The sequence below is a fragment of the Sceloporus occidentalis genome, unplaced genomic scaffold, assembly GCF_023333645.1.
Source record: "Sceloporus occidentalis isolate IW3139 unplaced genomic scaffold, rSceOcc1.0.p SCAF_3, whole genome shotgun sequence".
NCBI lineage: Eukaryota > Metazoa > Chordata > Lepidosauria > Squamata > Phrynosomatidae > Sceloporus > Sceloporus occidentalis.
This window is the reverse complement of record NW_028316983.1, coordinates 66,233,608-66,374,481: the sequence shown is the minus strand read 5'-3', so window position 1 is coordinate 66,374,481 and position 140,874 is coordinate 66,233,608. Positions and strand designations below refer to the sequence as shown.

General features: G+C 40.7%; 2 protein-coding genes across 6 annotated transcripts; both read right to left on the bottom strand.

Annotated features, from left to right (window-relative positions):
• Positions 1-9,971: 9,971 nt before the first annotated feature.
• TULP1 (TUB like protein 1) lies at positions 9,972-57,845 on the bottom strand. Of its 5 annotated transcripts, none has more exons than XM_089514797.1 (14): positions 57,388-57,845; positions 52,401-52,449; positions 45,433-45,562; positions 41,162-41,314; positions 38,921-39,058; positions 35,816-35,932; positions 31,678-31,812; positions 27,309-27,400; positions 25,782-25,952; positions 23,938-24,050; positions 21,171-21,279; positions 20,239-20,337; positions 17,785-17,956; positions 9,972-11,867 (listed from the first exon to the last, which is right to left on the bottom strand). In XM_089514797.1, the coding sequence occupies exons 1-14, from the start codon at positions 57,432-57,434 to the stop codon at positions 11,734-11,736; spliced, it is 1,659 nt and encodes a 552-aa protein (XP_089370923.1). In that variant the 5' UTR covers positions 57,435-57,845; the 3' UTR covers positions 9,972-11,733. The 5 variants fall into 5 exon arrangements, with proteins under 5 accessions (XP_089370923.1, XP_089370924.1, XP_089370926.1 ...); XM_089514798.1 differs by having other exon boundaries at positions 45,433-45,544; positions 57,388-57,844; XM_089514800.1 differs by lacking the exon at positions 57,388-57,845 and adding an exon at positions 56,712-56,749 and having other exon boundaries at positions 45,433-45,544.
• Positions 57,846-68,715: 10,870 nt separating this feature from the next.
• On the bottom strand, positions 68,716-140,197 carry FKBP5 (FKBP prolyl isomerase 5). The gene is made up of 11 exons (XM_089514803.1): positions 140,113-140,197; positions 110,831-110,957; positions 108,065-108,209; positions 103,394-103,536; positions 99,619-99,733; positions 85,234-85,390; positions 84,491-84,581; positions 83,462-83,545; positions 82,814-82,999; positions 79,964-80,203; positions 68,716-77,801 (listed from the first exon to the last, which is right to left on the bottom strand). The coding sequence occupies exons 2-11, from the start codon at positions 110,933-110,935 to the stop codon at positions 77,697-77,699; spliced, it is 1,371 nt and encodes a 456-aa protein (XP_089370929.1). The 5' UTR covers positions 110,936-110,957; positions 140,113-140,197; the 3' UTR covers positions 68,716-77,696.
• Between the last annotated feature and the right edge of the window lie 677 nt (positions 140,198-140,874).

Genomic DNA, 140,874 nt, shown 5'->3' with positions numbered 1-140,874 from the left:
GAGAAGAGTGCTGAGAGCTGCAGTCCAACAAGATCTCATGCTGTTGTTGGACTACAATTGCTATAGTTGGATTACATGCTATTGCTGTTGCTGTTGCTGGGCTACTAGAACAGACTCATGCTGTTGTTGAACTACAATTCCCAGCAACCATAGCCAAGACAGCCAATGGAGAGGAGTGCTGAGAGTTGCAGTCCAACAACATCTGGAGGGCCCCACAATTCTCACCTTTGCAGTCTATTGAATACAGCAGGCAGAAAACTAAAACAAAACCAGTTATCCACATTATTTTACAAAATAATCACACGAGCACAGAAAAGACAACAGCATTGGCAATGGCACTGTTGCCTGGAAAGCTCTTCTTCTGACCATGTAGGCAGCACTCACTGATCATGGAGACCCAAATAGAAGGTGAGAGTAGGCTGGGTCACTGGACAGATATCTGTTAGTGACTAACTACTGCATATCCCTATTTGTAGTGATTTGATAGCTTCTGCTGAATTTTTACCATTCCACCTTAGGATGTAAATTGAAGTCCATTATAGAATGCCCAATGGAATTCAGTTCCACAGCTAGCAAAACTTGGAAAGTCAAAGCTGGTTCATACCAACTTCTAGTGTTGATGCAACACTATTAACTGCTTAGATACATTTCAAGAATTTATGATGAGTGTAAATTACCAACTTGGTCAGCCCTACCAATACATATGATGAACAAAATGCTGTTAGCTTCTCTTTGTGCCTGTCCTATAGAAATATATGCCCTAATCAGTGGTGCCTTTGGGTCAATACCAATGAACAGTTAATCTTTTCAAACTTCATGGTGCTAATGTTTCCTTCCAAAATACTGGATTGACATGTGCCATCACATCTAGAAATTGTATGCAGACAAAATGGTTATATATTTAATTTTGTCGTTGTGTGCCTTGAAGGCATTTTCACCTTATGGGCGGGGTACAGACCGCCAGAAAGAAGTGCCTCCCCAGCGCCTCTCTTTGCTCTGCAGGAACACCGCAGCAACCAAATTGGCTCCTTTTTGCAGCACTGCTGCAACACCGCAAAGTGCCAAAGCTGGCGTGGTGACATTGCAGCTGCACCGCCCCATCTGGAAGTGGTGCAATATCACCATTACGTGCGCCCTTGTCACGTGCGAGGGTTGCCAGACATGTGGGCACTCTGCCCACCAGGCAACCCTCGCACGTGATGAGGGCGCCGCAAAGGCCCGTCTGTTCTGGGCCATGGTTACCTTAAGGCAAATCTGTTACTGGGTTTTCTTATCAAAATTTATTCAGAGGAGGTTTGCCTTTGCCTTCCTCTGAGACTGAGGGCATGTGCCAATAACAAGGTCACCCAGTGTGTTTTCATGGCTGAGTAGGGATTCTGACCCTAGTCTCCTGGAGTCCTAGTCCAGCACTCAAGCCACTACACCACATTTGTCAGTTATTTGTGGCAAAAACCTCAGCAGCTTGTCCAAACTTATAACATGAATATAGCCACCAATCTGTTTTTTTAAAAAAAGAACTAAAGGAGATTATCTTACATTGACGGAATCAAGAATGAGTTTCTATCTAATCTTTCTGAAAATTCCAAGCTTTGCTGCTAATTTATTATCAAAGATGGGCTTATAACACCCAACATGACTCAAAAATCACAGCTCACAAGAGTCACATTTCAAAACCAAAGTCTTGCCAAATGGAAGCCTGATAGTTCTTTCTGTTCAGAAGGAGTCAATAGGAAGCATGGATAGGTGCTGAGTTCCTTGGACAATAAAAACACTCTGCCTTTCAGCCATGGTAATTCATCACATGCTGGACCAAGAAACTGATTTGTTTCTTTGAAACATGTTATCATGAAACCTGTACAGTGTATCACACACCCAAGCCATACACTTTTCTACTTGAATTTAATGTAACTTTAGTGAGAGTGTTATCAGTATGTATCTTCAAAGAGGGTGTTGAAAGAAAATGAATTTAAGTCTAAGTTTACATGTGGTATGAGTAACCTCAGTTTTTAATATTTCCTTATAGCCTATAGTTTTGTCTTATCCACATAAACCTAATCTTTTTTTTTTAAATCTCTCTGTGAAAGAGAGAGAGAGGTCTTTTTGCAAGGTCTTTTTCAAACTACACAGATATGACACTGCATCTACACTGTAGAATTGGATGCATCTACACTGCAAAATTAATGCAGTTTGATACTGCTTTAACTGCCATGGCTCAATGCTATGGAATTCTGGTATTTGTAGTTTTGTGAGATATTTAGACTTCTCTGTTAGTAGCTCTGACGCCACAAACCTCAAATCCCAGGATTCCATAGGGGGGAGCCATAACAGTTAAAGCAGTGTCAAACTGCATTAATTCTGCAATGTGACAGCAGCCCCAACTGCCATCGCTTCATCCTTTGGAATCCTAGGATTTGTAGTTTTATGAGGTATTTAGTATTCTTTTCCTGAAATATCCAGTGCCTTACTGGAAAAAAAAATCCCAAGATTTCAAAGGATGTTGCCATGGCAGTTAAAGTGGCATCAAAGTGCTGTAATTGTGTCATGTATAAGAGATCTTACTCTAAAACAGATCCACTTTTTACAGAGCAAAACACCTTCTCATAGCTGTTAATTTTTAAAAGGTTTTTTTTCTCTGTAAGAGCAGGTTTGGCATTGTCCTTATGTCTTGCTTTTTAAACAGATGTCTTTCTAAGTTAGTTTTAATTATATGAATGGTTTAATTATATGTTAACTTTTTGCATGTGTTTACTAGTTTATTGCTTTTATCTACATTTGTTTTAATTTTTGTAAACCACTTTTAAATCCCAGGACTGAGGTAAAGGAGGCAAATAAATAAATGAATGAATCAAATTGTTTGCCCATTTAATTAGGTTTAAAAGAGCTTTTTCATAAACGTAGATGCAAGAAGGATAAGCAGGGCTAAAAAGGCTAAGTTGCTTGGGTTCATCCAATTTCCTAGATATTAGCTCAAATTCTCGAATAAAAGTGGGCTGGTTTAAATAAAAAGTCTTCAAATCATCAGTTTCTCCCATTTCATAAATACCACCTCAAAATCCTCATCCATCTGCCTTCACAGAAGCAGGTTCAAGTGTTAGGGTTCAGAACAGAACTTTCTGAACCTTTAGCAGATGTCTTTTGATTCTTTTTCAAATAACAAAATGCAGAATTAAAATTCACTTTTCCCTTCTAAATTATTTTGAACTTCTTTCACAAAGGCTTTTTCACACAAATTAATTTCCTGCATAGGTATCAATTCCATCTATTAAATGTGTGCCTCAATGAGCATATATTATATCACATGTGCACAACATTATATCCAGCACCAACTGGTGCTTTGTGCCCCATGGTCATACCACACAATTGACAAATATAAATGCTTATGTCGTCTGAGAATATAGACATGGAATTCTCCCAACTCTCTCTATTGGAGAGATGTAAATGTATCAAATTCATCTTGCATAAAGCAATCCAAAGATGAAATTTCATGTGTGTTTGACTTCATGAAAATGACTCCATTTATTTTTTTTCTCCAAATTAATAGACATATTAATGTTATGGAGATGAAAGAAAGCACAGGATTGAGAAAAAGTTGACGGAGCTAAGAATTTCATTTGATCACTGCCTACTCATACCTTTTCAATTAAGATGATGCTGTATGGAAACAACTTTTCAAAGTTTGTGGAGCTTACATGGTACTGTGGAGAGTCTACTATTGCTTTGTTGGATTGCAACAGAGATCACAACACTTTTGGTCCAAAGACAATAAATGATACTAACTTGTGTTTGATGTCAGACCTTGCAGGTCTACAATTCCCAGAATTCCTTAACCTGCTGGTAAATTACAACTGCATAAGTCAAATGCACACCACTGCAACTCCCTTTTTTTAGTTGTTGTGGAGGCTAGAATTCTGTTCTAAACACTTAATGACCAAATCCCTTCCCAACCCACCTTGTAAGAAGTATAGACGCCCAGCTCCAGCACAGCAATTTCCATGTTATCAATAAGAGGATCTGTGAGGACATGCCTAGCTGTTTTCCTATGGCCATCTACAGGAAGGATATAATCTGTAGGGATCTCCTGAGGATTCCTGGAGGTCTCTGCAGATGCCTATATAGCCATATATATTCCCTATATATTTCCTATATAGGAAAATAGCTGGTTGCATTGCTGCTCATCCCCTTGATCTCTGGCAATATGGAAATAGTTGTGTTGGGGGGCTTATAAAGTGTTGCTTATAAAGTGGATGGGGTGTGTGTGTACCATCTCAAGGCATAGATATGTGATACATGTCCATCTCCCAATGCGGAAGGTCAGCCATTGTTTCCAAATCACTATATTGAACAATAGGAATGCATTATTATATACATATAAAACACTTTCCAAGTTTTAGTCTTCATTGCCTTGGTCAGATTCTGAACCTGTTACCATCCGTGTTCCAGCAGTGCATGTGGCCAGAGTACATGGGAAGGGTGAATAAGTAACACTGAATATACAAAAAATAACAGTACACACTCACACACACTATGCACTAACATACACAGGCTACAGCTGCTAAGACTCTAGATTCTACCTTACATGGTCAACTTTCCAAGCAATAGTTGAGCCACCTTGCTGAATGACTGCACATGTGTCTACTTGCTTCCTGGTCATCATTTCTCTCTCTCTCCCTTTTCTCCCTCCCTTCCCAGACCATAGACAACCATGGAATGTGATGGTTTGAGGTCTAGTTGCTGCATGCCATAGTCAGACACCATATAGATGTTGACAAGCACAGAAATATAAAATACCATTTCTGTGCTTGTCAACATCTATATGAAACCAATGGTTAAAATCATCCAAGGAATTGGATCTTTGGTCAGCTGCTTCTGTTATAAAGTGGTCCCTTGTTATCCCCTGGTGTTTGATTCCAAGACCGCCTGTGGATATCAAAATCTGTTGTTGCTCAAATCCTATTAAATAAAATGGCATAGTAAAATGGTGTCCCTTAGACAAAATGGCAATATCAAGGTTTGCTTTTTGGAATTTACATACATTTTTAAATATTTTCAAACTATGAATGGTTGAATCTGTGGATAAGGAATCCATGGATGAGGAAGATTGACTGTATCTCTCCTTGTTGTCAGAGACAGGTGAGGCTGCAGAAGCAGTCTGGCTGAAAGGCAGTGAACTGAATCCTGATATGATAGGAGGTGCTATTGGTTCTCATGTATGTGCAACCCTTTCTGAATAGTGTTACACTCCCCTTAAGAAAACGGGATCCCAGCTTGGTAGCATAATAAATAGAGACCCAAGTGGTCTTTCTAACACAGAGTGCTCTTTACCAGCTGTTCTGTTACTTTGAAGACTGTTTTGACTTATGACTAACAAAAATGGGATTTGAAAATGTGGGAGAGGGTAATGACTACCTTCCCCTCCTGTGATGGACCCTCAGTGTTTGAGATAATTGAAAGGGTAAAAACTGAGATGGATTCAGAAGAGTGTTCATGCATTTCTGATCTCTTCATGTATGTACAGAAGGGAAAAAAATACCCAAAGCAAATCAAATTTTAGCTCAGAGTTTGGAAAGTTTGTTTTGCAACCATGTGGGCTAGGAAAGTTCTGGGAGTTCTAGGTTGTTGGTTTTTTAACAAATAATTTTTACCAAGTTCTGTTTTAGCCATAATACTTCATCATACACTGTGATAAAACTTTGGGGTATAATGGATGTTTCTTTAAAAGTAAATAAAATATTGTCTGGTTTTCCATCAGAAAAAAGTATCACATTTTATGGCATAGACATTCTAAACTATTACCTCATTGGTTTCTTATTAAAGAACATGGTGTGAGAGAGGGAGAGAAGCCTTCAGGACTTCTGGTTAGGTGTCTTCCTTTAGACAATTAATAAGGAAAACAATAACAATTAATTACAGCTCACATGTACAAAACACCTTCCGGCCTCCATTCCACACCTACATGTATGATTCATCATGACTATGGAGGCATTTAACATCTCACAGCAACAACACACAGAGGCATTAGGATGGGAGGAGTAGACTCAAGCCCTGTCCAATTGAAACCCAGAAGTCAAAAGAGTTGTAGTTACTTAAACAACATTCACATCCTAACCAACTTTAAGTACGCCTACATAAAACCACCACATTAACCCACAGGAGGACAAGTGTCCTCCTAGTGTCTTCTGAAAATGGATCATCCTACCCCTCGTCGATACTCTTGCAAAGTGTTGCACCATGACTCACAAAGAAGAGCACCACACCTTTTGAGTCATTGTCACCAAATACTTCCTGCAACACTTTGGCCATCACATAAATGTTTTCTTCCTTTGATGACCTTCTCCTTCAGTTAGGAAATGGCTCACTCTGGTACTGCTTAGTATGTGGCCATGCTAATGGTGGTTCATACTACAGAAGGATAGATAATGAAGGAGGACCCAGCTGTCCCAGACAGAGCTTGGAACAGTTACTTTCTTGGGTAGCTGCCAGAATCCCCCAGAATCCACTAGGTACCATGGTCACTGGTCAGTGAATAAAAGTTGGGGTATTGCCAACAGGAAAGGGGACATTGTGCTATCTATTTGCTTCTATAACCACACATTCTTTAAAAGCACAAGGGAATCACTTCTGAATGTGTAACTGAAACTAAGTTAAAGTATCCTTAGCATCATTTTCTAGCATTCCTCCTTTGTTATCCTTGAATTCTGCTCTCTTCCCCCACAACCACATTAAGACTTCAAGCTCCTGGAATACAGGGCTTATATTTTGTTCTATCCCATTCGCATCAGTAGTATTATCTTTAGCAGAAAATATCTTCAGCATGGCTGAACTTGGTGAAAATAACAATATAATATTGAAATCAACAGAAGAGATGAGACTGAATATTTTAACAGGGCAGATGAGCAAACTCTGGAGTAATAACACAGGGAAATAATACTGAGAATATAGAATATTTACAAGAAATTGTACTTGATAACTGTTTTGTCCTATAGATTGTCTAGGCTCTTTATCAGCTGAATCACTCCTCTTCTTAGGTATACTATAAATCCCACAGGTGAGTTTCTGAAATGTTCTGTACATTGAAATGTTCTCCAGTAAGTGGTGAGTGTCCAGAGTAGAATATTCTTGTAAGATTGGGTGTTGGAGCTGAATGATCTTTTTGGTCCCATTTGGTGGTTCATGACTGCAAGAAAGTAGGTGAGGTTGAAACCTGCTAGATTACTATGGCCTAGGTGCATCATCTGGGCAGACACATTCTTTCATTACATAAACTAAGTTGATAAGTTGCCAAAGAGATTAAACTGTTGGACCATCATCTTTTGAATGATAAGAAAATAAGCAGAAATTGTTTTGGAAAGGGGAGCCATTTTAGAGGAGGCGGCATGTCTGGGATGAAAAGCGACCAAGGGCAGAGATAAAGCTGAATTTCTGTGCAGGGGCATCATGATATACTGCTTTATCACACTAGGGGGCAATCGGGATTTAAACGAGAGTTAAATTAGAGAAAACCAGGAAATGCCTGATGTTTATCACAACATTTCCTGGTTTTCTCTAGTTTAACTCTCGTTTCTATAAGCCTCCATTGACCATTGACCTCATTCCAAACCTGGGGAAACCCTGCTTCCTTGCAACTTTTCAATGATCAAAGAATTACAGTGGGCATAATAATATATTCTAGAGGTGACTTTATATGTCCCTTTGCTGATAGCTGTCACTGTTTAAAATACACCATCCAGATGCCATATCTCAAACTATCTTTAAAATGATTAGACCCCATAAGATGCAATTAATGCAATTATAACCAACTAGATGAAGTCATTCCCAAAGTGGGTGGTACACCCCCCCCCAGGGTGGTGGTAGAAAGGTCAGGGGGGTAAAGGAAAAGGGGGGGCAGAAGGGGGCATTCAGTCAAAGTATGGGTGTACAGGAAAGACAAGGAGAACTAGTAGCTTTTAGGACCATAGTGGAGGTGAGGATTGCATGAAATTTCTTTTAAGGATCCCCAAAAAACTACTGCATTGCCTCGCTGATCATTTTGTGTGCTGGTGTCTCTGCTCTTTCCCTGTCCATGTGAGCTCACTCCATTAGCCACGTTTTTCACTAGTAGTGGCAACTGGGAACCTCTTGAGGGGCTTGGGCACAGGGCATCACTTCTGTGGCTTGGAGCAGCATCATTTTGGGACAAAGTGGAGCAAGAGATAGAGCACATGGTGGTGGGGAAGAAGTGGCAGCAAAAAGAGCTTTCAAATGTAGGATCTTGCTTAAGCTTTGTGAGCTTTGCTGGGAATTGCTTGCAGGTTGGAGTTGCACTGCTGCTCCTGCTTTCTTTCATCAGACAGACTGAGAAGAAACAATTTAGAGGGTAGACACTTGAAGCTGTGTGGGGAAGACATGTCTCTGGGGAAGGACTATCTGTGCCTGATTCTTGGAAAGAATCTTTTGTCTTAGAGCAGCTCCTATAGTTAAAATCTCTCCCTTTCCCAGTTCACACCAGTTTCCAGTCCACAGCATGTGGTTTCTGTAAACCCCATACACATACACCAGCTGCACCTTTCTATGTTCTGATGAAGGACTGAGAGTCCCTCTTCTCTGGGGAGAAGTTTCCCCCTTATACCTGGTCACCCTGGGAGCAACAGCTGAGCAGCTGCCTGAGAAGCAACCTCTTTTCCATACTGGCCTTTGCTGCAAGGCTGGCATGGGTGAGAGGCTTCTCAGTTGCTTCTCCCAGGATGACAGGGTGCAAAGGGAGCAGCGACTGAGCAGCCAGTTCAACAGCAACCAAGAAGCCTCTTGCCTGCACCAGTCTTTGCTACAAGGCCAGCACAAGCAAGAAGCTTTTCAGTCGCTGCTCAGCCAATTGCTCAGTTGCTGCTACTAAGGTGACCAGGTGCAAAGGGAGCAGTGACTGGGACTGGTTGTTTTGAATTTGCAGTAGAACCGTTGACCTAACATCAAAAAAATATGTACTGAGGGAGAGTGCTAGGGTTGTTGCCCAAGAGCAAAGGGGGCACTAGCTTGAAAAGGTTAGAAGACTTGTTAAGTGCATGATATGCCAGATATGGCACAAAGTTTCCATTTGGCCTGCTAGTCTCACACTGGCCTAATCTCCTGACTCTCATATCACAGTGCAGCTTTAAGAAAATTTCCATTGGTGCTGACAGAGGCTTTTAAAAGCCTAATTGCATGGGGCTACAAAAAGCCCCATCCAACACCATAGTTAGGCTTTTGAAAGCCTCCATCATCACCAATTTAATGATAGGCTGAGTTATGACTCTGTAGATCAGGGTTCAAATCCCTGCTTAGTCATGAAACCCACTGGGTGACTTTGGTTACATTCTCTCAATCAAAGGCAAATTCCCTCTGAACAAATCTTACCATGAAAACTCCATGATAGGTTCCAGCAGGGGCCTGGTGGCGCAGTGGTTAAATGCCTGTACTGCAGCCATTCACTCAAAACCACAAGGTTGCGAGTTCAAGACCAGCAAAAGGGCCCAAGCTCGACTCAGGCTTGCATCCTTCCGAGGTTGCTAAAATGAGTACCCAGACTGTTGGGGGCAAATTAGCTTACTTGCTAATTAGCTTACTTGCTGTTCATTGCTATGATCTTTGGAATAGCGGTATATAAATAAAACAAATTATTATTATTATTATTTAATATGTGCCAGGAAGACTTTTTATTATTATTGTGGGTGTGCATTTTATTTATTTCTTAACTTTTGTACACTGTGTTTTAAAATTATTTTGTATTGTTTTAATTGTAACTATTTTAATTGTTTTTAAAATTACACAGAAGATTTACTTTTGTGAGCTGCCTTGGTTCCCACCCTGGGAGAAAGGCGGCATAAAAATAAGATAAAATAAAACAGAGTAGCCAGGATCACCCTTAGGGTCACCAGCAATTGTAAATAACTTGAAGGCATACAACAAGAAGAAGAACTGGCCATGATTTTTAAAACAAGAAACTGGAATTTATCCCACAAATTGTTCTTTTATTTATCATTATCAGTACAGAAAAAAAAGCTTTCTTTTCTCATGTAAATTATAGATTACAAACAAAAACAAAACAACCTACCCACCCTGCAAATAATAGAAAAGAAAGGAAATGTTCCTGGGTTCAAAACAACAGCTAGTCTTGATGTGAAGTCGAAGGCTTTCATGGCCAGCATCTGTAGTTTTTTGTGGGTTTTTCGGGCTATGTGGTCATGTTCTAGCAGAGTTTCTTCCTGACCTTTCGCCAGCATCTGTGGCTGGCATCTTCAGAGAATGTTTGCCCGGAAAGGACTTGGCTATATATATTGTGTAATCTGCAAAGGCAGGAGTGATTTGCATGTGTATTGTTGGTTGCTAATGGCAGTCCTCAGGGTGTGAGGGTCTGCACAAGAGGATTAATGTCTGCTTGATTAGTGCTCCTTGTCTGCTGGGAAACCCATGACCCTGGGAGATTTCTCATTTGCATTTGTTGAGTCTTTATTTTGTTATCTTTCAGGACTGATAGCCAAACCTTGCTTACTTTAAGGGATTCCTCTTTCCTGTTGAAATTGTCCAGGTGTTTGTGGATTTCAATGGCTTCCCTCTGCATCCTGACATGGTAGTGGTTGGCATGGTCCAGAATTTCAGTGTTTTCAAACAATATTTTATGCCCAGGATGGTTTATAACATGTTCTGCTGATGATGATTTTTCTGGCTGGCCCAGTCTGCAGTGTCTCTCGTGTTCCTTGATTCTGGTGGTCCCTATGTAGACTTGTCCACAGCTGCATGGTATGCGGTAAACTCCTGAGGCTGTGAGAGAGTCTCTCTGGTCCTTGGCTGAGTGAAGCATTTGCTGGATTTTCTCCATCGGTTTGTAAACCATTTGCAGGTTGTGCTTCCTCACCACTTTCCCTATTCTGTCTGTGACTCCTTTGATGTATGGTAGAAATACCTTCCCTTTGGGTGGCTGCTTGTCTTCACTTCTCTGGGTTTTCCTGGGCCTGGCAGCACTTCTGATGTCTGAGCTGGAATAATCACTGGCCTGTAGAGCCTGGTCCAGGTGCTTCGGTTCATCTTCAGTTCACAGATGCGTTTTGCTCGGTCTACCAGTGTTTTGATTGTGCTTCTTTTTTGTCCTAGGTGATGGTTGGAGTTCTTGTGCAGGTATTGGTCTGTATGTGTGAGTTTTCTGTATACTGTGTGACCCAAATGTTGGTTCGGTTTGCAGATGACTAGGACATCCAAGATGTTCCTTCCTTTTCTTTTTCCATAGTGAATTGGATGTTGGGGTGGATGTTGTTCAGATGGTTCAGGAACACAGCTAGTCTTGATCATTAGGTATGTATATACAGGAAGTGACTATTTGATAGCCCAACTTGGTTAGGTGGTTCCAGATCCTCTGAAAGTGAGTATATTAACAGAGAATACCAAAAATATTTCTTAGAGTTATCATCCAAAACATTTTAAAGCATGTTTTTGCTAGATTTGAGTATTGTTTCTTCCACAACGAAAATGCCAAGGGCACGATTGTATATATGATGTTGACTTGCTAAATATACTCTGTAAATAGCACATTTGTTGTGCTAATTCAGCAATGTTTTTTCTTCAGTTGTGCATTGGCAATATATAGCATTACCAGATGAACTGTTATTCCTGTTCAAATAATATCCATTGACTTTTTTGTGAAGAAAAATATTTTCTGCCATGGCCAGTTGGGAAAGAAAGGAGTTTACCTTGCTGGCCCAAATTCAGTACAACAAAATCTGAGTTGTCCTATTCACAGGCCAGTTTTCCATCAAAGCTGGACAGGGCAATGGCAAAGGCTTGCACAGCACAAAGTGGGTAGTTGTAATCCATGGTAAAAGCATCATCAGCTACACGACCAAACTGCAAAACGATGTAGTCAGCTGCAGGGAAAAAAGGTAAAGTATCATCACTTCAGAAGTTGCGAGTGTGCTAAATAATTATCATAATAAAGGTAAGGGCACTTTTTGGTTTTCTATGCCTGGTATGACAGAATTAATCAATGGTTCATAAAAGCTCAGAAGGTGCCAGCAATGCACTAAAGAGGGCATCTGCACAGCAACTTTGCCATGCTCTTGATTTAGTGTGTTAGTACTAATCACTATGGAATGAGTGAACATGCTAACATTAGCAGCACCACTGAGGAATGATGTGGCATAAGATGTTTGTAAGCTGATTTAGGTATAGACTGCATAGTCCCTCTGTGGATTTTGCAAATATTCCTACTTATAGCACAGATTAGTTGTAGATGAGCATGAGCCCAAATATTGTTGCTGTTTATTTTTCAAGCCATTTTGGTCTGCTCCAGTAGAATAGTAAAGTCCTGTGACATCTTTAAGACTAACAGATTTGTTTCAGCATGAGTTTCTGGGGCTTACAACCTACTTCCTTAGACACATGGACATGCTGATGTTAGTATATCTGAGGAACTGGACTGTAATTCTCAAAGATTCATGCTATCACAAATCTGTTAAGGCTAAATCCAAGGGCATAGTGGTTTGAGAGCTGGACTATGACTGGAGACCAGGGTTCGAATCCTTGCTCAGCCATGGAAACCCACTGGGTGACCTTGAGCACTTTCAGCCTCGGGATGGCAAACTTTCTCTGAACAAAGCTTGCAGAGAAACCCCTCATGATTGGTTTGCCTTAGAGTCCCATAAGTCAGAAATGACTTGAAGACACCCAACAACAAAGTAAACGTACTGAATTGAAGGAAATTTATTAATTGCCACTTATATAAATATCATTGTGTGTGTGTGTGTGGGGGGGTTAATGGGCCTTCTGTCGTTGGAACTAAAATTAGGTTTAATCTTTTGGATCTTAAAGATGTCAAAACACTTTTTGATATGGTGTTACATACTCCCCACATCCATCACTTATTCACAGAAAAGCTGAAAGGAACTATCCTTAAGCCACATCACCATCCCCTACTGTACTTCAGTCTTGGTCACAAAGCTCAATTCAAATAATTATTCAATTCAATTTCAAATATTATTATTGTCACATTGTCCTCCAGGGGTAGGCATGTAGTCTCCACAGGTATTTTTGCACCCCATGCCTCCTGCTGGATTCCCCAGGATCACCCTTTTTCTGGCTAAGCAAAAGGTGAATAATCTTGCCATAAGCCTCCAGGAGCAACAATTCACCTTTTAAATAGGATTCTGTGCCCTCCTACACTGGTTTTAAATACAAGTAGACCACTGGTCACATCCAGGTTTTGATTTTCTTTTTTGCTGGAAATTTCAGCACACTGTATGGCTCTACTCACAGAAAATTACCCATTCTTGGATGCACTGATGTTGGCCAACCTTGTTCTACACATATAAATGGAGCCTGGATGCTGCTGAGATATGATCATTCTCAGGGATGGCTTTCCTGTCAAAGTCTGCTGGAAATAGATCTTTCTGTACAGACTCTATCCCTTTTTCTATCACAAATGCCCCGAACATATTGCTGAGAATGCCTCTGCTCAAATGCTAAGGAGAAGAGTGTGTGATGGGACAGAAGGGAGGAAGCACACAGCAGAGTTCAAGAGTTGACTGGCCACCTGCTGGGCAACGCACGGATGTTTCTTCAACAGAGTGACTAAGTGAGTACATTTCTTTTTCCAGCTGGGTGAGGAGTGTACAAGAACCAATACATGCTGCTTGTCCAAAGAGAGCTGCCCCCTCACCAGAAATTCCTAAATAAGACATTTGTGGTATTTTGGAGGTCTCTCTGACTCATTGCCTTCGGTCATGACTCCCTTTGTTACCAGTGAGGGTAAGAAGAAATTTGTAAAAATAACTGGGGGCCCCAAGCAGGTTCTTTCTGTCCTGTAATCCTACACCCCAGACAGTAACATCCCCTGATTGGGCTGGACAGGTGACAAGCAGACAAGGCACACTCTCTGTCAATACTGCTTGGCCGCTTCTGTTTGCAGCTAGGAGGTGGATTCCACAGAATGCCCACGGCCCCAACACTGTCCAGGGAAGGAGGTGCCAGGGGTATAATATTTTGTCCTTGTTTTGTATCAGAACAGCTGCCTTGGGCATCAAATAGAATGACCAAAAGCACTGCCAAGAGTCTTTGGCTCAGATTCTCAGGGACACACAGATTTCTAAACAGTAGGGATTACATTTACACAAACAGCTACATGTGCAGATGAATTCAGTAGGCATCCTACTGGAAAGCACCATCTGCAACCTGTGATTGATCACTTTATCTAATCTACTTTATTGAATTTGGAGGTGGGCTTGTAGTAAGTAAGTATATCTCATTCACTCTTACAATTATTCTAGTATGACAGTCCTTAAATGAGCTTTGACTCTGATCTGCACATTCAGGGAATGGGTCAGAGATGGAAATAATTCAACAACTTCAGCCAGGGCCAGAGTTCTCCGTCCATCCCCTTGTCACTCTGGAATTAGTGATCACTAATTACCAAACCTTTCCCAACCTGGTGCCTTCAAATATGTTGGACTACAACTCCCATCATCTTCACCAACATGCAGTTCAACACACCCCAAAAGTACCAAGTCAGGGAACAGTGGTAGATTTGTTACTTTGGGAGGAAAGAGAATCCTATGAGCTGAGTGAGTAACCTAGATCAATAAGCCATAGCATATCCTGGTTTTCCTTATATAAGTAATCCGGTGTTATCCCCATAACAAAACTGTATGGATTTTAATTATGCAAACAAGACTATGCACATGTCTCTGGCAACCTGAATCCCAATTGAGAAATTCAGAGCATTCTCTTGAGCTGAAGGGATCAAAAGGGAGTCTTTTATACTACACAGTTATAGTTGAGTGTAGGGTTGCCATAGAATCATAGAATCGTAGAGACGGAAGAGACCACAAGGGCCATCCAGTCCAACCCCTTGCCATGCAGGAAATCCCAATCAAAGCATACCTGACAGATGGCCATCCAGCCTCTGTTTGAAGACCTCCAAGGAAGGAGACTCCACTACACTCCGAGGAAGGAGTGTATTCCACTGTTGAACAGCCCTTATTGTGAGGACGTTCCTCCTAATGTTGAGGTGGAATCTCTTTTCCTGGAGCTTGCATCCATTGCTCCGGGTCCTGTTCTCTGGAGCAGCAGAAAACAAGCTTGTTCCCTCCTCAATATGACATCCCTTCAAATATTTAAACAGCACTATCATATCACCTCTTAATCTTCTTTTTTCCAGGCTAAACACCCCCAGCTCCCTAAGCCATTCCTCATAGGACATGGTTTCCAGACCCCTCACCATTTTAATCACCCTCCTTTAGACATGCTCCAGTTTCTCAATGTCCTTTTTGAATTGTGGTGCCCAGAACTAGGCCCAATATTCCAGGTGGGGCCTGACTAAATCAGAATATATTGGCACTATTACTTCTCTTGATCTAGACACTATACTTTTACTGATGCAGCCTAAAATTGCATTGGCCTTTTTAGCTGCTGCATCGCACTGTTGACTCATGTTCAACTTATGGTCTACTCGGACTCCTAGATCCCTTTCACACATAGTTTCATTCAGCCAGGTGTCCCCCATCCTATATCTGTGCATTTCATTTTTCTGTCCTAAGTGCAGTACTTTACATTTTGCCGTGTTGAATTTCATTTTGTTAGTTTTGGCCCAGCTTTCTAGTCTATTAGGTCATTTTGAATTTTGATCCTGTCTTCTGGAGTATTAGCTATTCCTCCTAATTTGGTGTCATCTGCAAATTTGATAAGTATGCCCCCAATTCTGTCATCCAAATCATTGATAAAGATGTTGAATAGCACTGGGCCCATGACAGAACCTTGTGGGACCCCACTGGTCACTTCTCTCCAGGATGAAAAGGAGCCATTGTTGAGTACCCTTTGGGTTTGGCCAGTCAACCAATTACTAATCTATGTAACAGTTACGTTGTCTAGCTCACATTTTACAAGCTTGTTTGCAAGAATGTCATGGGTAACCTTGTCAAAGGCCTTACTGGAATCAAGAGACACTATATCCACAGCATTTCCTTCATCTACCAAGCTGGTAATTTTATCAAAGAAAGAGATAAGGTTTGTCTGGCATGACTTGTTTCTCTGAAACCCATGTTGACTTTTTGTGATTATGGAATTGCCTTCTAGATGTTCAAAGACTCTGTTTAATGATCTGCTCTAGAATCTTTCCTGGTATTGATGTCAGACTAACTGGATGGTAATGATCAGGATCCTCTTTCCCCCCTGTTTGAAGATGGGGGCAACATTTGCCCTCCTCCAGTCTGCTGGCACTTCTCCTGTTCTCCAGGAGTTTTCAAAGATTATTGCCAATGGCTCCGAAAAGAAAAATGTAGGACCTTAAATGTCCTACATTTGGGGCTAAATTTTATCCTATAATTGTCCTATATTTTGGTCTAAATTTTGTCCTACATTTTGTCCCAGTTTTTAGTAGAGAATTATGGCAACCCTAGTTGAGTAGGCCTTTGCTATTCACTGGGGTTTTGTTCCAGCCAGGATACCCTGTGGATAACCAAAATCCATGGATGCTCAAATCCCATTATGTACAGTGGCATAGTAAAATGGTGTCCCTTATATAAAGGCAAAATCAAGCTTTGCTTTTTGGAATTATTATTACTGTTATTATTATGCTGTGAATGGTTGAATCCGTATATGCAGAATCCATGGATATGGAGGGCTGAATGTACTATGATTCCATTTGCAACTGCCATGGCTTTACATTGTGGAATCCTGGAGTTTGTAGTTTGATGAGGCACTAGAGTTCTCTGACTAAGAATTCTAAATGCCTCTCCTTGAATTGGAAATCCCAGGATTCCATAGATTGTTTTCAGGGTAATTCAAGTGAAATAATAGTGCTACAATTTTGTAATGTGAAAGGATCCTCTCCAAGAAGTTTGTATTACTGGCCATTTTAGATGTAGCCTGATCTAAAACTGGATTACTAGTTTAAGTTATTGGGGAAACTGTTATTTCTTTAGCGTTCACAAGAATCTCAAACAAAGAAACAAAACAAAACAAAACCTAATTTGCATTTTTTGCAAGCCAAGACGCTTAGCAAACAACTCAAAATTTAATTCCAGGCTGCCTACTCTCATGCACCCTCTAGTGGATCATTTGTCACATGCCTTGCTGCCTATGAGCAGTTTGATCTTGGTTCAGGTCTGGCTGTAAACAAATCCAGCATGTTTCCTTCTACAGATTACAGTTAACATATTTCAGGAAGGGTTTTCAAAATGCAAGTAAGTGCAGTATAGTCCAGCTGCCTGCAAACTGGGGGTACAAACCCAACAGAAGCAAGCATCCTTTTCGCTTCCTTAATGGTTTTTTTTTCTGCTTTAAAAATCATCACCTGTGTTGCTTATTCCACAGAAATTGATTCCTTTGGGGAAAGGTGGGATATAAATAAATAATTATTATTATATTAATTCTCAGGCCTAAATTACACTGGGGATATGTTTTTGAAGACACTCTGGATTAGGGTTGGGTCACACATGGCCTCTGTAGCACAGTTACCATTTGAAAACACAGCCGCACACTGATGCAACTCTCATGTGGCAAGCCATTCAACTAGCTGCCTGCGTGATCATAGCCATTACTGTTTCAATAAAATATCCTCTTCATCATCTAGCTCTCCTGGAAGCTGGTTTAACACAGCTGCAGATTCAATCTATATCACAAGTAGCATGCGTAGATCACATCTATAGTAGTTGTTATACACCCAGATCCCCATTTACTAAGTTCTGACAATCAATCAATCCCTTTGAAGCTTTTGTATGGATCCAATAACTTTTGAACCAACCCTGTTTGATCTTTACTTTCATGGACCAAAGGTTCTGTGGGACTTACGGTCATTGCTGTGCACAATCTGGAAGTTCTTGACAGAGGCATGAGTGACTCTGCCATGAAAATTCAGCACATACGACTGGGTTTCATCATTCCACACTGGGGCTTTGTTATGAAGTTCAATTAGGTTGTCCATGATTTTACTTTGCCACCTTATAAGCAGGCCATCATTATCCTTGAAAAAAAAATGAGAAAAGCACTAGAGCTAGTTGTCCAAAGGTACTACTGGTTACCTCCTGAAGCCCTTGGTAACATCCCACCGCATATCAAGAAATAACACTAGCACGCACACACACACGCACACACACACGCACACGCACACACACACACACTGCCAATAGCTCAAGGCATAACATACTGTATGCTAAGATCTCCAGTCCCCCAGACCTGATTTTCCCACATAATTCAAGTGTGAATAGCATTTTACTCTTGCTTACTTGTGCAGCAAAAGATTAGTATTGTGAGAAATGTAATGATTTTATAGTTGTCACAAAAATGGTGAATATGTGTACACTTGTTCATTTGGGCCATGTGAAAGACATTTGGAAGCTCATGCAAGACAACACCCACATTCATTGTACATAAGAACCTGCGAGCCTTAGCTTACAAAGTCCATCTGCACCCTGCACCCCAGAAGAAGAAGAAGAGGAGGAAGAAGATGACGATGACTACTACTACTTTTGGAAGCATATATGATTCTAATTTTAAACAAAGTGCACCATTTGAAAAAAGGCACAGAAGCCTTTTTAACAGCTGGAAATCGTCTTCCATCCCCTTCTGATTTAGCTTTATCCCAGTTTTTGTCATGGAAAGGTGCAGCTTCTGGTGGTTCATGTGGGCAGGAAATTCCAGGCCCCTAGATCTTATTCACCTCTGTCTACAGTAATGTATCACTGCTCCTTGTCTTTTTTATATAAGGCTCAGGATAAGATTCTAATTTACCTTCAGAAAGTCTGTGAGGTTTACTGAACAAAGAGAGATGGCCAGATATGATTGGAACTCCTATCCTCATGTCCAAATGCATTACCTTTGCTTTGCACTGACTTTTCTCATTTCCATTTACCAGTAATTATCAAGCAGTCAGTCACTTTATATATATCACACCTTTTCCCCTCAAGACTGGGACTCAAGACAGCACTTTTGGAAAAAGACCTGTTCTCCTATGTTTATTATATCCCAGCCAGCACAACCATTGATGGATAAGGATACTGGAATTTGTAGTTGCAGCAGGCTGTGATAGGGAAAACTGTTACAGAGTCAGGCCCTTAGAAACAGCCCCATCTCTCTTGGGTTCTGTTTACAAATGTCCTTTCTGGTGGAAGGTCACTAGAAAGAGAAGATGGAGGGCAGGAAATGATTATGTCTCCCCTGTGGCCCTGCCACCTTTTCTCTGTTATCACTAAGACCATAACAACAGTGTTAACATAAAGGCAATTCAGACCTTCATACAAACTGGGAATTGAGTGCATAGCCTGAGAGTACTTCCAAATTTATCTTTTTCACTGGAGGCCCACATGGACTCTGTAGCTTGAAATACTAAGACTCAGCTTCAACAGGTCTGCCAGCTATGGCCTTTTCTGGATAGGGATAATTTAGCCACAGTAGTCTATGCACTGGTAATGTCCCAATTAGACTACTGCAATGCACTGTATGTGTAGCAGCCCTGTAAGATGACAAGGAAACTGCAGCTTGTACAAAATGCAGCAACTAGAGTGCTGACCAGAACACAGTTTGAAAACTCTGTAAAATCAGTTCTGAAGTAATTGCAGTGGCTGCCAATAAATTTCCTGTCTGAATTCAAGGTGCTGGTGATAACATTCAAATAAAAGATTAAAATACAGTAACAAATAGACACATAATACAGTTAAAAATATGACCAGCAGTTAAAAATACACAATCGGTTGAAAGAGCATTAACATCACTTAAAATACGTACATATTAAAAATAATTCATAATTTAAAAACCATCTAGTTAGGCCTGCTGGAAGACATTGGCCTTTAATGCTGTTTTACATGAAGACAGCATATCCAGTTGTCAAATCTCTTCCAGCAGGTCATTCCACAATTTGGAGGTGGTGAAGAAAAAGTCTGATTAACAGTTACCAGCCTAGCCTTGGATGACTGAAGTAAATGTCCCCTTGAAGACCTGAAAGTACAGGGCAGATTAGACAGGAGAAGGTGATCTCATAGGTAACCATGTGCGCTTTAAAGGTAACAACCATTACTTTGTACCTTGCCCGGAAACTAATTGGTTATCCATGTGCTCTGATTGGTACAATTTTAAGTGCTTTTAAGTATTATTCATTGTTTTACATTTATTTTATTGTAAGCCTCCTTAACATCTTCAGATATAGTACTGCATGTAAGTATTTATATGAATAAACAAACAAAAAACCACAAACAGAGGGATTACTCTGACTTGATTTTATCTTGTTTGAAGATTCTATTGACAACTTACATTTCGGGGGCGGATTGGCACCCTCTCATTATCCGAATTCATTCCAGGGATGACCACTGTCATTTTTCGAGGTCCCTTGAACCCTAATACATTTGTCTCCTGAAACAGAAAACCCAGAAGTCTCATAACTGAGTCTTATCATACTTTCTGTCTTCTGTCTCATAAAACACAACTTGTTCAATTACATTTCCAAAACAAACTGTTTCTCAATAGCTTCAAATAGCTATTCTTTCAGCCACAAACCCGTGCTACACCTGTGGTACAGCAGTTGTGATCTCAGTACAATATAAAAAAATAATAATGTTGCAACTTGAGATGGGGTTAGCATGTTAAAGGATAGATGAGAAATATGTCATTCTCCAGATCTTGTTGGACTGTAGCACCCATCATCCCTGTCCACTGATGATGTTGCTAGAACTTCCAGGCTCTTTCCTAGAGCACATGAAATGCAAACTAAATAAGCAAAACAATATACTTGATTGGATTAAAATCTGATTGGATTAAAATCCCATTTTGCCATTGAGAAAGAATCATATAGGCTTCACTGGGATCTGGTCAACATAAAACATGTTTTGCTTCAGACTACAGAAACATTTTGTACATTCATCTCTACAACACTCTACATGCGTAAGGAAAATTTTAAAACGCATAAATCCACCTCATTTTTGGACAAGCCCTGGCCACCCACTACATGTGGAGTAGGTGCTGCATATTTCTTTTGCATTGAGTCACATTTTGATTGACTGCTTGGATAAACCTATGGTTCTGTTCACTCAAGAACAGTTTTTGCAGTCAGTGGAAAGTTCTCAAAATTCCCTTGGTACAAGGCCCACAAGAACAAAATCCTGACATGTGCTGGCTGCTGCAAGCAGCTGCCACCATACAGCAGGGGAAGGGACACAACACACACACAGAGGAGAGTGGGTACTTACATAAACGACAGCTGCAAGCTCCTGGCGCACATTTGACCAATCTGCATTAGCCCTGTCAGGGTTTACACCGTTGTCAAATATTGAAAACCGAGTGCCCATCAAATTGGACCTACATGGGAAGATATAAATCAGGCTCATGGGATAAGGGCACTGGGATGGGTGTAGCTATTGGGAAGAGTGGGGGGGGGGGGGTTAGGGCTTTGCTTCCCAAAATAAGAATTTTGCTCCCTAAAATGATATTTTCTTCAGTCTGCAATTTCCTAGCATTGCAGAGAGAGGCAGACTGAAAATTATTCACACCTAGAGCTCTTTCATTTGCTGTGATTGCATTCTTACTCCTTTTCTTTAAATACCTAAACTGTATTTCTAAGTGAGCAATTTTGGGACTGAAGGAACATTTTATTTAGAGGTGGCAGAATTCATATGGCGTGGGGGCTACTCCTGAGAGATACCCCTAGACCATCACCACTTTTCTATTTTAAGAACTACCATTGTTCCTTTGAGTTACCTTGTGTTACACCCCATAGTAAAGTGTTTCATAGTAGCAACCATATGTGAGTAGGTTTTAAGGGGAGGGAAGGAATATATGAAAATGGGTTGGATAAGGAGGTACAGAAAGGTCAATCGGGGCATTTGGATTATTTACAAACACCCAAGTGAGATTGCAACATGCCTCTCCCCTCCCTTGGCTAGAACCAGCCAAGCCACTTCTTTGTTACCTGCCTCCAGGGACAAAATCCATACCAGATCTGATAACAGGTTAAGAGACTGTGTCTGGTGAGCTAGTGGTGAGGGAAAGGACTTTTGTTGGGGCAAGATGTCCTAGATTCTGTATGCAGGGAAAAGAAGGGGCCACATATTAAGGTGGGCTAATATGCCACCTCATGCTTCTGAGGAAGTAGGCTAAAGTCTACAAAAGCTCATGCTACCAGATTCTTTTTTTTTTTTTCAGATGGGCGTGGTACAGACTGCCCCTTTGGGGCAGCCTGCACCCACCCCTTTTCTCACTGGGTTGGGGGCAGGGCAGCCCCACCAGCAGCCCAGAGGCCCCAATCCAGAGCTTTTTGGGACCATGGAGAAGTGGCAAAATGCTGCTTGTCTGTGGTCCCGAAAAGGGGTGTCTTTGGGGCTTTATGCCCCAGGACACCATGACAGGTGTAGCCATGGGAGAAAGGGGCCTGCTGGCCCCTTTCTCCCATGGCTTCGTTCCCGCAGCTGTCTGGTTCCCACGCAGGAATGAAGCTTGTGGCACTGAAACAAAAAGGGGCAGCCTAGAGCAACACCTTTGTTGTGGTGTTGCAACCAGGAAGTGGCACCATCATGATGTCACTTCCTGTGCACCACGTTTAGGTGCTTAGCGTTGGTGTCATGATAGCCCCTGTGTGGATGGTTAGGCTGCCACATGCTGCCGCCGCAACGGACTAGGGTTAGGGAGCGTGCGGATGGTGCGCACTCCCTAACCCTAGTATCCCGCTGCCATGCCCTATTTTGCCCATCTGTATCGGGCCTTAGTCTCAAAATTGCTACAAGGTCCCTTTGCATAAAAAATACCTAAAAGGCACCAGGCCCCATCTGATCTTGGAAGCTAAACAGGGACAGCCTGTTTAGTTGGGAGACCACCAACAAATACCAGGTGCTGTAGGCTATATTTCAGAGAAAATAACTAGCAAAATCATCTCTGAGTATTACTTGTCTAAGAAAACCATTTGAAACTCATGGGGTCGCCACAACAGGCCACTTGAAGGCATATTGTTGTTGTTGTTCATTTCCATCAAGTCAACTTCAATTTATGGTAACCCCATGAATGAGAGATCACTCAGTTAAAGTGGTGTCAAATTGCATTAATTCTGCAGTGTAGATGCAGCCTAAGACTCTGGAGGCTAAGGCTCGAATTAGCGCTGGGAGACCCTGGGCAAGTCACACTCACTCAGCCTGGGGAGTGGGGGGAAGGCTCTTCCTTGAACAAATTTTGCCAAGAAAACCCTGTGATAGTTTCATTTTGGGGTTGCCAAAAAACAGAAACAACTTGAAGACATACAACAAAAACCACTATGTGTTATTTGCTGCTCATACAAGATGACAGCAGGCTCCATGGACCAGATGAGGAGCCTTTGTGGAAGGTTCCCTATCCATCAGAGATGAAGAACATTTGGTTATTTGGATGTTTTGAACTTCAGCTCCAAGAAGTTCCAGCTAGTAGAGCAAAGGCCTGATTCACTATAAAGCAGCTTCCAATATTCTGATTCTACTCAGATAAATTCCTGACATCTACACAGGTATGCGTTGGCTCAAGTAGTTAAGATGCTGACTCTGTTGATTGCAAGATCAGCATGTTGGCAGTTCGGGGCCCAGGTGCCACATGATGGGGTGAGCTTCTGTCACTAGTCCCAGCTTCTGCCAACCTAGCAGTTTGAAAGCATCCAAATGCAAGTAGATAAATAGGTACCACTTTGGTGGGAAGGTAAACAGCATTCTGTGCAATCATGCTGGCCACATGATCACAGAGTAGTCTCTGACTGCTGGCTCTTCGGCTTAGTAGCGGAGATGAGCATCACCCCTTTGGTCAGACACGACTTGACAACTTTGTCAATGGGGAATACCTTTACCTTTTACCTACACAGGGCTAGATGGACTATGCATGCCACAGAGAAAAGGAGGGAGACATATATAGATGAAATCATTTTGTGATTCCAGCAGCTGATGCTGTCTTGGTCAGCTGTCCCTACCCATATCTGAATTAGTGATGTAAATCGAATGAAGCTCTCACCTCAACTTTCCAATGAAGTTCTCTCCATCTCGAGACAAGTCAGTGGGATCAATGGAAATCAGGTAATTAGAGGTCTTGCTCTTCTTGCGCTTTCTTCCAGCCAGCAGGAAGACCTATCACAGAGCAGAGGAAATGGCTTCAGATATTGCTGTCACTACAGTATTTTATCCAGTACAGTATTTGTTTTGAAAATGAAAAAATTTAATCTCTGTAAAAACAAATGAAAATGGTTGTTAAATCAGCAGTCTACAACACATTTGAGGAAGTAGACCAAGTATACAAAAGCTTATGCTACAACATCTTTTGCTCAATTAGTCTACATGTGCTACAAGATCCCTTTGAACACTCTAGCAAAATTTATGCAAGTAGATGTTGGTCCAGTTTTCAGCCATTCTCACTGAGGTCTGTGGGACAATGCTAAATCAATTAACAATGCTGGTATTCAACTGACTGATTGAATCAATTAATTCACAAGGGTTGCAGTGGATAAACCCATGAGATTAAAAAAAAACCCAAGGTATTATATAAGGGTCCTTTAAATGTTCTGTGAAATGTTGAGTTTGGGGTATGCTTTTAACATTTTGATAATGTGTTTCAGTGGGATCTGGGATGGGCCAAGAAAGCATTTGTGATATCTGCACATCATTTATCTCTCCCCACCCCACCCCAGGAACAGACTGTTCAGGAGGGAGGTTACCTTAACAACTAGAAATGGTTACCTCCCTCCCGTCTCTGCTCTGAGTTAATTTTGAGGACAGTGAGGAAAAAAACAAAACAAAACAGAAGCAAGCCAGATCTGTAATTTTCAGACATGCAATGCAAGAACTGGTCCTGAAAGCCCTAGTGGCTCACAGTGGTGCAGGGAAGACCTCACTCTGAAAAGGTAGGAGAGGCACTTCCCGCATTCTTGGGCCATAGGAGCATCTCTGTCTGGAAGGAGAGATGATTTTGCTGTGTGCAGGAAATCTAATAACACTTGGACTCTTCTAGATATCTGATGGTGAGCAGTGATCCATTTGTATTAATACTGTAGTCACCCATCTTGTGCTGTATACAATATATGTTATTCCTTAAGGGTATCCAGACAATTTGCATTTCAAGGGAACTTCCTTAGCACCAATCGAGAGATTTCGCTTGAAATTCAAATAACATTTCTCAGGTGTAATTTTTTTCTTGAGATAATAACAGGGAGAGCAGGCTCCCACCCCCAGGTGATAAAAAAAACAACAACACATGCATATTAATTACATTCATGCAATTTAAGTCACCTCTAGATTGACCAGAATCTCTCCAGATTCTAACAAAAGTTTGCCAACAAGTATGAAAAACAAAACAATGGCAGATAGATTGGAAACACTAAATATACATTACAATTGGATGCAAAGGATTGCCAAAAGGGTGGTGGTGGTCTTAGAGAAAATCAAGCTTGAACTCTGTCTAGAAACCAAAATGACTCAAATTGAAGCCATCATACTTATACATATCAGGAGATAACAAAACTCATTAGAAAAAAACGATAATGCTCAGTAAAGGTGAAGGAGAAAGATCACATTACAGCTTGATAGACTCACTGAAGGAAGCCATGACCTTGAGTTTGCAAGACCAGAGCAAGGCTGTTAATAAAATGAAGTCTTAGAGGTTGCTCATTCATAGGGTTGCCATATATCAAAGCTGACTTGACAACAGTTAACACCGACAATTAAGAAAGAGAAACCCTTACAAAAAAGCTTTCACATGACCTTTCACTAAAGGATTACTTTAGCAATTTATCATCCTTAATTGCTTTCACTGCACAGCAATCTTCATTTCTTCACAAAAGGGGAGACTTCCCCTTAGTAACTCACCTTTTTGTCATTATCAAGGTGAAGGTAGTATGTGGGGTAGAGGCCCCTATCCATCCCCTTCTTATCTCGAGTGACCCGACACTTAATGGTCACCCCCTGAGGAGCTGGCTGTAGCACAAAATCTTCCAGATTGTCCACTTCAATGACTGGGGAAGGTGGCCTTTCTTCTTTCTGCAGATCAGCACCAAAAAAGTGAAGGAAGATCAGTTTTATAAACATCTACCCAAGGCATTTTGACAGGATGACCACAAACTGGCACCATTTCAGGAGCTGGTGATATTTATGCCCCTTGTTCCTGATGTGGGGGATTGCCACCTTTTCTTCCATGTGCCAGAAACCAGTGATGTATCTGTGGCCACAATTTATAATAATTATGTTCCATCCATTTTTTGTACAATGCCCTGGTATGGTATGGATGGGTGTACTGGGGTGGGCACGAGACATACTAGTTTCTATGTGATGTATGACTAACACATCTTCAGTCCCCATCCCTTTCCCATTCAATATGCCCCTATGGGGTTCTTGAGTCAGGAATGGACTGCTACATATTAGGAATGGATGCAGAGGAAACCGAATGTATGCATTTGTTATTTATTTGTTTGCTATTATTATACCCTACTTTTCTGCCAAAAATGAAATTCAAAATGACAATAAAGGTTATCAGGAATACCAGCCATATGGCTGGAAGACTGCTCATAAAGCTTTAATGTTATTGTCTATTCTAGAAGCTTGACCCTGTGTTTGAAAAAAAAGGAAGAAAAATGAACTGAGGAATAAGCAATGTGAATGCCTGGTAATCTTGTTGCTTCTCTATCTCAAATTTTAATAAACAGAGTCAGCTGGCACATTTATATTCTGAAGAAAAAGAAGTAAAGGAAGAGGAGGAATATGATGCTGATGATAATTGGAAAATTCCAATGAAACTCAAAGAAAAGAGAGAAAAATGTCAGGATGGCTGTGTTTCATGGGATACCATTTCAATCAGAGGTGGACAACTGTGGCACATTTGAGGGGCATTTTTCTACTCCTGGGACCCTCAGAGTCTACAAACACTACAAAGACTGGGAGGAGGAGGTGGAGAAGGCCAAAAACAAGCCCCAGAAGTAGTTGGAAGTCCAGTTATACTTCTGAAAAAATGTATTTTCTTATTTCAAAGTGTGCAGCAGGTCCTTACAACTTGTTTAAAACATGAATCCCTGTGGAGATTTCTGGGGGCTCTTTCACACTACACAATTATAGTGCTATGATCCCACTGCAACATCCTATGGAGTCCTAGGATTTCAGATTAGGAAGGGGTATTTAGAATTCTCTGCTAGAAAGCTCTAATGTCTCACCAAACTTGCTTGAATTGTATCCTGCATTTTCATTCCTGGTTTAGGTGGTGTATAGTAGTTTGATTCAGGCACAGGCTGCTTTTAAAAAATAAGTAAATAGGAAAACAAAACTGATCTTAACTCTTTCAGCTGTCACAGAGGCTTCTGTTCAAAGGACTTTTTGAATCCCACATTGCCCTATGAGAATCCTAACCTTCTTGGATTTCTTTGCTTTTCCTTTCTTGTTGGTGTTCTTCTGAGCTGCTTCCTCTTCCTCACTTTCATTCTCGGTGGCTTTGGGGGGAACTGTAGGCAAAAGAATTCCACAATGACCCAGTGAGTATGTGGCCTCTAAGAGCCACCAGAGTGGCACTTGTCATGCAATAAGAGTGTGCCCACAATGATGCTGATTACTGTACTTGCCATATTTATGTCCTCATTCATACGCCACAATGAATTGAAAAGCTGGCATCTTTGTATAACATTTTTGACATGGATTTGGATAGCAGTGTTCTATTTTGCTTTATTTTACTTTATAAAATACCTATATAGAATAAACATGAAATCAGGTGGGAGACCAATTCTTTGCCCCATTGCTCTCTGTAGGCTGAGACCTAAGCCTGGCCATGTTTCGTAACATCGCTGGGTGTCCAGCCAAGGTGGAACTGTTCCGCCTGGTGCTTCATTGGGGAAATAGATTCATTCTTTCTCTTTCTTTCTACAAGAGAATCTCCATCACCTTTTATCAATAATACGAAATAGTCGGATCTCCTTGATGTTTTTGGACTGCCTTCAGTGGCAGCTCCATGTAAAGGACATTACACTAGTCAAGTCTGCACATACTCAAAATATGTGTTACTGTGGGAAGTTTTCTATAGGTATATCTCCAGCTAGTGAACTGGCTAAAGCTAGTGAAAATAACTTGTGCCTACTAACACCACCTACACCTCCAAGGTAAATGCCAGCTCCAGGAAAATCAAATGGTACACTGCTGCCTCTTCCCATCTAGTCTCTCCCCAACCTCCATGATCAAACCCCTTCTTTTAAATAATAACAATAGCAATAACAACAACAATATTAATGATTTTACATCTCATACCCAGGTACCTTGTTGATATCTGATTATTTCTTTTAAAGCAGAAACTGACTCCATCAGTGCACAATCACAAATATTGGGCATTTTACAGTGCATCTCAAAAACCATTTGGAGATGGGAAGGAAAATATTCATTTTGGGACAAACCTCTAAATAAATCTTGTAAACAGAGTTCGAAGTGCAAAAGTAATTTGCAGAATAAATTTAATGGGGGAAGAGTAGAGCAGGCAGTGGAATCTTGTCCTTCTCAGTGGGCTCTGGCAAAAGTAAACTGCTATAGCTTTTCTAGCTTGTGTGTACTTCTTCCATGATAAATGTTGTCATCTTGGCCATAGATTTCCCCGTTTTCATCTGTTGGAGGGTATGTGTATGTGGCCAGTTTGCTATGTGCATATTCAGTCTGTACCAGAAAAAAGGAGGGTTGCAAGGAAAAATAAATTTGCCAAAGAGCACATGCAAGGCCAGTTTAAGGTGGTTGGGGCCTTGCAGCAGTTCCTCTGAAGGCTGTTGTTCATGTGCATACGTGAGATGTTCTAGGAGTGGTGATGTAAAAATTAAATGAATGAATGAGTGAACGATATGTACAATCCATTATAAACAGAGGGCAGCACAAAAATCTTCATGTATAAACTCATTTTCAGCAAGATGAAGTAGTTCAGTCAATTAGCAAACAAAATGTTACTGACAAAAGAAAAATGAGAATTTTCAAGAAATAGCTCCGGAACAAGAGGAAGCAAACTATGAACAAATTCTATTGCACACCTTTTCCTCCATCACTGGGCCCCTGGCCAGTGAGGGGCCTGAACAATTTCACTAACTGAACCATTGATAATCTGGCCTTGGCCACATGCATTAGTTTGGTTGGGCCTTCAGATGAATGTGGGTTGAGTTAAATTGCTATGAATAGGATATGGCATTCTTCTGGGGAAGAACACACAACAAAGAAGCTCATACATTCAGATTGAGCCAGTTTCATAGTTGCATGGAATTGTGGGCAATTGTGGGTTGAAACACCAGTGCTGGGAGACAATGCAATGATAAAGTGGCAACATACAAAAGAGCTTTAAGACTGGCTTCAGGACAGCACTTACTTTACATTTTCTTTGCATTTTGTTTCTCAGTCTTTCAGTATTCATGTATTATGAGCCTTAAAAAAAAACCACTCTTAATAAATGCTGACTTTGCTTATTTCTGACCAAGCATGTTAATTCATTCTGCATTGCCCCAAAATGAATTGTCCTTCCTCTAAGACTGAGAGAGTGACTTGCCCAAGGTTACCCAGTGGGTTTCCATGGCCCATGGAGAGTCGAATTCTGGTGTCTCAGAATTTCAGTCCAGCACACCAGCTCTCAAGTGGAGGGCCATACCCGCTGCAAAAAATCAAGTGGTTTGCCCCTTTGTTGTTGTTATTGTTGTGTGCCTTCAAGTCATTTCCAACTTATGGCAACATTAAGGTCATGTGGTTTTTTTTGGCAAGATTTGTTCAGAGGAGATTTTGCCACTGTCTTCCATGAGGCTGAAAGAGTGTGACTTGCTCAACATCACTCAGTGGGCGAGCTGGGAATTGAAACCTGGTCTCCAGAGTCATAGTCCAACACTCAAACCAGTACACATTGACTCCAAACACCTGCTAGATAGTGGCATCATTAAGATGGTGCAGGAAGTATAGGCTGTAACAGGTGCACCCAAGTGTGTGTGTGTGTGTGTGTGTGTGAGAGAGAGAGAGAGAGAGAGAGAGAGAGAGAGAGAGACAGAGACAGAGACAGAGAGAGAGAGAGCGCACTGTTCCTCAAACAACTGCTTTTGGGCAAAACCACACTGTGGCCTTCACCTGCGTCCCTTTAAAATGCTGAAGAGATGGTGTGAGTGGGGTGAGGCTCAGTGGAAGGAGAAAGGAGAGGCCCCAATTTTAAAAAAAAATATTAAAATTTCAAATTTCACAATTGTTTAATTTTTTAAAACAAATTATTTTTTATTTTTAAAAATCTTTTTAAAAATGTCACATTTTCACTTTAAGCACATTAAACAATGTATATGTAAATAAATTTAGGTTGTGCATATGATATTGCTATTTAAAAATATAATTTAATTATGACAGTTGTTTATCTCAGAACTATTACTATTACATTCAATGATATGTAGGAATTACTATTTATGAATAACATTAGTACAAAAAAATTACTCAGGATTCTGTATGGTGTAGTATAGGAAGAGGTCAATGGAGGATGACACCATGAGTTACCACTCTGGATGATACCAACTCTAGTGACACCACTGCCGCTAGGTGCGTTGTGGCATTTTTGCCATGTTTTTAGACCCTGTGGGCCATTATAGGCCTAGGAGAAACCTCTTTAGAAAGGAAAATGCCCTCACACCTCCTAGAAAGTAATTGGGGGCAATTTATTTCCCTCCTATCAGGCCTTGTGTGTGGGGGTGGTGGTGGGGTGGTGGGGGGTTATATGTGCCCTGTGGCCTGCATTTTGCCCATCTGTGGGGCAGATCATTCCAAGCTAGAGTGGTCTGATTGGGTGTTGTAAGGCAGCTTTCTACTTTCTCAAAGCACAAATTGCTGCCATGCCCATTATGAGTTTAATAGAACCTACTGCAGTGCTGTTCTGTTTCTCTTGTGGAGGAGAAGTAAAATCCATACAACCACTTTGCATTCCAAAAGTGCAAAGAAAATGGTTGCCTAAACTAGTTACATAAATGCTACATGTCTACTGTCATGGCAGAACTTTGCTATCTTCTCAGTTCTGTTGCTAGAAGTAGTTTCACCATCAGATTGAGCGTGCTGGATCCTATTCACTATATGAATTTAGAGGGGCAAAGTAGTTGCAACATTACTTTTTTGTTCAGTTAAACAGTCTTAAAGTCTGCAATAGAAATGCCTCCTCTGGGAAGCCAAAGTGACTTCAATATAGAATGGAAGGAATATTTTGTAAAGGTATCTTAAGAGATTGCTGGAGTTTATATGTGATGAGATTTTCCTTCAGATTACAAGGATTCTGGGCATTTGGAATGAAAACAAACACCTTGCATTAGGTCTGGAAAAGAACTGAGATCCAGTGCCAATGTCATACTCTCCAACACTGCACAGATGAAAACTGGGACACGTCACCAAGCAACAGCAGAATGTGGTGAAGATGGCAAAATGCATTAATGAGATGTAGCATTTTGCTTTTGCCTGACCCAAAATACCGGGGAAGGCAGAATTTTTGGTCCTTTCTCTTCTGTCCCCTCTGCTGAGTTAAGTGAGTGCAGACTACTTTTGTACTTTGCGCTCAGTGTATAGTAATTGAAGTAAGATTAGGACAAATGGGGAAAATGGGAGAAGGAGAGTGAAACTGGAACATTTTAAAAGCATCTGAGAAAGTGGGACAACAGAAGATTAATCAAGACTGTCCCTGCCAAATCAGGGCAGTTGGAGGGTATGGAACTAGTGAATCTACCTTCTTGCTCAATCTCCATCCATCTGGTGCTGCCCTTACCTTTCTTTTTTGTTTTCTTCTCCTTAGGGGCTTCTCCTCCAGTCTGAAACATTGAAGTAGTGTTCTTCTTTTTCTCACTTTTTGTTGGCTTGGTGCTTGAATCAGAATCATCATCTGCCTCACTGGTTTTCAGGTCTGCAGTTATTCAGTGAAAATTTTTTATGCAGAAGTAAATCAGTAGCAGTATCTTAACCATTACTACCAAATTTATTTGAAGGCTAAATAACATAATACAGCAGTTTTTCTTAACATCACTTCTGGCCAATGCAAGATCAAAACTTTGGAGAAGAGAATGATGTCATCCTGTAACATTAGGGATTGCACGGCAGTTGCTTCCTCAATTACAGTTTTGGAACCTTCTTGCAAACAAATTCAAGCAAGAATCAAAATATGCACTGAAGATGGATGAGGAAACAGCTCTAAGGCAAGCACAGTCAATATTTTGACCTTGTGGCTATGTGGCTTGTGGATCAGGCACTACACGCTGCAGGGCATGGCTGGAGTTGATGGTGGGCATGACTAAGACTATTGTTCCTGTCAACCACCAACACTGCTCTCTACCATTTCACCAGCTGAAATGGCACAAAAAAAACAAGTGTACCAAGCAAATTATGCTTAGGAAATTTACATTTTTGAACTACAATTCCCAGACCTCTCCCTACTCCTCTTAGGAGATTATCGCACTGGGTTCTGAGAACGTTCTCATCACGTGATGAGAACGGAACGCATTTGAGTATACCGCACGTATGTGTTCCAATCGGGTTCTCAGAACGTTTAAATGTGTTCCAAATGTGTTCCAGGAGGGTACAGATTGAATGTGTTCCCAGAGAGCTGAAACGTGATGAGAACATTCCAACAGAAGTGTGTGCGGTATTCATATCCGTTCTCAAATCCGTTCTCTCATTCCCCCGTCTCCTGATTGGCTGAAAGAATGACAGGCAGGGAGGCAGGGAGGCAGGGAGACAGGGAGGCAGGCAGGCGAGCGACTGCAGTGAGGGAAGGTGTGTGTGTGTGTGTGTGTGTGTGTGAGAGAGAGAGAGAGAGAGAGAGAGAGGGAGAGGGGGGGAAGAAGGAGGGAGGGAAGGAAGGAAAAAGGGAGGAAAGGTGGGACAAGGAAGAGAAGAGGAAAGCAGGGAAAGAGAGAGAAAGAGAGAGGGAAAGAAGAGACCAGAGCAGAGAGCAAGAGGGAGAGGGTCTGGCTGCTTCTGCGGGGGCCTCTAGTGTCATGTCCAGTGGGGCTCCTGTGCTGTCACAATGCAGGAGGCAGAGATGCCCAGGACCTTCTCCTCCTTCCCTACAGGAGGGAACCCACAAAAGCTCTTCTGTTTGGAGCACCACAGAAAAGCAAGCAAACAACTCCCAGAATTCCATAGCAATGAGCCAGACAAGAGTTAAAGCGGGGAGGGAAGCTCACAACCTGAAGGCAAACATTACATGCACACACACAGGAGGAAATGGGATGACAGCAGAGGACTCTTCTTTTCTAACCAGTTTAAAGAGCTGCAATGGCTGCAGGGGCTCTCCCCTTGGTCCAGTCCCCTCCCTTTCCCTCCGCTTGAAGGGACCTCCGTGGAGCTCCCTTAAAGCCCAGGCTGCCAAGGAGGGGACTCTGCCCTTGGCCCATCAAGTTACATAAGTTTTATCCTATTTTCTTCAAACATATGCCAGCATATGAAGCCCCAGCGTTTTATAGGCTCTTGCCTTCCTTCCCTCCCAAGAGAATCCTCGGACTCCCTTCGGAGGGAAGACAAGCTGGGGAGGGGGGCTTGCCTTCCTTCCCTCCCAAGGGAATCTTCGGAGGGAAGACTTCTGAGAAGCACTCTCCCGGCCAGAGTCCCTAGGCTTACTGAAATCCCCCACCTCCCTTCCCCATAGAAATCAATCCAAAAACTGAGTTTAAAAGGAGCAGAGGCAAGCCCTTTGGGTCTTCCTCTGGGAGAGATTTTAAACTCTGTTTTTGGATTGATTTCTATGGGGAAAGAGGGGAGAGAGAGAGATGGCAGGACATCCCCATAGCCAAGCAAGCTCTGCCTCCTCAGATGAAGACCCATAGGGCTCTCTGCTCTTTAAGCTCCGTTTTTGGATTGATTTCTATGGGGAAAGAGGGGAGAGGGAGAGATGGCAGGACATCCCCATAGCCAAGCAAGCTCTGCCTCCTCAGATGAAGACCCATAGGGCTCTCTGCTCTTTAAGCTCCGTTTTTGGATTGATTTCTATGGGGAAAGAGGGGAGAGGGAGAGATGGCAGGGCATCCCCATAGCCAAGCAAGCTCTGCCTCCTCAGATGAAGACCCATAGGGCTCTCTGCTCTTTAAGCTCCGTTTTTGGATTGATTTCTATGGGGAAAGAGGGGAGAGGGAGAGATGGCAGGACATCCCCATAGCCAAGCAAGCTCTGCCTCCCCAGATGAAGACCCATAGGGCTCTCTGCTCTTTAAGCTCCGTTTTTGGATTGATTTCTATGGGGAAAGAGGGGAGAGGGAGAGATGGCAGGGCATCCCCATAGCCAAGCAAGCTCTGCCTCCCCAGATGAAGACCCATAGGGCTCTCTGCTCTTTAAGCTCCGTTTTTGGATTGATTTCTATGGGGAAAGAGGGGAGAGGGAGAGATGGCAGGACATCCCCATAGCCAAGCAACCTCTGCCTCCTCAGATGAAGACCCATAAGGGCTCTCTGCTCTTTAAGCTCCGTTTTTGGATTGATTTCTATGGGGAAAGAGGGGAGACGGAGAGATGGCAGGGCATCCCCATAGCCAAGCAAGCTCTGCCTCCTCAGATGAAGACCCATAGGGCTCTCTGCTCTTTAAGCTCCGTTTTTGGATTGATTTCTATGGGGAAAGAGGGGAGAGGGAGAGATGGCAGGACATCCCCATAGCCAAGCAAGCTCTGCCTCCTCAGATGAAGACCCATAGGGCTCTCTGCTCTTTAAGCTCCGTTTTTGGATTGATTTCTATGGGGAAAGAGGGGAGAGGGAGAGATGGCAGGACATCCCCATAGCCAAGCAAGCTCTGCCTCCTCAGATGAAGACCCATAGGGCTCTCTGCTCTTTAAGCTCCGTTTTTGGATTGATTTCTATGGGGAAAGAGGGGAGAGGGAGAGATGGCAGGGCATCCCCATAGCCAAGCAAGCTCTGCCTCCTCAGATGAAGACCCATAGGGCTCTCTGCTCTTTAAGCTCCGTTTTTGGATTGATTTCTATGGGGAAAGAGGGGAGAGGGAGAGATGGCAGGACATCCCCATAGCCAAGCAAGCTCTGCCTCCCCAGATGAAGACCCATAGGGCTCACTGCTCTTTAAGCTCCGTTTTTGGATTGATTTCTATGGGGAAAGAGGGGAGAGGGAGAGATGGCAGGACATCCCCATAGCCAAGCAAGCTCTGCCTCCCCAGATGAAGACCCATAAGGGCTCTCTGCTCTTTAAGCTCCGTTTTTGGATTGATTTCTATGGGGAAAGAGGGGAGAGAGAGAGATGGCAGGACATCCCCATAGCCAAGCAACCTCTGCCTCCTCAGATGAAGACCCATAAGGGCTCTCTGCTCTTTTTTAACCTCCGTTTTTGGATTGATTCCTATGGGGAAGGGAGGTCAGGGATTTCAGTAAGCCAAGCCTCCCTTTTTCCTCTTTCCTGGGAGCAGCGCCTCTCCCGTCCAACCTCTGAGTGGCGAAGTCATCAGAACACAGCCCACAAAACGTAATACAGCAAACCGTTCTGAGAACGGTTTCAAGAAAAAGGAATCGCTGTGCGGTAAAATGCAGTTCTGATCACGTTCTGATCACGTTCTAGTTTACTAATTCAGTAATATCTGTTCCAGGAACGTTCTCATCACGTGATGATACCGAACGTTCTCAGAACACAGTGCGATAATCTTCTTAGTCACTGGTGAGGGGCTTCTGAGAGTTTTAGTGCAAAAAGTAGTATCTCTAAACTTTGATCCTACATACATGGTGGTTTCAACCTTTACTAGTATAAACACATCTCTAATTTAGCCCTCAGTAATCCAAATTATCCCACAGAGTTGTTAATCATAAAGAAACAAGTCCATGAACACACCAAACTGCTTTGTGTACCAAGACCAGTGAATCTGACTCCTTGTCTTGCCTGTGGAGAATGGGGCTGTGTGGGAACTAGGCATAAAGTCAGTCACCTTTCTTTTTGACTTTTTTGTCTTTCTTGTCCCCATTCACTTGGAACACAGAGGCTGCTGGCTCCTTCTTCAAAGTCCTTGTGGTTCGTGCCTTGACTTCAGGTTCAGCTTTATCTCCTGTTGAAGGGGACATAATTAGAATTTTATCAGGAGTAGGGTATGAGTGGAGAAGGCAATGAGGGAAAAGAGGGTGACAAGGTGAATGATCCTTAAGGAGGCTGGAAAAGGAAATGAGTTGGCCAAAGGAAGACTATACATTATAATTCAGGCTCAAGGAGTTAAAACAGGAAAAATGCACAAAACTGCTAGATGGATTAAAGTTGTGAAGGGATGTTCAAGTGGTATCAGTGATGTCATTGCTATTCCCTGTATTTTGTTGCCATCCCTGGTCAAGAAAGATTTGCACATTTTTCAAGAATTACAAAGCACTGTAAACACTGATTGAAAGATATCTGATAATGATATTTGATTTTTGATATATTTGACTGAAAGGATGAAAAAGAAAATGTACTGTATGTTTTCCATCAGAACCAATGCTGATAGTTGTATTATACAGTGCTGCAGGTGTCCATCTTAGTGTAGAATGATGAAAGGCAAACAAGGAAAGAAAAAAATGAAGGATGTAGAAATAGGGAAGTAAGTAAATGCTTAATGAGAGGCATGATATGCTTCCACCTCTTTGTTCGGAACAGGTACATTTGTCCTTACACGTCTTTCTTCAGCCATAAATAAATGACTTAAGTATCTTCACACTACAACTGCCATTTCTGCCTAGAATCCCTCTTTGGTCAGCCCTGTCCCTTTACACATGTGGGGGTCTCCATCTTTGGCCCTGAATATGTTGGTGAGAGCCACAAACTGCTTCTACTATTTTTTATTTTATTTTAAATTACAACATATATCAAAGGGATACAAAACTCATTATGACAATACAAACCAGAGGCATTGTTTAATGCTGTTCATTGTCTCAACCATGCTTATAGTGCAATCCTATAATGCAATCTCTACTCAGAGATAAGCCCAAGTAAATAGATATTAGTTCATTCTTATTCATATAGACATATTATAGCATCTTAAAACAATACATATATTAGCATGGAATTGTTTCATTTTGTAGCAGTGGGTTTTTAAAGTTTTTTTTTAACTGATGTAGTGAGTATTTGGATAGTACAAAAGTTGAATTCCCAATAAAACTGGTCAAATTTCAGTATTTTGCTTACATGGTCCTTGCTCTACTGATCATGCAAGAAGCCACCTCTCTACATAACTGTCTGTTTATTATATGCCAAAGGGAGCAATAAAATATTCTAGTTGAACCACTGTCTCCACTATTAAGATCTCACCCTAGGTCTTGTCAGATCCAGGGACTTTACTCTAAACTTTACAGCTACCTCTTCTTCTTCCTTATTCAAACCTCTGCCTTTGAAGCAGGTTGGGTTCACTTCCATTTTATGAAAGCCATTAGGTTGTATTCAGTGGTAGCTTTAAGATAATAGAAATACACTTCTGCTTTTGCTGGGCAACACACACTATGTTTTATGAATCCAAGATTTCCAACAGCCAAAGTGCATTCTCTGGAAGCTGTTCCTGAGAGTTAAAGGACCTTCTAGAATACTGGGCACAAGACCTTGGGAAAATATACTTTTCTGTACTAGAACCCCCAGGATTCTACAGTTGATTTTGTCTGGCCAGCCATAAGTTATTCAGTGGTGATGTATGCCGCAAAGAGGCAAGTTCATTCCATTTCTAGCCATTCAAGAACCTCAGCTAACCTGCTCAGAGGATACAGTATAAAACTATGCCCTATTAGGAACGACTTAGGGAGCTGGGGATGTTTAGCCTGGAGAAGAGAAGATTAAGAGGTGATATGATAGCCCTGTTTAAATATTTCAAGGGATGTCCTAATTGAGGATGGAGAAAACTTGTTTTCTGCAGCTCCTGAGAATAGGACCTGGAGCAATGGATTCAAACTACTGGAAAAGATTCAACCTAAACATTAAGAGGAATTTCTTGACAGTAAGTGCTGTTCAACAGTGGAACCAGAGAGTGGTGGAGTCTCCTTCTTTGGAGTTTTTTAAAGAGAGGCCGCATGGCCATCTGACGGGGGTGCTTTGATTGTGAGTTCCTGCATGGCAGGGGGTTGGACTGGATCACCTTTGAGGTCTCTTCCAACTCTATGATTCTATGAAGACAGAGATTCCTTTTTTATATTCTCCTAAATTTATGATTGTGGACCTCTTCACAAAATGGATATCACATACAGTCATGATTTCAGATTGACAGAGATCATATTGCATTGCTGTCGTGTGCCTTCAAGTAATTTCCAACTTAAGACAACCCTAAGATGACCCTATCACACAGTTTTCTTGGCAGAAGTTGTTCAGAGGGGATTTGCATTTGCCTTCCTCTGAGGCTGATAAAGTGTGACATGCTCAAGGCCACCCGGTGGGTTTCCCAACCAAGGAGGAATTTGAATCCTTATCTCCAGAGTTGTAGTCCAATGCTCAAGCCATACCCTCCAATATTTCACAGATGAAAACTGGGACACATGTAGCCAAGCAACATCAGAGTGCAATGAGATGGCAAGTAATCAAGGAGGCACACAAGAGCTAGGAGAGGCTCATTTCTAGTAGTTGAAGTAAGCTGAGAATAAAGTGGGAAAGTGGGAAGAGGACTGATAAACTGGGACACTTTAAAAACATGAAAAAGAAGGACAACAAAGGATTAACTGGGACTATCCTTGCTAAGTTGGCACAGTTGCAGGGTATGCTGTTGCGTCACAATAATGTTTGAAATGGAAGTATAGGACTACAGATTACAAAACAGACTCAAAACAGACGACCCTGTTTTAAAATGCACATGTTCCAAAGTAACCACCCTCTATTTTGGAAAACAGAAACAGTCAAGCTTTTCACTATCAATAAAATGTATATATGCCACTTCTACTGTTTTATATTCCAAGAAAGACTTCTGGAAACTGTAGTTTGATGAAGGTGTTGAAAATTCTGTATTGAAGATTTCTATCCCTTCTCATAGACTTAAACTCCCAAAGATCCCAAGGGAAAGGAAAACTACTATACCGAGACAGCACATGAAGTCACTGACCTTTAATTTTGGGCTTCCTTTCCTTGATTTCACCAGATGGAGCCTCTTTGTGAACCTTTCTTTTTGGCTTTTTTGGTGGATCTTCAGGTTCTGTCTCTTCCTCCTCATCGTCTTCATCGTCTTCACCTTCAGAGCCTTCTAGAAATTGGACACATTAACAAATAAGGATTTAGGAAGGGAAAGGGGGGGGGAATAGAAAAAAATTGCAAAATGTTAAATTTGTACAGTTAAAGCTAGGATGCTCCCTGTGCTCATTTCTTGAGATGGTGGAGTAGGTCATGGTAACATATGCCTCTCATCTGGATTGCTGTAACATGTTCTATGAGGGGCTACCATTGTATTTAAATTGGTTGTTTAATGATACTTTTAATTTTTGTGAACTGTGCCTTTTTAGCTATGTTTAATTGTTGGAAGCTGCCTTGGGTCCCAAAATGGGGGAAAAGGTGGGATAATGATCAAGAAGAGGAAGAGGAAGAAAAAGAAAACACCTCCAGAGGCACTGTGCACAGATATATATTCATTTAGTTTTGGAGCCACGTATTTTTCCACTTAATAGTCAATACTTGGTATTAATACAATCATTGATGATTTATCCACAATAGCTTGCAAAGCATGCCCTAACTCCATTCCTTTCATATGTGTGTGTGATTGTCTCACAGTTTCTTTATGGCACTAGATAAATTGTCAAAATGCTTTGCTTTCAGGCTTTGTTAGTGTCACCAAGGTAGTGGACAAGAGTTAAAAAAAATAATCGAGGGAAATATGCGGAGCTTGGAACATTAGTTTTTAACATTAATTTCTTGATGTTGACCATGGGGGCTGGGGATGTTAATTTGGTCTTTTTAGTTAATAACTGGAATAGTTTAATTCATTATATAATCAAACTTATTATAATTAATTGTTACTTAGTTCTTTAATTTTCAAAACAAACCATGGGAGTTACAGAGAAAGACTTGTCACTCTGGATTTTGTCACTGGTTCCTTCAAAAGTATCCTTCTTGTTGCATTAAAGCTGCTCTGTCCAGCCTGGGACTTTCCAGATGTGTTGGATAGTAAATGGTTAGGGATTATGGGATTTGTAATGCAATGCATTTGAATATTGCCAGCCTGGGGAAGCCTACCCTAAAGCACTGGTTCTATCAATATGTTATATTAAGTTTTATTACCAATCTGCATCTTTTTCCTGCCACACCATGTATGCTGTTCATTCAACTTTTAAATTCAAGGGATTGTTTTTCTGTATTGCAACCAAGTATAGGTCAATTTCTTTCTAACTATACTAAAATGGCTTTCCTGAGACAGTAAATGTAAGTTTATATCCTTACTAGAGCATCCAGAGTTATTTCTCCTGTTTCTATGACAAGCTCACTCTACTTAATATAGGTACGAAATATTCCCACAGGAACCTATCTGGATGCTGTCTGACCATTCCTTGCCCTCTCCCCAGCTACAAAATGTTCATGGAGAAGGGACAACAGGAGAAAGGTGGGTTCTGCAGGCAGGGGGATTGTAGTGCAAAGGAGATAGTGGGTAACTCCTTTCACAATGATTACCAAAGAAGATACGCAGGTGTAATTTCACAGTATATTATCCACATGTGTCACCAACAGGATCCAAAGATCTACAGTATTTTGATCATGTCTATATGAATTGTTCAGGCATTACACAATCCCCACCTTTAGGGCATCAGGCTTGCTAAAACGGCCCCCTGTTTTGTAGCCCATTTTAAAGGGACATCCTGATGATGAAATAGAGCTTCCTGCTTTGCCAGTTTCACTGGTCTTCCCCTCCCATCTCTCTTTTCTTACTCTTCTTTGTGAACTGTACAAAGAGTTCCTGCCTGCTCCTTCAACGCAAAACAAAGCTGAGGGCAAAGCATCAAAACTATATAAATTAATTAACAAATGAACAAATTTACTTTTCACTTTATTTTTTTTTTCAAATTCCCATTCACTTTTACAATAAAAATGAACACACAAATTTGAGTATATTTGTTTCATCCTGCCAACAATCCATTTTTAAAAATATGTACACAACCTTAACTGGTGAATGGGAGGTTGCATTGAACAATTGAGACTATGGAAGTAGGGTTTTCTGCTCTGGCAGACTTTTGATGAAATAACTCCCATATGCTACCTAAACCTTGCTCTTGGCTGCAGAGATGGAGGAGATTGGAGAAAGGAGCTTGAAATGTCATTTCACAGTATGGCCATATCAGGATGGAGAATCAAAACCTCCTACCTTGTTTCTTCTTTGGTGCTTTGGTCACACTAAAGTGGGAAGTAGGTTTTTCTTTCTTTTTTCTGGGATCTTTAATGAATTTGGCATATGGATCCTTCTCACTTTCATCTCCTGGCTTCTCTTCTTTCTTCTTTCTCACTTTTTTGACAGTAGCTTATGACAAGAGAGACCAGAGTCAAGATGGATAAAGGAGACAGCTAGGGCTGTATATATAATGACAACAGACAGGGAATGGGAGATGATGAGATTATGAGGAGCCAGCTAGCTGATAAGAGAGCCATTCCTGTGATGTCTTCAATCATGCAGCTGTGTTAGCCTCTTGAAGCATAAAATGGGTGAAGGGAAGGGGGGGGGGGGGGAGGAATGCAGCAACACCTTTAAGACTTACTGACTTTTATTTTAGCAGGGGCTTTCCTGGAAGTGGGTTTATATCAATGAAAGCTCATGCTAAAATAAAAACCAGTTAGTCTTAAAGATACTGCATTCTTTTCTCTTTTTTTGCCCCCTTCATTCCTCCTTTTTATTCCTAAAATGTGTAAAGTTGCACATCTTATAAGATAAGTAACACACAGTTTTGGGGAGGGGACAAGGGAATTTGCCAATCTTTGAGCACTAAGAAAGGCTTTCTGATTTTCTTGTGAAGGGAATCAATACTAGAAAGCACTTGTTATGTGTACTTTTTTGTTTGTTTGTTTTTGGAAAATGACAATGATGCTATTCCCAATGGGTTTCAAGGGCTGAGTTTCCTATGTCTAGGCCAGGGTGTGCCTGCCCTCTTCTGGATGAACCCGATTAGATTGCTGCAGCTGCAAGTTAGGTGTAAAATCAGTGAACATAAAAATACTACAGAGTTTGGAAAACATTTGGATTATAGCTCCTAGAATCCTGCACTCAGCATGGCCAGCAGCCATACCAGCATGAGAAGTCTGAAAGCAGCAGTCAAAACAGTGACTTTTTCCAGCTCTAGACAGCAAAATGGTCTAATCTGTTTTATATCAAATTCCTAAAATATACAGGAAAGTAGGAAAGAATACACTAGCAGGAAAGTAGGTGGGTAGAGTGTCAAACCATCTACATTTTCCCCACTGAAAGCACTCCTGGACTGTTTTAATCTTGGTGGGTTTTACGTCTGGTTTCACAGTCTCACTGGGGCTGGGTGGGGAGCACATAACTTCATCAAGTGTCCCAGCAAAAGTGTCATGCCCTCCAACATTTCACAGATGAAAACTGGGATGCATGTGGACAAGCAACATCCGTGCATGGTCAAAATGGCAACAGTTATTAATGAGGAAGAACATATAAGCTAGGAGATGGTGTAGCAGTTTGATTTGCCTGAGTTTACTGGGAAGGGCAAGATTCTGCCCCCTCTTCTCTTCTCCCCAGTAAGTTGATTGCAAACGACAGTTGCACTTTGAAATCAGTTCAAAATAACTGAAGTAAGCAAAGGACAAAGAGGGAGAATGGGAGGAGGAGGGAGAAAATACGAAGCAGCTGAAAAGGTAGGACAATAGAGATTTAATCAGGACTGTCACTTCAAAATCAGGACAATTGGAGGGTATGAAGTATAAATCCCTTGGTAAAAAAAAAATTACTTCCTCCTTCTCACCTGCCCTGTTTGCCCTTTGAATTACCTCTCTTGAGCTCAATAGGGATACAGTGGCAGCCCAGTTCTGAGGTGTCAGTCATTCATTCTCATATTTACTTCGGCTCAAAGGCTAATGTTTCCACTCGTTATGCGCCATCCAGAAAACTTTGACCTGTTCTATGAATGAGAGATCTCCAAGAGCCCTGGTTACAAACTGTTCAGGTCTTACAAGTTCAGGACCTTGTAATCATAGAATCGTAGAATCGTAGCGTTGGAAGAGACCGCAAGGGCCATTCAGTCCAACCCCCTGCCATGCAGGAAATCTCAATCAAAACATCCCCGACAGATGGCCATCCAGCCTCTATTTAAATACCTCCAAGGAGGGAGATTCCACCACTCTCTGAGGGAGTGTGTTCCACTGTCGAACAGCCCTTACTCTCAGGAAGTTCCTCCTAATGTTGAGGTGGAATCTCTTTTCCTGGAGCTTGCATCCATTGTTCTGGGTCCTGTTCTCTGGAGCAGCAGAAAATAAGCTTGCTTCCTACTCAATATGACATCCCTTCAAATATTTAAACAGGGCTATCATATCACCTCTTAACCTTCTCTTCTCCAGGCTAAGCATCCCCAGCTCCTTAAGGCATTCCTCATAGGGCATGGTTTCCAGATCCTTCGCGATTTTAGTCACCCTCCTTTGGACATGCTCCAGTTTCTCAACATCCTTTTTAAATTGTGGTGCCCAGAACTGGACACAATATTCCAGGTGGGGCCTGACCTAAACAGAATACAGTGGCACTATTACTTCCCCTGCTCTACACACTATACTTTTATTGATGCACCCTAAAATTGCATTGGCCTTTTTAGCTGCCGCATCGCACTGTTGACCCATGTTCAACTTGTGGTCTACTTGGACTCCTAGATCCTTTTCATATATAGTTTCATTCAGCCAGGTAACCCCCATCCTATATCTGTGCACTTCATTTTTCCGCCCTAAGTGCAGTACCTTACATTTCTCCATGTTGAATTTCATTTTGTTAGCTTTGGCCCAGCTTTCTAGTCTATTCAGGTCATTTTGAATTTTGATCCTGTCCTCTGGGGTATTAACTACTCCTAATTTGGTGTCATCTGCAAATTTGATAAGTATGCCCCCAATTTTGTCCTCCAAGTCATTGATAAAGATGTTGAATAGCACTGGGCCCAGGACAGAGCCTTGTGGGACCCCACTGGTCACTTCTCTCCAGGATGAAAAGGAGCCATTGTTGAGCACCCTTTGGGTTTTGGACAGTCAACCAATTACAAATCCATGTAACGGTTACCTTGTCTAGCCCACATTTCACTAGCTTGTTTGCAAGAATCTCATGGGAAACTTTGTCAAAGGCCTTACTGAAATCAAGATATACTATATCCACAGCATTCCCTTCATCTACCAAGCTGGGAATTTTATCAAAGAAAGAGATAAGGTTTGTCTGGCATGACTTGTTTCTCTGAAAACCATATTGACTCTTTGTGATTATGGAATTGCCTTATAAAGGTTCACAGACTCTCTGTTTAATGTTCTGCTCCAGAATCTTTCCTGGTATTGATGTCTTGGCTTTCTTGGTCAAGTCAATCCATCTGTGAAGACTTAAACCTGTCTATAATATGAACATAAAGCATGCATGGCTGCAAAATACTTTTGATTATATTATTTTAGTTGTATGTCACCCTGAGATGATAGAGGACAGGGCAAAAATATTGCAAATATATAAATGTTTCTTCTGGGTTCCATCTTACACTGACAACATTCACACTGGTACAGTGAACCCAAGAGAGGTCAAGGGAGGTATGTGTGAACTCAACTCAATATGTGTGAACATGATAAACTCTTGTAGTTCAGGTATTGCCAGTTCTTTTATGCTGCCTAAGGTATGAATGCACAGAATGCTATTCAGGAATCAAATGTATTCTCTTTGGACATATATTTTTCTTTTTCTTTTTTTGAACTGCATTTATACCCTTTTTTTTTAAAAAAAAAAATAATCTGACACTACAAGGCAGCTTGCAATAAAAAATACATAATAAAATGAACTGTAAACCAGTAAATCACTGTTGAAATCAATTGTTACTTCAGTAGTCCAGCAGCTAAAAACTTTAATCATTAAAACAGTTTACTGAAAAGATAAATTTTGGCCATGCACTAAATATCAGTAGGGAAGGGGGCATGGGAGTGAGAGCCAAAGGATCAAGGTTACTTCTCTGGCCTGCATGTCTCTAAAATTTAGACTCTAAATCATATTTTCCTTCTCCAGTTTAAGCAAATTGCTAGCATGCTGAGCTCAGATGGACAACATCTGAAGTTGAAGGAATCTGGTTCATTGACCAATGTTAGAGGTCACACTTCCATATTTCTGGTTTGGTCTTGCAATGTTGAACTGGGAGTAGGATGCAATTCTTTAGGGAGACACCTGGAAAAAGGAGAGGTGCATGTTGAGCTGGATATCACATGCTTTGCATGTGTAAGATCACAGGTTTCATCCCTGATATGTCCATTTCAAATATTTCTCAAGGAGAATGTTTGGGAAAGATTTCTTGGGAGAGACAGCATGCCATGATCTGTCAGCATGGACAATACAGGGACTGTAGATCTGATTCAGTACAAGACAGCTTCCTATAACCGTTTCACATAATTCCTGAAAGACTAGTCCCTTACTTTGTGGCAGGGCAGCAGTATCCTCTGTAGGACTTGATTCTTCTTGCTTTTTTACTCTGGTTTTTTTTGGCTTGGCTTCCAGTGTAGCTTCTGGACGTTTCTTCTTTAGCTTCTGTTCCAACAGATGTGGCTGCATGAGGAAATATGGATTGTGTGAATCAAGAGGAAGGCAATTTTTCTATAATGAGATGGTTGCCAAATAATAAAACGTTTTGCCACCAAAGAGTGACATGACATTTCATTCTTGGGCATTACAGGCAAGAAACAGAACTTGGAAAAGACCCAAACTTCCAATATCCTCTGACCAGCATGATTCCTGCTGGCTGGGTGATTTTGGGATTTGTAGGTGTGTGTTTATTTAAAGTAAAATTTCTGACCTTTGTAAGGAGGGTGATGAGAAATCAATAATCCAAAGACTACACAGTTAATACAGCCCATGAACTTCTATGAACATGGTGCCTCATGCTAATAATACCAATACTCCATGTTCATAATTTCCTAATAACTTTTTTTTTGGAAAGGAGCCCAAAAATGAGATCGAGAAGCAACTCTTGATGACAGTTCAGTTATCTGCTGGAATGCTTTGCAATAGCTTTTCCAATCCCCTGAAGCTTAGGGAAAGTGAGACAATTCTGTACTGCACTCATAGAATTGAGAGGGATATGCTTTATTGATAGGCCACCAGTCATAAATCAGATAAAGATCAAGGGGAACATGCCTTCTAGTGACCACAAGGTCAGTCCTCTGTACATTATCCTCATTTATGTTAACTATTATTTTTTCATCCTCTTAGCTATGCATTCTGCATCTTCATGCTTTTCTTCCTGCATTTTACTTTGACACCCATAAACTATCCAGGTTCCTTGAACGTGCAATTTAAAAGGTAAAATAAAGAAGTTGTGAGTTTACTCAAGGTACCAAATAAATATGCTATTTTGCCATTTTTGACAATTGCTTTGCACCATGGTGTGCATGCCTGTGGGTGTAGGTGAATGTCTACAAAAAACAAACAGTGAGATGTGAGAGATAACCCAGAATCGAAACCTAAAAGTAAACAAATCATTCCCTCATGTTTGCAAGGTATGAAAAGAAGATGTAGCAATTCAAGCCTACTCACAACTGAACAATACAGGGAGGAGCAGTTGAGAAACAGATCTTAGTTTAGAAGGGCCTTATAGTAACTGGGTGTATTTCAAAATAAACAAACAACCCCACATTGCCAATGTGTAAAACCAGTTGGCTACTGCCAACCCCACATGTTTGAAACTCATGAATCATCTGTTCAAAATGAAGACGTTGGTGAAAAAGAAATGATATTTTGAATGTTTTTATGTGGTTTCTGGTTTCCAAAAACTCAAAGCATACACCATAACTATGTTATCATGGTTTCTTTGTAACCTTCAGGGTTAGAAAATTAAAGAAAAACGTTGTAGGGTGGGGGGGAGTTATGAAAGCATATTAATTTGAATTGCCTTCATCTCCAACCAGTGGGTTGGATCCTGACTTAGTCATGCTTAGAGTACAGCCGTTGAAAATAAGGGGGCTTAATCAGTCATGAATAACTTGTCCCACTGATTTCAGTTGACATGAATAACTCTGCATCCAACCCACTATTAAATAACAGAAGTTAACAAATGTACGTTTGTCATCCCAATACTAATGGCCTTTTTCTTTCTTTCACAACAAACAAGACCAAAAACAATGTGACAAAATCAAATCCTTACTCAACAGTGATGAGAAGAGCAGAGCCAGCTACACCTGTCTTGCATGAGCTCTAATATTTAGAATTAGTACCACAATTAGCACCACTAGATTGCTCAGCAAGGAACCAAACTAACCAGTGTATGTGTAGTGGTAAAGTGAATAAGGAAGGATGCTATAATTCATCCCCTTTGAATCAACTGGAATGTTGCCATAGACTGATGGATGTGTATCATTCCTGAAATATGTTGCATAAACATAAAGGCGTATGGTGACAATCTGTCAGGTACTTTGGGAGATAAGTGGCAAGATCAAGTGAATATTGTCATATATTCCGCTTGTAGGTTTGTTCTCTAATAACCCTACCAGATCTTAGAAAGTTAATTTTTCAATTTGCTCCTGTTATTTGTTACAGAGATTGAAAAATAATTTGTTTTTCATTAATTGCTGTAATGTTCAGAAGATAATTCATTGTGATACTCATTACAGTGAGTTACTTTTTAAAAAAAACCTTAAAATTAGTAAGTGAATAGTACAACATGAAAAATCTTGTCTAATTGCCTCTAAAGTACAAAACAACAACAACAACAACAACAACCCTTCAAAGGTAACTAGAAAACATTGCTTGTTGTGCTGGTAAACAACCACTATACTCCTTTTTGCATTACTTTTAAAATGTAACTGCATTACATTCTAGTTACTAACAAGAAGAGAAAATCATTATTGGAAAATACATTGCTTTTCATGTATTGCCTCCAAGCTCTTAAGCTCTTATCATGCCAGTGCATATCTGTGATTTGACTTAGAACGGGCTGTCCACTGGTGTATAACCAAATCTTGAGAGGAATGCAACTATTCTGTCAGTGGCTGCATGGACTGGGAAGAGGTCTCATGTCCTACTACGATGCCACTGTTAACTGATGAGGAACAAAGTGCCTTGTGAGCCTGTCCCCATTTTCTTGGGGCACCTGACAAGCAGCACTAGAGCAATGCGGACAGGGATAATGCTAATCTTCTGGTAGAAAAACAAAGCCGCTTGTTACAGACATGGTAAAGAGCCACTTTGCTCAAGATGGCTAATTTTCATTTAATCAAATTAGAGATGGCATGACTACATTCTTTAATACCTATCTCTCAGAATACCTTGTCCTTCTGCATCAGGCTTAGCTATGGGGATCTCAGCAATTGTTGAACAACAATAAACCTACAGCACTTCTCTGCTGTACTGATTACTAGAGCTTTAATCCAAGGTGCATCACTACATTTGTTGTGGTTTCTGAAGCTGAAAGTCCACTGAATATTCAGCATTCAGTACTCAATACTCAATATTTAACATACAATCATTGAAACCTGATAGCATTTGACACTTGGCAGATTGTGAAATCCAAAGGATGAAAAATTATGATAAATTTTTGTCTCAGATTTTTACATGTAAACAACACAAAAAGTATGAGGAGTGTGGACTACATCAGGTGATATCCTAAGGGTGTGTGTGACACCACTGCTCCTCACAGATCTGTCTTTTGGCAGAAATGGACTGTGGCATTTGCCTGTCTCCTTTTAAAACACTGGAGCTCAGGGGGAAAGATAATGTGAGTGGGGTGAGGCCCAATGGGAGGAGGGAGGAGAGGCCTCAGGTGATTGTTTTTTTAAAAAATAAATATTAAGTTTAAGAATGTTAAAATATTTAAAAAATTATTATTTTTACATTTTTCTTTTTTTAAAAAATCAAATCTTACCAAATTTTCACTTTAGCCACATGAAACTATGTACACGTAAATACATTTAGGCTGTGTGTATGATATTGTAATTTAAAGGTCTAATTTTAATTTTGCTAGTTGTTTATGTCATAACTATTGCTGTTACAATCAGTGATATATAGGAAATACGACTGATGAGTAACATTAGTACAAAAACATTACTAAGGATTCTGTATGGTGTAGTATGGGAAGGAGTGACACCAAGAATTACCTCACTGGGTGATGCCAAACCTAGTGATACCATTGCCCCAGTTTCCATTTCCTGCAAAGCAGCTGTGCCAACAATGGGGATCTGTTCCTCTGTTACTTGGGAAACAACTGGATGCTGTTCCTACCCACCCCTTGCACAAGTGATATCCAGCATGAGGGGGAATCACGACAGGGCTCCCATTTCTGCCTGTTGCAGTGGAAATTATTTGAAGGAGGGATGGGTGAGAACAGCACCCCTTGTTTCCCAGTGAAAGGGGTACAGGCCTCTGTTGACCGCAGCAGCTGCTACTCAGTAAGTGGGCATTCAGGGGTGGTGCCAGAATTCAGTGCATAGCACCATAACTTTGATGCTTACACATATTTAAAGACCATATAGCTGTGGTGGCGAATCTATGGTATGAGCGCCCTGTCTGGCAAGTGAAGCCATCTTGGAGGGCATGCAGAGAAATGGGAGGGTTGGGGAAGAGGAAGAACAGGCATGTACCTGTTACTCCTCTTCCCCTCTGCCTCCTGGGCTTTTAGCTGTCTCCAATTAAGTCCTGCTCCTGGAAGGTGGAAGTCACACCCCCAGAGGGTGAAAGTCCTGCCCCTGGCACTGGGTAATACCCGGTGTCAGAACGCCTTTGAGTTTGGGCACTCAGTTCCTAAAAGGTTTGCCATCACTGCCATATAGGATTCTGGCTATCATTAAAACCAGTTTTAAATCATTAAGTACAGAATATTCCACTCTGAATCCAAAGCTCTCCAACCTGGAGGGTTCCAGTGAAAGCTAAAGTTTGTTAGAGAAATACTGCATTTTGAGAAGATAAAATAAATTAAAGCAACTTACCCATCAAAGCCCCAAAGGATAGCAAACAGGGAAATAAATGCCAAGATATTTATAGGGTATAAATAACATGATATATTAATCTATTTATCTCAAGTAAGGAGTTAAAAAATGATTAGCTAGCTTGGATGGATACACAACACTGTATTCCAGTTTTGATTTGTTCTAAGACACTTATACGATTATCATTTCATTTCTTTTTCTTTTCTAATATAATGAGAGAAGTTAGTCCAAATACAGTGTTCAACAACTGATCGTGCCTATACCAGACCATGGAAAACAGAGGTTTTTTGCATTACAACTCCTAGTGGTCATGTTGGCACAGAGATTCTGGGAGTTGTAGTCCAAAGGATACTTTTCAAATCTTAGATGTACACACAACTTCAAATGGAATAAAACTGTTACAACTATTGGGGGTAGAGATATGCTGTGGTTAAAGTCAGTATGGTATAATTGTTCGAGTGCTGGACCAGAACTCTGGTTTGAATCCCTCCTCTGCCATGGAAACCCATTGGGTGACCTTGGGCAAGTGTTACACTCTCTCAACCTCAGAAGGAGGCAAAGTTAAACCACCTCTGAACAAATTCTTGCCAAGGAAACAATGTGATAGGTTTGCTTTAGGGTTACTAGAAGTTGGAAACAACTTGAAGGCACACAACAGCATATGCTATGGCAGTGCTATGCTACAGGGGAGACAAGCAAAATGTCTACTTTTATTTCCTTTCTAAAGGGTTATATTCATATGTTTAGGCTGTCCCTGCCATTAGAGTGAGGCACTTCCCTCAGGCACTAGTTTGTGGTGCTAAAAATGGGTTGCAACTTGTCATTTAATTTGTTATTACTGACTTTGTACACCTAGGGAGAGGTTCTTCCCTGTGTAACAAAGTAACTTGGGCTAGGTCTGGGTATTATTGACCTTGATTTTTTAAAAATTGTTAGTCTGGGAGCCACATTGGGTTCCACTCTTGGAGAAAAGCAGCATACAAATGGAAATAATAATAATAATAATAATAATAATAATAATAATAATAAATCTTAAACCTATGTGCCCTACATTTCTTAGAAACATTGAAGGCCAGTCTGATGGACACACAGAGAAGACCAGGCTGTATATGATTCTGAACCTACAGAGCATGGGTATGAAAATAGACTGAAGGAACACCATGATCCTAGGAGGTGCTCATAAATAGCCTGCAATGGCACAGTTCCTCTGAGATTGAGGTCACACAGAGTGACTATGCGGAAGAAGCAGATGGATCAAGATTAGGCGCCTTGTTTCTAATCCCATTCTTCAAAGGCTATAAATAAACATGGTTGATCACATGTGAGTCATATGGCTTGGGCAGTAAAGGTTTGTGAAACAGGTGCTAGTGTACAGCATGTAACCTGGGGCATGGGGATGTAAGGGTCAGTCTCAATTGATGGGTTATTGATAAATGGTTAACTGGGTCAAATTAACTCACTCAGGCTCCTGCTGTTAAACAAAAAGACAGAACACTGTCCTAATCTGGGCCAGATGTTGCTAAGGAATGTCATTGTGAAGTAGTGGAAAAGAATAGCAATGATGGGATTTGAATTTGAGTGTCCACTTAGCAAGAAGGAATGCTGGATGGTTTTGAGCAAGTCATCATTTGTCAGACCCAGCATAAAACTGACAGGGCTGTCATGATAAGCAAAAGGGACAACTGCAAGTGTGTTGCCATGCTGTAAATCTACTAGAAATATAGAACATAAATACAGTTCCTCTCCCCCATACATAAAGGTTGGAACTTGGTCACTCTGACCTTGGAAGAGCTACAACCATCAAATAAATTCAAACAGGTATTTTCAATATAACCAAACCAGATGTGGTTTTAGAATTTTCTCTTATACCTTACAGCAGGAGCCTGTGGCATTGCCAGTGCCTCCGTCAAATTTTAGCACTAAGTAGGGCATAGGGTAGTGCTTTTGGGCTACAGTTTCCAGACTCCCCCAGTCAGCATGCTGGGTGGGGGATTCTGGAAGTTGTAGTTCCAAAAAGTATTTCCTCCCAGCTCTTTATTATTATGTGGCAACTACCTCTTCCCATTCTCAGTTGCCCCAAAGCATTGTACTCTCAGTCTAGTTCATTGGAAGGTATGGACAGATAACCCATAACTTATCCAAAAGGTAATACAGTGACCCCTTGGCATCTGTTGGGGTTTGGTTCCAGGTCCCCCCTGTGAATACCATAATCCATGGATGCTCAAATCCTATTAAATACAATGGGATAGTAACATGGTGTCCCTTATATAAAATAGCAAAATCAAGATTTGTGTATTTGAATTTATGCATTTTTTAAAAAATGTTTTCAAACCATAGAAAGTTGAATCTGTGGATAAAAAATCCCTGGATACAGAGGGCCAACTTTACTTGGTCCATAGAGTAGCCATTTATGGAGTACTAAAATCTTAATACAATGATAAAAGGATGGGTACAAAGGGTTTTCCTACCTGCTTATTCAGTCTCTGCTGCTGAGGGCTTCCAGGTTCTTCATTCACACTAATGGAAGGGGGAACAAAGAAAGGAAGAGGAAATAGGAGGCACATTTACTTCAGACTGCTTTATGACCATGTTTGTGAAGCAATCTCTCACCACACTGACATCGACTAAAAGAACACAACCACAGATATTTGTTGTCTCTTCCATCTCTATGATTCTATGATTTTATGAAATAGCCATGATGGTGTCCAGTAAACTATGTGTGATTCTGTCTCCTGCCAGGAGGTGACACTGCAGCCTATCATATTGTGGGTATTTGGTATCCAAGTTGCCATATGCTGATTTATTTGTATAGAATGCATGCAGGTCACAGTTCCATCAGGAGTGATTCTGATCATTCCATATCCCAACAATCACTCACTTCTACTGCGTAGGGTGTGAGACAAGATGCAAAGGACAGACCTCTTCTGATATCTTTGAGAATCATGTAGGAGAGGTACACTGTGTTCTACCATAAGCAAGGGCATCACTAGTGGGGTGCAGTGCAGAGAATGTGGACTGTATCAGGTGACACCATAAGGGGTGTGTGTGACACCACTGCTCCTCAAACATCTGCTTTTTGGCAGAAATGGGCTGTGGCATTCACCTGCATCCTTTTAAAATGCTGAGCTCAGCAGAAGAAAAGGTATGAGTGGAGCAACGCTCAGTAGGCAGACAAAGGAGAGGCCTCAGGTTTTAATCTTTTTAAAACTCTTTTTAAATTTTCTTTAAAAAACATTACATCTTACCAAATTTTCACTTTAACCATAGGAAACTATGTAAAAGTAACTACATTCAGGCTGCGTGTAGGATACTGTAATTTAAAGGTAATTTAAAGGTATAATTTTAATTTTGCTAGTTGTTCATGTTGTTTATATCACGATCATCGCCCTTACATTCAGTGATATATGGGAATTACGATTTACAAGTAACATCAGTCAGTACAAGAACATTACTAAGGATTCTGCATAGTGTGGTATGGGAGGAGGTCAATGGGGGGGGGGGGAGTGACACCATGGGTTACCCACCACATGATGTCAACCCTAGTGACGCCACTGGCTATGGAGGTTATCAGACAAGGGAAATTGGAAGTATAATCCAATGGCAATCCAAACGCAATCACGGGGTTTAATGTTATTGTGTGATAAGACTACCACATGCAAATTCGGCCAATGGGAAGTCAGTCCGAACTCAATCATGGGGTTTCACATTATTGTGTGAGAGGTGATCACATGCAATTTTGGGCAATGGCAAGCTATTTTCGGGCAAAGTCAGTTTGAATGCAATTCGAATTCATGTAAATTCGCTGAACTAGCGAATTCACGTAAATGTGTTCTGGCCCCACATTCTTTTCATTCAAAATTAAGAGAAATTCCTCTCATGTGATAAACTCCTATGAGACAATAAATCCATACCTCAGACACTCCCACATTAGATTACCACAACCTATTCTATATGCGTCTGCCCTTGAAAAATGTTACGAAAGCTTTAGTTGGTGCAAATTGTTTCTGGTGTTTGCTTTGCTGAGCATAAGCTATTTTGTCATCTGGTTTATTCCCAGGCCCATTTCAATTGCTACTTATTATGAACAAAGCTCTACATTATTTGGGGGGTAGAATATTCCAGGGACTGCTTCCTCTTACATGGATAGCTCTGGTTGTGTCCTAGATGCCAATGGCAGTAGTGATGCAGTTGGCTGGGTCACAGGACAGGGTCTTCTTAGTTGTGGGTTATGTATTGTAGGATTCTCTTTGCAAGAAGTCTGCTTGGTCCCCTCACTGTCATTGATGGTTTTTCACCAGGTGGTTAAACACATTTTTAGGACTATGTACCTAGGCTAAGACTAGTTTTAAATTCTTGCCTGCTACACTGAATTCTTTCTGCTTTTGTAAGTTATAATGTCACATGTCAATAAATGAACAAACAAACAAATGTCAAAAAAGTTGATGCAAAGATGAGTGGGGCTGTAGGTGAGGTCTATTGCCTGGCAGAACCTTCAGGCTTGGCCATCCTAAACAATCAAGGGTGTAGAAGTGGGTCTGGGTGGACAGACTATTCAATAAAAAGTAAGTGGAGGTAGCTTTTACAATTGCCAGCATGGTGTAGAGCAATGGTTCCCAACCTGTGGGTCAGGACCCCTTTGGGGGTCGAATGACTCTTTCATGGGGGTCGCCTAAGGCCATTGGAAAATACCTATTTAATTACAGTTATGAAGTAGCAATGAAAATAATTTCATGGGTTTGGTTCACCACAACATGACAAACTGTATTAAAGGGTCGCGGCATTAGGAAGGTTGGGAACCACTGGTGTAGAGGTTTGAGAGTTGCACTATGACACTGGAGATCAGGGTTCAATTTCCTACTTGGCCATGGAAATTCACTGGGTTACCTTGGGCAAGTCACACATTCTCAGGCCCAGAAAACCCTGGAATAGGTGCACAATAAGTTAGAAATGATTTGAAGGCACACAACAACAACATCAACAGCAGCAGCAACAACAACAACAACAACGTACCCTTGCAGTGAAGGTAGAAATAAAGAGATAACGCTATACTGAATAATCAACTGATCAGTATTACCATCAATCATAAAAATTATTAATGGCCAGGAAAATTAATTATCACTACTATACATCATAAATCAATATGGCAGCAAATACATTGCATTGCCATATAATATTATAGATTTCAAAACAGTGGGTGCAGAAACCCATCAAAATAAGGAACTCCAAGATTTATGCAGTGCTCTTCAGTGTGCAAGAGACCTTCACACTAGTTATAGCTGGTGGGTTTCATGTCAGCGAGGTTATGAAGGTATTCCACTTTTAGTTCAGACTTGAGTTATCCAAGGTGCTAAACCATTGCCCCAGACCAGCTACAGAACCCTGGACAGTGCCTTTGATGCTATCCAAAACCTGGTTCAGACTCACCAGCTCACTGACCTGGGACCTACCAGTAACTATAGACTCAAACCCATTGAAAATTTGTTATAATCCTTACACACTGTAATGCTCTGTACAGTGGGTGAGTGTTACTATACCCATATTGCAAGTGGGAGGTTTAATCTAAGAGATTATAGCTAGTCTTTGGGTACCTGGAGAGGTCACAGTAGGAGCAAGATTCCAACTTGGGATTTCCCATTTTGTTATTCAGTCTGTCGGTCTAGCCTTCCCCAACCTGGTGCCCTCCAGAGTTCAAACTTCAGCTCCCATCATCTTCAGACAGCATGCCCAATAGCTATGCTGGAGCTGTAGTCCCACACAGACAGTTGACTATTTTAGCCACTGCACTAGGCTGAGGAGGCTATCTTAGTCTCCACACTTAGATGGCAGAGAAAATTTCTGAGTGGTGAACTTTGGCCTCAGCAACTGCGAACCTGTACTCTTTTTACAAAGTAAAAACAACGAATCTAACATCAAATTATCTCCAAAATCATTTTCCTAGAGCTGCATGGAGATGTAAGATGAAGATGTTAAATCTTCACCATATTACAAACTGCAACATGCATAAACTTTTTGGGTAGGCTTTGGTTTATAATATCCTAATTACATTGTTTATTTACCCAGTTTAGTATATGCCTTCCAAGTATCACTGTAGCCCAAAACTGTGTTAGATATTTCTTCTACTAACAGCTTTTCTAATAAATTAATAAATGCCAAAGAAATCTAGATGTACCTATGAATATAAGCACATCCTGAACTTCAGTCTCACTTATTCTTGTTAATAATGAATTCATGTCTGCAGCCTGTGAAAGCTGAATGCTAGTGAAATCTAAATTCTACCAAACAATATGTACAGCTTACATGAGTTGGCTATTAACTAGACTGAACAAGAGCAAAAGGGCAGGAGCCACTCTACTAAAAACAAAAGGGGGAACAAGCCTATAGAATGCTAGTAACAGCACAATCAGATTCCCTTGGCACATGTCAATTTGACAGAACAAGGGCCAATTTAATGGTGAGGTCTGGTTCACTTCATAGCACTTGCAGACAAAAAACTTATTTTGAAAGATCCAATACAATTCAAGCCTAAAAGGTAAGTAGGAAAGCTTTAAGTAGCTCTTGTTCACTCACTTTAGAATCAGAACAGAGATATGAGACAGTTGACATCTGGACAGAGACAGATAAAGCATCTAACTCAGGAATGCACAGACTTCAGGCTTGCATGATTTGGTTTAAAAACATCAAACTAGAACTCAGTGGTCCACTGGCTGGAGCCAGGTATAATACACAAGTGCAATCTACCATTAGATCCTGATCAACTTTTGGCCTACTTCTGATCTTACCTATTGCCATTCCACATGAGTGACAAAGTTGATATAGTTGCCAATGATGGTGTCCTGTGTAAAAGCAGAAGATGTATACTTCTATAGCAGATCAACCTCCTTTTTTGGAGAAGTTTTCTTTGTTTTCTGCAGAACAGTATTCACCAGATGTCCTAAAAAGCCAACCTGGCAAATGCTTGCCAGGGTGAAGTGAGAAGGGCCTTGTGGCATGTGTTGGTATTTCATGGGCAATTTCTGAAGCCCACACCCTTGGAGAGGATTCACTGCTGGCCCTAGGAACCTCTCTGCCCAGATCCTCTTTCTTGTTTCTCTCACAGTGAAAAGAGAGAAAGGAGATGGAACAAATTCTCCATTTGCCCCTTGGGTGGTTATGTGGAGAACCCAGGGGAAAAGGACAAGCAAATGAGTGGAGAAGCTGAGCCACTGAAGCCTTTTGACTCAGACCACCTCCACAGCCTGAATGCCATGGAGGGAGGGCTGGTAAAAAGGTCATCTGATAAAATAGATTGTTCACTTATATGGTTATTCCAGTCCAGAAATTAATTTGGGGGGTTGGGGAGGAAACAACTCCCCAAATCTGCTAGCCAGCATGGCCATGCCTAAACAAGCAACATTTTTCAGCTCTGTTCCAGTAACAATCTATCCTTGCCTAATAGCAAAATATGTTTGGACTTACCCATCTGACGTCCACACCTCACGGAGAATGTCTGACTGAAGGGGCATTGTAGGCAGATAAAACTCTCTAATTCAGAGATAATGAAGGCTTTGCGGGGACAGTATAGATGTCTAAAAAGAGTCCTTCCTTCCTTCCTTCCTTCCTGGTACTGGCTTAAACCAAGAAATGTATATGAACAAGTTGCCGTGTAAAATCAAGTGGGAGACTTTAGTACATCCACCCTGGAGAAGCTGGAAATTCTCTTCTTTGGCTTTCTCATCACTCTGTTCTGCAAGGCAGCTCTAGAATGTCATTTTCATGATATCTCCCAGAGCTGGAAAGTAATTCCTTGATTCATATGCAGCCAGGAACAGCAGCAGCAACAGGTGACTCCAGCACTGATTTCTTTGGCCACCTAAGCAGAGTTGGTAGCTCCACAAGGAAACAGATGAAGAGAGGGAGGTGCAAAGCCAGGAAGATGCTAAACTTTTTCATCAAACCAGGTAATAGGATTTCAAGGGCTGATGGATTTCCAACGGGCCTCCTAGGGGTTTCGGAAGAATGGAACATCTGTCACTGTAATTCGTTTAAACAGGGCCAAGAGAAGATTATTGTGGCTCTGGAAGTGTCTGCTCTGATGAGCAATGACAAGTGCAGAATGTGTGACACTACGGACCGTGTGTGGAATGTTGTGGGCTTTCCCTATTTTCTTAACCTTCAAATCAGGAGGAGAGCCTGAGGAATCAAGCAGCTGTGGTCTCAATCAGTACTGGAATAGTTATTTTAGAGTAAAAGACACAGAACACATCAGCTGTACACTATTTACAGTGAGCCCTTGGTATCTTTTGGGATTTGGTTCCAGGATTCCCACGTGGATGCCAAAATCCATGGATGCTCAAGTCCTATTAAATACAATGGCATATTAAAATGGCAACATTATATAAAATGGCAAAATCAAGGTAAGCTTTTGGAATTTTTATTTTTAAAAAATATTATCAAGCTGTAGATACTTGAATCTGTGGATAAAGAATCCTTGGATACGGAGGGCCAACTGTATTTAATGTGCCATGATGCTTTATCCTTGCTGTTGTCTTTGCCAGTGTTCATAGCATAAAGGTTAGATTTTCTTTAGTACCTGCCTTCATCAAGAGGCATATGGGATAGTGTTTATGGGAGAAACCCTAAGAGGTACAGGAGATGCACAAAATCTCATGAAAACAATGAACTGTGGAAAGCATATAACATGTGAGATAAGCGATTTTGTATACATGGCACAAAGTCATCAAGATTCATTGCATCCCTTCCTGACATCTTCATACTGACTATACTCCTTTTAAATCACTGGTAGAATTAATCCCAATTTCACAGGTTTGACATCGAATTCGTAATCCTCAGTCTGACTCATGTGGGCCCCATACAGACAGACCAAACTAAAGCTGCTTCTGGTCACTTTGGAGGTATGCTGTTTAAATAATGCATGCATCCTAAGAGTCCAGAAGCTGTGCCAAAGCTACACTCCAGTCCTTAGGACTAGAGCATGGCTTTGGCATGGCTTCTGGACTCTTAGGAACATGCATGCATCATTTAAACAGCATACCTCCAAAGTGACCAGAAGCAGCTTTAGTTTGGCCTGTCTGTATGGGGCCTTAGTTTCTTTTAAGAAACATCCTTATGTGCACAACAGAACTTATAAATAGGCTTGCCAAAACTCCCAGTATTTTATTGATCCCATCAGTAAAGCTATTTCCTGCCAAGTAATCAGGAATAGAGTTTGAAAAGCTGGTGAACTCTCAATTCAGAGAGCCACCAGAGTCTACATTAGTGTACTAAGAATAACCTGGTTGGCTTCATGCCTGACCTACTGGATTCTTGTCTTGAGCCCTCCTTTCTGATTTGACCTCCTAATGTCAGTTCCAATTTATTGGGTTTGATCCTGGCTTCATCCTAGTTTCCATCTCGTCTAGGGTATTTTTATTTATTTATTTATTTGGAAATAAGCTACTTTTTCTCCTTCTAGTAGGAAGAAGGATACCTATCTCAGTCCAAGCCCGATGGCATAAACCAATGAGTGTTGAGACTGCCTTGGTGCTTCTGTGGCTATTGTGAACTAAGCAGTACTAGACTCAGTAAGATACGGAGCATTCTTTTCTACATTAGTTAAGGCAGTCCTTCCTGATTGGGTTGTTGTTGGGTGCCTTATGGTGACCCAAAGGCTGCTCTGCTCTATAGTGGGGTTTTCTTGGCAAGTTTCTTCAGTGGGGGGTTGCCATTGCCCTCCTCTGAGGCTGAGAGAGTGTGACTTGCCCAAGGACATCCCTGTGGGTTTACATGGCTGAGGTGGAATTTGAAACCTGGTTTCCAGAATCATAGTCCAATATTCAAACTGCGACACCACAATGATTCCTGATAAGGTGCCCTCCAAATATATTGAATTAATTATTGTAGCAGAACCGGGATTTTCAGAGGCAGCCCTCTACCTGGGATTTATTATTAGTAGGATCAGTGACATCATATGCCACCACCTTAAATGACTCTGAACCTAGTTGCAACCCATTTATTAGATGGGGAGGAGGATCGATGGCCCCTCCAGTCACCACCTGAAAGTACATATTCTGCTCCAAACACTCCAGCCTCAGCAGTCAGCATATGTTGCCAAGGTGTTGCTGCTTTGTGCTTGTGTGCAACACCAGAACAGTGGGAGAGTGCACAAGTGGACATGCATGCAAAGCTTGGAAAGTCTACTTAAGGAGCACTGGGGCAAAGTGACAACCCCACTCTCCTTTTGTCCCCCCCCCTTTAAATTTTCACTGCCTCCATGACTTAATGATTTTTTTTTTCATTCCCCAAACTCTATTTTGGAAGAAAAGCTGGAATCTGAAAGTAGCATCACTTCCAAGTAAACCTATGATTTCAAGATAGCTGAAGCTGAAGTCCTGAGGAGGACTTACTTCTGAGTAATTGCACAGAGGGACAGCTTTGGAAATAAGCTTCACAGGGTATGGCATTCATTTTATTCATCATGGCTTATCCTCAGGAAAGCATGCATACAGTCTAATGCTTCAGACCTAAATCATATATATCTGGAAATGAACTATACCCTGATCTACAACTCCCAGATCCCCCAGCCACTATGCTCATTGGCCATGCTGGCTGGGGAATTTTGGATGTTGTAGTCCTTTTCCAAACTAATTGCACCCAAACATATGAGACTTCTTTTGAGTAAACATGATCAGCCTATAAGTCTTATCTATTATTCCAAATTAGATAGTGAAACAAATGTAAAACTTACATTCACAAGTGTTTGTATTTTCCTTAACAGCTGGGACAGTGCCCCCCAATGTGTGTGTGTGCACATGTGTGTGTGTGTTTTCTTTGCACTTTCCAACTTGAAAAAGGTAGAGAAGTTAAGAGTTAATAATGGAGAGAAAGGAATCGGCCAGCATAGTGGGAGTGGCCTTTGATGCTCAAAATTTATGCTTCCAAAATATCAATGAGATCAGAGTGACCTGGAGCTCTTCAAGGGATACTGACTAACGGGTGGATCCCCCCACCCCCACCAAGACATTAAAAAAATCCATTCTGGGTGTCAGATATACTAGGTACACCACTGGCTATACCTATTGTTATAGAAAGTATTGTTAGGTGGCCTAGTCTTGAATGGGCAATTAAGACCTATTGGCTTTACAACAGATCTGTTACCAGTAGAAACAAAAATGGCAAGAATTGGTTTATTAAAATGGATTAGGACAACAGTTTGCAGTTTTGGACTCTCCTTATAGACATGGCTACTCATGATGAGCATCTGTACTTCAGTGTTTACAGTGATGGAGACCAGAGATTATTCTCTCTTTCCAAGTCTGTAACTGAATCTCTCTGCACTGTTTCAGGACTCTCAGAGCTGGCAAGACTGTACTTAATTCTACTAAACAGTTCTGCTGAATGGGCTTCATCTGTAGCCATGGAAAGGAGATTAGGGAAGCTATTCTGAGACCTTCATAGGAGCCATGCTGAGCCTCTCTAGTGAGAGGTTTCGGCTTTGATCACCTTACGGGAGAGACAGTCTGATAAACAAGGGCTACAGCATAATACAGCTTCCTTGGAACATTAACTCCCTCCACACCAGCTCTTTTCTGTCAGAAATATGGCACAATAGGCTACTATGTGCTCATTCATCTTATCCTAGTTTTAAAAATGTATCCAAAAGAAATATATATCACATCTGTATTTTTCTTCCAAATTATGAATGAGAAATTGAGAATCTGAAAGCTAGAAATGTGTAACTGGCTAACTGGCTGAACCCAAATGGTGCTCAGCAATGGCTCCTCTTCATCTTGGAGAGAAGTGACCAGTGGAGTGCCACAGGGTTCTGTCCTGGGCCCAGTGCCATTCAAAATCTTTATCAATGACTTGGATGAAAGAATAGGGAGCACACTTATCAAATTTGCAGATGACACCAAATTAGGAAGAGTAGCTAATAGCCTAGAGGAGAGGATCAAAATTCACAGTGTGCTGAATAGTTTAGAAAGCTGGGCCAAAACTGACAAAATTAATTTCAACAGGTAGAAATGTAAGGTACTGCACTTAGGCAGAAAAGATGAAAGGCATAAATATAGGATGGGGGATACCTGGCTTAACACGATTATATGTGAAAGGGATCTAGGAGTTCTAGTAGACCACAAATTGAACATGAGTCAACAGTAAAATTTAAACATGAATCAACAGTGTGATGCAGCATCTAAAAAGGCCAATGCAATTCTAGTCTGCATCAATAGAAGTATAGCATCTAGATCAAGGGAAATAATAGTGCCACTCTGTTCTGCTTTGGTCAGGCCTCACCTGTAGTACTTTGTCCAGTTCTGGGCACCACAATTCAAAAAGGATGTTGACTTAGGGAGCTGGGTATGTTTAGCATGGGAAAGAGACGATTAAGAGGTGATTTGATAGTGTGTTGAAATATTTGAAGGGGTGTCACACTAAGGATGGAGCAAGCTTGTTGTCTACTGCTCCAGAGAACAGGACCTGGAGCAATGGATTCAAACTAGAGGAAAAGAGATTCCACCTCACCCCCTAGGACACGGTGCAATGGATTTAAGCCACAGGAAAAGAGATTCCACCTAAACATTAGGAAGAACGTCCTGACCGTAAGAGCTGTTCGACAGTGGAACACACTCCTTCAGAGAGTGGTGGAGTCCTCTTCTTTGGAAGTCTTTAAATAGAGGCTGGATAGCCATCTGTCAGGGTGCTTTAATTGTGAGTTCCTGCAAGGCAAAATGGAGTTTGACTGGATGGCCCTTGAGGTCGCTTCCAACTCTATGGTTCTGAGATTCTATGAAAAAAAATGTTTGTTTGTGATATCATGTATGTATATGATATTAGCATGTATAGTACAATGAGGATAAATACAAAAATAATGTTAGAGGGACAATTATGCTATAACTTCTGTTACCCATGCTGGTTTATATAAATTTTGGAATCAATGATAACCCTTGGATGACCCCTGGCCAGACTCCAAGTCTGTCCTCCATTACTGGCAAAGCGAGAGGACATGTGCACCTCCCCTGAGGGGAGAAGCCCCATTTACATCTTAGAAGGTCTGGGAAGTCGCATGAAGGGATTATCTTGAGTCAGGAAGAGTAAATGTTTGCCTTGCCTGAAGCTATCACCCCCTCCTCAAGTCTGTTGTCCGAACAACTTAAGTCAGTGATATTATCAGATCCAGACATCCAGGTGAAAGAAAGCAATTAAACGCCTTTGTTTCAATCACCAAAACTCTCTGCCCTCAGGTGAGATTTCGCCCTTAAAAGGTCCCAACTTTGGCTGCTCAGCGCGCCATCCCAAAGGTCTACTTACTCCACGTCAGTCAGACCTCTGTTCTGGTAGCCGGCATTTCTGCTCAAACCCAGGTTGCGGAGCAGACTTGTCTCACTGTCCCACATCCCATTCGCTTCCCGGAGGAAGACTACATCTTGGTGAGTATACCATTAGCAAAGCCTAAACATCTTTTCCATAATTCCAACCTACCTTCCTGAGCCTTGAATGTGTGTGTGAGTGTGTGCATTGTGTGTGTGTTCCCCCTGTTTTCAATAAAGTAGACATTTAGTTATTGCAATCTGTCTCAGCTTCATTTGTTGGGAGGCCCTGGTCTACTCCGTATACATATCAGGAGACGATCTCGGTGGGCTCTTGTAGCCAGCCCCCCTCTTGCAATATTTGGACTAATAACAACATAATAAACTTCCCCTACGGACCCTTGGCTACACTTCTATTGTTTACAAATGCAGGACTAAAAGGAAGTCATGAAAAGAGTCATGAATTGGAATACTGAAATGAAGACTTCAATCCTGAGTTTACAAAGGATTTGAAATTTCTTTTGTATTGAAATTTGTATCATAGATTTTAATTAATAAAGACTATTTTTAAAAAAAGAAAAAAAATGTGTACCTTTTAGTTCAGCTGTATGAAGCTTGATCTCTTTATTTTGATTTTGACAAGATTTAGATATAAAAGCATAGAAATAGCTGATAAATGCCCCAAAATGTTATTTTTCAAATGCTGTCAGAGTATTTTCTAACCTCATTCCAGTTTTTGGAATCAGTTGCAAATCTGTCTTGTCCTATCATCACGTCAGGGATCAGATGATGCTGGACTGCAACTCTCATCATTATTGTCAGTGAAATGAAAGGGTGGATGTTGCAGTATAACAGTATTTGGACCCACAAATTTCTTCTACTCCTGCCTGACCTATAAACATGTTCATCTGTATATTACTGTTCAGTACACACACAATGCAGGCTACAGCATTCTATAGTAGGCTCTTGGCATCTGCTGGGGTTTGGTTCCAGGACCTCCCGTGGATACCAAAATCCATGGATGTTCAAGTCCCATTAAATATAATGACATAGTAAAATGGTGTCCCTTAATCAAATCCCTTAATCAAAATCAAGGTTTGCTTTTTGGAATATTTGTGTGTGTGTGTGTATTTATATATGTATATATTTCAAACTGTGGACTGTTGAATCAGTGGATAAAGAATCAATGGATACAGAGGGCTGACTGTACAAGCAAAGAATATATATGGGAGAAGGAACCTAGGGGCCAATTCTGTCTTTAGGCAGGATGCAATGGCCTAAATTAGCTGATTTGAAGTGCCACAAAAAGACAGGATATTGTTTTTAGATTGTTGTAGTTTTACTCTCAGGGAGAGGCGCTTTGGAGGGGTCTTCTGTCATGGGGCCAAAATAAATGTGACTAGCTTTGGACTTTGTACACTAGTTCATGGGGTGGGGTACTACAGTATTTGCTATTTTACCTCAAGCAGTAAAATGGTTTGGGCTAACCATGGAGTGGGGTTGCAACTGGTTTAAAAGAAGAAGTGTTTGGTTGGCATGAAAGTTACAGGAAGTCAGGATCCATTTACAAGCAGCCCTCTTTATCAGCAGATTTTTTATCCATGTATTCGAGCATCCATGGGTTGAAAATATTTTTAAATATATATATATTCCAAAAAACAAAGCTTGATTTTGCCATTTTATATAAGGGACACCATTTTACTGGGCCATCATATTTAAGGGGACTTGAGCATCCATGGATTTTGTTATCCCTGAGGGATTCTGGAACCAAACCCCAGGGGATACCAAGGGTTCGCTGTACTTTTTCTCTCTCAATTCAGCCCATATGATGAATATGCCTTTCCATTTCCCATTGGTGGGATAGATTAAAGTGTTTGTTATTGAAAAACAGACAACAGTGCCAACCTCACTATTACAGGATATGTCTGCACGAGAGCATCACTGTAGTTACTCCTTCTCCCCAGAGGCTCCTGGAGCCTGGGAGTTTTTATGAGGGGATGCAGACAGTGGTGCTTCCTCTCTTCCTACCAAGCTACAATTCCCAATAGCCGTTGAAGAAGCTTGGACAGGAAAGCTGGCATCAGGCTGATAAAAAGGGTATAGAAAGCCCCTGGTGACACTCTTCTGAGCAAATGACATTTTAGAAAACAGAGATGATAGGTGCAAAGTTTTCTGCACCAGCATTAAGTGTGTGTGTGTGTGTGTGTGTGTGTGTGTGTGTGTGTGTGTGTGTATGTGTGTGTGTGTGTGTGTGTAAGAGAGAGATAATCTACATTGTAGAAATAAGTCTACCACTGTACCTCCATCCTATGGTATCCCAGGATTTGTAATTTTACAAGGTCTTCAGCCTTTTCTAACAGAGTGCTGACACGTCACAAAACTACAAATCCCAGGACTCTGTAGGATGGTGCCATGGTCATTAAAGTAGAAGGAAACAGTTATCTCATGTGGCAGAGTTTCAGTACAGGATAGTAGTTCCCCAGGGTGTTCTTCCTCACTATCCCCCTTTGCTGGAAAGCAGAGCTAGCTGTTTGTGCCATATGGCCTGTCAGAAACCCTGAAAACTACCCTGCTGCCTCCACTGTGATGGAAGATACCATCTCAGAACCTGGGAAAGTTACTTTGAGGACTACAACTCCTAGCCAGTGGGCATCACTGTCCATGCTGGAGGAAGGATTTTGGGAATTGAACTTTACAAATGTAATTCTTCCTAGCTTGGTGCCATCTTATCAACTGCCAGCCCATTCAGCCTCTGGAATAGAGCAACCAAACTGTCAATTGCCCCAAGCTACAAAAAATCTTGGTCTAGTGCTGCTTGGCCAGATGTAAACTCTGCACATATCTGCTCCATTGGTAGAGTTCTGCTACAGTAAGGTTTGAACACAAACATGGAAGAAACCCCCCCGAAGGAATCTTGTTTCTGATTCACAGCTTTATTTTCATCTCATTGGGGGAGAATGTCAGGATTTACATCTTCATCACTTCACCTTTTCTCTCAGCAGCACCCTGCATCTGGTCTTATTTCACAACTCTGTGCATCTTGTTCCATATTGTCACACTAGGTGGTATCTTACTACCATGTGTTATCCATATGGATTTCAAATAATTTGCTGCTTGCAGAAAAAAGTGTTCTGTGGACAGAGATGATGAGAGAAGACAAAGGATCTCTGCTCCCTCTTACAGTGTGGCAGGACTCTCTGTACTTTCAGGTTATAACTAGGGTGAACATGAGCTGCATGTCACCTCAGGCTGGTTTTTTGTTTTTTTTTGTTTTTTTTGGTTCTCCTTTGGCTGCCATCATAGACAGTCTGCACTGCAAGAACTTGCACAGGCAGTGCCATAGAAAAATAAAGAAAATAATTGACAAATCTCCCCTCCTTTTTTCTTCTGAAAGGGAAGGTGATGTTCTCCTTTGCACAGGGTAATGTTAAGCTTGCAAATTCATTCTGTATTCATTCTGTCAGTATTCATTCTGAACTGTGTCCTTTGGAGGCATTTGCACCAATACTTAGCTTCATATCTCGCTATGTTGCATAAGCAGGCACAAATCCACCTTCTGTCTGCATATGTCGGTCTTTAGTCAGTGCCACTGTTGGCATTCCTGTCTTCCCTCAGTACTGCCCAAAGCCCTCCAGGCTATTATAATGTCACTGCAGCCCTTCCCATGGCTATTCTGTGCCTGGTGGAGAGCAGGGAGGGACTGAAGACGCATCTGGTTATCTCTGAAGCCAGATGCAAAGTGATTACATTATCCACTGAGACCACTGCCAGATTAAAGTGGAGGATGGCATCATTTTGCATCTGAGTACAGAGCCAGAGCCAGATGTGTTTCTGATCCCTCATTGGTCTCATCAGGCACAGAATGGTCATGGATGGTGCTGGGAGGCTTCCATGGCTATACAATAGATTCAGGGAATGGAGATTAGCCACCTGTAGTGTAGTTTTGCATGCAAAACTACTATACTATTCTGGACCATAGAGAATTGGTTTGCAGTGTGTGGGTATGCATGCATGTCTTTTCTACAAAGAACATATATGTAGAGCACAGGAGTGAGTGAAGTGTAGCTTTCCAGATGTTGCTGGACTGGAGCTCCTATAAATCCTTGTTAGTAAAGCCATGGGTGATGAATGTTGGAAATGACAGTTGTACTTTCCCCCATTGCTAATATATTTCATTATTTACTTACTTATTAAAATGTTTATATTCTAGCCTATATTGTGGAATCTCAGGGCACAACAATTTAAGACAACAGAAATAAAATAACCATCATAGAAGCATATTTGACAAGTTAAAACCAAGTGTTTAAAAACCAGTTAAAATAGTTTAAAATATATTAAAACCACACACAGAGTTCGATGGAATTAATTAGGTCCCAAAGGCTTTAGTAAAAATCGACGTTTTTCTTGGCACCAAAATGATACCAATGTTGGCTTCTACAGTAGGCTTCTAAGTAGATGGTATTCTATAACCAGGTCACCAGGGCAGAGAAGAGCTTTTCCCATGCCCTTCCACACTGCTGGGAGACAGATGAGGGCCCCTCTAGCAGACCTTTTATCTTCAGGCAAGTGTATGTAGGAATAGCTGCTCCTTTAAATACCAAGGAACTACAACATTTAAGACTTTGAATGTCTCCATCAACATCTTAAACTCAGACCAGAAGTGAATTCACAGCTAGTGCAACTAAGCAGAAGAAAACAACATGCATAATTCTAAAATGAAAATTTGTTGGGCTATAGAAGATAGCTATTGAAATGTAGAGAACTGGACAGTAAAAAAAACAGACAGAAAGAAAATCAAAACAATATCTAGGGGTAGCTGTGTTGGCCATATAGCAAATCCAATAATGTTCAAACAATGATACTTTTATTGGGCCAACCCAAATGCACAATTACATGTTTAGAAGTATGCATGTTCGAATTAAATTTGTTCGAGATGGGATGCTTGAGAAAAGTACTTATGTGGAACATATCTTAGCAGTCCACTCAAGCACTTTCTACCACTTCTTAAAGGTGTCAAATACCAGATCATTCTCTGAATGTATACTGTTACCATTTTACATATACACAAACCCCTGGAACCCATTGGGAGCTCCGCATTTTTAGCCACCACAGTTCCTGTTAATATCTGGCAGCAACTACGTAAGTTGTTTGTCTGTCATACAGAGGTGCTATCCTTCTGAAATAATCTTGTGAAACAATGGAGATCTCATAGTGTTTCCTTTCTGAAACAAGGAAGAAGGCACAGTGCTGACAGTACTGGACTGAAGGTTTGCCAGGAGAAAATAGTAGACCATTACTGCATTTTTGGAATGGATAGTTTTTATGTAGTTTAAATAGCAGCACCAATGATTTTTGCCAGGATCCTTTTGGCAACAGCAGAGCAACGGAGCATGCAAAGATACTTCAGGGACTTACATATGTCAACCCCAGGCTGTGCCTTGCCTACCCCATTTATAAGGCATGAGAAGGGAGATACACAAAGACACAAGACATGACATGGTAGGGGAAAAGTCAGATTTTATTGTTGTTTCATGGGTTGACAGAAGTAGGGGTTAAGACACTTCCCGTAACACTGATAAGTGCTTTAAGTCATTGTAACAAGTGTTTGAGAAGGTCCTATCCTTAAAGAATAAACAAAACCTTGGAACAATCCACCTCTGCACCACCCCAGCAATTATTATCTCAACCAGCATAGAAATCCCCTCCCTACCCAGTGTATTTCATGTAATAAAAATTGCTCTCTTTTTTGTAAGTTTGTAAACCTTCCACTCTGCAGAGTCACATCACACTAGAGCTGTATTACTTTGTTGTGCTATGTTTTAGGGGGAGACATAGGTTCATGCTGCTTGGCTGCTCTTTGCAATTTAAAATTCGTTTGGAAACATTTCTTCACAAAGCAAGACCCAGACACTGGACAGAAAAATAACAACTGGCAAGATTGACTTGAGTGATACATAACGGCTTGTGCTGTACACATACTACTACAAACCATAATTGTTGTGAAGCTGTTCCATCTGAAAGCTGAATGAAACTGTGTTGTTGTTTTTCAGATTGGCAAAATCAAGGGTTAACAATGGGGAAATTGGGATCTAGGCAGGTTCCCTTTACCACATGATTTCTAGTTTTCTGCCTGTTCTATGAGGTAATCACAACTGGACATATAAAATTACCAGAGCCTAAGGATTCCCTCCAAGTATGTATAAGGAAAAGAGCTATGTAGAGGGAAAAAAGATACAGTATTTAAAGAATAGACATGACAGACATACAGGTCAGCAATATTTGAGTACTGTCTTAGTTGTTGGTCTTGCCTTCCTCTCATGCTTCTTCATAGGTCCACTCAAAAAAAAATAAAGTGGCATACAATGAAGTTGTCATTCTTCCATATCTTATTAAAAATGCAAACATTTAATATTAGATGCAAAATTGCTTTGGAGATCTGTATGAGTGTCTTTACACACACATACAACTATGGTCAAAAGTCAACCAGCACATCCTGCAACTGGCTTTCCTTTGCTTTGTATCTATGATACTATAAATCTGCAAAACTACTTTTTCAGAGCTTGCATTGAAGAAGAAATTATATTCTTGCACAGAATATGATGAGAGTACAGTGGACCCTTGTTATAAGCTAGGGTTTGGTTACAAGATCCCCCGTGTATAACAAAATCTGTGTATGTTCAAGTTCCATTAAATATAATGACATAGCAAAATGGTGTCCCTTATAAAACAAATCGAAAATCAAAGTTTGATATTTGAAATTTATACTTTTTTTAACATTTTCAAACCGTGAATGCTTGAATCAATGTATTAAAAATCCGTGTATAAGAAGGGCCGACTGTACTACCATATTGCCTTTCTGCTCTGAAAAGGTTCTCTGTCTTCAACCTCAAAATATCTATTGCACCCTATTGCAAAATGCACCCTTCCCAAGATTTAAGGCTCCAGCTGTTTGTTTTTTAAACCAGTTACTTAAAAGAGAAAACAAACCTTACTCATGATGATAAACATGTTTTGCTTCTAGCTGCTTGGAAGAGAGAGGATTCAGATGTCAACCTGAGTATCTGAACCTCAAAGCCAGTTAGGTGAAAAAGGAATGGGCTCAGAAAAATCTTCAACTTTAGAAAAAGTCGGAATCAAGAAGACAGGGGGAGGAGTATGAATGAACATCACCTTTATGGCCATGGTGTCTGGATTTTGTTTTATTTACAGCATGTTTTCAGGGCACTTCAGAGCATTATCATTCTCCAACTCTGTTCCTTTATGTGCTGAGCTAGGCTAAAAGTAGGTTGTAAGAAGATATTTGGTAGCATTGCCCTTGCATCACTGGAGCAAGGCATTCTCCCTCCACCCTTTGCTAAAGAAGGGTGGCTCAGAGTCTCTAGCCCTGAGGTAGATGGCCTGCTCCGCTCTTCTTTCCTCTCCCTTTCAAGGCCACTTTGTGACATTTTCTCCTAGCAGGGAGATAGGTATGTAGACAAGAAAAGTGCATTAAAAGGTAGCACATGAATGGGCCACACTTCTGTTTCACTCTGAGGTTGACTAGCAATGTGGACTAACAGAGAGAGGCTGGATCAGAGACGTGGAGATGCCCACAGATTTATTGTGCGGCCTTAGCAATTTCAAAGTGAGGTAAATGATTAGTAGTATAAATGCAACTCATCAGGACACAACAGCTAGGAAAGATTTTCTGACTTTCTAAAATATGTACACACTCTCCACAACCTAATATCAGCCTTCTAATTTGCTGTTTGCCTATGCAAATGGAATAAGCAATTATTTAGATGATGGACCAGATCTGCGCTATAATTGCCATAATGCTTTGCTGTGCTTAGCACAGATTTGTACCAGGGAGATTGAATGTGTAGCTCTTTTTCCTAATAGGATCTTTAACTCTAATGACAAATAGTACACAAGGCCCTACAGCTCCAGTATCACAGCTCTCTCTGTAGGAGAGCGCTAAGTTATGGAGGAAAGGTACAAACCATGGAAGCCCTCTACATGTTGCTGGACTGCAGGTCCTGAGATGAGAATTTCAGTTCAACACTATCTAGAGGACCACATGTTTGCCACAGCTACTGCAGAAGTTGTATGTGAATACCTCTGTATCTGCATCTCCCACACTCAAGTGAAAACCATCTCTTATTACTCACACTGTGCCAGCAATAGGAGAACTGCAGGTACATATTTTGCTATTTTCCAATGAGGGCAACAGGCAGGATTGGTCTTAATCACACATACTGGCTAGTACCAAAACCAGTCAAATTTGTGAACTTTTTGTTATTGGCACCACCACAACAAAAGCAAGTGGAAAGTGTAGCTATTAAGTCAAGCTAGTTACTAATTCTAGCTGCTGAATTAAGGCTTTCAGGAAACAGATGAAGATAATATTTTGCAAAATGTCTAATTGTTCATAGTTCCAGAATAAACACCATTTGAGCAAATAATAATAAAGTCTAAAATGAGACAGCATACAGATTTGATTATTTGCCATTCTCTGCACATGAGATGTATCACAAATGGACATTAAACTCTCTCTGCAAGACAATGTATTGTTAGTGGCAACTGTGAAATTTTGAAACTGACTTAAGGGAGCATGATTGGACTTTCAGTCCACTAGTACAACACAGATAACATGGATCTTTATTTCTGTGTCTGACTCAGTAAAAAAGACCACCTGAATCAGCAGATATCAAAATAGAGATCAAGATGACACTAGCTGGTGAAGAATCCATCTCTATTACATTCTACAATTTAAGCACATTAAGTAATATGCTAATTAATGGGTCAGAAGGGTAGTAATGTGGGTCAGCTTCCTTCTAGTGAAGGCACCATAGATTTCTAAGTATCTACAGATAGTAGGAAAGTTACCTCTTCTAGGCACAATTTACAAGAACTGTGGGGAGAGCATAAAAAGGCAGTGTAGGGACAGAAAAGTTTTGGCACATTTGAGAAGCCATTTCAGCAAGTGCTGTGCTATTGATTCTGATTCTCTCTTCTCAATAGGAGACCCCAAGAAGGCAGCTCTGAAGTAGTATATTGACAATTAGATATGGCACCCCCTGGGTCAAATAAGACAATTAGTCCCTATAAATACCAAGCATTTAGCACTCAACAATCGGGGAGTGTGCAATCATTTTTTTTTTGAGAGAGAGAGATTTACCACTTCAGATTCTGAAGAAAATGCTAGAATTAGGAGGGTTTAGTGGCTGAACTAAGATGTTTCACCTTCCTCTTACAACAGTATCCTTAACAAACTCTAATCCAGGACCCAATAATTCTGGTGTAGTGAAAACACTTCAGAACAATTACAAGAGGTTCTGCTCAGCATGGAACAGAATTTCTGAGAAAGCCAATTCAGTTTATCGAGTGAACACCAAATGGCTGTGTTCAAGAAAAAAAAATCACTTATTACTGAGGTAGATGCAGTTATCTTGATGTTCCAGCTGACATACAACTAAAAAAAGGCTAAAATTTTACATGATTGCAAAACAGGAAGTTGCTTAAATATACACCTGTAGAAGTTCAAACAACCACATCACACACAACTGCCAGACATCCTCACCAATGTTCTATGATCAGTGGGCAAAGTGATGGGAAATTAAGAGTAATAGAATGGAGTTATGGGAAGAAGGGGAAGGAAGTAGCCAAGACAAAGATTTCTTGAGGGTATGACACATCCAGCACATGCCATAATAAACTGGGAAAACATTTGTGTTGACTACTGGCACAGATAACCAGGCTAAGTGGATACTTAGTGTCAGACACAGTCTTTAAGAGTAGAAATGAATTTAAAATGCATTATGGACCTGGACTTTCTATAGGATTTGGAGACCTGGCAGGCCCAGCAAAACAGTCATGATGCTGTTCTGAATTGTTCAGGGCTCTGTGTGGCCCTTAACCATGTTGTGGACATTGATGTGGAAGGCAGCTGTGCTTGGGCCACTTCAAACTTGTCCAGGAACATGGTGCCTGGACTTTGTCCAGAGGAAAGGGATGCCAGAGGAAAGGACAGCTGCTGCACCAAAATACAACATAAGGGTGGACTATAAACCATATCCAGATGATGGCATTGGTTATGGTAATAATCTCAGATTCCATGACCCATTCCAATAAGAGTGAGCTCCATGGTATGACTGGACTATCCTAATCTGAGATATAACCATGGAGAGAGAACATACTGGGACACAACACTTGGAACACATTTAGAATATACCATCCACTTTGAAAGAAGTGATCTTTAGACCGCTCTTGAAAAAACCCTCCCTGGACCCCCTGGAAATGAAAAATTATAGGCCTGTTTCTCATCTGCCATTTCTGAGCAAGGTGATCGAGAGGGCAGTTGCTCTTCAGCTCCAAGCGGTCTTGGATGAAGCCGATTTTCTTGATCCATTTCAAATGGGCTTCAGGACCGGGTATGGGGTGGAGACTGCCAAGGTCGCTTTAACTGATGACCTTTGTCTAGCCATCGACAGAGGGAGCGTGACCCTGTTGGTGTTGCTGGACCTCTCAGCGGCATTTGATATTGGTTATGGTAGATCACGATATCCTTCTGAAACACCTGAGAGAGTTAGGAATTGGAGGCACTGCTTTGCAGTGGTTCCACTCCTTCCTCTCGGGCAGGTTCCAGAGGGTGATGCTCGGGGACAGTCACTCTTCAAAAACAGAGCTTAATTGTGGTGTCCCTCAAGGCGCTGTCCTGTCCCCGATGCTATTTAACATCTATATGAAGCCGCTGGGAGAAATCATCCGTAGATATGGGGCCGGGTGTTATCAATATGCTGATGACACCCAAATATATTTCTCCATGTCCCGGTCATCAGCAACAATGACAGATGGCATCTCTCCCCTCAACCAGTGTCTTCAGGCAGTAATGGATTGGATGAGGGAAAACAAGCTCAAGTTGAATCCAGACAAAATGGAGGTACTTATGGTAGGGCCCCCCAAGCCAGGGATTGGGCTGCAATCTCCAGTCCTAGAGGGGCTCATGTTCCCCTCAAAGGACTGTGTTCGCAGTCTGGGGGTGCTTCTTGACCCGTCACTTCAGATGATGAATCAGGTGAATGTGACGGTCAAGAGCGCCTGCTATCAGCTTCAGCTGATACGCCAGCTGCTCCCAGGGTGACCTCGAAACTGTAGTATACGCACTGGTAACCTCAAGACTTGATTTTTGCAATGCACTCTACATGGGGCTACCCTTGTGCCTAGTCCGGAGAATCCAGTTGGTACAGAATATGGCAGCCAGGTTGGTCACAGGAACAGCAAGGAGTGACCATATAACACCAATATTGAAGTCACTCCACTGGCTGCCTATAAGTTTCCGGGCACAGTACAAGGTGTTGGTTATCACCTTTAAAGCCCTACATGGCTTGGGCCCAACCTATCTAAGGGATCGCCTGCTTCCATATAATTCGCCCCGTACACTCAGGTCCTCTAGGAGGAATTTATTACAGCCCTTAAATACCAGGTTGACAGCGACCTCCCAGAGGACATTCTCTGCAGCCGCTCCCAATTTATGGAATGGCCTGCCGGACGAGATTCGTCAAATTACTAATCTAGAGAGCTTTAAAAAGGCCATTAAGACAGATCTCTTCCGGCAAGCCTTCCCGGAATAAAATGCTCGGCCACAAATAAGACTTCCCATCCAGTGAACTCTGCCCATGATGATTTTTATTTAGCTTAGTCGGTTTTAATATGTAGTTTTTAATCTTACATTGTTTAATCTTGTTTTAAGGGGGGGCATTATGTATATATGGATGTATTTTAACCTGTTGTACGCCGCTTTGATTGCCTGGCAAAAAGCGGGATAGAAATAAAAAAAATTATTATTTATTATTATTTATAGAATACTACATGACCTTTGGAGGACAGTAACAGAGTAGCATGGTATTGATTCTCCTCCACTAAAGAAAAGTTTTCATACATCAAACCATTGTCTACTGAAGTTGGAAAACCTTTCTGGCACCTAAAGAGTTACAGTGAAACTAAAACCCTGTGATTATTGCATATTATCATCAATGGCCCCTGAAAATCCTTTGTCTAACCAAGATTGAGATAAAATCATATCCATTTACAATCTACATGATGACAATACTCACATTCCTTCAAACAAAACAGAATTCCATGCACAGGCAACAGGAGCTTTGAGCGCTACATTTGCTCCTATTTCAATTGATGCCAGCACTCTAGTATTCAATATGAAATACATCAGTTTTGCTGTCTTAACATGAATTGTATAAAGGTTAATTTTTGCCTTCATATTAGTTTATTAGGGATGAGTTTAAGACTTTCACATAATTAATGTGGATTATGCTGCTACTGAGAGACTAGAAATAAAGATGATGGCTTGCAATTTGAATGACTTCCTTTTGTCACTTTGGCTCATAACATATTTAAACTTATGATATGGTAATAGAAGCACAATATACTGGGCCATGTAGCAAAATAAACACTCAGTCACATGTCCAAAGTGCTTTCAGTGCATGTCTAATTTAACATCCCTGCATCTCATAGCACCCTCTACAGTCATTTGGGCATATGAAGAATGCTCAACACTTCACTTTGTACAGCAGTGCTTACAATATTTTTGAGGCCAAGATTGGCTGTGACAACTTCTGTAACTGTAGCTCAAATTTCAAATGTAAAGTCTGCTGATATCTGTTTACGGTTGATGGTTTCCTAGTTGATGATTACCGGGGCAAACAGTGCCCTATTGTACCTTCAATGTGAACACATTACCAGTAAGGCTTTTTCTCTTCTTTGCTTGCTGTCATCATATATAACTGAACAGAGGAGTGGAAGGGAGAAATACAGAGAATTATGCTATCAATAGAAGCAAGAATAAGAAAAAAGAAAAAGTATTTAACAGCAAAGAAAATCAACAGGAAAAATGTTGAATATTTGTTAATTCCCTTTTGAAAATTAGAATAAAAAATTAAATTGGTTTAAAAATATAGCAGTGTTGCCCATCTGACATATAAGAAAACAAAATGCCCTAAAATATAATGGAGCTATAGCTGCATAGGCTGCACATGTGTTTTGAGTTCCATCACAGAGCAGTAAACATACTAACCCAAACCAGGAGGAAAATTAGGCCCACAAGTCACAGTAAAATCAATGGGACAAGTTCAGTGCCACTTCAATGAAACTGAAGTAGAACTACTTTTCTCTAGAAATGAGTACACGCTGTATTTCGGTACTGTTGTTGGTTGAAATATACTGTAGATCAATAGAATTCATCTGCTGTGAAAGCTCTCTTTATTAAACAAACACAAAAGTTTATTTTAATAATTTGAAAGAGTCAGAATGGATCCTCTCTGTTTTGTGAAGCAATCAAAAACAACACAGCAGGAAATCCAAAAGAATTTGAGATGAGAATCCTAAAATGAGCAAGGGATCTTATGGCCAAATTTTAAACTTATTTTTAATAAGCAAGTGGTAATGTGAAAAAACTCAACTGCATTGCTAGTTGGGTGGATTGTAATAATTTTCTCAAATTTCAATATCTGGTTGTTTGCTGTTATATATTTTAGTAAAGGCATCCTAATGGTCCTTTAAAAGGACTAAGTGCATAATCCAAATCCATTGCTGCCTATATTTGCCTCATTTCCTCAAGACAAAATCATAAAAGTGAACACTGTTTCAGCAACTGAGTGTCCTCATAACCCCATTTCACAGAGGCTAGAGGGAGTTAGAAGAGGATAGCTACTGTAACTCCAGTGCCCCTTTCGTGCAGCAGCTTGTTAGTGATGGTAAGCATGGGGATATAAAAGATGCTCATACAAAAGCTGGCATGTGTATTTCAGGTACGCTGAATCATCACTCCATCAGGGATCTGCCAGCAAACAAGCCTTTAATAATAATGTGATTTGGACTACTCAGCTCCCTGAGAAACCAGATTGTGCTGCAGGAAAAAAAAACATCATAGGATATACAAAACAGACAGAACGAATCTGGCTTTTAGCCAGTTTTTAGTTGGTTCTAGTAGTGCTAGAGTGATGCCTTGAGTTGGTAGCACTTGGGGCCCTTTTTCTTTTTTAAAAAGACAGACAACATACATCCATGTGGTGCTACTACAGTACAATCAAATGCAATGCCAAAATTATACAGCCAACTGCTCCTATACGCTAACTCATTTTATAGAGCCTCGGTCACTGCCTTTGAAACTGATGCAAACTGAAATGAGTTCTATTTTAGCCATCTCAGTAAAAATCTTCTATAGTCAAGAACCATTGTGTGTGTGTGTTTTGAAACCATTTGTTCCACTTGAAGTGGTCCCATACTGTCCCTCTGTTCATGTTCCACTGCCGAGCATGCTCATAGCAGTGGTGATGATTTCATAGTTTCTTGTGAAGCTGCTGTATAGGCTTTTTGCTTCCACAATAATGCCTACTATAACAAGCTTTACAATAAACACTGTTGAGTTCTTCAGAAACCTGTTTGAGTGGAGGCCAAATTCCAAAGGATTGTCTCTCTGCTGCACAGTCATACATGGCCCTCTGATTCTTTGCCTTCTGTCATTGTCTTCGTAAGACCAATTTCAGATGATGTCTTCTCCTCCTGCTCGTCTGTGGTTTTACTGGCCTCCTCCTGTAACCAGTAGAAAATATCCCATATGTAAGGATTATTGGAGAGTTACATGTCCACAAAACATAAATGTGAGGTTTTCATATTTTTAGTCCAAAAATGATAATGCAAAGGAAATTATTTACTAGCCATATTTTAGAAATTCTATTCCCTATGTGCTGGCAGCAAAGCTGAGTACATGTAGTTTTCCAGAGTGAAAACTGGAGAGGGTTCCTATACCTTTATGGCTGTGTAGTAGAGGAAATTTCAGCAGGTGCTCCAGATTACCTAGGAGCAAGCAATATCAACTGAAATTCCCTGTTTTACACACTCTTTTAAGGTAGAATTCAAAGATATAGCTGTATTAGGCCTGATACAGACAAGCAAAATGGGGCGTGGCGGTGGCAATACTAGGGTTAGGGAGCACGCACCATCCACATGGTCCTTAACCCTAGTATGTGGTGGTGGAAGCATCATGGTGGCCTCCCATCCACATGGGGGCCGCCATGATGCCGGCACCACCACTGCGCGCCCAAATGTGGCGCACAGCAGCAGCTCCTTTTTGTTGCGGCGCTGCAAGCTTTGTCCCTGTGCGGCAACCAAATGGCCATGGGAACGAAGCCATGGGAGAAAGGGGCCAAGTGGCCCCTTTCTCCCATGGCTGCACCTGTCGGGGTGTCCTGGGGGATGAAGCTCCAAGGACACCCCTTTTCGGGACTATGGAGAAGTGGCATTTTGCTGCTTCTCCATGTTCCCAAAAAGCACCGGATTGGGGCCTCTGGGCTGCTGGTGAGGCTGCCCTGTCCCCAACCCAGCAAGAAATGCGGTAGCTGCAGGCCATAGTCTGTAGAATAGTATAGATTCCTGTAGCACCTTTGAGACTAATTAAAGAAAGAAGTTGGGAACATGAGCTTTTGTAGACTTAAGTTGACAATATCCTCTCCATCATAACATCTTTACTAAGGACTGAAACAACATGCAGGCATCTGACTAACTCTCCTATTATCTTTTTTGTCTCCTGTTTAGTTTGCAACATCTTGCCTGATGAAGAAACCCATGGAGCTTCAAAAGCTTGCAACAAGTATATTGTGCATTTCGGTTGGCCAATAAAAGTATCACTGATGGATTTTTGTTTGGATTTGTTAAATGGCCAACACAGCTACCCCTGCATGTTTTCTTTCTTTAGTTAGTCTCAAATGTGTTACAAGATCTCTCTACATACAATCATTAAAAGTACAGCAGACCTTTTCAGTTTTCAGTCTTAGCAGTGCTAGGTGTATAAGACTCAAAACTCTAACTGTAATTAACAGAGCCAATGAACCTTCTAGATGAATTAGAGTTGCCAGGTGGAAACAGGACAGAGCTCCTGTTCCTTTAATGGTTCTGAGGAAGTAGAATTTCAGTAGGTGGAACTTGTGTGATACACCTTCTACACATTTAGGAGCCCTGTCCCTTTTCCCATTTGGCATAAGACGAGTGCAGAAAAGGACTGGAAAGATACAAGAAAATCGCATATAGCATCATCTTGAGAATATAGGGAATTGTGAAATAGTAGTGTACTTACTACTCCCTGTGTACAAAAAAAATTAGTTTTTATCTGAAATTATCTCATAAGACTAACAGATTAGGAAACAGTATCAATCACAAAATGAATGCATCTGAGACTTTCAATATGTTACACATCTACATCCTGGCCTTGATTCAGAGGTCCATAAATGTGTAGAATTTTGTTGCTATGACACATTGTAGTTCTGTAACAACATAATTTTCTCTCACTGCTTTTGATGGAAAAAAAAATCCCAGTTAATACATGTGATCCAGCTATACAATTGAAAAGCCATTTCTTACCACTGAAAACAATGGGAAAGGCTCACTGATTTTAATGCAACCTATCCTTCCTTTTAAAATGTCTTGTATTGTGACAAAAAGGAACTTATATGAATGAATTTCCTCCCAATATAAAAGAAAAATTATTCTGTGGTGAGATGTTGAAAGTGATGTTCCTAGGTTCTCTCCTATGCTACTACGAGAGTACCTGTAAAAGTTCTTCCATAGGTGAAGCCCGATAATCCCCCAACACAGCCCAAAAGAAAAGAAACAATGCTTTGCTAATATTTTTGTCTGATATCATTACTTGGTACAGTTTGACAATGATTGGAAGGTAGCCATATTGGCATGGTGCAAACCTTAGCATCTCTCTCTGCAAACTTCTTGAACATGTTTGCATATATCTTTCGGTCACGCTCATTGTGTTCCTTTGTTTTCTTCTGACACACTGTGATTTGTGACTTGGCTGCTTTGTTTTCTGGATTCACTTCTAGCACTCTCTGAAAGTCACATTTTGCCAGCTCAAATTCATTCATGAGTAGCCGTGCTTCTCCTCTTCTGTACAAACCCTTTTCGTTGGCCTGGTCCAGTGCTAATGCCTGAAAACATACATTCCTACAATTAACACAACTCAAATGACTCCATAAACTGGGAGAACACAAAAATGGGGAAAACTTGAGTCATAAAGGAAATGTGGTCAGAAAGAACATTTATCAAGGGGAATACTTTGCACAGAAGGTCTGTGTATCACTATTTTGTTTTGCTTTAGTTAAGGATAGAAGCCATAGAATAATAAACATGAGGGGGAAAAAAGATTTGATTATATAGATATAAACAGGTCTGCCCTGTAGAGGGCACAGTATAGAATTATATGTAGATTCTACAGATAACCTTTCATTTAAAGAGGTTGGAACTGGGCAATGCATGCCCTCCAGATGTTGTCAGACTTCAATTCCAGTAACTTCCTACCACTGGCTCTGCTGCCTGGGGCTTTGCTGACAAGCTGTCCACCACTGATTTATATAATTATGACTCAAAAGCTTTTCAGACCTATAGTTTTCAAATCCAGTTCAGTCAAACGCACAGCAAGAAGAAAGGTAGCTTTAAAACCAACATGTCACTCAGGACCAGTGAAGACAGCACATAGATGAAGAGGAAGAGCTCTCTCCACATCCCATCCCATTAAAAATGTAAGCATCAAAAGGCCTATACTTTTAATGATAATCCTTGCAACAGTAGGTTGTTTCTAAGGATTACTGGGCATGAGTGGCAAGGACTCCTGTGCACATCCTGTGTGGCTAGGCGGTGTGTGTATATCCCACCTACAGCCCTTCATCACATCTAAAATGTTTATTTTTGGAAAGGCAATATGGTTGGACTGAGACTTAGACCCTGGGCTCTTTCTCAGATTAATCTACTTGTAGGATTGTTGTGAGGAATAAGTGTGTGTTGGTGTGTGTGGGAGAATCATATATACTATCCTTAATTCATTGGAGTAAAATACATTCCCTAGAGGAGTGAGAGATCCTCTAATGCAGAACACAATCCTGTATGCATATGTAAGAGTGGAGGAGTGTTAGCATACAGAGTTCTTTGGCTCTACACAAAATAGATCCATCACCAAATTCCTATACATGTTGTATATTTAATAACACTAGTAACAAAACTCTAGTTCCCAGCTGGTTTTAAATTGGCAAAGTAACATTTAAAACCCACAGTTTAGGTCTGCTGTATATCCTAACATTTAAAATGTAACAAGCATCTGAATATTATAACTAAAAAACTTGAAGTGATACGTTTTTATCAGATCCCACTGTAATCCAAGGAGTATTTTAATATATGTATATGATACATGGATGTATCTCAATATGTATCTCAAACACTCTGGTACTAAGAAGGTGCAAATCTGCACACTAGTCTACAAAAATGTATTTTGTCTCCAAAACTAATTGGAAATTTATATATTCTAGAGGACCAGCTATCTATAGCTATAAACAGAACATTCCATAAAAAGTAATATGATACAGTGACTAAATGCAAACGGATATTATGCTTAAAGCTTCCAAAGAGAGGCCTAGAAGAAAACCTATGGGCAATGTTTTGATGATGAGTCATAAACCCCAGATATTTATAGTTTTATTCATAAGCACATGCTTTAGTCTTGCATATTTATCTCACTAATGTAAATGTTCTGTTGCAGTTTTAACACTTTGTTCTGGCTGTACAAAATTCAAAGACCTGAATGTTGAACAAATATCAGTAACCACATTCTGAATACTTCTTGTGAAGCCCAGATTGTGGTCCACTCTATAATAATACAGCTATGTGTGATTAACTGATGGAAAACAGTGAGCAATCCACATAAAACTCCAATTGCAACAACATACTAAGAAACAAAAACATGGAAGCCATAGCTATTACATATCTTTTGTTAAAACAGAATACTTCCACATCATAGCCCCTTACAAAATGTTTTTGCGAGATATTAAGTAACAATATATGCATGCCATATAATTCCAATGGCATTACTATGAAAGCTCTTACAGCAAGAGAATGTTGTCATACAAATGGATGCAAACAATATATTTGTACGGATTCTATATGTGTGCAAGTTTTTAAAAAACAGGAAAGCATGATGACTCCCTTGGACTTCCAAGAGCACCACACGCCTGTGCAATCATTTGGGGCTATCCTAGTGTTCTTTTCATATCAGTTTTCTACTGTGTATGTAGCCATACTTTCTATAGCTGAGTGGGATATTCTGGAAAGAGCAACTCTACTCTTGTAATGTTTGTATGAATAAATGTGTCATGTGGTGCAGGAGTCAGGATCTTTAATGAGTAATTCTGATACTCATTTTCATTCCTCTTAGTTAAAGAGTACATGAGCTAAACTGCAATGAAGACGTCTAATGGATTTGTTGAGCTCAAGCAATTATATATGTAAACTCATCTTTAGTTGCCAAGATGACACAGAAATGTTCATGTTCTGAAGGTAATTATAGCAACAATCCATCTGCACCTGAGTGTTAGGAAATGATTTATTTCTAAATCTATTAGACAGTACTTTTTTGAGTGTTTAACTGCAGTCTTTTGGTACCTGTTTCTGGAGTCAACAGTTTGGCTGAAAGAGAGGTAAATGGGACATGACATGAAAACCATGCAACATCAATGGCCTTCTCAGTTCTGTACAGACAAATGTGGTTTTACCTTATTGCAGTACTCAATTGCTTTCACATACTCCCGCAGCTTCAAGTAGCACATGGCAAGGTTGAGAAAGGCTGCCAGCAACAAGGATTCTGAAGCTTTAGATTCCCTTTCTGATAAGCCATATTCCATTTCTAACCAGGACACAATCTTCCCGTATTGAATCACTGCCTGCAGGTACTTGCCCTCCTAAGAACAGAGGAAAGAAATGCCATGTGAATGGCATTCTGCAAACACATTTACTTCTGGAACATGAGTTATGATTGGAAAGCTAACAGATTTAGAAGAATGAGGAAATGGAAGAATTTTAAAAGGGCAAGAATATAAGATGAATGGGGGTTATAAGTGTGGGAGTAAGGACGTGAAAAAAACCGAAGTATCACAAAGACAAGTGTCCAAATGTTGTGGAAATTCTGTCACTACCTGTCTGGAGAAAAAAACACTTCCAGACAACCTTTAAACCAGCTACAAATCTCATGCCATCTCTATCTTAACCTTATTCCAGTTTACAGGCAGCTTCATGTATTAAAAAGCCAAGTTAAATGGGAAAGTAAACCAAAAAAGGGGAAGGATTAGGGTTGCTTGAGAAGCATAGTGCATTCTCAATGTCATTTCTTGACTTTTGTCATTGATAAATATGTTGCCACTGACCTTGAAATAAACAGTCCCTTTCTCTTTGACAATGGCAGCCTGTTCAAGTTTCTCTTTGGTGTCCATCTCCCATGATTCTTTGGCCTATAAACAAACATTTATAGCAATTGTTTGATAATGGTAAGCAGATGAATACCAGTGAATCAGAGCAGCCTTTCTGGCAACTGTTCGTACCCCTACACACAATCTGCCTCATAGAATCTTGTTTTCAATATTGACATTATTTGAACATATCGTTTCTGTTATCAGGGAGCACTGGCTTTTTTCACTGTAGCAACATGAAAAGTGGGCAGCAAACAACGGAGAACATTATTTTATGTAAAATGCACCCTTGTTAAGCTACATCTGGCGTTAGAAATTGAACAAGAAAAAGATATGGAGTAACCAAAGGTCCACAGCACTGAAATTAAATTTTAGAATTCCCCACCTCCCAATCTGGTCTCAGCTCCACTTAAAACCTTATTGAAAATACAGTCCTCAAGAAGCATGTTAGGGTGAGAAAGTGATGAAAGGAAGCCTCTACAAATCTCTCTGAGGGTAGAAAGGGTGGGGAAGAAACCAATCACCAAAGCTTCCTTCCTGAAAACATTTCCCATTATAGACTTAGCAGCACAGCTCTACCTTATGTACATCTTGTTCCTTCACTGTACTGTACTGTACAGAGATGGGCACATTCTTCAACACCCCAAAGAGGGCACAGCCTGTTCAGCAATTCTGCCCTGCCCTCCTTTCAGTACTGTTTGGCAGGACATGGATTTTTTTGTCTGCAACCCAAGAAAAAACACACACAAAAGAAACAAGCCCAGAACAAGTCCTGGACCCCACCCAAAACAATAAAACAAACTAACACACAAGAACACTGTGTGATCTTAGTTGACGTATCTGCTTTACCAAGCTTTGTCACAAACATACTGGAGGGATGAAGGGAGAAACAGGACATCCTAAATGTTTCCATTGCAGAAGAATTACTATGGGTAAATGCCAAATCTGTATGTGTCTGTTTACTGTTTAAAGACATTCCATTCTCACCTTTTCAAAACTCTTCAGTATAACTTCATAGACAAGGTCAGCATTAGGCCCTATGCCAAATGCAAGCTTCCCTATTTCACCAAACCCATATCTAAAACAAAGCAGAGAAACAAAAAGTTAACAGAAATGGCATAAGCTCAGGCATTTTATTCAGTATTCTGCATATTTATGCTCACATGGAGATAACAGTGACTAGCTACACATCAGGCCCTGGAGATTAAACAGATGTTGCCAAGGAAACAAGTGGCTAAGTAACTCATGTGTCACAACACAGCTTTTACATACTATACTACAGTCTTCTTTTTGATTCCTGTGATTTCTATTGAATACGATTATACACTGTGTATTCTATTAATGTCTCTTGAATGGATCATGCATTTTATTTTCCATTAATGTCATTTTCACATGCTTCTTGGAATCTCTGACAATCACAGTAAACACTATTTCTGTCTTCACCCTTTAAACATGCCTTTTAAAAAAATGTTTATGGCACAAGAACGGCCTAATACATGACAACCAAAAAGTGTAGTTTTTGCAAGAGCTGTATGAAGGCAGAAAATAATGTAAACACAGTTCATATGCACAGTTGACTTCCTTTGACAGATATTAATGGTTTCAACTGAAACAAGGGAACTGCAACAAAATGGTTATGTAAATACATATTTGCTTAGAGTTGAGTATTATAGGATTTGTATAATGTACATAAAGAGAGAAGGGATGCAATAGACTCTCAAGTTTCTTACTGAGCTCCAATATGCAAAATGCAGTGTTCTCCCCTCTGCATCTTCTCCAGAGCTTTGTCAATTCCAATGGGAATGTCATGGTCTTCTCCTTCTCCAACAGTGAAAGACACGTCTCTGCAATCAAACATTCTGCCGTCACAGAATCCCTTCAGATGGACTACATGGGAGAGGGGGAAAAATCATAGACTGCAAAACGCCATCTACTCAGAACACTTTGAAAAGAATTAATGAGTAATATGACCAAAATGTATTTTTGCTAGTGCTTGTATCCCATAAAGGCTGATAAGCATGATGGCTGTCAAAATAAATCCCAAAGTCACACTGCTTTTAACACTCTCAATTTCTAAAATGCAATCACCATCACTGACTTAAGAATGCATGAATGAACTAGCAACAAAAGGCCTTGAATTCACTGATACCAAGCCTAGAAATACATACTTTAGAGACCCCGAGAAATCATACTAATCACATTGTGGCCCAGTTCTATGAGCCACTACATGGATACCACAGCTGTTAATAATGGGCAGAAGTCCTGATGCAGAAGTGAGTCTATTGCTAATGGGTATGAACAAAAACTGGGATCCAGTGCTGCAAGAACCACTGGCATCCTGTCCTAGCATAAAATAGTAGGGAACCTGTAGGGCGTGTCAAGGATAAAGATTCTCTCTGATTCCTTGTGTGGAGACAAAGAGGGCTTAGGAAAGAATATGCAGTTGGAGGAATGTTTTGAGGAAAGGGCAGTGCATGCTACTATAACTGCTACACAACAATTCAGTACTTGAATCAGTATAACTACTGTAAATTAAAACTTTCAGTTTTAAAATCTCAACAGTTTCTGGTATTGCCACACTGTGGTGGGAATACAAATAATAAGGTTGCAGTAGCACTGTATTCTCAAACAAGAAGAATCTTATTCAAATTAGCAAAGCTACATGAGGATTCTCATTGAATATCTGTCTATTAAGACAGCACCTCATAGAAAGAGAGACAAAAACACGTGCAAGAACAAGTGCTGTATACAAGCAATATGTTCGCTATAACAGTTAATAATGTGTTTGTGGATCAAGGACAAGACAGAACACAACTGTTAGTCACACTCTTTCTTCTAAACTGCTCTGCTCTGGACATTGTGTCTTCACATGCCGACTTGTAAATTTAACATTGATTATTGCAAACTGCTCACATTTTTGGTACAACAGCATCGGCTAGTAACATGCAACAATAGCTATGGGTGTTTTTCCTTAAGGCAGGAGTAGGCAGTGGGAGTGGTATATTGCCTTCTCCTAATCCATTAGGAGCTGCATCCTGCCAACACAAGTGGAAGTGAAGAAAGCTCTCTTTTACCTTTAGAAAAGCCACTTCCACATTCAGACAAAGGTAAGCGGGGAGCCTGTACCTTATTTGAGAGCCAATTAGCACTTCCAAGAGATTTCTAGGAAGGCAGACAACATGATGCTTGGTGAGAAAACACTGTTAGAATAAAGCACCACATACATAAATCTCAAATATAAAACTGACCTGAAAAATACAGAGCAAACAATTTTTGGTAATTTTAAAGACCATCACATTTATTATAGCATATATCTTTGTGGGGTACAGTTCCTCTAATGTACAAGGTATTACCCTAAACCAGCAAGTATATAAAAATAGAGCTCAGAGGAAAGTGAAATGCAACAAAATGACAACAAGAGATTGTGATTTGCCAATATATTTTTCAACTTAGGGTAGCACTTCATGCATCTAACATCAGAAAGACTCCACAGCAGAAAAATGTATACTAAAATAAATTTCCTAGCCTTCAAGGTAGTACAAGAGTGTAGTTCTTATAGCAACCAATTAACACAGCTAATCCTCTACAATTTGTTAAAAGATATATGGTAGGTTGGAATTCATGATCGCAGTTACAAATGAATAAGTCTTGTAGCACCTTTGATACTAACTGAAAGAAAGAACTTGACAGCATGAGCTTTCGTAGACTTCAGTCTACTTCCTCAGATGCTATATCTTTGAATTCTACCACAAATGAAGAAGCTAAATTTATGCATCTGTAACTGATTTTTATCCATGATTCCTACAGATTCACAAATGTAGCAAAAGTGTACAGAATAAATAGGCATCATAAAAGTTCCCCAGCCCTGCCTTACTGGGTAGCAGCCACAGAGTGCAATGGAGGTATGTTCTTCCATTAATTAGGAGGCAAGAAACTGATGTTTCCACACACATACCACCAGTGATTTCCTGCACAAGGAGAAATTGCAACAGGGACCCTACTTCTGATTGTTGAATGAGGGATCATTGATAGGAGTGGGATTGAAACGTCAGACTGCTGCATCTTGACTGACAGGAGAACATGCCTCCACTGCTCAAACTGCAAGCTGCTCAGTTAGGGAGTATTAGGAGGTTGAGACAAGAGACCCTACCAATGGTGTCACTAGAGTTGGTGTTACCCCAGTTCGGTAACTCCAATGCCATTCCCAGGCTGCCAGGCACATCCCCAGCTGCCCCTTTCTGCCACCCAGCCAGCCCCCCCTGCCTTGATGGGGATGGGATGCTGCTGCCACCTGGCAGCATATTCTGGGTATGGAGGAGCTGCTGGTGAGTGGGCAAGGGAGGTGGGTCACTTTCCTGTCCAGCTAGCAGCCCTGATGGACCTGGAAGGCAACCCCTTCCCACTGGTTGGTGGAGTGGGGTGCTCCTGCCACCCTGTAGCCTTTTCCAGTTCTAGCAGAGTGGGTGGGCAAGTGGGAAAGGGAGGTGACTTGACCCAGCCACCAGACCTGCTGGACTCGGAGGCTCTCTAGCAGCTTCTTTCCTGTTCAACCAGCAGTCCTACCAGACCAGGAGGATCTGTTGGGTGGTAGCAGCAACCGACCCCCACCAGTGGTTTCAGCCAATGGACAGCTGAAGCACCCTGGTTGGCAGAGGCAGGCAGCCAGGGACAGTGTTGGTATGGATGGGAGTGACAGTCCCACCAGGTGTTCACTCCTCTCTGAGGTGTCATTCAGTGTGATCCTTATCCCCACATAACTCTTAGTGATGCTCCTGAACCCTACTAAGCTAGGTATACATAACTAAGTAGGTGAAATCTCATCCATAGTCAACAGACAGAGCAATACCTCACTGGAATGCTATGCAACAGTAACTACTGGCCTGTGACCTGGTCTCTTAAGGTAAATGAGAGCTTTGACATCATCCTGTATCTCTTCCCCTCCCCTAAACCAGAAAACACTAAGGTGTGATTTAATAGGAAGGTGCCAGTAAAACTATATTTCCTGAACATTGTTTCTAAGGTCCAAAACACACTGCAGAAATAATCCAGCTTTAACTGCCCCAGCTCAGTGCTAGGGAATTCTGGGAACTGTAGTTTTGTGGGACATTTAGCCTTCTCTGTCAGAGACCTCTGGTGCCATAATAAACTACAATTCACAGGATTCCTAAGCATGGAGCCAGGGCAGTTAAAGGAGTTTCAAACTGGATTATTTCTGCAGTGTGTTTTGGATCAGTCTCACAGTGTTTAGTCTCAATATATAATATGTTTGCACATAATGCTAAGCTAAGATTTGTTTAAACCATGGTTTATTGAACAATCCAGATTCAGTCTTGTAATAATAATATAATATAATAATAATTAATTTATAGCCTGCCCAATCATGAATAATCTGGGAGGGTTACAACAGTAAGAAAAATACATAGCAATAACAATAAAATGAAAAATAACATAGCAGTTCACAGTAATAAATAGCAAGAAGAATGCAAACAAATAACAATAGCAATAAAAACTACATAATAATTAACATAGTAAATCAATACAACTTAAAATTAATCCCCAGAATACATGGCAAAATAACGGCGCGGTACAGACCAACCCCAAAGGGCGGCCTGTCAGCGCCTGTTTTTCCACCGGAGGGAAGCCTCAGCCACCAAACTGCGCAGGAAGGGGGGGAGGGAATCTGAGCCATGGTGAAGTAACAATGCCTTATTCAGCCAGGAGGACCAAAATGCAAAACCTTTCAAATCATTGCATTGTTGATAATATGCAAAGTACAGACATCCTGGTTTTGGTAAGCTAACAAATACATGTAGAGGGATAAAAAAAACATTATCTTGATTAGGCTATGGATGATAAACCGAACTCCTTGATAAGCTGTAATTCAGTGGTTTCATGCTTGCGTCTCCCTATAAATTTCTTTGTTTGAGACTGACTCTCTGTTAATGTGGTCTGGTTTTTTTTTTTAGACAGTAGTTGTCTTAGGATACAACAAGGTCTGGCAACACATAATCTACACTCACCCCAGCCATTTTTTCAACTACACAACTACCCCCACTGTTGAATTTTGGAAGCACGATAGCATTCTCCCCCTCCAACATGACACATGGGGAAAATGCAGCTTGTTTTGGAGATTTGTATTTCCAGGATACAAAACTCTCCTCTTTCTGCAGCAATATGATTTCGGCAATCCAGAAGTGGCTTCTCGCAACCTCTGGTTGGTGTTACTGGATTTTTGTGGTGCAGCTCACAACATGATTTCAACCTGGCCTCCAGACATGCCAGGGTTGCACATCCTGCCTAGAAGTACTGTACTAATTTTATATACAATTCAGGGATACTGCTGTCTTGCTATCTGTTTCATCATCATCTACAGCACAGGATCTTCACAGGGTTGAGGAAGTAACAATCCACATGTGGTTTTTCCTTTCAGAATTTCTTCCATCAAGGTTATAAATCTGCCAGGTGTATTCTTCTTTGTTGGTTGAAGTTGGATATTATAACTTCAGTAAAAAAAAAAACACACACACACAAAAAAAAAATCCAACCTTAGTAGGCCTGAGGAGGAGACTTTGTGGACCAGGGAAGAAGCTTGAGGGATTCAGTGGCCTTTCCTCTCTCTAATACCTTGTATAGGGACAGCACACACCTCTAAGCAGGCATTAATAAATTGAAAGCTTCCTCCAGGACACCAGTTATTATGGGAAGAGAGGGTAAAAGATGATGACAGTGACAGGCAGTAAAATCTGAAAATGCAGTTGCTGCAGCCCCGATCCAGCGCACAAAGGGACGGCATAATGCCACCCCTTTAGGCTCATCTGTTGAGGCCTTATTAATCTCAAAGGGCTACAAGATCTCTCTACATATCATTTCTTTAGTGTCATGCAAATACAGGGTTACTCTTCCCCCCTTTTAATGTTCTTTATTGCTGTCAGATAGGTGTCAGAGTACCTGTACAATGTAATGAACAAATAAAAGTATACCCTGTAACTATGATTATCCAGTACATTGTCTCCTCAACACACACACACACACACACACACACACACACACACACACAAAACAGCAGGAAAACACAGGAGTTTCTTCTCTGGACAACAGAATAAGTTACTGCAATATTTTCTTATCTCTATATGTTCGTTTCTGAAATGTTCACCTCAGGACACTGAGTGTGTATGTCAAAATCCTCTAATTTATCAGCTTCAGTAATTGCCTAGGGCTTGGGAATCACTTAACTATGTAGAAGTCATTCCTTTCTTGGGGGGTGGCCCTAGTCTACTTTTAAAATGATAAGCATTTGATGACTGGAGCTTATTAGAAGGAATGATTCCACATGGATTGTAAATGTAACTGGAGAAGAAAAACCCACAACCTGATTATCAAAGTTTACTTAACTGCTATCTAAAAGAGATCATTTGGATAAAATTACACTTGGATTACAGAATAAGAAACTCCAGCCAGACTAGGGAACATCACTTCAGCTGCTGAGCTGATTTATTGTTCTCTCAGTGCCTAGAGCGATTTTGTTTTGAAGAGCTCAGAACACTGTGTTCTGAATGTGGCTGGCACATGAACTCTGAGCACTGACAGCAATTTGTACTCTGATTAAAATGGCAGAGGGGCTGTAACACAACATGGAATGCAAATATTCAAATGCCTTGTGTTTTAGGAAGTAGAGATGTGAATTATGCCCTATCAGTCAACCTAATAACACTGTCTACAAAAATACAGTGCAGAGACTTTACTTCTGGTACACACATATTTTCTCCCATTCTAATTATAGCAGTGCTCTTATGAATCTTTTTTTATTAGCTCCCAAGTTAATATTGGGTTTGACTAGAACGTAGTAGAAACACTATCTGTTAATTCATTGCTGCTGTGATTTTACTATCTGCTTGCCTTCAAAATACAGTCATAACTAATCCTCTGATTTTTTTTAAAAAAAAACACCTTGCTCTGTTCATGTTAAATCATCCATGCATTTCTACTTCATTGTTTCTGACAAAGAATGTGAAACAGGGTTCTCAATTCAAAAACTTTCATTTCCCAGAACGGAGGATAATGGTTGTATCCATATGTTTAGTTTTTTTCAGAGTAATTTATCCTCCTGCCACCCACTTCTGATTTCTGGTACCTTATCAAATTTACTAACAAAACAATAATCCATAAATAATAATAAATAAATAAAAGCTTTATTTATATACCGCCCTTCAAAACATCAGGGCAGTTTACAGCAATGCAAAATACATATACATAAAATAACAGGGCAAGAAACAGCAACATTAATACAATTAACTTAAAACTCATGCCAGGTCATCAGTGCAGCTGGCAAAAGGGGGGGGGGAGGCATTCAGGGGGAGGAGTCAGGGGTAGGCCTACTCAAAGAAAAGTGTTTTCAACCCCTTCTTAAATTGGGCCAAGGAGGTAGCTGAGCGGAGTTCAGTGGGCAGCGAGTTCCAGAGGGTGGGGGCCGAGATGGAAAAGGCCCTTCTAGAGGTGTTAACTAATCTAACCTCTGGGACTCTTAATAAGTGCTGCCCTGTTGATCTGAGTGTGCAGGGCGGATTGTACGGAGAGAGGCGGTCCTCTAAGTACCCTGGACCCAAGCCATTTAGGGCTTTATAGGTTATAACCAAGTACTTTGAAGCATCAGAAAATGCACAACTTGCTAATAATTTTTCAGTGCAACTCAGAAATTAAAACCATAATGGAGAAGAAATCCTAATCCAAGGATGAACTACATGTAGCCAGGGTGGGGGTGGGGGCACATGTGGCCCTTGGCCTTGTTGAATGTGGTCCTCTAGCTAATTGCCAAAACCCATTGTGAGCAATCAGATCTCTAGTAGTTCAGATCTCGAGTAAGAGTAATCTGTCCCTCCCTCCATCAAGAAAGAGGATGGTAAGGGAAAGGCAATGGCAGAAAGAGTGGAGAGCTCCACTTAGGCCCCATTCCCACTGGGCTATAAAGTGAATCAAGAATTGGATTATAGGGACATCATTCCCATTTGAACTCACATTCGATCCTTGTTTAAGGAAAATCGTTCCCATTTAATAATAATAATAATATGTTTTATTTATAGACCGCTATTCCGCGATGATCATAGCGGTGTACAGTAAAATCGTAATACAGTACAAAATACAGTTAAAGGAGGGAGAAGTCTCGTCCTTCAGGCAGTCCAAGATGTTGCTGGTCTGCCTGATGGCTCCCTCTGAGGCCGAGATGACAGTTGAGGAGGGAGGGGCCTCTTCCTTCAGGCAGTCCCTGATGTTGCTGGGTCTGCCTAATGGCTCCCTCTGAGGCCGAGATGACAGTTGAGGAGGGAGGGGCCTCTTCCTTCAGGCAGTCCCTGATGTTGCTGGGTCTGCCTGATGGCTCCCTCTGAGGCAGAGATGACAGTTGAGGAGGGAGGGGCCTCTTCCTTCAGGCAGTCCAAGATGTTGCTGGGTCTGCCTGATCTCTCCCTCTGAGGCCAAGATGACAGTTGAGGAGGGAGGGGCCTCTTCCTTCAGGCAGTCCAAGATGTTGCTGGGTCTGCCTGATGGCTCCCTCTGAGGCCGAGATGACAGTTGAAGAGGGAGGGGCCTCTTCCTTCAGGCAGTCCCTGATGTTGCTGGGTCTGCCTGGTGGCTCCCTCTGAGGCCGAGATGACAGTTGAGGAGGGAGGGGCCTCTTCCTTCAGGCAGTCCAAGATGTTGCTGGGTCTGCCTGATCTCTCCCTCTGAGGCCAAGATGACAGTTGAGGAGGGAGGGGCCTCTTCCTTCAGGCAGTCCAAGATGTTGCTGGGTCTGCCTGATGGCTCCCTCTGAGGCCGAGATGACAGTTGAGGAGGGAGGGGCCTCTTCCTTCAGGCAGTCCAAGATGTTGCTGGGTCTGCCTGATCTCTCCCTCTGAGGCCAAGATGACAGTTGAGGAGGGAGGGGCCTCTTCCTTCAGACAGTCCCTGATGTTGCTGGTCTGCCTGATGGCTCCCTCTGAGGCCGAGATGACAGTTGAGGAGGGAGGGGCCTCTTCCTTCAGGCAGTCCAAGATGTTGCTGGGTCTGCCTGATCTCTCCCTCTGAGGCCAAGATGACAGTTTAGGAGGGAGGGGCCTCTTCCTTCAGGCAGTCCAAGATGTTGCTGGGTCTGCCTGATGGCTCCCTCTGAGGCCGAGATGACAGTTGAGGAGGGAGGGGCCTCTTCCTTCAGGCAGTCCCTGATGTTGCTGGGTCTGCCTGATGGCTCCCTCTGAGGCCGAGATGACAGTTGAGGAGGGAGGGGCCTCTTCCTTCAGGCAGTCCCTGATGTTGCTGGGTCTGCCTGATGACTCCCTCTGAGGCCGAGATGACAGTTGAGGAGGGAGGGGCCTCTTCCTTCAGACAGTCCAAGATGTTGCTGGTCTGCCTGATGGCTCCCTCTGAGGCCGAGATGACAGTTGAGGAGGGAGGGGCCTCTTCCTTCAGGCAGTCCCTGATGTTGCTGTGTCTGCCTGATGGCTCCCTCTGAGGCCGAGATGACAGTTGAGGAGGGAGGGGCCTCTTCCTTCAGGCAGTCCCTGATGTTGCTGTGTCTGCCTGATGGCTCCCTCTGAGGCCGAGATGTCAGTTGAGGAGGGAGGGGCCTCTTCCTTCAGACAGTCCAAGATGTTGCTGGGTCTGCCTGATGGCTCCCTCTGAGGCCGAGATGACAGTTGAGGAGGGAGGGGCCTCTTCCTTCAGGCAGTCCCTGATGTTGCTGTGTCTGCCTGATGGCTCCCTCTGAGGCCGAGATGTCAGTTGAGGAGGGAGGGGCCTCTTCCTTCAGACAGTCCCTGATGTTGCTGGTCTGCCTGATGGCTCCCTCTGAGGCCGAGATGACAGTTGAGGAGGGAGGGGCCTCTTCCTTCAGACAGTCCCTGATGTTGCTGGGTCTGCCTGATCGCTCCCTCTGAGGCCAAGATGACAGTTGAGGAGGGAGGGGCCTCTTCCTTCAGACAGTCCCTGATGTTGCTGGGTCTGCCTGATGGCTCCCTCTGAGGCCGAGATGACAGTTGAGGAGGGAGGGGCCTCTTCCTTCAGACAGTCCCTGATGTTGCTGGGTCTGCCTGATCGCTCCCTCTGAGGCCAAGATGACAGTTTAGGAGGGAGGGGCCTCTTCCTTCAGGCAGTCCCTGATGTTGCTGGGTCTGCCTGATGGCTCCCTCTGAGGCCGAGATGACAGTTGAGGAGGGAGGGGCCTCTTCCTTCAGGCAGTCCCTGATGTTGCTGGTCTGCCTGATGGCTCCCTCTGAGGCCGAGATGACAGTTGAAGAGGGAGGGGCCTCTTCCTTCAGGCAGTCCAAGATGTTGCTGGGTCTGCCTGATGGCTCCCTCTGAGGCCGAGATGACAGTTGAGGAGGGAGGGGCTCCTTCTTTCAGGCAGTCCCTGATGTTGCTGGTCTGCCTGATGGCTCCCTCTGAGGCCGAGATGACAGTTTAGGAGGGAGGGGCCTCTTCCTTCAGGCAGTCCCTGATGTTGCTGGGTCTGCCTGATGGCTCCCTCTCAGGCCGAGATGACAGTTGAGGAGGGAGGGGCCTCTTCCTTCAGGCAGTCCCTGATGTTGCTGGTCTGCCTGATGGCTCCCTCTGAGGCCGAGATGACAGTTGAAGAGGGAGGGGCCTCTTCCTTCAGGCAGTCCAAGATGTTGCTGGGTCTGCCTGATGGCTCCCTCTGAGGCCGAGATGACAGTTGAGGACATTTGAATTCGCGTTCGATACTACTTTGATCGATTTCTCCAGCGAAAACCCGAATCAGTGGTGGATAACACAGGTTATCCTGACTGCACTTTTCCAGAGGGTTTTTTTGCAGCTGCTGGGTCGGATCCGGGGCAAACTAATGGGAATGATGGGTGTCCAAATTGGTATTTTAGGAGGGGAGGAGCAATGTTCAAGGGGCTGTGCTGGGGGTGTCACCAGCTTTGTCATCTTTCCTGCATTCCCGGCACCATTTTCCCCCATTCGTGTAGCCTTTCCCCTGGTGGAGTGGGAAGCAGGGCAAGGCGATCGCGTGTGTAGACAAATTTTTTTTTTTTAAAAAAATAAAGGTTTCAATCGCCTAGGCACTCTGTCGGGTGTTCGATCATTGCGAATTGTTCCATTGGCCTCCAAACACAGTAAGCGCATGACGCCCCCCTGCCAACCACCCCCCGCTCGACACAGATCGATGTGTGAGAAGACCCACTTCACTCCCTTTTTATAACTATTATTTCTTCTTTTTCCTTTTCCTGTTTTTGCTGAGTGCCTAAGCGCCTCAGCGCTCCAGCAGACCCATGTTAGGCTGGGGCAACAGGGCCCCAAAGAGAGGGAGACAGAGAGACTTCTACACTGGAGAAATCACCTGGTTTGGCACCGCTTTCACTCTTTCCTGGCTCGAGGCTATGGAATTCTGGGAGTTGTGCCCACAACAAACTCCAACTCCCAGAATGCCATAGCCTTGACCCAGGATGCTTAAAAGCAGTGCCAAACCAGGTGATTTCTCCAGTGTAGATACAGCCTCAGTCTCTCTCTTTCTCTCTCTGGTGTGCGCGCGTCTGCATGTTCCCCTGCCTGCCCCTTCTGGGAACTGGAGTTTTTTGTGGGACTGGGCGCGCGCATGCACACACGCACATGCACACACACGCACAGGAAGACCTTTGGATGTGAATTGCATCCCCTCTTATTCTTCCTCCTCCTCCTCTTCTTCCTCCCTTCTTCTTCCTCCTCCTCCTCTTCCACTCCAACTCTCAGAATTCCATAGCCTAGAGCCAGAAAAAAGTGAAAGAGGTGCCAAGAGTGTGGATGCAGCCTCTCTCTCTCTGGTGCACCCATGCTCCCCTGCCCCTCCTGGGAGTTGGGTTTGTTGCTGGCCGGCTGGGCCCTTCCAATATCTCCTCCTCCTCCTCTTCCTTCCCTCTTCCTCCTCCTCCTCCTCCTCTTCTTCCTCCCATCTTCCTCCTCTTCATCTTCTGTTGTTGTTGTTGTTGTTGTTGTGTGCCTTCAACTCCTTTCTGACATATGGCAAACCTGCAGAGTTTCCTTGGCATAGTTTCTTCAGGAGGGGGGTGTTGCCTTTACTTTCTTTTGAGAGGCTGAGAGAGTGTTTCTTGCCCAAGGTCTCCCAGTGGGTTTGCATGGCCAGTCTGTCTCCTCAAATTCTCTAACCACCAAGCCAGAGTCCTCTTCTTCCCCCCTTCTTCTTTTTCCTCCTCTTCCTCCTCCTCCTCTTCTTCCCCTCTACCAATCACAATGATTCCTAGCCGTCCAAGCACTCAGGTGCTTCAGCGACACACACACACACACAACCCAGAAAAACAGGTTTGAAAGATGCAAATGGAAACGGGGAACAAAAATAGCCCGAGTCAAAATGCATTGAAGCAACTGACGTCACTGTGACGTCTAATCACCTAAGCGCTTGATTGACAGCTTAAAAAAGGAGAAACCAGTTCCAGACAGGCAATGGGAATGGGGAACAAAAAAGTCCACGTCAAAATACAACAGAAAAATATCAATGGGTATGAGAACATGGGTCAAGAAAAACCAAATCTGTGTGCTCCCTTTTGTAATGGGAACGATGGATGTGATTCGAATACGACTCGGGAACTCACTCCGAGTCTGACTTGCAGCAAGATTTGTCGCTTTAGCACCCAGTGGGCATGGGGCTGTTTGCTTCATCACCCAAAGCTGCTAACCTTTGGCCCCTAACAGGGATCCCAAAGGAACACCACATTAAAGTTCTTTATCTCCATTCCAATTCATTGAAGTCTCTTTTAACTCAATGTGAAGTAAGTAAAGATGTGGAAAATATTTATTCTTCAACCAGCAGATAGATTGTTCATTTCTAGATCAGCTATTGTTTCATATTAACCCATAATACTTTTATTAACTTATAAAAATCAGCCTGTTTGTAAAAAGGCTGGCTACAGCTTACTAAGGGATGTTTTGTTGGTTTGTTTTTCTCATATGGGTGTTGTAAACTGGCATCTGCCTACCAAGAGGAAGAAAAACACTTTGAAACCTTAGGTTGCTTGTAAAAAGTCTTTATCAGACAATTTCATCCAGCTACCTTATAGTGTACTTCTCTTGCAGACGTATTTTTACAATGGAGTAAACCCAGTGATTTTAGCAACTCTTTCTTGTAAACCTCTGTCATTTAAGGAATAGAAGTAATCAATGATAAGTAAGGTACATAGGGGGAAGAATATCTAGCTCTGTTTCTTTTGGGTAGAAAAAACTGAAACACATCATATAATCATCATGCTAAAATCTACTACCACCAATAATAAACAAGGGCCAAAAGTTAATATATTTAGGGCATAACTAGATGTTGGAGTGCAAAGATATAGCCGTGTTAGTCTACAGAATCAGTACGTAAAGAGATCTTGTAGCACCTTTGAAACTAACTGAAATAAAGAAGTTGGCAGCATGAGTTTTCGTAGACTTCAGTCTACTTCCTCAGATGCATATAGAGAATATGCCTCTAGGATGTACACTGAAGTTTCTGAAAGTTCATGCTGCCAACTTCTTTATTTCAATTAGTCTCATAGATGTTGGAGTGGAAACTATTAGAAGGTGTTACAATGCATAAAATCCTGAAAGAGTTTGCTACAACTATTGGATAGACTGGAACAGCCCAAAGTTAACCCAGAGTAAAAGTAGTCCTAAGGAATTTCTAATACAACAGGCTGGGATGGGTTTTGACTTCTACTGTCTTCTACTGTAAGCTCTGCTAGTTCTTGGCCATTTTGGCCAGTTAAGGTTGAACTGCAGCCCTAAAATTATATTATTATTAGTAGTAGTAGTAATGAAAAGATAGGTGTAGAAGTAGGAGTTTGCCAGGGCAGCTGATATGTTTTACAAAGAATAGTGGCTTTAACTGCAGAGTTTTACTGTTTTGGATGACATATGTAAGTATGGCACTAGCTGATTTGCCAAAAGGGAAAAATCCATCCATTTTGCAAGACTGCAGTTAGCTCTCCCACATAACCTCTCAATCCATCTCAGAGGGAAAGCTTATAAAAACACAGACAAAGTATTAGACTGGCAAACTCTGTGTCTGCAGACTGGACTTCCTGATTACTTTTGATGCCATGGATTGTCATGTGTTACAAAGACAGAAGTGAAAGCTTCTCATAAAAGACAATGGAAAAATCAGCACTATCATAGCTGTGATTTGGCAGTAGTTATACACCCTGCCCCCCTTCTGCCCAGCAGAAGCAAAACTAGAAGTTCATAGTGTTTCAAATGCAGGTCTTCTAATAAGGAAAATGTGAACTGTCATGAGTTTTTAATAGTCTAGAAAGTTACTCTTCCTGCCAATGTTTCCTGTGAATAACATAGTACCAACACTTATTCCCCCCACCCCCACAACAGATTAGGGCAAATATCCCATGTTAGAAATATCCATATAACACACATATATTGCAAATGAGTATGTGGGAGAGGACGGTGAGGAACTTCCATATACCTGAAATATAGTCCATCCAATGTTACTACATACTATAAATAGGGGCATGAGGTGGTCTATATTATCATCTCCATATTTTACTTGTGGACTGACATTAATAGAATTAATACAATATGTATGCAATAATTGTACAAGTATAATAAAGAATTATCACCTTTGTGTACTTTACTGGTGAGATAAATTGCCACAAAGGCATGTCTCCACTGTAGTATTATAGATTAGCATACTAACAAGAGATTAAGATATATATGGGACAATTATAATAATAATAAAAGTATTTATTTATATCCTGCCTCTCCCTGTATTGGAGACAGGATCTAAAGTCATTTCTATGGAATTCTTTTTGTTAATAGCAACAGTGTGGCTAAAGCATCTGAAATCACCACATTTTCAGAAAACATACAGCATAGCAAAATACACACACCTCTACATAGAGATAAAACATCTCTGATTGCAACACAGTTCAATCTAGTTAAACTGACCCCAAAGCCCCCTCCAACTCCAAAGCCAGGGCTCATGGAGACACATTGTGTTTTTGTTACTCCTAACAGTATAAAAGAAAGATGCCAACTAAAAGCTGGTAACAGAGACAGCAATATTCCACAGAATTCAATTGCTCCAACCCCACCCCTCAGCAATCAGCTACTGAGCTATGGTTCTACATTCACATCACACTTACTTTGTACAGCTGCTCCTTCATTAGGGTTGGAGTATCCTTCACCTTTCTGTTTGATTCTGCGGATAATTCCTCCATTCTCAAATAAATCTTCCCCTTTGAAATCAAGCAGCTCAATCTGAAGAAGGGGAAAAAAGACCAAACTTCAAAGCAATGATGTTACCTAAATTGGAACAATGTAATACTCATATTTTGAACAAAAGGACAAGAGAAGGAAGAATGAGATCTTAGGGCTGACTGATCCACATGGTCATTCTTCTAATCAGTTGCTTTTCCCATGTTCATGACAAAAGGGTTGTATGAATTATTCAGTCCAACTGTGGCATCTCCTCAAAGTGAACAATTCAGACACAATATCATGAACAATTTAAAGTGAACAGAGGGCTCATGGGAGTCATCCCTACACAACAGCTTATTAAAATCAATAATGGAGTCAAAATGTCCCTGGTCTGAGAGAAATACAACCAAGCAACAAGAAAGCAGTAATTCTGTGAAGTTCTACAGTATGATATACCATAATTCCTTTCTTTCCTTTCTTTCTTTAGCTGTAATTGAGTTCACTAGAGGAAAAAAAAACAACAAGGCATAGAAATGTAATCGAGAAACCATGTTTTCCCAGAGCCTGGGTGCAGTTTGCATACTCCATTGTATCCTATCAAAATGCCAAGATGGGTTTTTGCTATTTGCTTTGCACATGTTTCCATGACTTTGTAGTAAATAAGGGTTGTACAGGTTAGCAGAGCAAGGAGCAAATCACTGTGCTCTTCAGTGACACTCCTTTCAAAAGAGGCAGCACATCTTGATTAAAAGGCTCATGCTATGGTTAAGAGAATCAGCCACATGCCATGACCGTTGCCAACTAGCAGTTCAATTCACTTCTGACATTTCCCCTCTCTCTTGCCAATATGTGCAAAGCAAATGACAAAACCCAATTATTTTACAAAGGCTGTATCCACACTGCTGAACCAATCCAATTTGACATTACTTTAACAGCCATGGCTCAATGCTATGCAATTCTGGGGACTGTACTTTGTTGTCACACCAGAGGTCTCTGACAGAGAAGAATATCTCACAAAAGTACAGTTCACAGATTTCTACAGCACGGAGCCATGGCAGCTAAAGTGGTGTCAAACTGGATTATTTCTGCAGTAGAGATGCAGCCTTAGAGATACAGCACCTAAACAAGGCTAATATTACCATTGTCAGACTTATCCATTAGATTCTAAAAATACCATTAACCTCAAAGTCTAAGGGAGCTTCAAAACTAGGCTTTAATCATGCAATCATTCTGCTTCATTCATCATTTGTTACAGGAAGTCCTCTAACCCTCTCAGTTTCCCCACCACTTCTCCCATTTGTTTTCTTTCCCAAAAGCATGAATTAGGAAGGAAAAGATGCAATAGCTTCAGAATCTCTTTTTAGAGCTAGCACTATGAGCACTCTATGTGAAAGCACCCTAAAATAACCTGATTGCACTACTGTGATAGAGAAAAAATGGAGAGGACAGGCAGTAGTGGAACTTGAGCTGGTCCTCTACAATACTACAAAGACCAATCGTTGGGTAGCAGGTGATGGGGCCATTGCAAACAGGCCTAACATTGGCACTTGGACTTATATAGGCATGTTGGGGACCATCAAAGCTGATGCTGCTCACTGCTGCCCCTTTTCTTTTTATTTTCAAAACAAAATAAAAAATGAAAAAATTTAATCAGGGTGACAGGCAAGGTACATGCTCATTTTACTTGTTTAAAATTAAATATACATATATTATCTATTTCTGCAATAAAAACTGCTTATTCACAAATAAATATGTTTATTGCCAGGGTGGCAGTAATGCCTATAGCCATGAGAGTTCCCTAAGTGAGCTTAAAAATCAAAACTCAAAGTTTTCATTTTTGTTCTTTCCCTTTTCTATCAGTTTTTTAAAAATGTTTTCCCTCTCTAACAAATGAGGGAGCAAAAAAAAAAATAATAATAATAATTGTAAAGCATGGAAGAGTGTTGAAGGAAGAAGAAGAGAAAAATATCAGTTCTGAGCCTCTCAAGTGAAGTATACATCCAGCCATCCGTTGCCTCCCCAACATAAAATCATGAAGATCAGAGTTTAACATTTATGGCTTCACAACTGGGACAGGCAGGTGTGTGTTGTGATTGCTGTGCACATAGAAAAGCTCTGAACAGGTTAGCAATCTGTCAGCCTCAGTCATTTCCATACTTATCTTTCAGGATGTTGTCTAAATGCTATGAATACTTAATATATTAATTTCTTTAAATCACAATGAATTCCAAAATGAATGCAAAATGTGTAAGGGAAGACAATTTAAATGCTGCTTATATAAGTCAATTGTTATGTGAAATCAGGTAAGAATGGCAGGAAAAATAATTCTGCTCAAAAACCTGTTTGTTTCTCTGCAATTAAATGTAAAACTTTGACATGGTCAAAATATATTTATTTCAGATGCTCTGAAATAAAACGTTTGTTAGAAACCAAAACTGCACATATTCCGGACAGCAGCATGTTCCTCGATGTTTTAAATATTGGATTAATGGTGGACACTATTTGGTGCTTTGCCTTATGTATCAACATGTCTTTGGCTGGCCCCATATTCTTTCTCCAATAATCTTTTTGGTTGTGGGAGAAGGTATGCCTCTACTGGAACCAAACTTTTTCCTGTCTGCACCCAAACTGTAACTGTCCCAAGCTAATAAAACCAGTACAATGTGCAACACTGCTTCACCACTACTGGATAATGCTTATGACATATGAAAGTGACACAGATCTTTCCATTCACCTACAATATATACATATCTGAAGTACCATATTTAAATAGTAAAGATAAATGTCCTCATATAGCCCATTTTGATCTTTCAAGTCTAAGCTTACCCATTTTCCAAGAAGCATCCCACGTGTTAGAAAATGTATGAAGAGGGATTTCCCTTTCAGCAAGGTTCCCTTCCCATACCCTCAATTACATTTGAATAGCAATATGATTGCTGAAAAATTACGGCTAATTCAAAGGTGTAACAGAGAGACATTGCTTGCCCTTACAAATGTTTTAATAAGCCAGACATGAGGAATCCCTTTTCTGACAAACTTTCCTATCTGGCCTGTGAAAACCTCCAGTGATCTCAGTTCTCCAAACCACTGTATCATTGAATATATAGCAGTAGAGTGGCTTTTGATTATATTGTTCACAAGCTTCTATTAATAAGAATGATCCAAATGCTGCTGGATTAGTCTGCATGAATGTTGTGAATGAGAAAGACAGCAAAAAATGAATGGGTACTGGAAAAAATGCATCAGGGCTAAATTTGGCAGCAATTAGTACACTTCCCATGACTGGACAGATCAGAGTCTCAGGATCAAAACATATGGACCAGAACTGCAGCAACCACATGGCCCACTCCTGAAGTGGGCCACTGCCATAGTCCCAGACAGGCCAGCATCAGGAGTGGATTAAATCATTCAGTTAATGTTGGGCACACTGACTCTAGAACGTCCTTTCCAAAGAAAGCCCATTTAGCCTGTTCTCTGATGCTTTTCTGCTATCACACAAGTATGTTCTTCTGGAGACAAGTCTTGGGCCTCAGAAGCTGACTTGTTATGGACACTCTAAATATGCTGAAATTTGTCCAGCAAGTTGTTGTTTTTATTGATTCTTACCTGCATGTAGCTACTTGGTATTTTATTTTGTTTATTATTGCTGTTCTCTGTTTTTAGCATTTGGTGAGAGCTTAGGAGATAAATGGAACAAGTAAAACCAATAAATATACACACCTCAAAGAAGAGTGTTGCATTTGAGGGGATCTTTGGAACACTACCAGCAGAACCATATGCATATTCTGGTTTACACAGCAAGTGGCAGATTTCCCCTTTTGTCATGGTGGCAACCCCAATATCCCAGGCCTTGATGACTTGGCCTAATAAAAAAGAAATGTCAATTGAAGAGTTTTGTTTAGTAAGTTTACAGAAGAAAAACGTAAGTTTATATTCTTTCCTTTTAAAATACCTCAAGATATTTTGGAAATGTACATTTTAATGCTCAAGTATATAAACTCTTATGAAAAACACATCAAGCTTATCTATAAGTCTCAACTGCTCAAGTGTTTAAGTAAGTTCTGGACAAGTTTCCTATCCTACAACTTTCACTCATTTCAGCAAAGAGATCTATGCTGGGATGCACAGCCTTTGGCTATGGGTCTAGAGATACTCTTTGGCCAGCACTGGTGTTGCCAAGGAGCTGGCAGAATACCACCCAGTTACCCCAAAACATAGCTGAACAGATGGAGTGTGAGTGGAAAAAACCTGTTTTCTCACACTAATAGGTAACAGCAGGAGAGAACCAGTGATTTCAGATTGCATCTGTACTGCATCTGTACTGCAGATTAACACCACTTTCATGGGTTAATGTTATGGAATTCTGGGAACTGTAGTTTTGTGAGATATTTAGCCTTCTCTGTCAGAGAGCTCTGTTGCCACAACAAACTACAATTCTCAGAATTCCATAGTATTGAGTCATGGAAGTTAATTTCAACCTGGATTATTTCTGCAGTGTGGATGTATCCCCGGTGGAGATCTCAGTGATGACTGCTGTAGGATGGGAGAGACTTTCAGTCCTAACAACCTGCAATTATCCCTTCATCTGATCAAGGAGGGAGGGAAGATTTAACCACTACTCCCATGGCTTTGCATTGCAGCCCTTTGAACTGAAAAAAGAGTTGGGCAATGCAGCTTTACATAACAATCCAAATCAGACACAACATTAAATCATGGTTCAATATCACAAGCCACAATGATTTTTGGCCTTGCATGCCCCCCCCCCCCCAACTGTGCATGAGGAAAGAGATGTAAGCTTTTTCACATAGTTTATATGTTAAATATTGTAACAAATGTTATACCAAACTTGGATAGCAAATGAATTTGAGACAGGGTATGTTAAACCATGGTTTCTGTGTGAATCAGGCCAATATGTTTAAGCTTAAGAATATGGATAAAAAGAAATTATCAAAATGGAATTAATTTAGATGGAGCACGTATTAGTACCAAGCATGGTTGTATAAACAACCAAAACAGCTTTAGGACTCTATGAAGCTACAGATAATAATCTAGGATGATAATTCATCCATTCCCAAGGACTCAAAAACATAACAAAACTGGTAAAATCCAAGCAAACAAATACTTTCTCCAAGGCCACGATACTCCAAGAACAGTCTGGACTATTCTGGCCCTGGAGTTGCCCTGATGTCCCCCAATTATCTCTCCCCCCCCCCACCGGTTGCAATGCCAGGTGGTTCTTCACCCCAGAACCGGAAAAGGGACCCTGTGTTGTCAGGACTTCCCAGCAAGAGGACAGGGGAGGACATTTTATTTGTCCATGTGGACAACCCCCAGACTGTATCTGCTTGCCAAAAAAGCAACTCTTACTGTTGTTAGAAGATAGTCACATTCTTTGATACACCTTGTGAGGAAGGATTATCCACAGCTGAAACACAGCTATAGAGAATGTCTCCTGATATCACCAAATAAAACTAAGTAGTAAACCTTGCTATCAGGAGACTATTCTAAGGATACCTTGGTGAATGACTGGATAGGGTGAATGCCATCAGTGACAGACACTTGCATGTCTTCCAGTTTACAAGAACTGTCAATCATTTTTATTGTTGTCTGGATTCAGATATAAAAGATGAGCTTGGAGAGAAAACCTCTAGATTCTGGAGGTCAAAATAATCATAATTACTAAAGATTTTTGTGAACTATCAGTATAAATTCACAAAGATTTGTTCCGTAAGAAATCTTTCAGTTTTCAGCCAATCCAGCCTCTCACAGAGTAAGACAATTACTTCTCTGAAGCTATTGTCAATGAAAAAAGATTCAAAAAGGTTCTGCTGTTCTTTTTTTACAGTTGGTCCTAGTTTTCTCAGAGGAAGTTTAACAGAAAATACAGTGGGCCCTTCTTATACACGGATTTTTTATACACGGATTCAAGCATACACGGTTTGAAAATGTTCCAAAAAAGTATAAATTTACCTTGATTTTCCATTTTTTATAAGGGACACCATTTTGCTATGTCATTTTATTTAATGGGACTTGAGCATACACGGATTTTGTTATACACGGGGGATCTTGGAACCAAACCCCAGCGTATAACAAGGGTCCACTGTATTTATTTAAAAATACAACTCAGACTCCAATTAACATATACATTATCTTAGTACTTTTAATTTCATTTCATTATTTTGATTTAATTTAATTTAATTTGTGTCCTGAGAACATTTAAGGGAATTCCAGTTAACACCTTGCTAGCAAACAAAAACCTTGATAGGTGCCTGTGTATGCCAACCTGCTCAGAGTGCCTTGGCTCTGAGGACTGTCCTGGAAGACAGAGAATAGAAAAATAAGTGGCACAGACACCCTGTTTCCTTCTTCCCTCACAATTGCTAACAGCTCTTTTTTCATTTCCTCACCATTAGTGGTAGTTTCAAACTTTTTCTGTTGCCACTGGCTTCGACTTCAACTGGCAGTGGCATAACCACACTGGTGGACCCAGTAGGATCCTGACCATAACAAGCATCCTGACAGGATGTGTGTATTCCTTAATTGCACCAGTTACTATTGTAGGTTTGGGTGGGAAAAAGAGATTTATCTGTTTTTCTTTAATAGAGAATATATACATAATAAAATACAGAACTAATATTCCAGGAAGAAAGTTAAATCAAAGGAGTTAAAAAGCATGTAACCTTAAACACACACTTATTTTATATAGAATGGAACAAGAAGTTTCCAGTATATTGTCTTTCATATACAAACTTCTTTAGCTTTTATAGCATCTTCAAAATACAACAATATTTTGCCTATACAGAATAGGAAGACAACATTCATTCCACATTGTTAGGGCCACAAGTACCACTTACAAATAAGGATGTGGTTGGTAATATTTCCCATGGGCATTTTTTTCACATTTACTATCTGGGATGAATGATGTCTACACATTCTGTGTGGCACTGTTGTATTTATGATTTGTTACTTTATTATCAATGGAAAAGGGAGCTGGCTATAAATGTTTGTTCAGGGGTACAGGCTTAGTAGTTCTTATGATTGGTTCTTGATTCATTTTACTAGAAAGATGGTTCAGCCATTTGATTTCCTCAACTGAAAAAAGCAACATGCAACATATGAGGCTACTGAACATGTAAGCTTTCTTCACAGTTGCAAACAATTCTAGACTTACTTAATAAATGCACAAAAAGGCAACAACCAGACAAAGTGCTAGATGAAGCCAGCTTTTTACTATCCCATCTCCATCTTACTCAATATCTTGCTCATGCTACATGACAAACCTGGGAGCCACATAAATCCAGTTTATTCATGCTTGCAGAAGGAGCAGCCAAACAAACCATGGGGTGTCATTTTATAGTTTATCGTGTTGTGTAAAACCAGGTGCAGCTGCCATTGTGGTGTATTTCTTTCCAAACAAATCAAAATTGGTGCCTATTAAAAAAACTAAAACAAAACATGGATTCCATCTTTCGTTTATTGGGGAAGAAAGCAAACCAGAGTGGTAATTGCGCCTAGGTTTGCACAACATGATAAATCATAGAGCCAAGCTCTGTTTAGCCACTCCTGCTGCATGAAAGAATGGTTAAGCAATGTGCATCAGCACACTAGTTGGTCATGAGAAGCCAGGATTCTTGTAGATCCCTGGCTTAATATGTAGAAGTTGATCTTGGTCGCTTGTCAAAGAAAATTGCACAAAACCAGCAAGTGTTAGCTGGGTGTTCAACTGGAAGCCTAGTTTGAGCCTGGAAAAGTGGGGGAATGAATATTTAGATTAAGAACAGACAAATAAACTGTATTCAAAATGTCCATGCTTATATACAGGTGCTGGAGGATATGTCCCCACCCCCAAAAATACATTTGTGTGCATACAGTTTGGATGATAAGTTGTTGATTCAGCAATACTTCCTATTTTTAACAAGTGCAGTTGGGGGATAATCGACATTAGAAATCTAAACAGCTATTAAATTGTCATTATTTCCTTCAAGAAACCACAGGACTTGTAATTTTGTCAGGAATATCTTTTAGATTCCTAGCTTACTGGCATAGGTATTAATTTTGAAATTTCCTAGACTATATTGGGGCAACTTAATAATTTAACCAACTTCAGTTTGTCATGTTTGAGGATTTGTGTCTTCAACAGGACTAACAAGAACGTAGTAACATTTGACACAACATTTCACAATAGGCAAGGAAACAAAATGACTGAATTGCATAGCACTGGCAGAACCCCACACCTGCCAGTTCCCAGCCCTTCCTGTATTTGCTCTTACTCATAGTCACAGTCTCTCTGAAAACAGGATTATATATAATTAAACTGTCATTTGATTGACAAGAACCCACACTATATCCCTAAAGCTTTCTTTACCTTTCTCCACCTTTTCCACTCTTTACCTTTGCCCAGGCTGAAGATAAATGGCTCATTCCTGTCACGGCTGGAATCAAACTTTTTCCCATTTGCCAGCTTTCCTTTGTAGTGAACATAAACCTTGTCTCCAATCATTGGAGATTCATCTTTATTTCCTGGCCTCTTCACAATCTAGAATGAAGATATGAAAAGTCAAGTAGATAGGAGCTCATGTGTACTGCTTGAACACTTGCAAAGGATTTCCACATCAATCAGATACATGAGTCTGTAAATTTAGGGTCAGTATCTAGATGTAAGTAGGTCAGCTGAAAAACAATCACTAGATGTAAGAGGGCAACTACATAAGGACAATATTCCAGAAAACTGCACCACTTCCAGTCCAATTGTTCTTAACATTTGTTAAGACTTAGTTTGCTGTATTGGCTGTTGTTTTAAAAAAAAAGATACAGTTCAGATTCACATAATCAAATCTTAATATAAGAGAATTTTGTGAGGCACCAACTAAACACCATGTAAAACTACAAATCCCAGGGTTGGATAAGATGGAGCTACAGAACTTAAAGTGGCATCAAACCCTATTATTTCTACAGTGTAAATGCACCCAAAGACTGGTACAGGTCAGAAACCTATTGAACTGCTGGACTATTACACTTTTTGGAAGAGAAGGGCAGCATGTTTCCTTCCTCTGAATTGAGGCAAGTGAAGGCTATGGACAGAATTTTTTTTTGTAGGGGCACTTTGGTTGTAACAAAATCCATTTCTTGCCCATTCATATGACTCCACCTTTTATTATACCCACATGCTACCAAAAGAAACTGCTGTTCACTCAGCTCCTTTTTAAATTTGATAGTTTGCTACATTTTTTTAAAAAAAATCTCAGTTATAATAATTATCAATTTTTAGTACATTTCTAGTACAGACCACCACGAAACGGCAGTCTGCAGGCACCTGCTTTTACTCCAGAGGGATGGTGCAGCCCCCAAACCATGCACCATCACTATAGAGTAAAAAGAACCCAGAAAAAAATGGGTTCTTTTTGCGCCGCCATAGTTACATTGCGAGTGCGCCAATGGCACACTCGTGACGTAACTGGAGCGGCGCAATGTGTGGACGCTATGCGTCCGTTATATCATAGCAGCGGCAACCATGTACACGGGATGCTGCCATTATTGCGTTGCTGGCATGTATTATGGTTAGGGACCGTGCAGTTGCCGTGTGGTCCTTAACTCTAAAATCGGCACTAGCATGGTGCTTTTCTGTGGTCTGTACTGCACCTGTGATTGTGTTTTAATCATGGAAATATTTCTATTTTAATTTTGCTGTGAATCAGCTCAGAAATTATGAATGAAAGATAAGGATACAAATAACGTTAGATATGGTACATTTTTAAAATTATTTTTACATAGAGTAGAGTTTTTCACTCTTTCACTTCATTCCACCATACACCAACCAAGGTAAAATGACAGAAGAAAGAATTAGTCAGTTTCTACCCAACATAGTGAAACATGAATAGTGGGAGAACAGAAGGTTAAAATGCATGTGTCCGCTGGGCAAGAAACACTGCTTGGACACATTAAGCATGTCATTGAAACTACTCTTTATCCTTGGCTAGGTTTTGTTGTCTTGGTGCACTCACACTGGTTGAGAGTGATTTGATTGAAACAAAATTCGAGAACAAGGCTAAAGTAATGATGTTGGTCCTCTGACTTGGACAGAGTGCCAATCCATCCTTCTGTTTAATTACTCAGGCATAGGGCTCTGGTGAGCTCTTAAATTCATTGCAGTGCCTGGATGGAATAATAAAAAGGCTACAAGGCTGCCAGAAAGATGCAATCTTGCATCTAGGTCAGGAATCTGTAATTCTGGCAGGTTCAGAGGCTAATCTTCTACCCCTGGGACTCTCCAATATCAACACGGACTGCCAAAAATGCCAAAAACCACAAACAGAAGTGGCCAGAAGTCCATTTCTGGTTTTGAAAAACTGGTATTTTTAATGCTAAGTGCAGAATGATGCAATTTACATCCTATTGTGCTTTAGTCAAGAGGAACTCTATTTTTAATACAAACGGGGTCATGAAAGTTACTTAAAAAGTGAATTGTCATTACTGGAGGTTTCCAGAAATGACAAGTCACCTTTTTGATGAGGGGGAAAAACATTCTGGGGAATTTGGAGGGTCAAGGATCCAAAAAACAGTCCTGGGACACCAAGGTCACACTTTGCTTGCTCTTGATATAGATCGTCCCTTTTTCATTCTGAAGAAATCTGGAGAGCAGGGTTCAATTCCCAGCTCAGCTATGAAACCAACTGTCACATGCTCTCAGCCTCAGAGGAAGTCAATAGCAAATCTCTGAACAAATCTTGCCAAGAAAACCCTATGATCACCATAAGTCAGAAACAATTTGAAGGCAATGGAAAAAAAGAAAAGAAAGGAAAACAATGACAGCTGTATGTATTTATATATATATATATATATATATATATATATATATATATATATACACACACACACACACACTCACACACACACACACTGATACGTACATGCATTTTAAAATATGAAACATTGTTACTACTAAACTGAAATAAAATAGAATGCATATAAGATTTCAGGACCACTATTTTTACAACATAATAGTATGGAATGATATGGGGGTAGTAAAATCTCTAATGGATTGCAAAGATTGATGGCTGAACCTCACATGAAAAGAAGAATTGTCTAATGACTAGTGTTCAGGATTTTTTGGGTATATATACAGAAGAATATTTTGATCGTTTTCCCCCACAGCCTCACCTTCAGAACTCCTCTATCTTTGTTCGGTGTAATATCCTCGCCTTGTTCAGCAAGAGTTGCTGTTGGGACATCTCCTTCTTTCTTTGTAGCCTCATCAGTTGTCATGTTCTCATTTCACAGGCACTGCCTTTGCAAAGGAACACATAGACACAAACACTGAATGAATATTGATCACTTGTCCTATCAAAATTCAAAGCAACACAGTGAAATACTGTTATCTATCATGTCAGCATGATAACTCAGCATAGTAATAATGGAGTGGTTATACTACACCATTCATAGTGTGAATGGTATAATAAAATTTAACTCATTACAGGGGCAGGGCCTTTTTTTCTCTGTTGAGGGACTGAGTCCCTTAAAAGTTATACTTAGGGTTGCATGCTGGCAGTGGTACAGTGTTCTAGAGGTCCATCTCCTCTTTCCCCTATTTTCTTTCTCCCCCTTTTCTCTCTCCTTTTCTTGGTACTGAGGCAATAACACTCTGAAAGCAGTCCAGCTATTTCCACACTTTCAAAGTGCTTGGAATGTTTTGGGGAAAACATGTTTTGGAAGGCCATAGACACATGTGGCCCATGGAATATTGTTTCCTATTTCAGAGATGCTGGAATATCTGGATATTTCAACAGAAAAAATTAGATGTGCATAGGATCATACAAAGGAAAGTGTTAAACCATTCACTAATATCGCTTTTAAAATCTTCTACATTATACAAGTAACACAAAATCAGAGGTTTAAATGAGTCTTCCACTATGGAGTCCTCTTTAAAAAGACATAGGCACCTGTGTTTTCATTATCAAATGACTTTTTTTAAAAAAAAAATATCTATAATATGGGTTATATATAATCTTCAAAACTCACATGTCCCATCCATAAACAAAATGTCACATTAGTGTACACATCATCATAAAGAAAATAAGTTATCAACACATTTTTAGCAGTTATATATTTAGAAGCAACCAGCTGGATTCTGCCACTCCAGAAAATGTTCATGCTTCTCCCTCTCCCACTTGGAATACATACTTAATATAGCATTTGCTTTCTCTAGCACACAAATACAATAAAGATGTATGTGTTTCAAGGACACAGTCCACAGAAGAAAGAGGTAGAAAAGAAATGATAGAAATTGGATTTGAATTTGTTAGTAGGCATACAGATGATTAGTAGATCAATAAGTATTTCTGAATCCCAATAGTTTAACAATGGCAAGTAAAATTATACATTAAAAAAATTATCTGCCATGTCTAGCCTTGTGTTACTGGCTTCTCTTTCAGCCCCAGTGGTCCTTGCCTGTAAATAGGAGGATTAATTGGTTGTCACCAAGTCTTTATTAAACTCTGTTGCTCATTTCTGAAGTGGTGTTAGAATTTCATCTGTAGTAGCAATTCACATATTTTGACTACTCTATATAAGTCAAGCAGGTGGCTGAATGATGCAGCAGGTATAGCAGCTTGGTTGTCTATACTGAAATTAGATACAACTAGATGTGTAACTGAATGTGACAGAAGATCTAGTAAGCTTGGGTTTGGGGAAGGGAAAAACATTGTAAAGATTATAGAAGAGTTTACGTTTTCAAAAACAGTATCCTAGCAATATGTAAGCAGAAAATGCATGTAAACAGTGCATGACACAGGTTGTCTACACTGACAAAAAAAACAAACTGCTATGCAACACATTTTCCTGGTCTGCAGTGACCCTATTAATGCCACACACATTGAGGTGAGACTGGCATAACCAGCCACACATTTCCTCCTGACAAACTCACTTCCCCCTTGCAAAGGGGATGTCCAACATCTCCACATTATTTTCAGCCATATGGTCATGTCTGTGCTGCTTTTTTGTCTCTTCCCATCGTACATGTGAATATACATATTTTCACTTTAAGTGTATGGATCCAGTCACCTTTCTTGTCCCACACATATGCATTCCCATAGGATGGCATGCATAAGTGATGATCATCAAATGATCCATGTCAACCCCCCCCCCCCACCAACCTGTTCCTTCCATCCAAATCTCTCAGCCCCACCCCCTGCAGCATGTGTCTTCCTCATAGTGACTAAGACATGAGTATATTTTTCCCAGCAGTGTAGACAAGCCCAGAGAACCAAAATGCAACACTTACACACAGCAGGAAATGCAAACAATATAATAAAACTTCCCATAGCTATTGAAAACAACATTGCCAGGAGAACACTTTAACTGAAAAGCATTGTATGTAAACTGAAGGAAAATGCTTTTTTTGTTTGTTTTAAATAATGGATCATTTACAAAACCATAATTATTAGATCATACTTTTGAGAACTCTGTGGCAAAGTTAACTGTGCTGCATTTTTTCTCATGAAAAAGTTATTTTGCCATCATTTGGAGCAAAGCTTGTTAGAAACCATTTCCCATTTATATAGATTTTATGCACAAAATGGAAAGGGTCAAACTGTTGCAAACTCATAAAGTTCAAAAGCTAATGTAAGTGTTACAACCTTCTTGTTAAGGCTTCTAAAACATGTTTTCCCATGATGGAGCACTCTATGTGGTTTCCAAATGCATCTGTACACAAGAGACATGCATTTCTGGCAATAAATAAATAGATAGATTTGGGTTACATATATGAAAAAAGCAATTAAATGTTACTGTACTTGCTGGTGCAGTACTGTGCAGTGGTTTTCTAGGGGCGGAACATTTAATTGAGGAAAGGATAAATTACAAGCTTGGGAAGATGCCACATAAGAAATAAATATGCAACAGCACCACTCATTCCTTTGACCATCCAGTATAAGGATATGCTCCTAAAATATGCTTGTTAATCAAGTGAAAAATTTTCTCCCAAGTATTGTCTGCAAATGGCCTGTCTGCTTTACTATTGATTATCTTTTAATTGATTTGGCCACAAGTTTTCAAGATGCCTCCCCCAAAAGCCCAACGGAAAACAAAATTAATTGTCTTTTCCTCAGAATAGGGCTTATGTGTTTGGTATTTCTGATATTGTTGGTCTGGGATCACACTAAAACCTACTCCTGTCCTGTTTCTCCATCAGTTCTGTCTGTCCTCTACTGTTCCTATTAAGACAGCTCTGAATGTCCCAGTAAATGAAGAAGGAAGGGGAGACAGGTGGTATCACAGAAAGAAAAGGGCTGCTGCGTGCTAACTCTAGGACTGTTTATGTACAAACAAAACTTTTAAAATTAGGGCTTCATGCAGCCAGAAAATTCATTCATAGACCTATTACGCGGTTTGTTGTTGTTGTTGTGTGCCTTCAAGTCATTTACGACTTATGGTGACCATAAGGCAAACCTATCATAGTGTTTTTGGGTTTGTTTGTTTTTTTGCAGGATTTCTTCAGGATTTGCCTTCCTCTGAGGCTGAGAGTATGTGACTTGCTCAAGGTCACCCAGTAGGTTTAATGGTCGAGCTGGGAAATGAACCCTGGTCTCCAGAGCCGTAGTCCAACACTCAAACCATTATACCACACTGGCTCTCTATGCACAACAGTAATGGCTACCTATTTATTTGCTATTCCTTACTACTACAGATGATCCAAAAAAATTAACATATCTATGTGTGCTATAAACTAGTTTTAAAAAAGCTATCAATTTTGCAGCCTAAACATTCCGATCTTATTTCACCTTTTAAGTGTAGCTATAGATTAATAATATTAACTGAAAATAAAATAAGAGTCTTGTTTAACTAGCAGCTTAAAAAAGCGGAAAAATCAAAGCCTGTCTTATTCTAGAAAGCAACATCGGATAGTGTTTGAACAAAGTACTATGTTTGATCATTAACTAGAAAGACACACAAATGCCTTGGCACAATGTATTACTGACACAGAAGGGATACTGTATAATTTACCATTCTCATTTTAAATCCAACTAATGAAATTCTATCATTTTTATTCTTCCATGTCTGTTATTTCCCAAACACAACCCAGCACATTAGTGCAAGTAATGAAAATATTGGCTCTCATTTAACACTTTTATCTCTCCAGATTGAGATAGTTTGTATCAATGCATTCTAGTAAAAGAAAGCACCCATCTGTGCTAACATGATCACTGTCCAGAATATACAGGCATAATTAAACAGAATTTGAAAACCAAATTAAGTCTCCTTCTTTCTCCAGAAAAAAATGTCCAACTAGGAACAATATGTCTAAAACTGAAAGTCACAGATGCAGACTCTTCCTTTTTAACAATATTACAAAATTTATTTTAATATCTAGCACAATGAACCATACCTCCATTAACAGCAGATTGTAAAGCATGCTAAATAGTCCTACAGCCCCTCTGGCATCATTGACATGAAGACTCTTTTAGGTGTCTCTTTGACAAATGACCATTGAATCTGATAAAATCTTGTATTATGTTAAATCTTGAACCCCCAAGGACTATAATGGAATAGACCAGTATCTCCACAGATGGATTCATTTGAGTCTGTTGTGTAGAACTTCTACTTCAGTATTAGCTATTTGTGTTTGTGTTCCTGTGAGTTAATAAAACAGACTCTGATGTGCTGAAAGATGAAGACAGGAATCATCAGGGCCTGGAAGAGGAGTGGATAGCATACCTCAGAAGCTACTCAAAGAAAATTTATTACACATGTGTATCATTCTGGATGGTGATGGCCCACAGTCATACAACTCCCTGACCAGTCAGGTTTGCTTGGTATTTGCTGCTGCTGCTGCTGCTGCTAACCTCCCTCGAATCGATCCCAACTCATACCTGTGCCTTGTAGGCATATTCTGAAAACTCTTATTACAGAGCACTTTTTAATTTACTCTGGAGTTTATCTTAATCCATTTTTATGTTTAATATGGACTCTTGTTGATAATATTGCATGTTCTGTTTCACTTTTCAAGTGTAACATAAGCTTTGCTAGTGAGTGGAACAATAATAGGGTACATATGATGTCAAGGGAAAAAACAAATTCATTGAATCCAAACATTTGTATCATGTACACCCTTTTTTCCCCTTGGCATACAAATTATCTTGGTGCTGGAAAATCTCATAAGCAAAGCAGCCCCAATGAGTTCTGTTGCTTAGTAAAGATAGCTTCAATAAAGCCAGATTTTCATATTTTGTTCTTTCCAGCCAAATCATTCATTTACTAATCAAACACAATCTGAAAGGAAAATTTCACAGAGCTGCTTATACATATACACACACAGTGCTGGGCACAGCTCAATAGAGTAACTTTAGCACACATATATTGACTTTTTAAAGTTCCTGGTTTATCATCTTTGGCATTTGGACAAATGTACACACAAATCCCAACCACAGGAGGAAAAATGTAATGATGCCAAAATTCAACAAGGTGAGGTGGAAGAGCTTCCATATTTACATTTTTCTGTAGAACCTCATACCTTATTTTTAAAAATGTATGGTTTAATAAAATTAATTAGTAACATAATGATTACAATAGAAGTCATAGACGCAAGATAAACCACAAAACATATCTAAAATCAAAGTTGTGTCTAATTTTTTCAGGTGAGTATTGCTAAATAATTATTGGTAGACATTTATGAACAGCATATACACTTTAATTAGGGTAAAATTAACAGATTAACAGTTTTTAGTGCCTTTATTTCTTAAAATATAAAGAACATATGGGGGGTATATACAACTGAGCAGGGATAGCCTGTATTCTAACATAGGAAGGGCACCTCATGCTGCTGCTGTCTGTGTCAGGCCTCTGGTGCTACTGAGTGGTTTCAATATTTGCACTTTATTGATTCTCCCTGGGAAACATTTTGAGCTATCAGAAAAACATTTCACAGTGTATACCATATACATTTAATTTTGAATACTTCTTCGGTTTCAATTACTAAATATGTCACAGAAATAATGCCGAATCAGATTACCATTGTTTTAGGTCTGCAGGAAATTTTCTGCTAAACTCATTTCATTGCTTAAACTCAGGGTTTGTCCACACGGGCTGAAAGAAATGGCCTCAACTTGTATCAGAGCTCACCTGTGCAGATTGATGCACATTATTGAAACAGCCAGAAAATGGGCCCAATCCACGCCCAAAGGCTTAAGACCAGAGCAAACTAAATTGCAGATTGCTTCAGTTGAAGCCAGAAAGAATGGGGGGGGGGGGGGGGAACCAGGCAGCCGCCAGCAGTGTAAATTTGTTGCTGGCCCACAAATTGATTGCACAAATGCATGAGTGGTCAGGAATACCACTGACCCACCGCACATCCTGTGAAGCAAAACGATGACAAACATGTCATATTATCAACAATAAAATGGATCTAATAAAAATATTAACCAAATGGCTGGTCCGTTGAGGGGACATGAGGGGAAGGGGAGAAAGAGGAGATATCACGACAGGACAGGTACATGCTGTACCAATGTGTCACTGATGTGCAGTTGATCAATTGTGTGATTATGCAGATGTTAGCGTGGGGGATCCAATGGGCTCATGGCTGAGTGGTGCAGGGGAGTTGATTGGCTGCTGCTAGCGGAGCATCTGTGCACTTATACACATGCATTTGCCGCAGAAGAGAAAAAGCATAATGACACGGCTTATTGCCGTGATTGTTCCAGTATGGTGGGTCTATCTTCTCAATGGGATGCAAACTGAGCGTCAGTTGTCGGCCTGTTATGGGAATTGGCTATGTGGTCAGTGGGCCCTCCGCACAAATCCGGAAACCACAAGGGGGAGGTTGAGTTGATTTTCACCTCCATCTCTTTGTGGCCTCAGAACTGCCAGTAGTTGCTGTATCATTACTGTAGGGCAGTAGTAACTACGTTAAGGATGGTACCAGTGAGCATCCTTAACATATATAATAACACAGGAGATTATGAAAGCACTTTCTACTTCACTTGTTTTATTGTTTTTACAACAGAAACATTTAGGCTACAGTTTCATGGCCCTTGGTATCTCCAATGTTGACATGGATGAGAAATGAGCAGATTGGGATAGTTTACCACATCACAAGCAAATGAAGTTCTGGGTATGCAATATCCTGCCTTCACCCAGTCTTTATATCCCTTATAATACGGGTGCGGGGCAAGTTTAGCACAACTCAAGGGGTGACGTGTTTCCCCCTCACTGCTCACAGGAGGAGTTTTTTTTAAAGCAAATTTAAAAGGAAAAGTGTGGCAAACATGACCCCCCCCCCTTCCACTCTGATAGCAGGAGCCTGATGGGGCTAAAGAAATGACACTTAACCCCACCACAAGAATTTTGTAATAGTTAAGAAAGAATTTATTTTATTAATTTCACCTATTTTAATACATTTTACATATATGTAACTCGTTTTTAACACCCTTTAAAAATTCCTCAAACACATACATTTTTTAACAAGGTCAATACATACTATAAGTTTTCTAACCACATCCAGCTAGATAGACATCATAATACCTATCTTAATGTCCATATAGATACAGATCTTCACTCATGTTGTCTGCACAAGCATGCCTGTTTCCATACCTGGACCATGTTGGATCAGGGATATGTGGTAAATCCAGAGCACCATGCCATTTTCAATATTGACTTTGTTAATAAAATTGCCTGTACTGGAAGCTTCAGCATTAAAATAATCCAAAATCAACACTGATTTGTTCCTTATTCATTCCCTTATTTATACATCTTCCATGCAATGTTGATATTAAATATACAAATTACTGATACTAGGCAATTGTACTATGTAGGTTTTCCTACTATACCATGCAATAATAAATAAATAAGCCAGAATAGAGCACTATCCACTCAAGATATACAGCCACAAAACTGGAACTACATATGGTGATATATCTTGTTCATAAACTTTAACCATCAGAATAACAATGTCATCATTAAACTGATACATGATCTAATAAATCTCTGTTGAAATTATTTTAGGAATAATTTGCCACATAAAAATAAGGTTGCTTAGTCACAGAAGACAACAATTTTTACACAGCATTCTGACAAAGCCAAATCTCCATTTCTCCATGTCCGGAAAACTGTCAAACAAATGGATGTGAATTTCACAGCAAGGCTTTCATCTGAAATCTGTAATAAATAAATTAAAGGCACACTATACTGGACAGCTATTTTTTTTCTCCCCAAAGTAACAGTTACAAGAAATAACAAACATAGGAAAATTAAAAGCACAATGACAAATTACAAGTAAAATATGCTGCAACTTTGGAAATAATTTTTGAAACTGCAAAGGATTTCATCATAATCAGCCAAATGGCAAGTTATCTAAGTGTGGGAGGTGGAAATACTATTTGTTCTTTTTTCTTGATGGGTCTGGTCATTGTTTTTAAATGGTTTACATACTGAAAGCCCCTATGGAAAGTAAAACATACACACACTCCCTTGCGCAGGATTTTTTCTCCAAATTTGACCTCCTCAAAAGGCAGTCTATAATATAAAAATTCCAGAGCTATACTACCAGAAACATTTTTAAACCATGTAGCTAAAACAAGGAGATCCCAGTTAAATTCAGAACAGATGGCTTTACAATACCAAGAGATACTATTTTGAAAATATATCCTGCAATTTTCTTTCAATTTAATAAATGTATATAATTTTGTTGCTTGCTTCACACATCAAGAGCCACAACGAATCTAATTGCAGGATTGTGGAAGTAGCCTAGAATCCAAGGCCTACTTTAGGCACATGTAAAGACTAGAACATGCTTCTAGGTATCATTCTTTTCTTTAAAATTAGCATCTCCCAAATCACGTCTCACAGATTATTTTGGAGGCTCCCTCATTAACCAAAGCATTTTACCAGGTGGCATAGCTGGATGCTGTTTAGGTAATAGATAACCATCATCTGAAGAGCTTATGAACAGTTGTATGGTTCTTTCCACTCCAGCAATAAATGCAGAAAAATAGTGAAAAACTGAGATCTATGATTCCACAAAACTTATATGCAAAAAGAATGAGCAATCCAATGAATCACTTTTATATGCTACTTCAAAAAAACAAACATAAACAAAACCAGAACTGAATTAGATATTTAGCTGAAGTCACAATGCCATTGTCTTCTAAATTACTTCAGACAATGAAATTATATGAATGTTAACAAAATGGATGCATTGAAAAAGTATTGTACTTGGCCTTTTGTGATGTTCATGGCTTTATTTTTGCTGCATATAAATGACAGAGAATCCACTTTCTTTTCTAATCACTCACACTAGCTTCAGGGAAGTGCCTGTGTATGTTCCTGCACACATAGCAATAAATGTATACAAACTGCAAAAACCAAAGAACCTATAATTTTATAAAGACATATATATATGATGTGTGAAGCACAGTGCCCTCAGTATGCATGGATTCTTTATTAAGGATTTTCTTTATTAAGGGCCCACTGTATTTCATTTCAAACATGATCTTGAGATACAGACATACAGCGAATACAAATTCATTCAGGTAGGCATATCCCTCTCTCCCCCCCAGAATACTTCAATATAATATATACACGGATTACATATATATAGCTCTCCCAGGTTAAAAACTTCAGTTAAGCACCTGAGAAAAAGAGCCGATTTTATAGAAATGTTTCTGGTTTGTTTACAAACATTCTTGCTACATTTCAGCAAGAGTAATTCACACATAGACTTCTATCTAGACATACAAGAAATACCACACGGAGGGGAAAATCTATTTAGTTATCAGACATGTGAACTAACTAAATACTCAGGACCACTGATCACTGGGAGTGGGAAGGCACAGATGCCATTTTCCTTCCCCAAAGAGGGATTTGTACCCTTAAGTCTTATTTAGCTCCTTTGCAGTATATATTCAGGGGCACACTGTTTTGTGCATTGCTTATGTGAAGTCTGTTTCAAGGGTGGAAAACATTTGGTCTTCCAGATACTGCTGGACTGCAATTCCCAGAATTCCTCACTATTGTCCATGGTGGCTAGAGCTGCTGGGATTTGCAGCCCAACAACATCACAGGGCCACATGATACCCATCCTTGGTATAATAGACTGTCAAATTCAGAGGCAAGATCCTCATATGTCATCTGCCTCTGAATTAATACCACAAAGGTAACAAGTGAGATATCACCCTTAGCATAATAAAAATTACCTATATAAATATATAATTAAAATCCTTTGATGTGATACAGATGCTTGGTATTGCAAAATATATATTTTTTAAGGTTATAATCTCATGGAAATTGTTGTTGTTGTTAACTTCCCTCAAATTGACTTCAACCTCTGGCTTTACAATATTCTACTCTTCAGAGCTGTAATGAAATAAGAAGCTATCTCTGCAAGCTCAGCTATGTTGTTCTAAATAAATAAAGATCTTTAGTACTCTGTTACCACATTTGTCAGTTATTTTCATACCTGACTTACCACCAAAAAAGGCACTTTGTGGAATTTCTTCAAAGTTAAAAATACATCAAAACAGTGTTAAACTCTACCCCTACCCCAAATATTGAATTTCTTGGCTTAAGTCTTAGATTTAAGGATGCACCAAATGTTACAGAAATACTGAGCAGCACAGGCTGAAGAGTCCTGCAGCCAAGTCCTGCACTAGCATCTCATATGAATCGTGGAACCTTTTGAACAGTGTATATGTGTTAAATTAATGTATAATGTGTATTGTTGTTAAATATATACATTGAGATTGGAAATGCAGTTGTGTTTGCAATATTCAGATGTAGCTGGTTCTGAAGAGCCCAAAAAGAGGTACACCGGGAAATGAAAATATACTTAAAAATATAATCAAACAGAGAGTTTTAAAAAATTCTCTCTCCACTAATGAAACTTATCTGCTAAATGCAGTGTGAATAATAATAATAATAATAATAATAATAATAAAAAGGCTATAGCCTCAACACACATGGGGGAACCTACGTACACAGAAGTATGTAAGTTTGTGAATTACCACAAAGAGGGAAAATTCAAACACAGCCTAGCAAAGCATGCCCAGCAGCACCTAAACATCAATGAATACTGTATCAGGAAATGGGAAAAATAACAACCCATGAAACATGAGAAAGAACAGAGTGAATGCCTTGCTTGAACTTCCTTTTACAACGTACAATGTTCAGATCATTTCCTCAGGTAGACAATAACTCTACTGCACACCTTTGGATGGTTTCCAACATAAAACTTCAATATATTAAATAGTAGTCAATGGTTGACTTTTAATTGTTATATCTGGAAAATAATGTTCATGTGCACACACTCTAAATTGCCAGCACATTTGAAAAGGCGTGTATTTAACTGATATTTCTCACAATGTACAGATAAGCAACTATCAGGAAGCAATTGTGCCCCCCCACACACTTCCAGGTATACTGCAGGGAAAGTTAGTCATTCAAATACCCATGTTCACTGACCACAGTTGATGACTTGAATATGCACACTGTAACTTCAGCTTAAGTACTTTTTTGTGGGATCAAAAGATAAAGTGTGAGTCCCTTTCCTTGTAGACACATCAGCATAATGCTTGAGCCAGGAAACCTACAATGCCACATGGTACATTATTGTGGCTGGATTGAACTACAGCTATGGAATGGCTTCAGATTTCAACTGGATTCCATCTCGCTGTCCTATCTTCACTGCCCTAGCTGAATGGCTTCTGCCAATTTTGAGATGAGGTGGGTTTCCCACTCTGCACTTGAAACAATGCAATAATATTGGTGTCATACTGTATAACAAGTTTGGTGAATCATTACTATGCAATTTGTTATGCTTTTATTCTAATTTTACTTTTTTTTGGTGTGCCATTTTAATTTTATGTAATACTACTGAAAAAGAGAAAAAAACATTTTTTTAAAGTTTACTGTGCCAGATGCCATATTCGTTTTAGGTTTAATTTTCTAGAATAAACATGGGCATCTTTTTTAGATCCAAGGGCCAATTTTCTGCCTCTGTGGTCTTCTAGGAACTGCACAGACTGCCAAAAATGCAAAAATAAAAAATAACTAACCCCATAATCAACTCAGATGTGGCTAGCAGTCCACTTCTGATTTTGAAAAACAGTGCAGGTCTTGTAAAACAAAATTAAACAGTAAAAGGTGGTCCACAATCTATCTGAAGCACTTCACCAGGAGAGGAAACTCATTTCTTTGACAGAAAAAGGTGGTTTTGTATAGTTGTAGCAGTCTTGAGTTAACTGAAAAGCCCATTAACTAGTAGTGGCATTTTCATTTTCCAAAGTTTATATTTCAGGATATATTATATCTGTTCTAGTAGCACTTGGCAAATATCATTATAGCATTATACTGATGGTACCTGCAAACTGTGTAATTATTTGGAGATGTAGGGTGTATCCACACTGCAGAATTGAATTGGCTTGACACTACTGTAACTACCATGACTATCCTACAGAACTCTAGGTTTTGTAGTTTGGTGAGGCACCAGAGCTCTCTGACAGAGAAGGTAGAATACTTCACCAAACTACAAATTCCAAGATTCCACATGATGCAACCATGACAGTTAAAGTGGTGTCAAAACGCTTTAATTCTGCAATATGGGTATATCTGTAGACATAATTACAGATACAGTGTGCTCCTTACTTTCATTGGTTTTACTTGTAAGCCAGCTCACTGTTGCCAGTATTTGAATGAAGAGGTTTCCACTTCAATGAGAAATGGGGAAGAAAGAAAAATACTATTACGTATAATCCTATCCCACATTAATTTAAGAGTAATCCCTTTTGAAGTCAGTGGGACTTAAATGTATGTAGGCATGCATAAAATAGCTCTATTAAGCGCACAAACTTAAGCCAACATTATTGTTCTCTGAAATTTCGTTCACACATTATTCCTGTGACAAAATAGGTATGAGGAACTGATAGATAAAATGTTTCAGGAACACTATTTGTCATGGATAGTATCCAGCAGCTTACCATCCAGGGGATTTGACCCATGGACTGATGCTATGGGTTTGATCACTTGAGATTAGCATTTGAATTATGGCACTAATGTGCAAAAATGTGTGTGTGTGTGTGTGTGTGTGTCTTTAATTCACCTGTCCACTTATGGTGACCTCATGAATTTCATAGGTGTTTCACAGGCAAGGAATACTTACAGGTGGTTTTGCTAATTCCTTCCTCTCAAATATATACTACAGAACCTGATATTCATTGGCATTCTCTTGCTAAAATACTAGCTAGAAAATATCCAGCGTTCTAATCTAGTTGCATCCTTTTGTCTGCTTGAAAATACTTGAAAAACAGAGACTGAATTCACTTTTTCCAGCCGATAGACCTACTCATAAGGAAAAGCGAGCCATGGAACAAGGCAGGGAAGCATATCCCTCATTAAAAAAAACTTAACATTTCCTGCAATAAAACCTAGAAGTAGAGAACTAATCATCAACTCCCCCTTGGGCTGAGGCATGAACGGCACCAGATTCCCTTGGTTTGAAAACAGCTGGTATTTCCAGCTGCCAAAATATTGAGAGCAAAAATGTGCTACAAATTGGGACTTGCAAAAATAGAAAGTTGATTTGAATGTGCAAGGTTTGTTTGTGATTGAAGAGGAATTTCAGAGGCTGGAGTGCCATCAGAACACATGACTCATAGAAGGCACCTTGGAAATATTAAAGAAAGAGAGAAAGTCCATTTCATGCTGTATTAAATAAAAATCCAATTATCATTAATTTAATTTGTTTGAACAGCAGCAAATTATAAATCCATATCCAAATAGCTACTGTTCCATGATGATGATGATGATGATGATGATGATGATGATGATGATGATGATGTCTTTCAGTTAGTCTGACCCTAAGCTGCTTGGGTATGATAGGTCATAAACAACACTTTGAATTGTGCCAGAAGCAAACTGGTACCCAGACAGCCTATTTTAACAAGGAAATTATATGTTCCCTGTAATCAGCTCTGGTCAGCACTGTGGCTGCAATACTTTGGACTTGCTAAAGTTTTCATATACAGTGGATCCTTGCTATATGCTGGGGTTTGGTTCCAAGATCCCCCGTGTATAACAAAATCCGTGTATGCTCAAGTCCCATTAAGTATAATGACATACCAAAATGGTGTCCCTAATAAAAAATGGAACATCAAGGTAAATTTATACTTTTTTGGAACATTTTCAAACCGTGTATGCTTAAATCCGTGTATAAAAAATCCGTGTATAAGAAGGGCCGACTGTAGTTTTCAAAGGTAGCCCCATGTAGGATGTATCACAGTAATCCAAATGGGATATAATCAAGGCATGATTCATCATAGCCATATTTGACATTTCTATGAATGGGGCCGAAGGCACACTATCTTTAACTATATGAACTCACTCCTGACTGCCACTGAGACCTGGGCATCCAGAGACAGAAATGGGCAACACCAGCATCTTAACCATCTTAGTCTCCAAAAATATCATATAGAACAAATGGATCGTATAAAGAACTGAGATTCAACTTTTTAACTTTTATTCATTTCCCTTGAAAAAATATACTGTTACTCCCATCCCCAATATCTCAAAAATATCTCTAATTTGGATAGAGCACTCTGCACAAAGTTAAATTTGCATCCTGTTCACAACATTTCATGTTGCTGTTCCTAAATGAACAGGATTCCAAAAGGAATCCAACTCTTGGCGGTGTATTTCTCCAGATTATCTATCATTCATAGATTTGAAAATTGATAAAGGAAGCTTGTATATGTATAAATAAAAAAACAATCTTAGTTTTCCTCAGATCTAGATGTTTTAAACCCCTACATTGTTTATAAAAGCAAATATATTATGTAATACGAAATGGTTCTAGCCACAGATGTAACTGAAGTGCAAGAAACACAAGTTCTCACAAATATATCTATTCAACCATGTTATTTTTGGCAGCTTTTTTTTGGGGGGGGGGGCAATGTGCATGTCTTGGAAGGATTGCTAAGATTAAGTCTAGATATAAAACAACAAGAATGCCAATAGCAGCCCCACTAAGGAATCTTTGGCATCACTTTTGAATCTTTAACATCACAAAGGTTGCATACACACTGCAGAAATAATCCAGTTTGATACCACTTTAACTTTCATGGCTCAATGCTATAGAATCTTGAGAATTGTAGTTTGTTGTGGCACCAGAGCTCCCTGACTGAGAAGGCTAAATGTCTCACAAAACTACAGTTCCCAGAATTCCTTAGCACCAAGCCACTGCAGTTAAAGTGGTGTCAAATTGGATTATTTCTGCAGCACAAATGCAGCCAAAGATGGCCTGGTATTATGAAGTGACATAGGCACTTTAACTTTAAACCATATGTTGCTATAGGCTTTTGCAAATATTATACAACAGTATAGTATAAACCATCATTATATTGGTTTATCCCTACAAAAATCCCAGATTTGATTGACAATTTGCTAGTTAAAACCACACTATCAGAAATTCTAACAAAACCAATCACCACATAATGCACAGTGTCTTCCTACATGTATAGTCCTGGGAGACAAATCCTAGGATTTGTTTGGTGGAGCACTAGAGCTCTGAATTCTGAACATGTCATGTAACTACAAATTCCCTTGGATGAAGCCATGGCAGTTAAAATGGTGTCAAAATGCTATAACTATGCACACTAAAAGAGATCTAAATAAAATGTGTTAAAGAGGAAGGCGTTTGTCTCTTCTTGTTCAAGAAAGTGTTACAAATGCTTGACTTTGCATTACAAAAGTAACATTTGAAATATCTGCCCCGTCCTCCTTTTCCAGAATTTTGTTTTCTAAGAATGGAACAGTACATTTGATAACAAACATGAAAGAAGAAATCTAATGTACACTGATTACATTAAATGGCCTGCTACCACACTATATTAAACATATTCTTATTGTGACAACATTGTTGAGCTAACTCCCTTACTACATGTTCTCTTGGTTCTTCATAAGACTTTTACTGAAACTGGGCTTATCATTCATAAAATAAACTTTGCCAATAGCAAACTTCTACAAATTCCAAACATTATCTTTGACATTGCGATGTCCTTGAAAGGTTACGTTAGTTGTTTTCTTCTCATCTTTTCACCTCTTTCCCCATCAGGTTTCATGAGATTCAGTAACTATTTGGAGTTTTAAACTGTCCTAGCTCCCCCAAGTGGCAGTATCAATTATTCAAAAATTTCTGGAGCACAAGATCAACATTATCTAAGCTTTTAAGCAGACCAAGCTGGTTCTTACATTTTAACCAGTGTTTCTCACTATTGATGCATTATCGCAGATTGTGTATCAACTGTTCCAACAAAAAAATGTGGCTGAGGAAGTAAGGAGAAACTGGGGGGCATAAAAAGAAATGAATGCACTCACAGTACTTTTTTGTGTTATTACAACCTAAATAAACTGATTTGTCCTTAAAATCAAAGTGTTTCTGCATTTACCTGTTGCACATGATTAAAAGATAATATATTACATGATTATAATTTTATGCACATTTTAAACCAACATCAGGTTGATTTCATTTAGGATGAACAAAAATCATTTCTTTCTCCCCCTGCCGCTTCCCCAAATAACCAGCAGCACTCACTCTTCTGCTACAGATTTATGCCATTGCCATGTTATACAAGTTTGTTTAGCAGAAAGCCATGCTGTGTTCAGTGGCACCACAGTATGTCTACAAAGGATTGTACCACAACTTCCAGAACGCCAAAGGGGTAGTAGAAGACAAACCAAGTATCATCTTCTCAAAATCCAAAATCTGTTTTCCATCCCAGTTGTGAAGAGCTTTGTGAAGTGGATATATAAACATGGTTGCCACACTTTTCCTGATTCTGTTACTTCAGGACAAAGCAAGTAAACATGGGAAGGAAACATGGATTTGTAAGGTCATTTACTTTGCTGATAAATGCTGAGAAATTTCTATCAACAGGGTTGGTACTTATCAGATGCAACACTGTATTCACCTAGGGTTGCCATATCCCGCCGGGGGGCGGGACAATCCCGGTTTGGGCGGTGCCGTCCCGGTCGGCGCCCAAACCGGGACAGCCCCGCCCACCGCGGCCACCTCAGCCCCCGTGGCGGCTCCAAGGCCTTGCTGAGGCCTGGGAGGGCTCTCCGCAGTTGGAGCTCCAGCCGCGGGGTCCTCCAAGCCCTCCACGAGGCCAGGGAGGAAGAGTAGGACGCTTGGCACCGCGGCGATTGCCGCGATGAGGAGCAGCCTCCGCCTCCTTCCCAGCCTGGGAGCCGGCCGAGGCTTCCTCCCAGACCGGGAGGAGGAGGAGGATGCTTCCCACCGCGGCGATCGCCGCGATGAGGAGCAGCCTCCGCCTTCTTCCCGGCCTGGGAGCAGGCCGAGGCTTCCTCCCAGACCGGGAGGAGGAGGAGGAGGACAAGGTTTAAAAATGTAGGACCTTTTTAAAAAATTTCCTAGCCAGGAAATTAAAAAAAAAAGTCCTACATTTTCAAACCTTGTCCTACATTTGTCCCGGTTTGGAGGTCCTCAATTATGGCAACCCTATATTCACCTGAAATAGGATATTTATTTTCTTGCTAGACTAACAGATAGGATAACGAATATTCATAATATAATAACTACCGGTAAGCAAACTGACCAGTTTTAGTTAAAAGACATGAAATAAGAATATGATATCATCCAGGACAGAGGGTTGTAAGCCACTGTGATCAAGGGAAATTTTTTTAAAAAACTGTGAATGGCTAAGATTCAAAAAGCTATGAACACTTTGTGAAACACACATGGGTGCTTTTCATAATCCACAAGAGGTTTCTCATCAGCTGCCTTCCAATAAAACTAGAGGACTCTCCAGATTGGTAACCCCTCATTTAAGCATCTACCAATGGTAAAATGGTGGGCTACTCATTTTTAATGCAGATGTAAAAAACAGTTTTGCACAGAACCTGTTTCGTGTCTTATACATAATTAACATATTATAGTGTGTGTGTGTCTGTGTGTGTGTGTGCATGCATTATGACAAATATATGATAATTATATCATATAATTAAAATGTGTTTTCCAGAGCAGAAAGTTCTAAATCAAGCTATACTGATGACTGATGCATCAGTCAGTTAACATGCAATTTAAACTATATCAAATTAGAAATCTGATTTCTATATTCTTTTTTCTTCATTTATTAAACCAGGATTGCAAAACATGTGGCCCTGCAAATCTTCTTGGATTACGACTACCATCATCCCTCATTAATGGCTATGTATGGCACATCTGATGGAAGGCTACAGGTTGTCCACCCCCTGTTTTAAATAAATCTTTTCTGGAACTCATGTATGAAGAATTGTAATGTTATCCTTTAACATAGTGGTCACTATATTGCTGTAAAACTACACCTCAAAAATCTCCCCATTGGTCAAGCTCTTCATTTCCAGATATTTCACTGCCCTTCCTGCCTATGGGAAACAAGTTCCTGGCGGATGTTTAACCTTGTCATAAATGGTGATTGACCCTCTTTTTACACTTGGCTTACCATAATGACTAACATTTTGCTATGAATCAATGACAACCTGCCCAAGCTAGAAAAAGCATCATGTATAGGTTTATAGATTAAACAGTTTCAACAGAACAATTTTTATTTTACTTTGATGTACACTAAAGTATATACAACCACTCCCTCTTGTTAAAAATGGCACAGCAGATGAAGAGGATCTCTATCAATACTAACAGTAAATACATGAACAAGCCCTATAAGCTTTCACCCCTGTTTCTGATTCACAGAGAACCTACGCAACCATGTCATTAAAACTCACTTTATTACATAGAATAAGGCATTCATCAGCACTACCATTTGATTTATTACTGCTCTTCTATTAACCAGATTTCCAGGGAATTGTTATTGAGCAGCCAGTGCTGAAACCTTGAAGAAGAGCTGTTGCTTAGGAGCTCAACTGTGTGCGTTTCTTCACTTCCATAGGCTTAAAAAAAAACATGCCATGTATAAAATAATCTGATTTTTCCATTTTATAGAAGGGTAATCCTGTGCTGGCTGTGTGCCGTAATAAAATGATGATAAATGAAAGAAGGGTAATCAGAATCACTTCCAAAGTCAAATTGATCCAAACTGATCACAGATTAAGGGAGCTATCTCTTTTGCACGTTCACTGTTGTCATTTTACCCTGTGCAGTTCTAAACATTAATTTATACAAATATATATGCTATCCAAATGAAAAATCTTAGTACAGGTAATAATATATTCAGAACAGATATAAGCTTCTGATTGAATAAGCATGTGACCAATTGAAAATAATTCTAAAACCCCAAATACTTACTAAATTAACCACTGGCTCTGAAACTCAGTCCAAACAAATTAGACTACAGTACAACATGAAATTAGATGTAGGGTTTCATAAACTTCCAAAAAACAGAGCTTGAAGAGTTATGGGATAATCACTGTTGCCTTTCTACATAGTGGCTCAGTTGACACACTGCAAGAAGCCAGATGTCTGAAGAATCATTGCTTATTGTGACTGAGCAATCATGCAATACAAGCTGGCCAATCACTCCTGCTTGGTTCTTCCTGCCAGAGGGGTTAGCTAAACAAACCAGGGACCCTCAATTTGTATGGATATCTGAACCACTAGATGGAAGAGCCAAACAGATGCAATCAAGCATGCTATTTGATCCCAAGAAGCCAAATGCTAGTCAGTCTCTCAACATAGCACAAAACAAGGAGTCCCAGGTAGCATGTGATTTTATAAGGCACAAAGGAAGTTAACTTGCAGAGAAATCCCCCTGAATTCAATAGAAATCTTAATACTTATACATTAATGGGTGCATATCGGATCCTGCCATGACATATCCCCTTTGAAATATTACCTCTTTATTTTGAGAGAGAGCGTATTCATAAAATCACAAAGTGGTGGAGGAACTGTCATAATCATCATTCATATCACAGGTAGTATCTATAGTTGCCTCTGAATTCCATTCCAGATAGAATTCTGGAACATGATGCAATTTTGCTGAAGAAGCCTCCTATTTGCAGAGGTTCTTGTGTAAAAGCCTCTGAGGAATCACACCAAATGTATAGAGATATGCTTCAGTTAATGAAGGAGGTGTCTTTCTGGGCATTATTTCCATCTCATGGTAGAATTCAGTGATTATTATGACCTTTACATTCCTACACACTTTGTATGCGGACTGACAGGCTGCATCTCCTTCTATGAGCCATCCCAACTCTTAAGAGCTTCAAGGTAAAGTCTCCTTTCTGTCCTACCACTTTCATAGGATAATTTGGTGAGCATATGACACACAACCTTCTCAGGGGTTGTTACCAAGTTGTGGAACTCCTTTCCACAGGTTGTTCAGTTAGCCCCTTTCCTGTTGTTTTTTTGCCAGTTGGCAAATATATATTTTATTTAGACAGTATTTTTTACTTATTGCAGCATACAGAGCTTTTAATGGTGCAGATATGTATTATGTCTGTATTTTAATATATTTTCAAGATATTTTAAAAACTTTTTAAAATTTTTAATTTTAAAACATTCTCTGAAGATGACAGCCGCAGATGCTGGTGAAACATCAGGAATAAACTCTTCCAGAACACAGCCACATAGCCAGAAAAACCCACAAAAAACTATGGATGCCAGCCATGAAAGCCTTTGACTTCATATTTTTAAATTTGTTTTTAACTTGTTGGGGCGGGGAGTTGGTGCAAATCTATTTTTCACATTAAATTAAATATCCTTAAATTCTACAAGGATGTTCTTCAAGTTGCACCTTGGCATGATGTTAATGTTTATGTGATTAGTATTCTTAGAATCATAGAGCTGGACGAGACGCAAGGGCCATCCACTCCAACCCCCTGACATACAAGAATACACCATCAAATCACTCCAAACAGATGACCACCCAGCCTCTGCTTAATAACCTCCAAAGAAAGTGACTGCATCACACTCTAAAGCACTGTATTCCACTGTTGAACAGCCCTTACCATCAGGAAGTTTTTCCTAATGTTTAGCTTTATTAATAATTTTTGATAGTAGTAGTTCATGGTCTGTGCCACAATCTGGGCCTGGTCTTGCTTTTGTGGAGAAAACTGAGCTTCTCCATGTTTTGCTTCCAATTATGTAGTCTATTTGATTTCTATATTGGTCATCAGGTGATGTCCATGTATACAGTCACTTCTTGGGTTGCTTGAGGAATGTGTTTACAATTAACAAACTGCTGGCCTTACAAAATTCAGTAAGTTGGTCTCCTGCTTCATTTCTTGATCAGAGGACAAACATTCCTACAATCTTTGATTCTTCTCCATTTCCTACTTTTGCATTCCAGTAGCATATGTTTAACAAGTCCTATTTGGGTGTGTGATCAATTTCCTCCTGGACTCCGAGCTCAGAATTTTTCAATTTCTTCTTCTTCTGACTGTTGTTGGAGCAGTAACTTGGATTAATGTTATGTTGATGGGTTTTCCCTGAAGTCTTATATCCTTTGCCTGCTTTTGCTACATCTCTCATCACTATAAATGTCACCCCATTTCTTCTTGGACTTTCATTTCCTGAGTAAAACACTCTGTAATTATATGACTCAAAATGTCACATTCTTGCCCACTTTAGCTCACTTACCCCAAGCTCACTCACTTTAGCATGTCACTGAATTGAGATCTAAGGGGCTGTGCAGACCGCCCCTTTTACAGCCAGATTGGGGCCACAGCAACTGTATGCCATGGCCCCAATCTGGCCTTTGCAGGGTGCAATAGCTGTGGCACCACAGTTTTATGGCACTCCTTTGTGCTGCGTTGTGGCCACAGCATCAGAGGAGCACCGTGATGCCATGCACTGTGTGGTGCAACGTGTGGTGTCACACCATCCTGGGGGCAGAGCTGGGATGTGCATCATATGAACACCATGCCTCAACTCCGCCCCCAGGCTGACTTTTCCTGCCGGTGTGCACAGCCCCTTATTTGGTAAGTTTTAAAAAAAGTATTGCAATGTGTAGACATTCCATTTCTTGTTTTATTATGTTTTGTTTCTCAAGATTTATACTTCTTACATTCCGTGTTCCTGTAATATGTGTTGTGCAGTTTCAGACTTTCCTTTCATCTCTGAGCATGTCATCAGCTGAACATCCTTTTGGCTTGAGTCCAACTGCATCATTAGCCACAGCACTGCTTTTAGGGGCTGTACAGACAGCCCAACAGGGGCGGCTCTATGCCACCCCTGGAAGTGCTGGGTTGGAGACATGGCAACTGCATGCCACGCGCCCAAACTGGTATACAAAAGGAGCAATGAAACACGGTTCCTATTTGCTCCATATAAGGGGTGCCACACACGCCACGGTGCGGCATTATGATGCTCCTTGTGCGCAGCGCCGTTTGGGCACTGTGCACGAGGGACGTCATTATGGCGTGCCCTGTCTGGACGGGTGCACTCCAAGATGGTGGCCAGGTGGCAATAGTAGGGCTTTGAGCATGTAATCCTGAGCTCTAGTTCACCTGCAGGCCAGCACAAAGTGCCGGTCTGTACAGGCTCTTAGTTGTCCTCCACTCTACCCCAGAAGCCTACTGAGAGACATCCAACCTGGGAGTCTCATCTTCTGGCACTATCTCTTGTTTCATTTTGGATTATCTCATCATAATGTTTTTGTGGTGAAAGATATTCAAAAGGAGGCTTACTGTGCCTTCCTCTGCACATTACTAACAATTATTAGTTAGTGTCACTACCATTATCTCTGAGAAGAACCTACTTCTATTAAATTAAGTATTCATACAACAGCATTAAAATTTACAGAGTGAAACGAGTCTGTTCTCTTCCTTGTCCAGTCACTTTAACCAAGTTGACCACTGAAGGGCCTAGAGATTCCTAAAGAGAACACTCCACTAGGCATTTGTAGCTCCTCCAGCACAATTCTGTGGTCAATGTCTGACAGATGTTGACCACAGAGTTGCACTGGAGGACCTAGAGATTCCTAGAGAGGTGTGCTCTCAGGTAAAAACATCGTGTTTGTGTTATTTGCTGTTTTTCCACATCTATGGGGGTGCCCCTAATCCCAGTGAATGTGGAGGGATGAGTGTAATGTTTCATCTTTTAATTATTTTTTAAAAATGTTCTAAATATTAGAAATTTCAAATTCCATAGAAGTAGTCCATGTTCTTATTATACGTGTTGTGCAGCTTCAGACTTTCCTTTCACCTCTGAGCACATCAACAGTGTGCCTAATTTTATTTTTCCTGCTGTGGATGAAATCATATGGAATCTTGGACAAAGTAGATATAAGACTTCACAGGCCAGATGCATAATGTGATTACATTTCATATATTTGATGAAACAGGCTCTGATAAATTAAAATGTACATGCAATACATTTTCTATTCCTGAAGATGCCAAATAATTATGTTGATAAAAATATTGTTCCTTAGACTACATTGATTAAACTACTTATATCTCAGTTTTAAACATAACTGAACTTTTCTGTGTAGCACTGGACTGCCAGGGGCAAGATTTTGCCAGATGAGAGGACAACTCAAAGTGTAGGAATGGGGAATTGAAACAAAGCAGTAAAATTGTGATTGGGGAAAATGGAAACAGCCTTAGACTAAACCAGATGGGGCTACGCTACAGGAAGAAGTGCAGCTACAGCATTTGGAGCAGGACAGACCCAAGACATTTTGGTACCTGAGACAGAGCAGATAATGAAGGGGGGAAAACTATTCCAAGTCAAGGTGTATAATGTCCAAAGCCAGCACAGCTGTTTTGGCACAGGAGACAAAAGTCTCACCATATCTTACACACTCCTGGGTAAAAGATTACAAAAAAAAGAATAAATTGAAAAACATTTTGCTGCCCTTTTCTGATATTAAAAAGCTTCTTGAGGTGGTTTCACCTAAAGTTAAGGCAGTCCCTGACTGTGAGAGGGGCCCTCACTGCAGAAAAGACGCTTATTAAAAGTTTTGACGGTTGCAGTGAGCGAGCTCCTAAGCAAATGGAGAACTAAGCATTACCACCCAAACAGACATCAGATGAATGTGTGGGGAACCAAGAGTGATATAAATATTGTGCTCTTCCTTTGAGGGCTACTTCACAGAAGCACACCACCAAGGCCACCACATTTCCATCTCCAGCAGAGTAAACTTAACGTTGCTGCCAGACAGTCTAAGCTATGGCTTAGCTTAGTTTATGGCCTGTTTTAAGAATACCATCAACAGTAATCTGGCAATTATCTTGGACATTAACTACTTGTGAGGAGCAAAATTGAGTTCCATTGGTTTCTCTTTCATTCTAGGTGAAACTGGAAACTGCAGTAGCGCTGTGCTGGATCTAGGACAGGATAAAAATATGGATGGCTATTGCCATACTCATAATGCAGGGTAAGATTTATATGGCCCTCCAGAAGTTGTTGGATTACAACTTCTAACATTCCTCCCCTCTGGCTATACTATCTAAGGCCACTGGGATTTGCAGTACAGCAACATCTGGAGGGGCCATATGATTCCAACCCTTCTCATAGTGGAACAAGACAAGCGGTTGTAGCTTTATGTACAAATATATGAGCTTTTGTATCTAAAGCAGGCCTGTACAACATATGGCCCAGGGGCCACATGTGGCCCACCAAAGGATTTTAGGTGGCCTGTGAGGATGTGGAAAGACTTCAAGGCTCCTCCGCTGCTTGACCTTCTCCTGAGGAGAGGGCAATGTGGGGTCGGAGGAGGAAGAGAAAACATTCTCCCCTCAAGGCTCCTCTGCTGCCTGGCTTTCTCCTGAGGAAAAGAACTGGGGGCAGAGGAAGACAGGTAAACACTTGCCCTGCAAGGCTCCTCCACTGCCCAGCTTTCTTCCAAGGAGAAGGCCAGGTGAAGGAGGAGGAAGGTCAAACACTTGTCCCTCAAGGCTCCTCCACTACCCACCTTTCTCCTGAAGAGAAGGCCAGGTAAAGGAGGAGGAGGGATGGGCAAATGCTTGTCCTGCATGGCTCCTCTCCTGCTGTGCTTTCTTCCAGATGGAGGAGGAGGAGATCGGGTGAACATTTGTCCTGCAAGACTCCTCCGCTTCTCAGCTTTCTCCTGAGGAGAAGGATGAGTGGACAGGCAAGGCTCCTCTGCCACTCAGTTTTCTCCTGAGGAGAGGGAGAGGCAGAGGAGGAGAAGGATGGAATTAATATTAATTAATTAATTAATTAATTAATTAATTAATATTTAATTAAAATCTATTTGTGGCTCAAATAAATTTAGCCTATTTTAATTTTGGCGCCTACCTAATGCCAAGTTGTGCAGGTCTGATCTAAAGGCTAGCTAAAATGGGTCTACCATTAAATGATGTAAGACTGAAACAAATAAAATCACAAGTGGAATGTTGAGCAAAAGAGAAGCAAATACAAAATTCAATTTCACATAAAATGCCAGAAACGGAAAGTAGCAACCAATTAAACGTCTATAGAACAAGATTAAATACTGATTACAGAAAGTATTGAGCTACACACTGTTTATTGACTGATTTAAGGAAATCTCAAATATTTCAAGTTGCCACGCCTGTTAGTACATCAGTGTTTGAAAGAGTGCTGAACAGTTTAGCCAAAACTTCTGACAAATCACAACATCTTTTCTTATAACTATGGGTTTTATAACCTTACACTTTACCACATGACCATGTACACCATTAAGATGCCCTCAGAAAAAGTCCCTTTGTAGCATAGAAACTGCAGTGATGACAGTATCCCACAAATTCATTTTAATCCCAAACTCCTCTCTCCCAATCTTCACCCTTTCCATAGAGCAGTCTAACACAAAGGAATATTCTTCACCCTTGTCCTTGTTAAGTTTGCAACAAAACTTTTGGTAATTTAATTAACAGGGAAATGTATTCTTATTCATCTGCATTTAATACTACTTCCTGAATAATTGGCATTTGATTATATAATTGTGTTAAAACTTTACATTTAATTCCATCTTTCTAAAAAGAATAAGGGCACTTGCGTGAGGAAGCATATTTAAAGTACACAAGATGACTTATTAAACACTGAAATCTCAATTCAGTGGCATGCTCAAGATCAATGACATTTCCTATGGCACTTTTTGTTCAAAATAAGTAATATGGCTGACTGGAAGGCTCTCTGAAAAGATGTTTCAAGGGAAGATTCATAGGAAGCTGTGTTCTGATGTAGATTTTTTTTAATGACATATTACACAGCATTTCTTTCAGCTTAACCTTACAAAACAGTTACAGACCCTGAGTAAACAACGTTATCAATACGTATCCTGGTTTTATAGTACATCCATCAAATGGATGATGAGAATAAAAATAAATAAATAGAAAGAGCAAGAGCCTAGTTGTTGAAGCTTACTTTTTGGCAACGTGCCATTTGTGACCAATATAGTCCATAGGTTTGTTTTCACATTTCAGGCACAATTCAGGGGGAATTTCTCCTGCGTAGGTCCCAGTAAAATAAATAAGAGCTGCATAAGAGAACTAATGTACTCTCACCCACCGGCTCACCTACTACAACGTTCTCTTCTTGGTAGTGCTTTTCAGTGGGGCTTCTGCAGGAAAACTTTCCAACGGATTAAGAGTTTCCTCTTTTACTAGGGAGGCTCCAGTGACTCTTCTGGGAAAGTGAATAATGTTCAGAAAGTATTGGGTTCCCCCCCCCCTTCTCTTTTCAAGATATGAAGCAATACCATAATATGGCTTCCTGTAGACTAAAGGGCTAGTTCTGTACTATTCCAAAGAACAAAAAAAGTGAAGGTGCAAATGGCAGTATTTGGCTTATTATACAGGGTGTGTGTGTGAGAGAGCATTTATAAATTGTACAGTTGGACCTCATTAGCCATGGATTCCTTATCCACGGATTCAACCATCCACAGCTTGAAAATTTCCCCAAAAGTATAAATTTCAGAAAGCATACCCTAGTTTTGCCATTTTATATAAGGGACACCATTTTACTATGCCATTGTATTTAATGGGACTGGAGCATCCATGGCTTTTGGTATCCACAGGGGATCCTGGAAACAAACTACCAAGGGCCAACTACAGTGGACCCTTGTTATACGCTGGGGTTTGGTTCCAAGATCCCCCGAGTATAAGAAAATCCGTGTATGCTCAAGTCCCATTAAATATAATGACATAGCAAAATGGTGTCCCTTATAAAAAATGGAAAATCAAGGTAAATTTATACTTTTTTGTAACATTTTCAAACCATGTATGCTTGAATCCGTGTATAAAAAATCCGTGTATAAGAAGGGTCAACTGTATATGTAGAAATATTCCCCTATATCTATATTACAATGTCAGACACATATTTCTGTTCAGAACAATGCTAAAGCTGTACAGTTTTTTGCTATCTTTTCTATGAGAATACATGTGAAAAAGTTCTGTGAGTCCAAGTAGATCACAAGTTGAACATGAGTCAACAGTGCAATGCGGCAGCTAACAAGGCCAATGCGATTTTAGGCTGCATCAATAGAAACATTCCTTCAAGGGAAGGAATAGTGCCACTTTATTCTGCTCCAGTTAGGCCCCACCTGCAATATTGTGTCCAGTTCTGGGCACCACAATTCAAAAAGGATGTTGAGAAACTGGAGTGTGTCCAAAGGAGGGCGACTACAATGGTGAAGGGTCTGGAAACCATGCCTATGAGGAACGACTCGGGGAGCTGGGTATGTTTAGCCCAGAGAGGAGAAGGTTTAGTAGTGATATGATAGCCCTGTTTAAATACTTGAAGGGATGTCATATTGAGGAGGGAGCAAGCTTGTTTTCTGCTGCTCCAGAGACTAGGACCTGGAGCAATGGATGCAAGCTCCAGGAAAAGAGATTCCACCTCAACATTAGGAGGAACTTCCCGAGAGTAAGGGCTGTTCGACAGTGGAACTTACTCCCTCGGAGTGTGGTGGAGTCTCTCTCCTTGGAGGTCTTTAAGCAGAGGCTGGATGGCCATCTGTCGGGGATGCTTTGACTGAGATTTCCTGCATGGCAGAATGGGGCTGGACTGGATGGCCCTTGTGGTTTCTTCCAACTCTACAATTCTATGATTCATTAAGTAAGAAAGAACAACAGGGCCTAAATAGCCTTAAGGGACCTGATCCCCTCTAATCTTGGAAACTAAGCTGGGTCAGTCCTGGTTAGTCCTTGGATGGGAGACTGCCAAGGAATACCAGATGCTGTATCTAAGGATGCATTATTTAGGTGCCGAGATTGATGAAAATGTATAACCACACATGCATATCTATAAGTACAGTATATATGACCCCATCTCATCTTGGGAGTTAAGCATGGTCACCCCTGGTTTATACTTGGTGGGAGGCCACCAACAAATACCAGGTGCTGTCTGCGATATTTTGAACTGGCCAAACCACCTCTTATTCCTTGCCTAAGAATTCAAAGACTCAAAACACACTGCAGAAATAATCCAGTTCAAGACTGCTTTAACTGCCCTGGCTCAGTGCTAGCGAATCCTGTGAGTTGTAGTTTATTGTGGCACCAGAGCTCACTGACAGAGAAGGCTCAATGTCTCCCAAAACTAGAGTTCCCAGAATTCCCTAGCAAGGCGCCAAGGCACTTAAAGCGGTCTCAAACTGGGTTATTTCTGCAGTGCATTCTAGATCAGCATGAATGTTACCTAGCAGCACTTTTTGGACTCTTTGGGAGAGAAAGAAGTTGGTAGTAGCATAAGCTTCTATACTCTGCTTTCCATCAGATGCATGAAAATATAAACCTAGGAAACTTTTGGGTCGAGGGAAGACTTGAAGACATATATACAGAGAGAGAGAGAGAGAGAGAGAGAGAAGAAAACTGTTCATATTTTGGGGGGCTACAATATAATATATATATATATACACACGAAACCAAAGAGTCCTAATCTTTTACAGAGACTTTACAAAAAGTACCCAAGATGAAAACACATCGCTTTGAAGGATCCATGCAAGCCTTGGTTTCTCCTGAAAACTCAGGGGGGAAAACCCCAAAACAACCAACTCTTATCAGCTGCCTTTCCACTTTCAATGAAAAATGTTAAAGTGTAAGATCTTAACCCTTCCCCTTTCAAGCAAAAACAGCCACACGCCAAAGCCCTCTCTTCCCCACCTCCTCCTTACATAATGAAGAAGATGAAACCAATAACAACATCATTACTACTCCCCCCCATTACACTTTTTCTCTGGCTGCACTGGAGGGATAACCCGGTTTGAAAGCGCTTTAAGTGCCCTGGTTTAAAGCTATGGAATTCTGGGGGTGGTCATTTTTTGGGGCACCGGAGGTGCCCCAACAAACGACCACCCCCAGAATTCCATAGCCTTGAACCAGGGCACTTAAAGCGCTTTCAAACCGGGTTATTGCTGCAGTGTGGATGGAACAGTTGTCAGGACCACCTGGGTAGCCCATCACACCCAGATAGGAGATAAATGCATGCTTCTTGGTGCTGCTCCAAATGGAGGACAGCTTGGAGGACCCGTCCGGGAAAAAGAGGACGCCTCCTGGGAAGCTGAGGCGAGGAGGAGAAAGCCAGCTACCTGCTCCCTGCTCTCTCTCTCTCTCCCGCTTCTTGCTATAGTCTCCTGCTCCGGAGCTCCTTCCTCATCGACGCCTGAACCGAGAATGACACGAGCTGCCGGCTCTGCCCGCGAGTCCCCCTCGGAGAAGCCCCTCCCCTTCGCCCCCATTGGCCCCCGCGCTTGCCAGTCTGGACCCAGAGTGGCCACGGCGCCTCGTGATTGGTCCTTTCTCCTCCCAGTGTGTAAAAAAACAAACAGCCCCGCCCTCCCCTCCAGGGAACTTTGGAGTCCCCCAGTTCGATCCTCCAGGGAAAGACCCCACTGCTGCATCCGCACTGCAGGGATGACCCGGTTTGACACCGCTTTAAACTGCCAGGGCTCTCGAGGCTATGGAATTCGGGGCATCGTACTGTAGTTTGTTGTAGTTAGTTTGCAAAGCCAGAGTTTTGCAACAAACGACTATTCCTAGAAACCCATAGCCTTGAGCCATAGCAGTTAAAGTGGTGTCACTCACACCTGATTATTTCTCCAGTGTGGATGCAGCCCAGGTGTTTGGGGTTCCTCAAAGGGCTGCGTCTCCAAACTCATTAAAGGGCTGCTGCAGCCATCCTGGAGAAATATCCCGGTTTGGAACCGCTTTCACTGCCCGGGCCCAATGCTAGGGAATTCTGGGAACTCTAGTTTCGCGAGACATTGAACCTTCTCTGTCAGAGAGAGAGCTTTGGTGCCACGACAAACTGCCAGGGCAGTGAAAGCAGTATCAAAGTGGATTATTTCTGC

Excerpts from the sequence above, each read along its gene's own strand:
- TULP1 (XM_089514797.1), bottom strand. The coding sequence starts at position 57,434 with ATGCCCCTTCAGTCAGACATTCTCCGTGAGGTGTGGACGTCAGATGG. Across the intron at positions 45,563-52,400 it reads AGCAGAGACTGAATAAGCAG|CCACATCTGTTGGAACAGAA; the intron begins GTAGGAAAACCC and ends TTCCTCATGCAG. Across the intron at positions 24,051-25,781 it reads ACCTTGATAATGACAAAAAG|GTCTTCCTGCTGGCTGGAAG; the intron begins GTGAGTTACTAA and ends GCTCTGTGATAG.
- FKBP5 (XM_089514803.1), bottom strand. The coding sequence starts at position 110,935 with ATGACAACTGATGAGGCTACAAAGAAAGAAGGAGATGTCCCAACAGCA. Across the intron at positions 108,210-110,830 it reads AAGATAGAGGAGTTCTGAAG|ATTGTGAAGAGGCCAGGAAA; the intron begins GTGAGGCTGTGG and ends TCTTCATTCTAG. Across the intron at positions 99,734-103,393 it reads ATGCAACACTCTTCTTTGAG|ATTGAGCTGCTTGATTTCAA; the intron begins GTGTGTATATTT and ends CCCCTTCTTCAG.